This window comes from Mytilus edulis, chromosome 13, assembly GCF_963676685.1.
Source record: "Mytilus edulis chromosome 13, xbMytEdul2.2, whole genome shotgun sequence".
NCBI classification, from domain to species: Eukaryota; Metazoa; Mollusca; class Bivalvia; order Mytilida; family Mytilidae; genus Mytilus; species Mytilus edulis.
The window spans coordinates 1,922,102-2,066,280 of record NC_092356.1 but is presented as its reverse complement, the minus strand read 5'-3'; the positions used below and the strand labels follow the sequence as shown (position 1 = coordinate 2,066,280).

The 144,179-nt window shown below is 31.7% G+C and overlaps 3 protein-coding genes and 1 long non-coding RNA gene across 4 annotated transcripts; 2 read left to right on the top strand and 2 right to left on the bottom strand.

Annotated features, from left to right (window-relative positions):
• The first annotated feature begins 3,383 nt into the window (after nt 1-3,383).
• LOC139501920 (uncharacterized) lies at nt 3,384-10,760 on the top strand. Its single transcript, XM_071291222.1, has 3 exons — nt 3,384-3,441; nt 6,807-6,920; nt 8,815-10,760. Exons 1-3 carry the CDS (start codon nt 3,384-3,386, stop codon nt 10,758-10,760), a joined length of 2,118 nt encoding a protein of 705 aa, XP_071147323.1.
• Nucleotides 10,761-24,457: 13,697 nt separating this feature from the next.
• On the bottom strand, nt 24,458-28,564 carry LOC139501098 (uncharacterized). The gene is made up of 3 exons (XR_011658459.1): nt 28,284-28,564; nt 27,771-27,855; nt 24,458-26,891 (listed from the first exon to the last, which is right to left on the bottom strand). It is a non-coding gene; the product is annotated as an uncharacterized lncRNA (long non-coding RNA).
• Nucleotides 28,565-28,872: 308 nt separating this feature from the next.
• On the bottom strand, nt 28,873-33,516 carry LOC139501474 (uncharacterized). The gene is made up of 7 exons (XM_071290550.1): nt 33,139-33,516; nt 32,422-32,549; nt 31,559-31,743; nt 30,717-30,783; nt 30,079-30,294; nt 29,640-29,769; nt 28,873-29,079 (listed from the first exon to the last, which is right to left on the bottom strand). The coding sequence occupies exons 1-7, from the start codon at nt 33,237-33,239 to the stop codon at nt 28,884-28,886; spliced, it is 1,023 nt and encodes a 340-aa protein (XP_071146651.1). The 5' UTR covers nt 33,240-33,516; the 3' UTR covers nt 28,873-28,883.
• Nucleotides 33,517-67,078: 33,562 nt separating this feature from the next.
• LOC139502336 (uncharacterized) lies at nt 67,079-129,055 on the top strand. Its single transcript, XM_071291784.1, has 3 exons — nt 67,079-67,189; nt 78,150-79,413; nt 127,075-129,055. Exons 1-3 carry the CDS (start codon nt 67,183-67,185, stop codon nt 127,757-127,759), a joined length of 1,956 nt encoding a protein of 651 aa, XP_071147885.1. The 5' UTR covers nt 67,079-67,182; the 3' UTR covers nt 127,760-129,055.
• Nucleotides 129,056-144,179: the final 15,124 nt, after the last annotated feature.

The following is a 144,179-nucleotide window of genomic DNA, read 5'->3' as shown; positions in this document are numbered from 1 at the left end:
GGTACTGTTACGAATCACAGTGTATGCCTAAACTGAGTAAAGACCCGTCAAAATTGCATTCAATTGATAAATTCAACAGCACATAATACCGTGTATATTTACGCCATACACTTTTCATTTTACGCTGAACAAATATATTTTGCAAAATACCCTACAAATTTTAAAATTAATTGGTTTGATAAATGTAACAAACATCTGTTGAATTCACTTCTGAAAATCATTTTTGCTATGAGAATTGAAATTTGTAGTTATCATGATATTACATTATTTGATTTCACGATGATAATATTAAAAGTAATGATCAGTTTGTCTTTAAAAGATTTTATCTTATCAACAGTTAAATTAAAACATTTGAATTTGATTGTTTTAGAAAAGAAACAAATTTCAATCTCTTCCTGAAGGACAAAATATTGAAATTGCTAACGTTAAGCATTTTTCAATTTGCCATAAAATATTGAAAAATGAAAAAATGCTAAAACGTGGAGCATTTTTCAATTTGCCTTTAAAAATTGAAAAATGAAAAATGCTCCACAAATGTTAAAATTTTCATCTTTTATTTTTTTTTCTCGAAAACGAAATTTTTTTTTTGTTGAGCATTTTTCAATTTTGTTAACCAAAGTTTTGTTTTTATGCTTAAAATATAATACACATGTGTGTATGTGTGAACCCGTGTAAGGCGTATACACATTTATTACCTTTCCCCGAAAAGATGGAGAACAACAACGCACCAGCAAAATTTTGTGATGTGGCGCAGGATTATTATCCCTTAACTTTATATTTCCCTATTTTGTTATTTACATTCAGGTTAACTACATATTCTCTATATATTTGTTAAATCAAATGTATATTGGTTTGTTCAATTCATTGATAGAGATATTTATTTTTACTCCAAAGTTTAGTATTTGCATCGTTGCAAAACATTTGTCAACTTCTTTAAAACGTTAATGTACATTTAATATAATATCTGAGCAATACGTTGAAGCAAAGAACAAGGCATTTATAACCTTGTTCTTATCAATACGGAGTCGTTTTAATCTTTAAAGGGTTATGCATTACTGAAAGCAATTAACGTGTCGATATGCCCTTTTAAGCCCTCAACGACACAATTGTTTAACCAAAGCTGAAAGTTAATTCTCAATAAATAGTAAATGAACAATATTGTAACAGGAAATTTTCTTAACATAAAATTTCGTACTTTCATGCACTGGCTACGAATTTAGTGATACTCTCGTTGACAACCTAGAAAAGATGTAATTATAAAAACAACACCTAGGAAAGCTGTTCTTTTCCCAGTCTCTCTGTATAAGGTTGAGTAATATGCCAATTTCCTTCTAATTACAGCTCATTTTGGAAGTCATTGAATGCTCCATTTCTTAACTAGATAAAATGAATTTAATAATTTGTTCACTGTTCTTTTTTTTTTTTTTTTTGGTTTGTATTACTTAGCTATTTAGATACCAACAGTGCTTTAACATTTGGCATTCATCGTCTCTGTTTACAACTAGAACAAGCTCTGGTTTACATATCCGAATCTCAATCAGAATTACTAATGCTAAATGTTGGTCCCGCGAGGTTGATTTTTCTGTTTTTTACTGAAATACTTATTTGGGAAAACTAATCAGGAATGAAGCAGTCATTTGAGTCAGTGCTTGGTGGAATTAGATACGACTGTCTTTAGGAGACAAGTTTTGAAAATGTAGGTGTATAATTGTTCATGTGGTCTTTTATTTTTGATAGTATGGTTTATTTGGTATATTTTGTGTAAATGTATAGTCAAAATATGTTTGATGTTGTCAAGACCGATATTGCTGATTGCTTAAAGTTTGTTCATTTTGAGACAGATTTTCTATTATTTGGAATGAATGTTTTGTGGGATTTCAGCTAAAAATGAACTTCAAATGTGAAGCTAGTTTACGTTTCTCTAGATATAAGAAGAAGTTATATGAGTGCCAATGAGACAGTTTGCCTTCTAAGTCACAATTTTTAAAATAAAAACCATTATAGTCAAAGTACGGTCTTCAACACAGAGTCATGGTTCACATCACACAATAAGCTATAAAGTGTTCCCAAAATGACTAGTGTAAAACTATTCAAACGGGAAAAACAACGGTATAATCTATATACAGAACGAGAAACACTTATGAATCACATCAACAAACGACAAGGAACATTAGAAGATAAGAAAACTTTTAAACAAACTTATGAAAAAGGGATATAGTACGATTCTGTTGTCAGGTCATTAAAGTTTGCATATTTTGGCTTTACTATTGTTTCACTTATAGGGTCTTTACATCGGAATTAAACACAATTATTTAAAAACCAGCGCACATCATTAAATATTCCAATACACCAAATAAAGATGACATATTGCATATAGTGTTAGAAAAAAGACCAAATATAAAAAAAAAACTTTACTTTGACCACTGAACCATGACATTTGGTCAAGGTTTGAAAAGCACAACCCAGTATTGGATCCAGGGACGGGGGGCATAGAGGGCTTTTTTTTGGGTAAAATAATTAATCAGACTACACTTCGAGAACATTGTCATTTCCCGTGTATTCTAGTATTTAATTTTCATGAGACAATTTTTTACTAATAAAGATATTTTATTCGCTGGAATTTACTGATTATCAAAGTCATGTGATTCGCTATGGTGAAGTTGACCCGTGCGTCGAAAAAAAGTCGTTGGCCATTTTGAAATTCAAATTACAGTTACACATTGTTTAGGCTGATGATGACAATCATGACATCTTCAAAGCGACAGAGGATTGAGCCAGAACGTATTGACTTCCATTTCACTATGCCACCAAATAGAAAGTAATACTCTATAGAATAGTTCACTCTTATGATCAAAAAAGTTCCACAGCAATATTATTTAACTATGAAAACATTTTTAACCCCAAACACCCCAGCCTATTTTAAAATAGCTGAATAATTATCTGCAGTCAGTATAAGCTCTAGAAAGATTTAAAGTCGTTAGTACGAACCATTTGTTTGAGGAAATAGTCTCAGATATTTGAGAGAAAAACATTTGACTCTGATTTTTGCCTTAATCAAAAATTCTGGCCGTATCTGGATTACTATCATTTTATGATAGACAATTAATAAGGAGAATACAGCGTCGAAAAAGTCCAACCCTTACACTTTACAGCAACTACAAATTATACATGGCCCACGTCAGGAACCGTTTAAAAATTTCATACTACACTTATTTTATGTTTTTAGCCCAAAAAAGGTCCAAACAAAATTTCGCTTCGCTCCGCTCGGCAGTCTTTACAAACTTCGCCCCCTTTTCAAAATTCTGGATCCGCCCCTAGAACCATGCTTGGCACATCTATATCCTTTCCTCTATTGTTCAATAAAATATCGTCATTTGGTCTCGATGGATCAGCATCACGTTGTGACTCAGGTTGGATTGGTTGATCCGACATGTTTACTGGGTAAGAATTCGTATCAGAGGCTCCTCTGATTCTACCTCTATCCCTACCATCACGCCCACTAGTTCTGGTATATTTTGGTGGTATGCCTGTGTTGTTTTCGAGAATTCTACGTATTTTAAATGAACATTAGAAGTAATTAAAGGGGACAGTATTTACAAACAGTATGTTTATGCAATATGATGTTGATGATAATGACGAGAGCGTAGTTAGATTACGGTATGAACGTGGAAAGGTCGTAAACTGGTCGATGTAAGAGCAGTCTATAATTGCAGAAGAAGTGTGTTAAAAGATCGTGTTGCAATCGAATAAATCGTGCTTGTATTTTCGTTATGAAAACGTGATTAGCGTAATAAATCGTGATTATCGTATTGAAGACTCAGAATAAGCGTGAAGAGAACGTGACCCTTAGCGGGATCGTTGTAGAAGCGTAATGAGGATGTAGTACCATCGTGAAAACAATAAAATCCAAACTTTCATCCTGCTCGTACCGGAACCTCACCTTTTAGATCGCAATGAGTGTGATGCAATAGTTAGTGGTTAAGTGTGACTTGGGCATAAAACATGCTCTTTGTTTCTCTACCTTTCCTACTGATCAAAATGAGCAACTGGTTCTTGTCTTGAATTGTTGATACCGTACGTTTCCTTCTTTCATTGTGTCAGAATACATTATAATCGTGAAATATATATCATTTATTGATCAGTAATTTCAACTGTTTTATTGATCGTAACGCAATCAATAAACATAATCAATACCGATGAAACTTTGCTAACTTATTTTTCCTTAGTTTCCCCTGTAGCAAGTACAAAAAAGCATCACCAGATGATACATGTATATTTATAAAAATTGATATATGTATAGCATCTATGGCACATGAAAATATATAAAGCTGCGCTCTCCATGCATTCATTTACTCAATTCGTGAATGGCGTGCTCTGCAACTAAACTGACGAATACTAGTGTTTGTTCTATTCATGATTTCATAAAAAAAAAGATGTTGTATGATTGCGAGAGAAACAATTTTCTCCACCAGACATTAAATAATGATGAAGTAAGCAAGTATAATTCATAGTACAGTCTTCAACATTGATGAAAACCAATATCGCACAACAAGCTATAAGAGAATCCAAAATGAAAAATTTAAAACAATTCAATTCATTCGAGAAAAAATAATTTTACGACGCATATATTTGTGTTTAAACTCGTTTTGTGTGCACAACAAACCCTTAACCTTGAACAGTGAACAGTTGAAAAGACTTTACAAATAAATAAATAAACAAAGAGCTCCGCTGTAAGCGCATGATACTCCCCATGTCTTTATGCTTTAAATGATTGTTTTCAACGAATAAATTTTCTTGGCCGTTTCCGACATTTTGTCAGAAGAAAAAATCAAAAAAAACAAAAGGGTACTTAGTTTAATAGATATTAACTAGTCACCATAGTTTCATCATTAAATGATGAAAGCATTTTTGATTTATTATCCGAAAAACTTGAAAAAAAGCCTCATTGTATTATGAATAAGACTGCATTACTCCAAAAATGCAAATGTTTTCATAAAAGTTGGTAAAAGTGTTTTTGAGTTATTATCCAAAAATCGGGAAAATTCCCCTTTTTTCAATATAAAAATTCATAACTAAAAAACGTAAAATCTGAAATTTATAAAAATTGAAAGGTAGCTTAAGTCAACAGATATAAACAGTTCACTAAAGTTTCATAAGATTTTGTGAAAGTGTTTATGAGTTATTGTTAAACTGGAAAATTCCCCCTTTTATAAGCATAAAAATTCATGACACGGAAACGTAAAATCTGAAATTTATAAAAATCGAAAGGGAGCACCCGTCAATTGATTTAAATAATTCACCAAAGTTTTATTAAGTTAATGGAAGCATTTTTGAATTATTGTCCGAAAAATGTAAAAAGTCCCCCTTTTTTAAGGATAAAATTTCATAATATGGAAACAAAAAATCTGAAATAGATGTAAACAATTCAACAAAGTTTCATAAAAGTTGTTGGAAGCAGTTTTTAATAATTGTCCCGCTCCGAAGTGTGGACGGCGGACGGACAACGGTATACCATAATATGTCCCGCTTTAGACGGGCGTATAAGAACAAGGAAACAAGTTATATAAAAGGCTAAACACATAGTACAGATACAAGCGTGCTCGATGTTTGTGATAGAGGGGGAGGGGTGTGAAATTTTGTTTATCATAAATCGATTTTACACATTCCCATTTTTTAAAATCAATATTTCACAAATTAAGTTAAAAATAAGGAGGGGTGTCAGTGAATAAAACTATGTGAATTAAGTATTTTTTTTATCCTATATTGAACTTTTGATGTTGTCCCTTACTTCTTGGCTTTGTGAAGCGCGACCACGTGCATTATACGCTGTCATAATTGCAGAAGTTGAAACACTATTTATTTCCGTTGGTGCCCCCACCCTATTGTGAGGAAAATTTGGTTGATTATATAGGGAATCATCGAAGCATGACTGGACCCCCCTTATGGTCAATTAGTGCCACCCCTTATGAAAAGTTCTGGATCTACCACTGCTGCTGTCATAAATGATGGTAGCGAGGGTTAACTGTCGCAAATGCTTTACCAACTCTAGCCTCACACACTTTGATTCCTTTGCTTTATAAATGGCATGTAATCATTTTCCGACTGTATGTGGGTCCAACCTGAAAATAAGACACATTATGCGCACATCATGTTTTAAATGTAACTACTAGTATTTGTTCCATGTACATGATGCATACGGTTTGGGATTCGTTTTTGTCAATCTGTGTCGATCTGGGTTTTTTTTAAACTTTTTTAATTTCAAAGAAGATTGTCACAGACTGAGACCCCTTTTTTGTGTCGACATATTTGTCCTATAATACTCGTTTTGCTTTCACATGTTAAAGATGTTAAATCATATTTAAAGAAATGATAATAGAATGTACATAAAACGGAACCTCATGGGAACTGTTTTATGTTTGTTGAAATACTATTCACATAATTATATATTCTTTGCTACATTTGTTTTTGGTAAAAGCAAATATAAGGAGTCTTTCATTCTTCGAAATATACATTTACCACACATACATGCATGCAAGTTAATTTCATATTTTCTTTTATAAGATGATGCTTATTTGAAATTATGCGAAAGAAATTGTGAATATCATAAGCTTGGGAAAAACAAGTTTGTATTAAACAGATTTATTAAACACTAGTATTTGTTAGTGGTCAGAATAATATCTACACCCACACCTTCCTATATCAAATTGATTCGGTAATAACTGTCCTTTCCTAGATTAAGATATTTCGGTTTTTAACGGGAAACTCCACATTAACATTTACGACTATTGTTAATTTTCCATTTTTAGATGGTGATGTTCCTTTGGCACCATCTTACGGTGTTTATAGTTCACAGCTCGTTCGCTATGCCATTGTCTGTTGTGACGTGTTTGATTCTAACGAACGCAATCTATGTATTACTGGTAAATTATTAAACCAGGGATAACGTTACCATAAATTACTTAAAACCTTTACTAAATTTTTCCATAGATATAAAGATTTGGTTTTGAAGTTTGGTTGTATCTGTACTTGTTTCAAACGGGATAGCACATCCTCATTTATACGGAAATGTTGTTAACCGTTCCCGAAAGTTTAGAAATGATCCATGTAAACTTTTCGCTCCTTTAAATAAACTAATTCTAAAAGGTCATCTATTCAACACTATATTAAGATCATTGAATATTTTGTTTATTGGTATAAATATTGATTTTTTTATCAGTATTTTAAAAGCTAACTAAATATTACTAGTTTTATTTGGCTAATGGGAAATGAAGATAAAAACATTTTGTTTATAATTTGTCAATTATTAGAGGTTTTAAATATCAACAGAAATACAATTATTAAATTAGATTTCTCTATATAAAGATATAGAATGATATGCATTATCAAATATGCATTTAAATTAGTTATTTCTTTTATATTTAATAAATTATTAGTATACTATGAGGTGTGCTGTCCAATAAAGGGACCAGAGTAACAGACAATTGGTCATATTATAATATATTTTTTTTATTACAAATTGCCTATTTCATTTGCTTTAATATTTTATATCAATCAATTAAATCAAAATCAATCAAATTATGTACTTTGTTTAACCTATTTTGAATTTACTTTACATTAATTTTGAAAATTATATTGTAATTATTCTGCTCATTTTGGGCGCCGTGATTGGGAAATAAAATATTTGTTTGTTTGTTTAGTAAGTTATATACATATACATATTCATGGATCTACAATCTGTCGATACCTGTAACTTTGCATTGCACAAGGTCATGTTTTCTCTGGATGTTTTTGACGTCTTTACATTAATTCCATTGGATGTTGGATGTGTACGGATTGATAGTATAGTCTAAGATGCATCATTTTTTTATTAGTTGTTAGCGGCTTTGAACTAGTTGTCAGATAACTGCGAGTACTCTCAGATCTGTTCATTGTGTCTTTTGTGTCGGGATGTATAAGTACCCGGCCACGTCCACTTGTATTTTTGTCCATCTAATGAGTTAAGCTTTTTTCAAATGATTTTTATAGTTCGTTCTTACATGTCTTATGTTGCACTGTCCCAGGTTAGGGGGAGGGTTGGGATCCCGCTTACATGTTTAACCCCGCCACATTATTTATGTATGTGCCTGTCCCAAGTAGGGAGCCAGTTATTCAGTGGTCGTCGTTTGTTTATGTGTTACATATTTGTTTTTGTTCATTCTTGTATATATATAAGGCCGATAGTTTTCTCGTTTGAATTGTTTTACATTGTCTTATCAGGGCCTTTTATAACTGACTATGCGGTTTGGGCTTTGCTCATCGTTGAAGGCCGTACAGTGACCTATAGTTGTTTATGTCTGTGTCATTTTGCTCTTTTGTGGACATTTGTCTCATTGGCAATCATACCACATCTTCTTTTTTTATATTTAAGTATGAAAAATAAAAGGGTCATACATACTTTTATAGGAGTTTTGAAAAAAAGAATCATAAAATCAATATAAGAGAAAAGCATGAATCAAAAACGTTTTTTACTGTACGAAAGAATAAATAAATTTTCAAACATTCCGTTTTATTCATGTCTCTAATTAATTCATGTCAATTTATTAGCCCTCTTATGTATTTAAGAGCTTTTCCCTGATCAATTTCAATTATTGTGAACTTTACTTTACTAATAAGTGTAATATAACACATCATCTGAATATTCAAATCGTGTTTGATTTAAGTTTAATGTTCAAAACAAATATACTGTGGAGAACATAACTGTCAGAAAAATTAGTGAAGGCATCATTAATGTACAATTTTTGATGATATATACCTTGAATATTTTTTTAATTACAGATATTATAACACCAAACATATCACTAGCTCTTTATCGCTATTTATGTCATAACATCGTAGGAACAGAAGAACATGTTAAGACAATCAGATTAATGAACACGGTGAGGGATAATTTTTCAAGTAGCAAGTCATTTACATGTGTAACAAGTGGAAGCTTTGGAGAAGGACTTGACATGCGAGGAAGTGATTTAGATGTAATGCAAGTAGAAAAATCTATTAAGGTGAATGCGAATAAACAACACGACTTTAATCCAAGTATTACGTATCTGTCCATGGATACAGACGATGTAAAACCTGGTTTTACTCAATTAAGACTAGAATATAGCAGAGATCAGTATAATTTGGAATGCTGTGAAGAACACAATGGTAAAAGTTATTTTTCGAGTGCATTATGGAAGGGGAAAATGTTATTGGTTGGAGAGGACAAAGGCGAAACAATTCATGGACCGTGTATAACTGACAAAAAAGGACTTTTTGATTGTGCCTCATCTTTACATTGTAAAACGTGGATATCTTCTGCTGTAAATTGGATAAAAAGATCAAGTAGCTCATGGCCTAGTCATAACGTCACACAAAGTATTATACAACACGGGGTACTTTTTGTACCGATCGGAGTTAAGGGATCACCAAAGGAGGATATAGAATGGCGAGTATCTTTTTCAGTGGCTGAAAAACTTCTTATTAATACATTTACTCACACCCAATTAATGTGCTATGCTCTCTTAAAAATAATTTTGAAAGATGTTATAGCAAATGACTATGAATGTAAAGATTTACTCTGTTCTTATTTCCTTAAAACAATTATTTTCTGGATATCTGAAGAACTACCATCATCTGTATGGAAGCCTGATAATTTTATACCTTGTTTTATGCGATGTTTCAGCCGATTAGTATATTGTGTCGAGCATTCAGTTTGCTTGCATTACTTCATTCCAGAAAACAACATGTTCGAGAACAAAATAGAGGGACGTGCTCGTGATGTACTTTTTAAAAAATTAAACACGTTACACAGCTATGGTTGGCGATGCATTTTATTTTCAGATCAAATATCTAACTTTGATGTGTCAATGTGGAATTTTCCAATCAAACCCTTTACATTATATGTAAATGACGTTGAGAAAATACTTCAATCCAAGATTTTGTTTTGTGCAAATAGTACCTTAGAATTTTTCTCTAAGACAGATATATTTAATACAGGATTGACACACAAAATATCGTGTCAGCAATTTTCAATAAAATACTTGTATGCATACTACATGTCACGGAGGTGCAGTATTCTAGCTCAGCATTTATCACTTGATGGTGTAATTATCAACAATAAATACCAATACAAACAGTACAAATCCTGTTTAAGTACTCTGTTAACAAATGTCTATCATGATGCTGTTTCTGGATGGCTTATGGTAGCTTCATTCTTTTACAAAACAAAGCAATACAGAAAAGCCTTACACATCATTAGGTATTCTATATCGAAATGTACTTTCGATAAACTGTTCTTCGGATTGACTCTATCAGATATCCATTACCAGTCATTTAAACAGCTGCCGTTCAACAAGAAAAGTGTTGTTTATCTTCTGAAAATAATATTCGTAGATCTTATACAATTAGAAGTGATTTCAACGTTAACACCAGAAGAACTTTTAATGGATGGATGGAATAAACTATATTCCGTTCCATCCACAGCGTATGCTTATTTCCTTAGTGTTCTTTGTCATTATCACCTCAATAATATTAGACATTGTCAGGATTCTATTCAAGATTTAAAACTTGTTATAGGAGAAAAATATTTGATGTCAGATGTGAGTTGTATAGCGAATGCCTACACTTTATTGGGAGTTGCTTTACAATTAATTGGCGACACGAAATCCGCACGACAAGCTTTCTTACAGTCTTTGGAAATCTACCCGAATGAATCGAATAATTCTGCCGCAAGGAAACTTTTGTAATGATGTGAAGATGGTAATGGAAAAAACATTTTTGTTCGAGTGCATTATATACAAAAAAATATATTCTTGTTTGGAAATGATATGCGGATGACAATTCATTGACCGTGTAAAACTGAAGACAAAAGAAATTTTGATTTGCCTGCTCTCTACATTGTAAAACGTGGATATCTCCTGCAGTACATTGGAAAACACGATTAAGTAACTCATTGCTAATTCAAAATATCAAACAAAGTATTATAAATCACGGTGTAATTTTTGTACCGAAAGGAGTTCACGGATCGCCTAAAGAATGTTTAGAATGGCGAATATCTTTTTCAGTGGCGGAGATGTGTCTTATTAATACATTTACTCAAACTAAATTACTGTGTTATGGTCTCTTAAGGGGACTCGCGGGTCTAAATAGATTTGTGTTTTAAATATAGGATTTCGCTTTGTTTTTCTATAAATGAACTTTATCATATACGTCATAGAAAAATAAAATAAAAAAAAAGGTGTCACCGTTTATTTAAGCTTACAATCTGTCTCCGAAAGAAGCATGCATGTTTTTTAAGGTACTTTTTTTTCTGTTGAACTAATAGGAGAAATATAGGTAATATTGAAATAACATAAGATTTAAATTATAGAAATGCCTAAATTTTACAATTGGTTAGTTTAAGTACAGCATATAAAAAAATGATAATAATAAATATAGGCCACCGAATAACTATAAAAAAACTTTAAATTTTAATTTAAAAAAAATGGATTTCTTGGACCAAACGGAGATAATTTGGAGCTTTTGCAATGCAATAAACATTTTAAAAGTCGTATGGGGCCGAAATGAATCGATATTTTGGTTGATTTTTGTACCATATCATATAGTAACAATTAATAATACTGTTATAAATAAAATTTACAATAAAAAAAAAATGATAATATTATACCTTCTTTTATACGATGTTTCAATAGTCTTGTTAATTGTATCGAGTACTTTGTTAACATTACTTCATTTCATAAAACAACATGTTCGAGAACAACATACAGGAACGTGCTCGTGACATAATAACAAAATATATATATATACCTAGCTCAGCCATGTCTTCCGATGCATCTTATTAAACAAACAAAATATCTAACTTTGATGTATCAATGTGGAGTTTTTCTACCGTACAATTTACTTCATATGTCAAGGACGTTAAGAATATGGAGTTTCCGAAATTTTGGATTATGTTGACACTAGAATTGTGTTCTCTGTTAAAGATAATTTCTCACTCTTGAAAACTAGGTTTGGAAAAAAAAATAAAGACATGACTGTGTGCATACTATTTTTTTCATTTCGAAAAATAAGTATTAAAATAACGTTTCGCGTACTCGCTCCAATTTATGTACATCGAGTATAAATAAATATTTTAGCATGGCCTAAGTTCAATACACATGATCAACATAATTATTATAGAAGAACCTACATTTTGGCGATCAATGAGCCGCATCTTTAAAAATTATATGCACTAACAATTAAACAGAAGGAAGTATGATTGCCATTAAAACAACTTAAGACCACTAGAGACCATATGAAATGCATATAAGTAACCAAAGATGCCCGTATGCACTTGCATTGCGCTTAACTTTAGTTACAAGAGTATACAAAAGTAACAACAGAGATGATATAAGAAGAAAGTGAACTGTTTCTAAAGTTTTCGTTAATATTTGAAGTTAATATCTTGAATACAAAATTGAACAGATTTTAAAGAGATCGGTTACAGCTACTGAACCACTCAAGTTTCCCGTTTTTCCGTTTTCGCTCCGTTTTTCATTCGTTCCGTTTGCGTGTTTCGTTCATTCCGTTTACGTGTCATTCATTCCATTCATTTCGTTCATTCCATTCCGTGTTCCATTCCGTGTTCCATTCTGTTTATACACGACATATCATGATAACAAGCGTGTTATTCGGTAATTTGTGAAGCTAATCATTTCGTTTTAGAACGTTTACAGCGTGTGTGAACGATTATATCATTCTAAAACGAAAGGTAATTGGGTTCGTTTCACAGATAAATTTCGTATTTTATAATCACATCATCACATGTATTTTTCTTTATAAAAAAAAACCACGATAATCACCACATGATGGTCACTGGTTCAGGTCTGAATAGACCGTGTTTTTTAATTAATTGATGTGAAATTTTGTTAAAACTTTTTTGTTCGCAGTATAGTCATTAAAAACTTGTTGAGACATGGAAATATTATATTTTACTTTCATGCTGAGATTAAATGTATTCACAGGTTCATTAAAAAGGATGTTTAAGAATATCCCTATATTAAAGTGTACTCTTCACATGGCTTACTGGATATACCGAGTTGCAAATATCTACATGTAACTAATTTACAATAAAACGAATGTAGAAAATTGTAGTACGGTAGTTTGTAAATAGTCTTCTTTCTATTTTAAATGATTAAAAGTAAATGCTGAAAAAATGTATCTACGATTGCTTAAAACATAGTGACAATATTTCTGTAAGTCTGTGTTTCATTTAATTTGATTTAACAAGCTAGATTTATATTTTTTTTAATACAGCTACTGTAATCTTAGTATTATAGGAAAATATTTTTTTTTTATTTGCATATCATAAATACAATGAAATATCATGCATATAAAACATGTATATGAAGCCTTGTGTTTAAGTTAAGTGGACTATTGACAATAATATATTTCTGTAAAGCTAAAAAGACATTTTATTGCAACAGATGTGTATTAATTAAAGTGGTGACAACGTTTTCGAGGATTTCATACATTTTATAATCAATCCAAATAACCAGCGGGCGTACTCTGCAGGACACATCTTTTGAAAACTTGCCAGACATTTCACACTTAGATTAGTTGTTTAACAGATAATTATTCTACTGCCAATCATTAAATGGAACTTTTATTTTTGTTATTTTTAGCAAATGAGACTAATAAAGATATTCATATATTTACATTGATCTTAATTTTTTTGGTTTTTAAAATTTGTTCAGAAATATAATTCAGTATTTTTATTTCCTTTATTTGAAATGTATACGCTTTCAGCTAATCTGACAATAACAGTGTAGTTATAACGTGATACCTATTAAGAGAATGATAAACGAAAAAAACAGTCACAGGAAAAAAGTCCCGGAAAAAAGGTCACAAAGTCCCTAGAAAATAAAGTCACCGGAAAAAAGCCACAAGAAAATAATCACAGGGAGCTGACAATGCGGTATGGGCTTTTCTCACAGTCGAAGGCCGTATGGTGACCTTTATATATAAATTTGTTAAAATGTCTGTGTCATTTGATCTCTTGTGGAGAGTTATCGCATTGCAATCATACCACATCTTCTTTTTTTATATATGTGTTGTGCAAAAAAAAAAAAAAAACACAAAACCATTACAAGTTGTCGATTTATTCATTGACAGTTGCTTTTTCAGTTAGTGAAACCGTTAATAAAAACAGTCACGTACTTTGACGTTTAAAATTAATTTGAATAAGCATAGCATACTTATAGATACATGTATGTAAGTTTAACACTAGTAATTTTGAGGCCCTTTATAGCTTGTTGTTCGGTGTGAACCAAGGCTCCGTGTTGAAGGCCGTACTTTGACCTATAATGTTTTACTTTTTTTAAATTGTTATTTGGATGGAGAGTTGTCTCATTGGCACTCACACCACATCTTCCTATATATATCTAAGGGCTGTATAGCCACTCAAGGTCTTTGAAAACTTCCATCATCATCAACAATGGCTTTTCTTTTTTTACAAATTTCCATAAACTAGAAATTAATATTCAGTCCTAAACGTTGCCGATGAGAGCATTTTACAAAACCATAAATAATATAATGTAGATACTTCACCTTTGTCTTAAAATTTGCAATAAAAAAGTACCTTCAAATGTTGAATCAAAACTCTTTTGAAACAAAGAAATTTGTCCAGATATATACATGTTGTATAAAGAATATTTTTTTCCGTGTTCTATTCCGTTTATGCACGACATAGAATTTTCCTTTCCTAATCAATTGTACTCATGGCTTAAATAGTAATGTGAAATTTTACAACAAATCATCTACAAAATTGTACTTTAGTGTCAGTAAGGACAAAAAGTCATATTTAGTGTAAAATGCAAAGTCCAAAAAATGTAGTTAGAGTTATGAATTTTCGTTAATTCATATATATCACATTTTATAAGAAATATTAACATTAAACCGGAATAAAAAAAAGCTCAATTATACTAAGAAAAGAATATTCAATGAATATTTTACAATATGCTTCGTCGCAAATTCGTGTAAAACCTTAGACAAATAGTTCAGTTGCATTTTATCGACTGGTCAGTGTTCGGAACTTATGATAACAAATAGTTATAGCGTATCAAGGACGAGAAAACGAATAAAAAGCTATGTTTCGCAAGAAACAAATATCCACCAGAGACAAAATGACTTAAAGATGTTAAACTGGTCCGCCGTTCGATCTATATATGTAGCTTTGCACTTTGAGGTGAACACAACAGGGGTCCAGTTTGTATAGATGTGAATTATTAAAGGTCACCGTCTCAAAATCCTATGCACGTTTGAGTTTCAATCCCGCGATAATTACAAGGGTACATCAAAGTGACATATAATTAATATTCGTTAATTTTATATACTCAGAATGAATAGCTTGATCGTTTATACAGAGAATAACATAAATTTAAAATAAAAAAAAAAATTTGGTATGATTGCAAACTAGACAACTATTAACCAGAGTAGATGACAGATGAAAGCAACCATAAGTAACCTATAGAAAATCCATACCGAATAGTAAGCTCTAAAAAGGTTCCGAAACAAAACAATTCAAACCAGGAAATAAGTAAACATGTTGCTGTAAAGACTTTATAACAGTTGTGTTTATGAATGAAATGGTCAAAGAAAGCATCAATCTGTCGATTGCTGTCTTTTGCTTACTGCGCTACATCGATGAGTGTCAATTTCATTTTTCGAGAAAACAGAAATATTTTGTTAAAAAGAAAAAACAACCTAAACATCAGAGAGACATTTAATTTCAGTTCTGTTCCTGTATCAATTCGCAGTTTTTCTTAAATATTTTTTTCTTATATGCGAAAGGAATCCGTGCCTTCAGTTAGGTTTAGTATCATATAACCGAACTTTTAATTATAATATAATATACTAGTAGGAACTAATAAATAATTCGGTCCAAGGCCTGATTGATAAAAGGGAATTATCGACAACACAAAATGCAGGAAATAGTTGTGTACAAGAATTGAACCACGCTGCTGTACATCCATTATTCATACTTTCATTATCTATTAACTAATCAAATGGTCGCCTAACTGTAAGTAAAAAAGGGTATAAATTTGCATCTGCATGGATAGTAAGATTGTACAAGTAAAAAGTAAAACACTGAGTATTCCACATGCCTTAGGTGTTAATTGACTTCTTAATTTATGACTTGAAAGTATTATATTATGTAAACGAATTGAGAATCTGATTTATTCCTCCAGTAAAGTGGACAACCTTAGCGTGAATACAAGTACTTCTTCGTGACACTATTACAGCTAATTTCTTTATTCATGCAGGGTAAGACTTTGGTAAGTTTGATTGCTTTGTTTGTATATTGACAATTGGAATTGGGATAACTTTCAATCAAATTTTAATATAACATATACTTGTTTTAATAATCCCTGTCTATATTGTTTGCAGAAGTCGATCTTTATAATAGTGCTTGAAATAACGTTAATACAAACAAAGCAAGCAAGCCAACTGCAGTTTTACTCTACAAGCATTATGAAATTAGCTGTAATGGTACAATTAAAGCCAGGAGCATTTGAGATCGTAAATAAATTACTGCAACCTAAAACACAGCCGTAGTCCGTTTTAAAATCGTTTAATGTGTCATTGTAAATAACGTTGTCTTGTCAATATAATTTTTATTTCTTTTATTTAAAAATGATTCTCATATTGCTTGTTCAAGTGAACTTAAACACTTAATCGGGAGAGTGTGTGTCCATGTCTGCATGGTCACTGCTTATCAATCGTAATCCTCAACAATTTAGTGAGCTTTCGGGAATTATCGCGTTATTTAATAGCTCGGATTTTTAGATTAGATATGCGCCGTTAAATGTGAAACTGATCTTACTAGGATCATTTTTAGAATAAAAGTGCCTTAAACTTTGTTAAGTTATCGCATGCACGTGAGTAACTTACTTAAAAAGTACATGATTTCGTCTTCGCCGTTTTACTAAACATACAGCTTTTTAGTAATCACTATACTGCATATAAGATATAATCATGTACCCTCCCCCCTCCCCCCCACCGAAAAAAAGAACAAACAAAAAACAACAACCAACCAGTGCATCATTAGAACCCCAATTTATTCATCTCGGAAATATTGCGCTTAAAAAGAGGGACACAAGATAGCAGATATCAGAGGGACATTCAAACTCACAAATCGAAAATAAACTGACATAGCCATGGATAATAAAGAAATAGATAAACAGACAAAAAATAGTTCACAGAACACAACATAGGAAACAAGGACTGAGCAACACAAAACCCACCAAAAACTTGGGTGATCTCAAGTGTTCCAGAAGGGAAAGCATGTCCTGTTCCACATGTGGCACCCGTTGTGTTCTCATATTACCCATGATAATACCAATTTGATTTGATAGCTTTGTTTTAATTTCTGTTTCAGACGCGAATTATGCAGTTTTTGGTTAAAATGCACACCATTGATTTTTTTTTACAAAATTGTTTTTGAGGAGAATAAAATTATTAACCCGTATGCATAAATTCTTAAAACATAGGAAACATATAGACAATAACTGTTGAGTGTCTTTAAATATCAGCTGTATGTGTACGAGGCTAAGACACCGGTGTAATGCGAGCTAATACCCCTGTTTCGAGCCGAGTACAAATAAAGCTTAACATTTAATGACACTAAACAGTTATTGTCTTTATCCTGCATTTAATTCTGTATTTTGTTCGTGTTTTGAAAGACACAAAACTTCACATTTTTTTTGCATTTATTTTGGATTTGAAATCCCTTGCGTCCCGCATATTAATATTAAAATCACAAATTCAGCTGAAGACGGGTTGAAAAAAAAAAGAATCTCGAATGGTCAACAATTATACATCGCTTAAGGTAAATTATTGTTTATTTAATAACAACTAATTTCAGATCTAGATCTAGGTGAGTGCGTGCAAATATTATAATTTCACCGAGGGGAGTAAAACGAAACACACTGCAATATTTGTTTATGCCAAAAAAAAAACAAAAAAAAAAAACGATACCTCCTGCTTCCAATCTAATCCTTTAAAAGTTACAACATTGTATAGTAATGCAAGAATATAAGGATGTAGGAGTGTACCATCTTTCAATGTATTTTGTCCTTCTGTATATACTACGTCACAGTAAAGGATTTTTTTTTATCGTAGGCGAATATTATTCTCTCAAAATGTATGCCCTCAAAATATTTCTTTTGTTCAGTAGCTGTCAAAATTCTTATTCTATTTTGATGAACACATTTTAGTATAGTATTTTTTCGTTATAACTACTTTTTCGTCCGGAATATAAGTGAAATACTTGCCACTGTATGTTTGTACGTTAAGAAAACGTAACAAAATACGCTAAAAATCAATTCACAAAGCTGTCATACATCATAGAATAAAAAGAATATATGCTAATTTGTTGCTATTATAAGTATTTTTTCGAAGTTATATGTTTTAATATCAATTTTGAATAAGTACCTGTGTGTCGTAAGTATAACGGTGTCGTTCAATATTTATTCAGTAGGGGTTACGGGGTTGGGACCAACTTTTTTTTTACGATCAATGCCTTTGAATGTGGTAATATGATTGGAACTTCAATTTATCCTGAGTTGGAACCCACTTTTAAAAAAAATGCTGGATCCGCCCATGAATATTTCCTAATTTCATCATAGATACTTGTATTTAATAAGACTATCCTTGAGTTATCCTGGATTTCCAACTTAACATGACGTAAAATTGAGAATGGAAATGAGGAATGTGTCAAAGAGACAACAACCCGACTATAAAGAGTCGAAATCAGCCGAAAGCCACCAATGGGTCTTCAACAAATAGAGAAAATCCCTCACCCGGAGACGTGCTTAAGTTTGCCTCTAAACAAAAATATGTACTAGTTCAGTGACCTTGGACATTAAGCTTAATCCGAAAATTATAAATAAACATATTAAAAATTAGGCAAATAATAAGTTTGCTATAACAAATTTGCCAACGATTAAATCTATGTGAAACAAGTGTACAACAATTAGCAATTTTCTGATTTATTACTAAACTAAATCGTAAATCATCGAAGATAAACGTGATTAAACTGTTACATTATCACGATTTTATTTTGACTGTTCAAACAACGGAAAAGTTCCCAATTGTGAAATAGATAACGACTTGTTATTTTTCAACCCAGATGTGAAACTTCAAAGAGTGAAGGTGTGATAGACCGATGCTAAAAATCAACATGTAAATTATATGGACGAGTAATAAAAAGGTGTTACATGTATGAAGTTATTCTGGAAACTGTTATCAATTAGCGAGATTCCGATCAAAGCTTTGTATTTGCAATCTTGGAAGAACGCAAAAAAAGGCAAAAATAAAGAGTGATATTATAAATGTATAGTTCAAAAAGTTTATTTTAACATATTTATATTTCCAAGCCAATGGTCACTTACTCACATTTATTTATTTATTTATTAAACTGTGAAGACAATCAGGTTCTTAATGCTGTTGGTAAATTTATTAAAGTGAATATGAGTTAGTAATTGTATTGTAACTGTATGTAAAAAATTGTTTGTATCTATGTATCTATGCAAATCAATATTCTTTTTCCTTATTCATGTATGCTCTGTATGCCCCTTGTGGGCCCTTAATTGGAAATAAAATACAAAATGTATGTTCTGTTCTGTTCTGTTCATTTAACATAAAAACAAATATGTTTTAAATATTTCTTAAGAATATATTGTTTTTAATATTTGGTCTTTATTCTACTTTTCAAGACATTTCCAATATTTGCATATATAATAATATATTTTTGTTTATATTCAAGGCAGTTTTATTTCTTTTTCAATAACTTTTAGAATGACTCCCTTCTCTTATTTCTAGTTAATTTTCTGTATTTTATAAATGTCTTTTTTTATGTGCGTTAGATATATTTTCTAATTAAATCCACCGCTTAATTGTGTTGAGTCATTTAGATAAACAAAAAACACAATATAATAAATGATTCATTTTTTCACTGAATAGTCTTGCTTCATTATGTAAGTGAGCGTAATTCGTCCTGAACATTCATGATATATGTGCCCTGGACTTCAAGAAACGAACAACCAATCATTACTAGCTAGTGTTTGCACTTGAATAAAAAATAAAAACAAATACACTGTACATGCATATGATAGCGGACTATGCGCGCACTTACAGATAAATTGTCTGACTTTGAAAGTACTAGGTTATTTTAAAAAAAGGTTAAATATACGGATCATACGCTAATGTAAAAGACGGGAAATGATTACACTAAAGTCACCGAAAAAAATGTTTTCCCTCCGTGAAACGAAATAAGAATATTTTTTATCTATTTTTTGGAAAAACTTAATGGGCGTTAGTTTTAAAATAATTTACAAACACGAATAGGGTCGTTCATTTCTTTAATAAAGAAAACTATGCAAATCGTTTGACGTGGATAACGAAAACGATTGACACACACACACATGTTTTGAAAGCATAATATAATATATTCTATTTATTTTAACCAGGGATAGCGACTGCCACAAAATTATGTTTCTGAGATACTCCTTAATTTTTTCATGTCTTTTACGATGTACATCTCACTAACTTATATGAAAATAAGTAGAAAAAAATGACAACTTTAATAATAAATATGAATAATAAAATAAAGAATGTTTCCATCCTATTTTTTTAAGAAGAGAAGGTATTTTGATATTTAAATTGATCTTGTTTGCCTTTCATAATTTAAATATTTTTTTTATATTTTAATATTTATCTATTCATTTCAGAGCTATCATTTTTATTTTAAATGCAATATCGAAGTAATGTAATGAATTATATTCATAAATAAACAATAAGTAGTACAATATACCGATTAACTTTGGTATATTTATTCGTTTCATTTGGAAATTTGAAAACTAGCATAATCGCCAAACAACCAATCAGGTGAAATAGTATCGTTTCTGAACGAAACAATGTTTGTTTACACGGAATATATTGATTGTTTCGTTCGTTTCCTTCACACACGACTTTGAGCGGAAAAACACGAGTTGAATTCAATAAACGAAATGAGTGGAGATACATGATTCTGACTGATTTAACTCGTTCGTTCTCATTTCATTCCATTCGCGTGTTCGTTCCGTGTTCGTTCCGTGTAAGAGGGAACGTTGAGTGGTTTAGTAGCTGTATTGACTTTATTTCTATAAAAGACACAGATAAGAAAATGTTGTATGAGTGCTAATGAAACAACTCTTTATCCAGTTCACAATTAAAGATGAACCCAGAAAAGCGCCTCGGACGCACTAAATTATTAAACGTGTTGTTTTAAAAAAAATATTACAGCGCTGGTTCGATACCTCTGCTGGTGGACAATCAGTCCCCGAGGGTACCATCAGCACAGTAGTCAGTACTACGTACGGTACTGACATGGTTATAACAAACCTTTCTAAAACTGGCCGTTGATAAATTTTGAAATTATAATAAAGAAACTAAGGTTTCAACTCTCTCAGGCAAAGTTTACCTTAGATTGATTTAGCTTTATTTAGGTATTTGTTGTCATATATCTCTTCAACTGATTGGATATGCATACATCCTCGGCTTTCAAATATTTGGCTCTGAGCGTTCCTGATAAAAGTAAATCGAGAAATGCGCTTGGGACTCATAAAATTATAAAACGTGTTGTCTATTTTTGTTTTTGTAAGAAGTGAACCATTAAAGGCCAAGACCCAAATTCTTTTGCTGTGATGTATAACATGTATATGTGAAAATAATTAAATCAGATTGCTTGAAACTTATACAAGATTGAGTAATTGTATAATAAGGAGTATACATCAATGAGACAGTTTTCACCAAGAAATGAAACACACATAATTTTCATTTTTCTATTAAATATATAAAATAACTAATTGTGGTATTTTAAGGGTTTTTTTTAATGTTCCAATATTAAGCTACCCTTTACAGTTACAGATGGCATTACATTAACACATTATATATAATGATAGTGCATTGTTCTGGGGACAAAAGCTACGAGATACATACAAACTTTTGTTCAATCATTTATTAAACTGAAATGAATACAATTCGCTATTAGCAGTCAGAATGCTTATATTTTGTCAACATAAGCTAGAAAAACATCGATGATGAATTATTCACTTGCAAGAGAATAATAAGACCTCATTGAATTCGTATCCAATTGAACTTCAATTTAACCCTTTAGCTAGAGATGGATTATACATGACTAATGATTGTTATGATATATAAAGGAAAAGAATGTCAGCATTCATTGAAAGTGAAACAGAGGTAAATAATTTGATTTGTCTGATTCAATCAACTAAAAACCGTTCTAATACAGGTAAAATCTAAAATGTACATCCTTTTAACCTCAAAATTGAAATCACAATGACATAGAAATATCCATTTGTATTAGGTCCATATATCTAGTTATGTTTATGTTTATATCGTGTTATGTGACCATCGGTTGTTTTATTAGTCATCTCGATAGTTATTTAGATGGCACCTAGACTAAAAATACACACAAAACTAAGCTACATATTATTAATTGCATGCCTTGTGAATTGCTTAATTTTCATTTCGAAAAAAAAGTATTGAATTTATGGATCTCAATACATCGAGTATAAATAAATAGTTTTAGCATGGCCTTAGTTCATAACACATGATAAACATGATTATTATAGAAGAACTTACTTTTTGGCGATGAATGAGCCGCATCTTTAAAAATTATATGCACTAACAATTAAACAAAGGGAAGTATGATTGCCATTAAAACCACTGAAGACCACTAGAAACCAAATGGATTGCATATAAGTAACCAAAGATGCCCGTATTCACTTGCATTGCGCTTATCTTTAGTTATAATGCCAGTTTTAGTCTGTAAAAGTGCCTTTTTCTTAAAAACTTTGTTTTTATTTAATGTAATTATGACCAACTTATATGATTATTAACCTTTTTCATTATATCACTTAGAACTTCATAATTTCCATACTTGCACTCATATTCTGTACATTTAACGGAAATCGGGGCGGTCATTCAGGGTCAAAAACAGTCAATCGACCCACTTTGTCATCCCATGTCATTTTTAGTGCGTTATTCTAAGAACTCTTCATTTGTATTTCTTATATTTGTGACGAACTTTTTATGATCAATAACTTTTCCTTTATATCACTTTTAATTTGATAATTGCAACAATTACATACACAATCTGTTTATTTTATGGAAAGGAAGGTGTTACCATATATGGGCACATGCGGATTCATAACTTAGTGGAAGATAAAACATAATATTAATGGAGTCATGTATTTGATTTGTTTTGTCATTGACAAAATAGCATTTTTTGGAAGAAATAGGTTAAAGTGATCATTGTAATGCCACCTACGATAGTAAAGGGACAATGTGTTTTCTGGTCTGTGCGTCCGTCCGTCCGTTTGTTTGTCCGTCTGTCTCTTTTTTTTTATCAAGGTAGTTTTGAATGAAATTGAAGTCCAATCAACTTGAAACTTAGTACACATGTTTCCTATGATAGGATCTTTCTAATTTTAATGCTAGATTAGAGTTTTTACCCCAATTTTATGGTCCACTGAACATAGAAAATGCTAGTTTGAGTGAGGCATCCGTGTACTATGGTCACATTCTTGCTGAAAAAGTCATTTATGAGGCTCAACACTGGTATTTTGTTGTAAACTTCTTGGACTGTTGTGTTGGCACACCTAGTTTTATGTCATGTAACAATATACGTATGATACAACTCTTGACTCAATCTTCATCCAAAATCAAATGTTGTCAATGTTAATAAGTATTGGTCAGACTTCAACATGGAGCTTAGGCTAACTCCCAAAAGTTAGCCCTTTAAAAGAAGGTGACCTGGTTACTGAAACTTGCCCATGACCAAGATAGGACCATGACAAAAGAAACAGAGGTCAGTTGGCACATTTTAGACTGGTATATTCACCTTACAATGAATTTACACACCAATTATTATTGATTTACCATATCTAGTTACACCATAAGCTACAATGGCATCAAACTTGGTGGTTGTTGGTCAAAGAGTGTGTGAGATATACAAAAGTGCATACAATACAGTAAAGAAATCCTTATGTCTCACTTTATGCTTAACCTTCCAGAGCACCTGAGATCACACCCAGTTTTTAATAGGGTTCGTGTTGCTTAGTCTTTATTTTTTCTATGTTGTGTCTTGTGTACCATTGTTTATCTGTTTGTATTTTTCTTTTTTAGCCATGGCGTTCTTGGTTTATTTTCAATCCACGAGTTTACTGTCCCCTTGGTATCTCTTGCCACTCTTTTTAAGTGACTTCAGTGCAGATGAGACAAAAATGGGAAAAAAATCAATAAAGACAATAGATATGCATGCTATTGATTTAATATGCAAGCATGTTGACCAATCATTGATAAAGCATATCCTGAACTGAAAAAATCTAACAGAAATGCAAGACATATAAATATTTATTTTCAGCAATAATATTTTTTAATGTGATACAATGTAGTTATAATTTCAGGATAATTACAATAATTACATTGAGTATATTGACATCACAGAGTTCTTACTATCACAGTATCTTACTATCACTGTTCTTACTATCACTGTTCTTAATATCACAGTTCTTGATATCACAGTTCTTAATATCACAGTTCTTACTATCACTGTTCTTAATATCACAGTTCTTGATATCACAGTTCTTAATATCACAGTTTCTTAATCACAGTTCTTACTATCACATTTTCTTAATATCACAGTTCTATCACAGTTCTTACTATCACATTTTCTTAATCATAGTTTCTTAATCACAGTTCTTACTATCACAGTTCTTAATATCACAGTTTCTTAATCACATTTTCTTAATATCACATTTTCTTAATATCACATTTTCTTAATATCACAGTTTCTTTATCACAGTTCTTACTATCACATTTTGTTTAATTTATTAATGTACATGAGTAATATAAATTATGAAGAATCACTGTATTAGACATGTAGTCTTTACTAAAAGGAGATAAAACAATTCCCCATTTTCATTTTCAATTATATGTTTTTCACATTTTGTCAAAGACTTTGGCACATTACCATCATACAAATGGGCATGTTATATAAACATTATCAGTGTACAAAGTATTTTGCAAATTCTTGATGTCAAGCAACTTTTGGTTAAAACTATTAAAAACAAAATTAAAAAATAATAGGAATCAAAGTTTTCAAATATTGCAAAAATATAGGAGTCATTCTTCTAAAACAGGTAGATGCAAAAATATGATGAACTGCTTCGTGTTACTGATAGTAGTCATGCAAGGTTATATAGAGCTGCTTTGACAGACCTGTAGTGAAAATGAAATAAAATATGGCATTTTTAAGGAACTACACTCTTACCGTTGTTGTCTTCTAAAAATCATACAAATTGATGGACTACAGCATTTATTCAAATATAGGAAATATTAGTACATGTCCATAAACAGATAAATAGAAAATTATAGGAAGCCTCATTTAAGAAATAGGAGACTTGATAGCCTGCAACATATATGCATATATGATATAATGTAGTATAAAAAATAAACATTTTGTATGGATATTTTAACATCACATAGATATTGATAATTTGCACTACTTATGAGGTTTAAAAAAAATGATATCAATACTGTTTTGCTTCACTTTCTCATTGTACTTATAGCTTACTCATAAAAAATTATTCATAAATATCTAGATTACCATTAATTCAAAATTACATATAATACTGACAGAGTTATGTCACTTTTTGGTAAATTTTTAATAAAATTCAAATACGACACCATGTTCATTTCATGTACTGGTAGTCATGTTATTTTCAATATTGTTTCTATTTATTCTTCGTCCAAAAAAGTATCGATGGCATTCACAATCTTTTGTGAAATTTTATATTCTTCAAACAAAAATTTCACACCCTTTTTATCCCTGCTATATACAGTCTTGATGTGTTCAAAAGAAACACCATGTCTTGCCAGTAATACACTTGCTGGTTTTGTTATTATTTTTTTCTGTATAAGACGCCACACAAGTGTGATACATGAGCGAATAAACATCAACATTATTAAAAAAAAAATGACAGTTTTACATCAAAAAGACTTTGAAGAGACTTCACATCTTCAATAGCATTATGAGCAGAGTATGATGTATTTAGAAATTTTTCTACAAGTGTTTGTTGTTTAAAGTTTACAACCTCATCTTTGTTAATAACTCTACGAGCTAACTTTAAAGTATCAACAAAACCCTTTACTAATTTGCAATATGTTATGTATAAATTTAATTCTTTAAGTTTTCGGACTAAAATAGGTATATCAAAATTACAAATATTGTGACCAATTAAAATAGGTTTTTCTAAAATAGATAAAAATTCTAAAAAATCTAACATTGCTTTATGTAAAGAAATCGGTTCCACCTTTTCTCCGTGAACATACATGATGTTTGTGCTCTGACTGTATGTAATTCCAGTGACCCTGCTTGCTTCAATTTGGATGTCAACCATTGGAATTACATACCTCTGACATACATTATCACCATTTTTTGCGGCTATCAGTGTAATGTCAGAATTCCTCCCTAAGCCTGTTGTTTCAAGGTCAAAAAAAACTTTGCTTTCTGATCCAGAAATTATAATTTGCTGAGGAATCTGAGGAGGATTTACAGTGTTATCAATGTTCATTTCAAGTTGTGTTTCATAGGTTGGTCCCTCTTTAACACTGCTTTTTCGTTCCTTTATTTTTTTTTTCTTTAAGGAAATTCTCCTTTTCTTAAATTCTTTTTTATTTGATGTCTGCTTTCTTTTTTTTCTTTTTGCATCCATTTTTGAAGTCAAAGACGTGGTAAAGTCACCAGGTGACAGATTTGAAGCCTCATTAACCTGAAAATTACAATTGATTTATAATGCAATTAAGACGAAAAGAAAATTTAACAATAAATCTATAAATTAAAAACATGGCTATTATACAATCTTTGATATTAGAAGTGGTTAGAATGGTATAGACAAAAAAAAACAACACTTCTATTGGCTGAGTCAGAGCTGAGATCAATATCTTATATTTCCTGTCAAAAACAATGCCATGTTTATACAATAGAATATGAAATTACAACCATAAGGTTGCTACATGGATAACTTGAATCAAGTTTATAACCTTTGTGGTAAGTGAACAATGAGTTTGAGCTAAAATGATTTTTGGGGACAGATAATATATCGACATAAAATAATACAGAGTTTGTATAGACTCAATTTATTTAGCTAATCTAAGATGTATAAGTACCCGTCCACGTCCACTTGTATTTTTGACCAACTGATTTTAATAGTTCGTTCTTATGTTGTACTGTTATACCACTGTCCCAGGTTAGGGTGAGGGTTGGGACTGCTAACATGTTTAACCCCGCCACATTATTTATGTTTATGCCTGTCCCAAGTCAGGAGCCTGTAATTCAGTGGTTGTCGTTTGTTTATGTGTTACATATTTGTTTTTTGTTCATTTTTTTATAAAAATAAGGCCGTTAGTTTTCTCGTTTGAATTGTTTTACATTGTCTTATCGGGGCCTTTTAAAGCTGACTATGCGGTATGGCTTTGCTCATTGTTGAAGGTCGTACGGTGACCTGTAGTTGTGAATGTCTGTGTCATTTTGGTCTCTTGTGGACAGTTGTCTCATTGGCAATCATACCACATCTTTTTTACCATATAAGGCAGATGTGTTAAACACATAAAGAAAATTAAACATAGATACACATACAGTTTTATCTTACCTTAGACAAGTAGCTGTAGCCTTAATTTTTTTGAAGAACTGCAGCAGATAGTCTGTTTTTAAGGGAACATGATCCTCCATTATGTCTGAAATATACAATTTCTATACATTCATTGGAAGAAAAGGATATGCCAAATGTATATTAGATAAAATTTCATACAAAATTAGAGGCCCAAAGGAGCCAGTATATTGGGTAGTCTATCACCTTAATTAAAAAGAGTTGTGGCCTTTTATTTTTACATTATCAGATTTATTGATCAATATATACAATACATGTTCGTTGTTGGCAAATATAAAATTATTTTGTATGAGCTCTTTTGTTAGGTTGTTGTCTGTTTGACATATTCCCCATTTACATTTTCAATTGTATAACTGGGTTACAAATAACTAGTTTAATACTATTGGCTCTACATAGATAACTTAGTGGTAGGTAGCCATGATACCTTTTTAAGTCTACAACTGAATATAGACTATAAATGCACTAGTTGCAGTATACATATATATGTGTGTTTACCTTGACTTTGGTGCTTTAGAAGATGCCATCTGATTGAAGCTTTCATTTTCCTGTGTTGATCCTAATTCTGCTATAGCATTAGACCGAGATGTATATTTTGATACCAATACCAATAGTTCTTCTTTCAGTGATTCATTTGTTAGTGGATTACCACCTGGAAGACTCCTATACCTATAATTGTATTGCATGCAATATTAATTCATATACAATATATGGTTACAGCCAAACAATACTGAATTAATTTGACAAGCATTAGAAAACATGTAGCTCAATTGAAGCTGTTGTTGGGTTTTTTTTTCAGATACCATGTCAAATAAATAATGTATTGGCTTATTATTATCATTCTGCTAGTTTTATATTGAAAACTTTAAATTCAGAAATTATTGCCCAGAAAATGACAGGTTTAACTTGCATTAATTTTAATTCGCATTTTAACTGAAGTTTTAAGTATGATTTGAACAAGATATATTATGCTGTGAGCATAATAAAACTAAAGATTTCACATGTTTTTTTTAGACTTTTTGTAAACCAAGTTTATTGGTCATTGGTAATTTAGAATTTTACATAGGATACTTAGTACCTTGTCTGAATCATAGAATCTTAATTAAAATTTGTTGGATCCTCCTCATATTTACACCATGTGACCTCTCTGCAACTGTCATGATTGCCAAATATATGTGGTACAATTCTGTCTAGAGACACTTTTATATCATCTTCAGTTGTTCCTCCAGTAATTGCATACATGAAACATCTTAGTATATATTCTCTGGTATCATCCTGTTTAAGTCCCTTGTACCTTCAAATTGAAAAAGTTATTTACCGTGGTTTCTTCAATTAACAAGAAAAATGACAATTTTATTTATGTTATTTTATCCAATGAGAATGTATTTTTAATGTTGTCAATATTTTTTTTCAAGTTTATCACCAGAGAATTACACATTTTTCAACCAACATACATTAAACCCTCCATGCTCTGTCCCAAGTCAGGAGCCTTTAATTCAGTGGTTGTCGTTTGTTGACGCGTTACAAATTTGTTTTTTCATTCATTCTTTTGTACATAATTTAGGCAGTTTGTTTTACATTTGTCATGTCCAGACCGTTTATAGTTTACTATATGCGGTATAAGCTTTGCTCGTTGTTGAAGGCCATACAGTAAGCTACAGTTGTTAGTTTCTCAGTCATTTGGTCTCTTGTGGAGAGTTGTCTCATTGGCAATCATACCAGATTTTATATATATAGGTTCAGGAATTCTGCTTTAGGATTATAAGTCAAATCTGAACCTTAAAAAAAAACTTTGTTAAATTATAGTTAATTACTAAAGCGTAGCATTGGATGCATAGTGGATAAATAGCTTACTTTATAGACATTTGATGCAAACTTTTTGATAAGCCCTTTTTCAAATGATTCTGGTCATCTCTCTTTTCAAGATCTTCAAAATCAACTTTCAATTTTGAAGTGGTAGCTGAATCATTGTCAGCATGTATCACTAAATAAAAGAGCATGCGATCATTATAGAAATTTCATATCATTGCAGATTTTTCAAAGTTTAACAGTTATGGATGCATGAAAAATGAATGAATACTGTTATTTGTATATATTTGTTATGTAGAATGAGCAATATTTCAGCTATATGAACATATGTAGTACATTGAAATTTTTTGCTGAGCAAGGTTTTTGTAGGAAATATAAGTAGGGACATCCTATAGGCTATACATTTTTTTTGTACTTCAGACAAGTTCTTCTCTTGAAACTAAATTTCACTTGCGAAAATGTGTTTTTAATTAAAAAAACATACCTTTTATTTCACACCCATCATTTTTTAAAGTGTGTGCCATAGATACTGCCATATCTGATTCCATGGCCTTGCTTGACCCATACCAGTTTTTAGAACAAAGGTGGTCTGGAATCGTAGTTTGATTTGCAAGATGATATTCACAGGTCTTGCATGATCTACTTCTTTGATCCCAGAGCATTATTTTTCCAGTTTCTTTTCCAATCATAGTTGCATGGCCTGTCAAAAATCAAACCTACATTTTACTTATAAAATGTTCATGTTAACTTAATTTCAGTAAACATAATCAATGAACTAAAAAGACATAGGGATAAAAGTTGAACTGGGTAGACAAACAATTTATGTTTATACTTTTCAAATTAGATTGCTTTAGATAATCCTTCCTCCCCCCTTTTCTCTGATACAAAATAATAGTAATATTGCTAATAGATATAGGAAGATGTGGTATGAGTGCCAATGAGACAACTCAGCATGCAAATAACAATTTTTAAGAATGCTGATTATGCACAGATGACAGAAAAGTAATAACTAAGTTTCAAATTGCAGTTCTGAAAACTATTTTAAATTCGTAGTTTGAAAGCTATAATTTACAACGGACAACAACAGTTTTTGCTGATTGTCAAATTTTCCAGCACAATTACCAGTATTACTGTTATAATTCCACCCAGATCCTCTTTTCTGCCAACCACCATCAAAACTTGCTGCCACCTGTAAAACCAGCAAAATAACATAATAAATCCATGGTTAAATTTGAAACCAGAGGCTTCAAGGATTTGAAGCTGAAATAGCTCAACAGGTTGTCGATTGAGTTTAAGTATGCACAGGAATTTTATTACAGGGAAAGGCTTATAGTAACAGGCAATCTTTTTATCCAGTTACTTCATTTTAATAGATTTCAGTCAATTTCTGCTTAACAAAAGTGTTTGGCATTTCAATATATTGTTATTTTTGTCAAGTATTGCTATCTTGGATGATGGTTGGGGCTGCATAACATATACAACCTGTACTTTAAAGCAAACAATAATCAATAATCTTTGACACATTCCCATTTTCATTCTCAATTTTATTAATAATGTACAAAGTAACTAGTGAATCTAATCTATAGAAGAAAAAAATCATTTTGAAGAATGTATCTCAAAAATGATTGATTTCTCTGTAAGATGCAGATTATATAGACCTTGATTTACATGATTGTATAATATGTTATGCAAACAAATATAAAATAAGCTAAAAGCTAAAAGCAAAGACTTTAGCAAGCATTATGTTGTACATTTGTCCTCAGTAGGAATTGAACCTACATACAAAAGTATTCTCCATGGCATAGACTGAAGTTGTATACATAATTGATCAAGCAAATAAATACCAAGAAAAATGATAAGTTTGTAATGGTATTTGGTTTCAGTCAGTCATGTCAGTATTTATGCTGAAGAAATCTTAAATGGAATCATTTGCAGATGAGTTTTTATTTATATAAATGACATACTTTGCCATGACTCAGAAGTATTTCTTGATGTTGAGCTTCTCTGCAGGAGGTCATAGCAACATCATGTATTGTCTTGCTGAACTCTTTTTCCTTTTTGCGCAATGTTGTATCACTAATTGGTGGTAAGTTGCATTCTGTTAAGAAGTTGTTTACATGGGAAGGTCCCATTCCTGCATGTGTCATACCTGTGTATACAAAAGTTGCATGATAAATGTGTGTATATAATATGTGGTGTTTTTTTTTATCAAATGAGCAATATTTTAGCTGTATTATGATTTGAATAAGGTGTCCTGCATTGAAATAATGTCATCTTTGGGTATACTAGCACACAATGCATTATGCAGGTAGGTATGTCAACAATCAAATATGTTTTGCAGTTTCCATACTTTGTAAATTAGACAGTCATGACAGTATTTTATTCTAGTGTTGTTTTTTTTTTCCTTTTATTAAGGCACTTGGCAAAGCAATTAATAGACAAAATATATAACTAATGTTACATATAAGCATGGACTTACATTATTTCTGTTGCAAATTGAAGTGAGAATGTTTAAATGTTTATAAATGCATATGCAAAGATTGTCACTGAAAAATAGAGTCTGGGTTCTCTGGGAGTGTTTTTTAATATTGTTTACCATAGAAATAATGTTTTAGAATGGAGATAATGGTACTAAAAATACAGTCACATAAAATTTTACTTGACAAAGCTTAATTAAATCTACATATAACATTTATAATATTTGAATCATGAACAATTCAATAATTCTTATGGCTAAATTTCTGGATCATGTTAATGGCAGTTTGTAGAAAAGATAGTGGCAAAATAATAGCTGCAAAACTTGTTTTGTTAAAATATATCTTCATACCTATTGCAACTGTGGAATTTATGCAATAACTTCCATTTGGGGTTCTCTTGCCTGTATGCACATCAGTTGTTGCAAGACATGCAGAGTTGTCACATTTGATCAGTAATACACTTGCCAAACCAAACAACCTACATGTACAGAAGTAAATAAACAAAGTTTAACAACTATTACAAAGTAAGCCTCTATATCATAATTTTATTAACAATTCTTTATAATTTTAATTTTGGATGTAACATGTCTTCTGATCGGCTGACATTGTTTTATTTATCATATCATAGAAACAATATTTGTCATGTGACCATGACGTCATTAACGTTTTTTCATGATTTACGTCGGTTTAAAATGGAATAAATTTTAGAATTAAATTATAAGAAATAACTGTAATATTTTGTCAGTCTATTAGAAATAACATAAAAAATGTGGTGCACACTGTTTAATAACCTGCTACTACTGTGGTACATAGTCAAGCCAAGTTAATAGTGTGTATAAGTCATGTAAAACTCAGTTGGAAATGTATTCAATCATGTTTTGAAACAAATGGTAAAGAGGTCACTGAGGTGCCATACAATACATGGTATGTAAATTTAACTAATATTTAATAAAAACTTTATTGCTTTTAAAAGTGTATTCTTCTTCTTTTTTTTTGGCTGTAACGTAAGATTCTGTAAATTCTAGAATTTTGCTTAAGTCAGAGTTGACACGTATTTTTGTGTTTACCTCTCACCAACTGTGTTGGATAAATGTAATGGCAAGTTACAACGGCAACAGTACATTTCCCTTGCCAAAACATCGAGTTCTACCACTCTTCTGCCCTCCATCCAAGTATTGCTTTTATTAGCATCTATAATTTCCTCATCTATAGACACTTCACAACCAATGTCAGTTAAATAGTGTGTGTACTGGTTGTGGTCTTGTAAATCAGCGTTTTGGAAGGAGGTGTTTTTACGGTCATTATTCAGTTTTTTAAAAAAAGAATGCCTTTTCGATTTTTTTTATTTGTTTCTAATAAAAAAGCCAGACTTGTTCCTTTCTCTGTCCATGTCCAAGTGTCTGATATTTCTAAAATTATTCGTCAATGATCTATGAACAGCTGACCGGCGTCATTTTGTCAACATTATATCTATGTCTCTTAAACGCTTGAAATTGCAACGTATATTTACAACACTTCACTGACTCAAATTATGTTGTCCGTTAGAAAAGAGTTATCTCCCTGTAGTGTTAAGTACCACCTTAAATACAAAATTGAACAGATTTTAAAGAGATCGGTTATTGACTTTATTTCTATAAAAGTCACAGATAAGAAAATGTGGTATGAGTGCTAATGAAACTACTCTTTATTCAGTTCACAATTGAAGATGAACCTAGAAAAGCGCCTCGGACGCACTAAATTATTAAACGTGTTTTTTTTTTTTTTTAAATTACAGCACTGGGTCGATACCTCTGCTGATGGACAATCAGTCCCCGAGGGTAGCATCAGCTCAGTAGTCAGTACTACGTACGGTACTGACATGATTATAACAAACCTTTCTAAAATTGGCCGTTGATAAATTTTGAAATAATAAAGAAACTAAGGTTTCAACTCTCTCCGGCAAAGTTTACCTTAGATAAATTTTGAAATAATACAGACACTAAGGTTTCAACTCTCTCCGGCAAAGTTTACCTTAGATGGATTAGGCTTTATTTAGGTATTTTTTTGTTATATACTTCTTCAACTGTTTTGGTATTTATACAGCATCGGCTTTCAAATATTTGGATCTGAACGTTACTGATAAAAGTAAATCTAGAAATGCGCTTAGGACTCATTAAATAATTAAACATGTTGTTTCAGTTTTTGTTTTTTGTAAAAAATAAACCATTAAAGGCCAAGACCCGAATTCTGTTACTGTGATGTATGACATGTATATGTAGAACAAAAATTAAATCAGTTTGCTTGATACTTATACAAGATTGAGTAATTGTATAATAAGGAGTATACATCAACATGATCAATGAGACAGTTTTCACCAAGAAATGAAATACACATAATTTTCGTTTTTCTGATATATAATGACAATCTGTTTAGTGGTATTTTAAGATTTTTTTTTAATGTTCCAAAACTAAGCTATCCTATACAGTTACAGATGGCATTACATTAACACATATTATATACATGGTTACGTTTGTAAAATACTTGAGTGTAGTTTTGTTCTAATGTTTAAACGTTATTGGTTATTCGTGAAGTTTTCCCACTTTAATTGATGTTATGTGTGTATCAGGGTCGTTGGGGTTCGTACTGTTGTACAGTTCTTTGTTTTAATTGATGTAATGTGTGTAGCAGGGTCGTTGGGGTTCGTACTGTTGTACAGTTCTTTGTTTTAATTGATGTTATGTGTGTAGCATGGTCGTTGGGGTTCGTACTGTTGTACAGTTCTTTGTTTTTGGTGATATGTCGTTTTTATATGCCATTAGAATATCAGTATGTTTTCGACTTATTAGCTTAATTTGTTCTTGGTGTCTTTCGCCTCTCTGGTTAGTTTAAGTTCAAAATATACTTGAGCTACTATTTGTTTAAGTAACTATCTTACTGACAATAAATTCATCATAGATACCAGGATCAAATTTTGAGTTAACGCAAGACGCATATTTCGTCTACCAAAGACTCATCAGTGACGCTCGATTCCCAAAAAGTTAAAAATGTCAAATAAATTGCGAAGTTGAACGTTGTTGAAGAGCATTGAGGACAAAAATTCTTAAAAGTTGTGCCAAATACAGCCAAGGTAATCTATTCCTGAGGTAGAAAAGCCTTAGTATTTCAAAAATTCAAAAGACAAATGGGAGTTCTAATAAGCAAAAATTGGAAATCTTTTTCAAAAGGATCGTACGTTGCATTAACAATCAATGGTGTTTGTTCTTTGGTTAATGTACAATTGATTTGGAAATAACTTGACATATACAGTTACATACTTTGTGTGTTTATTTCGTTCTTATAAAGTGACTCTGTAATTCAATAGATCCTGTCAGTATGTTATTGTTTCATAGTATGTCATTATGATATATTTTTATTATAAATTAAAAAATACTTTGAATCCATACGTCAAAGTTATTCAATCGCGTAGTGGAATAAACTATTTGTGAATTCTCATCAATTCTATAATACTTTTTGACTATTTTAAATCTCTGTATATTTCTGTAATTATTCTTACATACTTTTGATTTATGAACCCTGTATGCTAACATGATTTGCCCATGTGAAATTGAAAATTGTTTGTATAAACATTGAACGACAAAAATATGTGCCGTAAATAATTTTCTGACGTCAGACACGCGAAGTAATGAAAGTGTTTGTAGTTAGATGTTTTTGTGTTCTGTTAAATTTTTCGTTTTAAAACTGTTACACGATGATGACTGCTGTGCCCATAATTTGACTATTTTATTTATTATGTCTGTTTAGTTCACCCATCATTGTAAATATGACAGAATTTGATGAGACTGTCAACAAAGTGAGAGGCTTAGCGATATAAAACCAGGTTTAATCCAACATTTTCTACATTTGAAAATGCCTGTACCAAGTCAGGAATATGACAGTTCTTGTCCATTCGTTTTTTATGTGTTTTGTCATTAGGAACTTTCCGATTTGGTTTCCTCTGAGTTCAGTATTTTTATGATTTACTTTTTAGTCAAAATCAAATTATAACTTGGCGTTAAGATATCCACATCGTTTATAATAAATTTCAATTTCCCTAATATAACACACCCAATAGAAGTTCTTTATTGTTTTCATTCATTGCCGCATATCGAGCTTTTTTGCTAAATTGGTTTACATTTTCCTGTCATGGATCTGATGTTGTAGTTGTCGTTTGTTGAACTTGTAGTTGTCGTTTGTTGATGTCGTAGTTGTCGTTTGTTGATGTTGTAGTTGCCGTTCGTTGGTGTGGTACATAAGTGTTTCTCGTTTTTTTGTTTTTTACATAGATTAGAACGTTGGTTTTCCCGATTGAATGGCTTTACACTGGTAATTTTGGATGCCCATTTTAGCTTGCGGTTTGGTTTGAGCTACGGTTCCATGTTGAAGACCTTACTTTGACTTATAATGGTTTACTTTTACTGTTTACAGATCTTTTGAATATTTGAAATGCTAAGGCTTTTCTACCTCAGGAATAGATTACTTTATCTGTATTTGGCAAAACGTTAAGGAATTTTGGTCCTCAATGCTCTTCAACTTCGTACTTTATTTGGCCTTTTTAACATTTCGTCACCGATGAGTTTTTTAGACGAAACGCGCGTCTGGTGTAAATACATAATTTAATCCTGGTATCTATGATGAGTTTATTTTTATAAATTCTGACTTGGATGGAGAGTTGTCTCATTGGCACTCATACTACATCTTCATATATCTATTTACTTAGGGAAACAGTTTTCGATTTCTTGTATCCTGGTCAAAACAAATTAATGGACAGTGACATATAGAAAATGATATTCGGGTTGTACATTCGATATTGTATATTTATCACACTGCACAAAAAAACATTTAAACTGTTAAAAGAAGACATTTCAGATTTATTTTTGTACAGAAACGAGGAAAAGAGGAGTTCTTATAACGGAAGAAATTCCGTTTATGCGTGTATTAAAATGGTGTCATTCATTTTAACCTAGACTTTGAATTGTACGTTCTGTTTTACCTGATGTAAAAGATAATGTTCAACAACTAAGATATTGATCTGAATATTAATATAAGGAAGTGGTGTTTAAATGGGAAGAAAAACAAAGAACATCGCTCTACTTCACATAGTTTCCTGACCTTGTATTGTATGCAATGTCGCTACGTCTTTTTAAAATGTAAAACTTTTAACTCTTTAAATAAACAGATGTCATACACATAATTAGCATACACACAAGCATGTCTGTTTGACTAAATGATGTGATATGTTTTTTTTTCATAATTATTATCATTTGTATATTTTTGATAAATTTCCTGTAACAAAACTTTCAATTTTGTTGAAAAACTAAAGACTTTCTTATCCCAGGAATATATTATCTTAGCCGTATTTTGGAATTTTGTATTCTCAATGCTCTTCAACTTTGTACTTGTTTGGCTTTATATCTATTTTGATCTGAGCGTCACTGATGAGTCTTATGAAGACGAAACGCGCGTCTGACGTATTAAATTAGAATACTGGTACCTTTGATAACTATTGTAACTAGTAATCTAGAATTCGTATAAATGAAAGTAAACTAAAAAAGTTGGATGCGCCTGAAAGACTTTTCTAGAGCATCATGGACGTCATATTCCAAAAAGAAGGACATGAGACAAGAGCGATGTATATGTCTTTGCATAAATAGTCAGTTTATTCAAGGATTCCACAATTATTACTTTTGTGGTAATGAACAGGTTCAAATAGTCTCGATACATTTTAACAGAAAGTCACATGTTATGTCATCTTATGTCATATTAAAATTCACGTATATTGCCCAACATATGTCATTTGAAGCATAGTTTTTAGTAAATTATATATAATTAGGTGATTTACCGACAATATTTTGCATATGCTATCATCTATCAAAATACATTTTGTAATATATTTTTGTTACGGTAAAGTTGTTGATCATACCTGCAATCACATCTAGTCGTATTTTAATATCATTGGTTTCTTTCATTACTTTCGTCAAATATAGTGGTCATCATATCTATAGTATTACTGTGCATGTTTTTAACGTTTACTTTATTGGCATATGCTTTATACTGACAATGGGCAATGAAAAAAAAAAAGATTGTTGAATGGTATCAATTGAAAAAAAGCCAAAACTACACTGTCCTTCGTCAACGTTTCATGGCTTGATCCAGACATTTCCAAAAAACTGTTATTTTCATTTAATGTGTCTGTTTTTCGAATGTGATCGTTGGTGTCCAATGACATCATTTAAAGTATACATTGCGGTTTTTGTTATATTTTCAAGATTTATAACAATTATTCTTGATTGTTATCCCATGAAATGTTCAATTCCAACAGTAGCTTCATAGTAAGCCAAGTCATTGTTCACAAACTCTTTTGAAATCACTAAAATTATCTTTTTGCATTTTGGAATTGAATTGTTTAAAGCAAACAGTCTATGTTCTCCAGCAAGGACATCTCCTCTATCTGACAAAAGAAGTTTATAAGGTAGTCTCTACTCAAGAATTATTCGCAAAGGTCCATTTACCCATTTATAGTCGCCATCGCAATAAGCTACATATGCATCATATTCAAGTGCTTCTTCCTTTGACCTTCGGAAAAGTGGATTCGCCATTCCGATAATCAAACAAAAGTATTGTAAGTGCAATTTGTAACGATATCCAACTAGAATGAATACAATAAGCACACCGAGTAATGTTGCAGAAAAAATAACCCATATTGTCGTTACACATCGTATTCTCATAATTCGCAAGTGATTGTAAATTGCATTTGTTGTTGTAATATTTCCATCTTTTTGGACACACGAATAACTACCATTGCTGTCAGTTTCACGTTGGTAGTAAATAACCATTGTATAAAATCTAATGAAGCACAAGTACAGACAAGAGGATTTCCCTCTGATAAGACTGTCATTGTTCTATTTGATTTTACAAAAAAAACCATTTCAATGGCGTCAATTTCCTCTGTAGTTTAATAAGTCATATTGTTGTTTTCTCAGGTTAGGGAGACTAGGTCGGTTAAAGTTCTTCAGGTTTAATGGAATACTTGTGAATACATTTCCTTCAGGTATCAAAGATTGCAAACTATCAAGTTGACTTTTAAATGTTGAAATTCTGAATCGGTCAAATGCATTTCTTGAAAAGTCTATATACAATGTACTGTAAACGTTTGAATCTTGGGAGGAATTTACTGCGGTGATCATCATAGAGACCGATACTTAGTGATGAGCTTTTCATTATCAACTGTTCCAAATTGACGGCAGATTGAGGGAGGTAGTGATTTAAAAGTATATCCACATTCTGGAGTCCATTTATTGTGTAATTACAGTCAAGCAATAAAGAGTATGCTAAATGAATTATTTGCCGGTCTTTGATTCGTTTCAATGTTAGGCTGATGATTGCATTCCCTACATCTGTCTTAACTTTATTTTGACTAAATTGATTGTTATTATCAGACATGTCTAACCTCCTCAAATTTGAAAACAAATTAATGTACCATATTGTTAAAAGCTGGTGAAAATCAAAGTCACTGTTATTTAAGTTTAAACTCTCCAGACAATGTTTGTATGTCATCTTCTGAACAGCGTCGGCATTGATCATTCTTATGCCATTGAAGGTCAAAGATAACTTCTTTACACAAACAAATATATTTAAATAAATCAGTTCACCGTGTACTCTAAAATTATTGTTTAAATTTAGTTCATCCATTTGTCGATTTTTAAACCCGTACAACGCTTAAACTGTCAAAAGTATTTGACAGTTTAAGGAAACGTGCATTTGTAATAATAAGACTATATAGAAATCGTAATGGTGTAAAAGTATCTCTTTCTATTGTCATTAATTTACCTTTTATCTCTAGATATTTTAATGGCGTTTTATCAAAGACATGAAACATAAAGTCACACAGAACATTAGTTTGAATAACATTATGTAAATACTTCAGATCATTCCTCACAGAAAATATCTCCGCGAATGATCCATTTGACAGTCCACCATAAGTAAACACCTGTGTTAAATGTAAAACATCCGACCATGACTCTCTTGGATACGTTGACAGCAAATCATGTGATATATGAAGTACTTGTAGTTCATCTAGTGGTGCGAAATTATTCCCGTGAAAAGTTTTCATTGGATTATCAAATAAACTCAGTTATTTTAAATGTGGTAAATTATCAAACGCTGATTGGACAATTGCTGTCACCTGACAATCACTGATATCTATATATTTAAGCTGTGTATATTTAATGAAAGCTTTCTTAGATATAATTTCTATATTATTATTATACACATATAAATCTATTGTGTTTGATGGACAATCTGTTGGTATATGTGTTAAGTTCTTTGAGCTGCAGTCACATCTTACGTCCTCTTTTGTTAATGTCATATCATAATGATTCGATAACACGTAAGCACTAACAACCATAAAACACTGAAAATTGATAGAAAATCATTTCGCAAAAACCTTTGATGGAAAATGCTGAATATCACTGTTAGATTATAAAAATTATAATGTTTTTTCAAAAGTTTAAAGTTGTATATTTGCGAACACAAAAATAACGAGTCATACAAAACATCACAAAACAAATAGATTCCTTTAACATATCCGTAGTACTCGAGTTTCTTATTGATGAAAAAAAACAATAAAACAACTGTAGTACAAAAAATCAATACACTTAAAAGAAACAAGGTAAAGATAACAATTACAATTTGAGCTATTTGTTCTATTTACATTTCACAAAATTTTAAGATTATACGAAAAACAAACACGTAATACTTCCTGTCGATACGAAATTTGTTAATATAAACGACAAATGACTTCGTTTTAACCTTTACAAAAATTGTGTACACTTAACGTTCAGAAGGAATACAACAAGTGAGAAAAAAAATAGAATAAAAAAAATAGTATTGATCGCATATGAATATTTTGATTGCCAATGAGACTTATTTCTACAATGTCTGTTAATTTAACTTCGGATGTCTCAATGGTAATACGCATTACTTTATTTATGTTTAATTCGCCAATTTGATGTTCATCTATTCAGCGACAATTTAATTTAAAATTCTACTATTTTTTATTAAATGTCCGGTTTATTAAGCCGTCGTTGGACAGGATCTGAAAACACGATGTCTTATTTGACCAGAAAGATGAAGAAGCTGGTGAATGGCCTCGCCTTATTTGTTGCCCTGCCAAAACAAACTCGAAGCAAATAAGTGCAAACAAGTAAATACAAAATTTGAAAGGCACTTGGTGTCTCTTCTGATTCAGATATAGATTAAATCTTATGTTGCTGTTTTGTTTTTCATGTTGTTGCTAAATAATATAACAAAATGCAACATATAAAACAGAAATTCAGGGTCATTGCATGGTCTCATTCTGGTTGAAGACCACAATACAAAACCCTAAAAAAGGAAATAAAAGGAAATAAATGTACTGTTTTGATCGAATAAAAAGGTAAGAATTGAGAGAGCGAATCATAGTGTCAAATATTAACAAGTAAACTAAAAGTTATATTTGGACAGAAACATACGAATTGCAATGACCAACTTGTGTAGGAATTGTTTCAAGCGCACAAATCATACGTCGGGGTTTTACAAGTATTATTGGATCTAAAACCTCTACTTTTTATTGTAAGAGATTAAATTATAAACCATTATGCATGGAAAATATAAAAGAGCGAGAAAATAAAAAAAAGATAATGCGCATGCGGTGCAGAAAAAATGGTGCCGTTAATGTTTCTAGGTCATTAAGGAGGCATCTTAATTTTAACATGCTGTCTTAAAGCGGATTATCCCCTTCGTAACAACATTACCGATGTGACCTTTGCTCTTTACCTTAAATATATTTGGATTTTACTCCTCCAAAAATTAAATGCTTACAACATGTGACGTGACGATCGGTTGAGAAACGCAAACTCAAGAAGACGAACGACAGTCTTGTTACAACGTTCCTCCGCAAATTTCATAAAAAGCATATAAAAAACAAATTAATCGCTATTGGTATGTGGAACAATCTTGGTTGACAGACATGCTTAAATCTAAATACTCAAACAATCATCAAATTTAAAAAGAATACAAGGCAGATTAACATCTGAATATATTGCATTAATTATAAACTTAATTGAAGGTTTGATAAATTCAACGTAAAATGTCGTATAGATACATGTAATAAGAATGCTATAAAAAAGAGAGAGATGTTATTCATATTCGTTTGAAATATGGTCTTTCGTCAAAATAGTGAACAACGATAAATTGAAGGTGTAAAAAATCAAATCACATAAAACTGAACCCCGAGGAAAATTCAATCGGAAAGTCCATAATCACATGGCAAAATCAAATGACAAAACACATCAAGAAATATCATATTCCTGACTTGGTACAGGCATTTCCAAATGTAGCAAATGATGGATTAAACCTCTCACTTTTACGACAGTCTCATCAAATTCCGTTATATTTACAACGATGCGTAAACGTAAACGTAATACTATTCATGAATGTTATTTCATTTTGAGATATAACATACTTGATATATTTTTTTTAATATTTACAGCTTCTGATGTATGAACTGCAGTTAGGAGTCGTCAAAAACAAATTTGCGTTGTGGATAAATATTACCTACATGACCAATACTACGGTGCGTCATGTTGAGCAGCAACTCCTGAGATTCCTGTTTTTGATATGCTCGGTTGGTCAGTGTTTTTGCATTTATTTGTTTTGCCATCGTGTCTATTTACGAATTATGAGTTTCAATACTTTGTAAAATGGTTACGAACTGATCGGGTTCTTCCTGTCTTTCCGGTTTCGCAACGGACTTGCAGCGTTTTTGATTCAAGACAGTATGACACATAATGAACCACATTGACGAAAAGAAGTCGAACGTCCTTTTATGATTACGGAAGACATCAATGATCTAAGTTTGCAAAATTCTTCATTTTGCTTCGGTACCACTAATGGCTTTTTCAAACAGCTCGACACTACATAGTATTGTTACTTACCTGTATTAGAATATGCAGAGGAAGTGATTCAATTTATTAACACGCATATTCATTTATAAACATTATTGCTAAGACATATTTGGTTATCGTCTGATAGTATTACTCATATTAAACTGTATAGGTGTAATACCACCAAATCATGGTACGTCACATCCGGTTGTATACGAAAGTAGGTCTAAAAAAAATATTCCGTTAAATTTCACAGTTGTAGAAAATTAACCCTGCATTTCAATGCACCTTAATTTTTCTGAGTCATAAACATGTATATTGGGTGTCTGAAAGCAACATTCTTTTTTTATTTGATGGTCTTATAAAATATTTTGGAAAGTTAAGGTTACATAGTTACCAAAGCAGGTAACCAGTAAATTACAGTGTAAAAATTTGGGTTGTTTACTTCCGGTGCTGGTTACTTTCTTATATGCAATGGAATGTGGTGTGAAATTTTCACTGTAGCACTGGAAAGGATTAAACTTTATTCATGCAAAGTATTTCTTTGGTTAAAATAAAGGTAAATACTGTACAATTTTTTTTTAAAAGTGCCAATTTAACAAAGACTAATAGGGGAAAATCAATGGTGGTATTACACCAATTTAGGAAAACTTCACGTGCACTTGTGACCTTATTGTACTTTCATTTTTTTAAATTATTACTAAACTAGCTCATACATTGTAAACATGGCCTATTCTGAATGGATTGAGACACAGAAAGCACGTTTGAGGGAAAATTGCCTTGAAACGGGGGTTTACGGGTGTTTGATATGTCAAAAGGGTGGACAGACGAAGCTATACTCGGTTTATAGTGTTAGGTTTCCTTGGGACAGAAAAAAAAGAACATTGTATGGTCACAGATTTTCATACATGTTGCACTCTGGGATATTTGACCTATCAGAGGAGGTTGATGTGTCTCATCTGTGTCATCAGAAGAGATGCATCAACCCTGAGCACTTATCTTACGAGCCGCCTCATATCAACAAAGACCGCCAAGTTTGTCGTGGTACACACCCAAAAAGGTGTCGAAAACACAAACCCTACCAAGACTGTCTGATTTAAAATGGTAAAACAATAATGGTTTTAAAGAAAAGTCATCTCTTCTCAGCAAAACAAAAGAAATGTTGAGAAACAATGGTCACATAAAACAACATGAAAAATGAAAAGCTATGTACACAAACAACATAAAATGTAAAAATATAGCTAAGATGAGCACTAAACACAGCCAGTACTGCATTGCACTGTTCAAACTATAACACTGAGTTCACCTGTATCATACCTGTACAGGTAAAAATTACCTGATATTGATTTACTATCAAACAGTACAGGTAGAAATTAAATCTTGAACTTCATCCGACATACTTTTAGAGTAATACTTTTTATATTTTCAAGCAGAAATAAAAGTTTAATATCAGCAAAAGAATTTATTATATCAAATATATAGGTAGTACAAAGTTAATGCATTATATTTAAAATAATGAACTGTATTTTCTACACTTTAATATATTTATTTGTTGACATTTGTATGCATTATAATTTTGAAATTGCAATAGCCCTCTCTAGCTTTAAATCCAATTTTTAGTGAGATTAGTAAATAGTACTCCTTTTAAAATAAAAATCTATTACTATTCATGATAGGAATAGTCATTTTAATCACAAATATTGCCATAATCTTCATTTTCTGAATCGGCAAGGCCCTTTTTATAATATACTGAAAGAGGATAGTGAATGCTTGCATGTAGTTTATACTTTCTCCTCCTGCTATTTGCCCTTCTTAGTTTTGAAGATATGAGACGTTTGCGTTGAGCATTTGCGAATCTCAATTTTATGTCTTTGTTACAGTTGTTTTGCAACCAATGAACCTGGTGTTATAGCAGCACCCAGCTGAACAGAGAGTTTTATGACAGAATTGGAATATTTGTTGTTCACCATTAGCACAGCAGCATGAGCCCGACCGGGGAAGTTTCTGTGAAAAGTTACATTTTTAGGATTGCACCTACTCAGCGAACGGTTGAATCCCTCACTTTTTTTAGTTGAGGTCAGAAACCGAACTCCAGGCTATTTGGACCAAGTAAGTTTTTTATACACCTTCTAAGCTCTTCTTGATCATGAAATGTCATCTTTAATGTGCTGCCATTTGCTATATAACTTCTGATCCAACATTTTGAAGCTTCACCCCCACACACATAGGAGTTTACTTTACAAGAACTTCCACAGTTACCCTTATAACACATAATTATGGCATCAATGACATTTGGCATGTGAGCCTTCATGAGTTGTAGGTTCCCCTTATGAACTGAAAAACCAGTATTTAACTCAGCTACACATCTAGCTTGTATATCAAGAGCAAAGCGACTCTTTTCATTTTGCTTACGAGATCCTGAGAACATAATTTTACTAAACGTGCATTTCATAATAGCCCTTTTTAAACTTTGATACACATGCCTTACATCTCTGAGACTTTGAACATTATTTCCATGTACACTTTTTATCCCGGTAAAGGATTTACTATCCCCATCCGAAGTGAAATGAGATATTTGAAGGTGATCACTGACTTCAGCTGCGCATCGACGACTATACTCTCTCTCATTACCTATTGGGAAATCTTCCGCAATATTAGCTGTACATAAACCAGTATGGTTTGGGCATGTTACATTTTTCCCTTTACCTCTCAGTTTTGAGGCAATTAAACACAATTTATTACCAGTGTAAAGAGAGATTATTTTTTTTATTTTTTGTCATATTTTCACACATAACTTGGGTGACTTGTGTACCGCCCTGAAAAGGTGTGCTGCCATTACTAAAAATTGGATTATTATACCTAGCATCAGATTCAACTCGAACCAACTTTTCATTGGATAGACCAAGTGTTTTGTTGTCATTTGCCAAATTTTTCCTTATATTTTCCATGTCATCTTTATTTACTTTTACCACAACTTTTGAAACTTTATTTGCACATTTCTGCAAGCCTGATGACGAAGGGGAGATACTATTGGATGCATTTAGGATTTCACTAAAATTTTTGTTTGATATTGGCGTATGTATTAGACCTACTTGTGCATCAATAGTAACCGTGGCAGCCCTTCTACCTCTTTTTAGAGATTCAACTTCTTCATATAATTTATGAAATGCACTTTTGAATCCACATATAAGACATTGAAACCTTTCTTGCCATGCTAATCCCCATTTTACTTGAGCCTCTGTGTCAAATTTTAAATCACCCTTACAGTCTTGTTTATACAACATGTGATTTTTCATTTCAGTGTTAATCATGTACTGAAGAGCATTCTGTTGAAAAATCTTCTATGTGAATTGGTCTGCAGATGATGCATTAGCTTTAAGGTATGTATCAACTAATGTCATGTTTTTTGGTTTTGACCGCAAAAGTTTACAATTTGCCATTGTGCCGTCTGCATTGTGCACTGACAAAACACCATCTAAACATTTATTTACCCTGGATTTATACACATCAGAATCTAGTCTCACATACTTGAAAATTTCACAATTCTTACCAATTTTTTTTTTTACCAGCATTCCAAGGGGCATAACCCTTTTTAAAACCATTTTGAGGTACTTTTTTATTACTCTTTCTTCCCATTTTCTAATAAAAATACAATAAAGGGGACTTTTTGTATAAATCTATAAGAAATATACTGTTATAATTAAATACAATGACTTTGATATCACTAACAGTAAATGGTTAACTGAAAGGGAACCGTTATTTGTCACACTCAGCTGCAGACCAAAAACTGAAGTTTTACATAAGTACTTATAGAAACTTCCATGGAGACTGTTAACATTTATAGAGACAGTTCTTTCAGCTAAATCACTTTCATTATTGATTTAACATTACATTTCTTACATTTATTTGGGAAAATAAACACATTTGTTTTATTTTTTAGCCAAAAGATATTAAGTTTTGATGAAAAAAGAAGGAAAAATGGACCAAAACAGACCTTCAAATGAACTCAAAAAGGTGCAATAAAATTGTTTATCATCTTAAAGTTGTCTTTTGTATCCTATTTAATTGTTTGAATGCATAGATGATGAGTATATGATCAGATATTAGTCAACATTGCATTTTATAATGATACACTGAAATTAGGATTTTTCGTAGAAATTACACTGAAATCGCCATAGGATATGGCCTTACAATATAGTGATTTTCTCTGAAACTATAGCTCTGACTGAGACAAAACTTGGCAGTTATGCTTGAAATAACTTGCAATTGGAAGGAAACAAATTACATTAAGTTTATTTGACATTTAGGTGTTCTTTAGGTGTAATACCACCAAATCATGGTACGTCACATCCGGTTGTATACGAAAGTAGGTCTAAAAAAAATATTCCCTTGAATTTGACAGTTGTAGAAAATTAACCCTGCATTTCAATGCACCTTAATTTTTCTGAGTCATAAACATGTATGTTGGGTGTCTGAAAGCATCATTCTTTTTTTATTTGATGGTCTCATAAAATATTTTGGAAAGTTAAGGTTACATAGTTACCAAAGCAGGTAACCAGTAAATAACAGTGTAAAAATTTGGGTTGTTTACTTCCGGTGCTGGTTACTTTCTTATATGCAATGGAATGTGGTGTGAAATTTTCACTGTAGCACTGGAAAGGATTAAACTTTATTCATGCAAAGTATTTCTTTGGTTGAAATAATGGTAAATACTGAACATTTTTTTTAAAAGTGCCAATTTAACAAAGACTTTTAGGGAAAAATCAATGGTGGTATTACACCTATATACACATTATGTTTTCCTTTATATTAAAAAGAACATAAGTACAGACATCTGAAGCTAATAATAATCTTTTTGAACACATTGTGTTTTGATTTTTGTAAGAGTAATCTTTAAAATCAGTGGACATAATTATAAACCAAATGCTATGGAATTCCAGTAGACCTTATACATGTACTGCTACCTATTATTGTGTAATGGTGTTTGGCATGACCTATATACCACAAACATGATAAGGAATGTTTTACATGTTCTATTTTGTTTTCATCATTCATATTTTGTAAATGTTAAGTGTGTTTATTTGAAAATGTAATTGATACTGCACTGTTTTGCAGTTGTGTGAATATTTTGGAACACTAAAATTAAGATTCGTTAGGCTTATATTTAAGGAATAACAGAACTGTAGTTGAAGAATTGCCACGATCAATTGTCGATTTGCAGATGGCGACACTTCAGTTGCAGTACTGTTATTCAGATTATAATGCATAACAAAAAGAAATAATAAATTAGAGCTTGAAAAAATGTATAAATTTGACAAACAAAATAATTCTGCAAAACATTATGAATGATTTTGGCGCCAAGACTTCATAGCTAAACGTGACGTCATGCAAATGAACACTTACAAACTGGAGGTTATTACGTTACCTCAACGGTTCAAATTCGGTTAAATCACATTAAAACGGCTATTTCGAGGTATGTGGTGTTTTATTTTCGATAATATTGTAGTAATCGAACATTTGTTGTTCCAATCAATTCAAAATGGTTGGTCCCTCCTTAGTAACGCCTGGTCAACTGTCGATACGACGGCAACTTTTAGCCAATGAAACCAATTGTTACATTAAAATTGCATTATAATTTATGTTTTACTCTATAACACATTATAATGAGACTTAATGTGTGCATTTGAACACAACAGTAGCAACGTTTAAAGCAGAATGTGCTTTCCCGTCCGGAGCATCGGATTTTACCCCTAATTGTGATGGGGTTCATTTGCCTTAGTCTTAATTTTTCTATGTTGTGTCTTGTGTACTATTAGTTGTCTGTTTGTCTTTTGTATAAGGCTTGGTGTTGTCATTTTTTTCTCGGTCTGACAATTATGACTTAAACTGTTGCTATTTGTCATTTACCCTAATTCTGTACGATTAGGTAAAATATAATTGATAATGGAAAGGGGGAATATGTCAAAGAGACAACAACCCGACCAAAGATCAGAAAACATCCGAAGTCCACCAATGGGTCTTCAACACAATGAAAAAAATTCTGCACCTTAAGGCGGGATTTAGCTGCTTTCTAAATAAAAAAAATGTTCTACTTCAGTGAAAATGGACGTCATACTAAACTCCAAACATAAATGAACTATAACTAAAGAACATACAAGACTAACAAGAGATAGCGGATCCTGACTTTGGACAGGCGCAATAACGCGGCGGGATGAAACATGTTTTGTAAGATCTAAACTCCCTATTCATCTAGTCAATTTATAATAATTATACACAAAACAATACGCACAGTATAACTTTTTTTTAAGGGAGATCGAGTCCGATGTCAGAAAAGGTAACAAAAGAAGCTAAGCAAATTGATAATAATACATTAATCAACAAAAACTACTAGCAGTTACTGAAATGTCAGCTGCAGATTTCAAGTATTCAATTTAAACAAATACGTTTTTCGTTATTGTGCAATCAATTTTAACTTTGGTCAATATCAACTATGTGTCTTCAGAAGTGATTGGACATGTAAAGTCAGGTTTGAGTACCGAGTACCTAGTCCGTTTTGCTTCATCGTTTTTACTATTTTATGCTTTGAAGACTGTTTTTGCTTGTTTTTTTGTCAATTTTCATATGAGGTTGTCAAATGACATAAACTTCAACGTGTTGAAGGTGGTCACTGCTGAAAAAAGTAGAAGGTTTTCAGTTTTTCCGTTCTTCGAAATTAACAGCCTTTATGTTGTATTATACATATATTGTGTCGATTGGTACATGGGGTTTATTTTTTCTCCTTTTTTGACATGTGTCACTATTAATGTTGTGTTCAACATGTTTATTTTTGCGTATATTAATCTATAAAAATCATTAAACTGCCCGGACCTCTACCAGTGTGCGATTTTGTTAAATGTTTTTCTTCATTGAAGTGATCTGATGAGTTGGGCACATTTTAGTAATATTTAAATATTTTAACTGAGCATCCTAGACGAGACATTTATAGTCGAAATGCACATATTGTCATCGTTTATCTTATTTTAGAGACGAAGAAATGTTTTAAAAAAGTTCCATTTATCCCTCCCAGAAACATTATGTGTGCACCTATGTTTGACATTATCACTTACATATCTTGTCATGTTATCAATGGTTTGACAAAATAATTATTGATCTGTTATAATGTATCTACTTCCTTCTCTAAACTGTAATTACTTATAAGGAACCTATCTAGAATCAATATAAGACAGATGTGTAAATCCAACTCTAAATGTATTTATTCACATTCTTAGGTAGGTTTTACCTTAGACGTATTTGACACAACAACTTTTTGGAATTTTAGATCCTCAATGATCTTCAGTTTTGTACTTGTTTGGCTTTATAACTTTTTTGATATGAGCGTCACTGATGAGTCTTATGTAGACGAAACGCACGTCTGGCGTACTAATTTATAATCCTGGTACTTTTGATAACTATTAAGGCATTTCAATCTTTAATATACTATTAATAATTATGAACTGCTGCCTATGTTACAAAATATTGCATAACTTAAATATCAACAGTAACATAAATAAATAACAGTAGTATACCGCTGCCTGAAGTTCATAAATCGATTGAGAAAAACAAATCCGGGTTACAAACTAGAACTGAGGGAAAACAAGATCTATATACAACATAATTCATCCCGTGTGTACACATGTTTTATTGATATGTTAGTTTGTCACAATGTGTAATGTACCTGAGTTTTAAATGCAAATTACAAAATAGTTTTGTCTACATACAGGTGTCATCAGTTGGTTTAAGTTAAATGGAAACAAAAGTTGGTATAACGGAAATACACATTTCATATAAAATCTTGTAACAGGCTGAAAGGATGGCAGGTAAACAATCTAAATTTAATTGATATCAACAAACTTAAACATAAAGTGAAAATGAAGTAACGGTCTGCTGTCTATGTATAACATACATATATTAAAGTTCAATATGAAGAAAAACAAACACACTAATATATAATTTGTCACGTGTGTATACAATTTCTGTTTATTATATCTTAGTTGTCCTTTTCGCCATATTGATATACCTGGGTTTTAAAATTCAAATTACAAAGTATTGTGTCGGTGCTATATCTACGTGGAATTCAAATGAAAACGAAAGTTGATATTACGGGAAAACATATTTCATATCAAATCCTATAACAAGCTGAGAGAATGGCAGGTAAACGATTTAACTTTAATAAGCACAGACAATCTTATTTATAATGTGATAAAATAGTAACTAACTGCTTTTTTTAATGTAAATCTTGTCGTGTTGTATGTACAGGTACATGTTTTTTTAAAATGGAAACGAAAGCATATATTACGAAAATTCACGGTTCAGTCCAAATGTATATAACAGACTAAGAGGATGAAAGGTAAACAATTTAAATTTATTTCATATAAAAAAATCATATTATCTTTAGATTCTTTTATCACAAAACCACGAATAAATTATACACATAAACAATCTCGAATACATCATTATCACAACCCGTCATCTTTCTTTGATTGTGATATCAGCTAAAAAGACTTATCCCCGAACTAAAACTTATCAACAAACCGATTGCATCTGGTGTAATATCTTCTATTTACCCTGAGATAAACCAAGTTCTGGAAGAGTTCGTGTCAATTTTTCTGTTTTTATCTTGAGTATTTCGAAAAATACCCCGATTGCAATGTTTCTTGCCATTTATAACCGAATTACAAAGTAAAAAGTATATTGCGTAGTGGGTATTTTTAGTACGTCAGTAAACTGCAGGTTTACGAGACTGTAGGTAAGCAACAACCTTAATTTGTATATCCTTCAATTTATTAAATGAATACGAGCAAAGATCTATTTTAAATTATTCTGATTTCAAATGGAAAATGCAATTTTAATGAAATCGCATCAACATACATGTAGCTGAAAAAATGACTTATTTATATTGAAAACAAAAAATTCACAGATTAACAGGTTATTTTGAGATCGATAATGATGAAGGAAGTTTTCAACGACCTTGACTGTCTATACAGTTCTTGCAGGGGCTGCTTGCGAATAATTTGTATTGGGTTGAAAGGTAGGATTACACAATAAGGTCTAGAGTTTTGCCTCAATCTGCAATTTTGAAAACTGTTAGTTTTTTTACAAACAATAAAATTGAGAATGGAAATGGGGAATGTATCAAAGAGACAACAACCCGAACATAAAGAAAACAACAGCAGAAGGTCACCAACAGGTCTTCAATGCAGCGATAAATTCCCGGACCCGGAGGCGTCCTCCAGCTGGCCCCTAAACAAATATATATACTAGTTCAGAGATCATGAACGCCATACAAAACTCCAAATTATACACAAGAAACTAAAATTAAAAATAATACAAGACTAACAAAGGCCAGAGGCTTCTGACTTGGGACAGTTGCAAATATGCGGCAAACATGTTTATAAGATCTCAACCCTCCCGCTATACCTCTAGCCAATGCAGAAAAGTAAACGCATAACAATACGAACATTAAAATTCAGTTCAAGAGATGTCCGAGTCTGATGTCAGAAGATGTAAGCAAAGAAAATAAACAAAATGACAATAATACATAAATAACATCAGACTACTAGCAGTTAACTGACATACCAGCTCCAGACTTCAATTAAACTGATTGAAAGATTATGTCTTCTTCATATGAATATCAGGCACAATCCTTCCCGTGAGGGGTTTAGTATTATACCATCATAACATATACGAAAAGAACATAACCCGTGTCATGCCAACAACTAGTTTTTAAATAATTGTGTTTAGTTCCAATGCAAAGACCCTATAAGTGAATCAATATTAACGCCAAAATATGCAATCTTTAATGACCTGACAACAGAATCGTAACTATATCCCTTCTTAATAAGTCTATTTAAAGGTTGTGTAAGCTTCTGAGGTGAATACTGACATTTTTGTACTTGTGTAAAGAATATTTCCATAAAATATTGAATGTGATATACCTGAACGTAAAAGAAGTCTGCATGTTGAGCTATATTTACGAATGATGTCCTTATACCGATGATAAAATTTAGTAAATGTTTTGACTAGTTTGTGATATCGAAAATCTTGGTGTGATAATTTTTCAGTAATACATAAATTTCTCTCGTTAAAATCTAAAACATTGTTACATACACGAACGAATCGTACAAGTTGAGATATATAAACACTGTAAGATGGTGACAAGGGAACTTCACCTTCTAACAATGAATAATTAAGGATAGGAAATGAGAAATCATCTCTTTTTTATCATACATTTTAGTATTAAGCTTTCCGTTAATGATATAGATATCAAGATCGAGATAAGGGCAGTGGTCATTGTTAGTATTAGCTTTATTTGAAGTTGGTTCAACAGGATAAATGTCTTTAGTATACATACTGAAGTCGTCATTATTGAGAGCCAAAATATCTAAAAGTATTATAAAATTTGTGTATCAGATGTTGTTTCGATGGGTCTTTGCTGGTTTTTGTCATCAATTGTCATTCATAGCAATACAAAAACAGGTCCGCAATTAGTGGTGCACAGCTAGTCCCCATTGGAACTCCGATAACCTGGCGATATACGGAATCTCCAAAGCGAACAAAAATGTTATCTAGTAAAAATTCAAGTACAGATATAGTATCAAAGCATGTCCAATTGACATATTTTTTTTCATTGCTGCTAAAAAATGACATAATTATAATAGAGTTTGAACATGTATATTCACATTCTGACTTTTTAAATGCCCATTTAATTAGGTGTGTGAATTTTTCTCTCAATGAGAATGTGAGGCAATGTGGTATGGTAAATAGGGTAGAAAAATCAAAACAGATTCAAAATCACCAATATAAGCATGCAATTTATCAAGTACTTTCAACAAGTTTTTGACACTCCAAAAGTAATTAATTCCACTTTTTTCGAAGACCTTATTTGAACAATTTATTTTCAGGTTTTTGATTGTACCAAGTGTACTGGTAAGAAGAATAGATAATTTAGTAGAGGAACAATAGCTTGAAGACGAAATAAATCTATATTTGTAAGGTGTTTTATGTAGCTTCGGAAGCCATTACATAGTTTGGACTTTCATTGTTTTTGGTTCTGCTTGTAAAGCGTTAGCTAAAAGTTTATAGATATAGGAAGATCTGGTGTGAGTGCCAATGAGACAACTCTCCATCCAAATAACAATTTAAAAAAAGGTAAACCATTATAGGTCAATGTACGGCCTTCAACATTGAGCATTGGCTCACACAGAACAACAAGCTATAAAGGGCCCCAAAATTACTAGTGTAAAACCATTCAAACGGGAAAACCAACGGTCTAATCTATATTAAAAAAAAACGAGAAATGTTTGTTACAGATGTAGTTTTTTGAAAATGGAGTCAATTGGAATGTTTGTGAATTGGTGGTTTCTTTTTGTAGAACCTCAATGTAAAATTTACGTCAAACAATTATAATATGATTAGCAGCTTTATCGGCCGGGACAAAAACAAATTCCTTGGCTAGTTCTTTTAGTTTATGTTTGATACGCGAAATAGGTTTATTGTGGTTATTGTTAAGAGTAAGATGTTCTTTAAAATGTTGAATACGTATACCAACTATGTTTATTACTGAATAAAAAAAAGAGTCCAAAGATTTTTTGTCAGCTTTTTCCCGTTTTATCCATTTCAAACAGCAAGTACTGAGTGAGTCGTGGATGATATTACGACACTCATTCAAATTAATAATTGACGGGGGACGGTATTTAGGTCATTTACTGAGGAATGATTTTAACTCTCGGTCTTGGACGATGTTAAGATCTATTATAACATGGGAAATGGGCCAATAAATGTATTCGGAATTACTGCAATTACACGAAGTAGGTGTATTTTCACTGATATTAAACATATTAAAATCTTTAAAAAAATGGCTATTATTGAAAGTCCGAAAATGTTAACAGAATCGGTTCTTGATATATTGCAAATTCTTATGATATTATCATTAAGACCGACAGGGTAGACTGTCTGTAATTTTAATCCAATTTAATTCAGTTATTTTTCGTGATCGTACAAACTTTGAACGAGATTCACCAGGCTGCTTATTTACTACTTCCAAAGGTTGATCTACTAAATATTTAATATGATGATTGTGCTTCTTAAGGTGTTAATAAATGATACTTTTGATTTTTTTTGGTCTTTTTAAATGATACAGATGTTCTTGGGTGCGTTTAGATAAATATCGTCCAGTTTAACCTACGTACTGAATACCGCATCCCAATTTTGTTTCATGTGAGTAAATACATAGTACTGCTTGTTTTTCAAGTTATATCAATTTCAAATTTTAAAGTGCGACCATTAAACGCGGACTTTACCGTATTGTTGGTGGAAAGACGGGGACATGTAAGTCATTTTTTGGCATGACACTAATCGAAAGAAGGGTAACCACGATTTTTTTTGTTAAAAATGTTAGCGATGGTAGTATTTTTAGGTAAGCGATTTGAAGATTGAGACGTGTAGATACCCTTTGAACGAGTTTAGTATTTAATATTTTTCCATTTCTAAGCTTCATATTTGTTTTTTGTTTGTGAATTATATTAGAAAGGAGCAAAGACTGGCGTCCAGAATATGAACCAGCATACAATGAAATAAATTATGTAAAAATGATAAATCTGTTCGGCTAAAGATGGTTCTGCTAAAAATGTCAAACGCTATCCGTATTAATTACCCGACAAAGATAGGGTATATAAGGGTAGCGACTGACGTCTGACTAAATAGTAGAATGGGGCCGAATATTGAAGTACTACGTTTAGAAAAAAAACTTCCTAATGAACTAGAGAATATCTCGCTCGGACACACACTCCATAATATAGTATATTATAAGAGCATAAACCTGAAGCATGGGGAGGCACTACAAGTAATCGATGCCTTGTTAAGACTGTTTTAAAAAAAAATACCAGATACCTGGGATTTTATTTAAAAATAAAAAACTATCCAACTAATATATTCAGGGAGAGATTACTCTTAATAAAAAATATAATCAAAGAAATTCAAACAAAATAGGAAAATTTTGCGCGACTTTTACAGTTGAGTATAAAAAATAGTACGGTCACCCGTACTTTAATAGCGTTTTGAAGAAAAAGAAAATCTATATTATGGAAGAGTTTGAAGGAAATACATTTTCCCCAAAACTACGTTTTTTTTGTGTCTCTTATTTCTTTGTTTTGATTTGTAAGTCCACTTATGTATGTAATAGCTTTTTCCTGACGCAAATTCATTTATTTTGAACTTTACTAATATTTTTATTATATCACATCATCTGCATGGGCGGATCAAGCCATTTTAAAAAGGAGGGTTCCCAACCCAGAGTAAAAGGAGGGGGGTTCCATCTATATGCTCCCATTCAAATGCATTGATCGGCCAAAAAAAGGGGGGTTCCAACCCCCGGAACCCCCCCCCCCCCCTGGATCCACCAATGCTCTGCATATTCAAATCTCGTTTGATTTAAGTTTAATGTTCAAGACAAATGTACTGTGGAGAACTTAACTGTCAACAAAATTAGTGAAGGCATCATAAATGTACAGTTTTGGATATATACCTTGAACAATGTTCTTACCATGTTTGTTTTATTTTTCTAATTACAGACACTAGTATTTCACACATATCACTAGCTCTGTATAACTATATGTGTCATAACATCGTAGGAACAGAAGAACATGTTAAAACTATCAGATTAATGAACTCGGTGAGAGATGATTTGTCAAGTAGCAAGTCATTGACATGTATAACAAGTGGAAGCTGTGGAGAAGGACTTGAAATGCGAGGAAGTGATTTAGATGTAATGCAAGTAATAAAATCTATTAATGTGAATGCGGATAAACAACCCGACTTTGATCCAAGTATAACTTATCTGTCTATGGATACAGACGATGTAAAACATGGTTTTACTCAATTAAGACTAGAATATAGCAGAGATCAGTATATTTTCGAATGTTGTGAAGAACATAATGGTAAACATTATTTTTCGAGTGCATTATATAAGGAAAATTTTTTATTGTTTGGGGATAAAGACAAACAAATTCATCGTTTCGATGTTCATGGACCGTGTATAACTGACAAAAAAGGAGTTTTTGATTTTGCCTTATCTTTGCATTGTAAAACGTGGATATCTTCTGCTGTAAATTGGATAACAAGATCAAGTAGCTCATGGCCTAGTCATAACGTCATACAAAGTATTATACAACACGAGGTACTTTTTGTACCGATCGGAGTTCACGGATCACCAAAAGAAAATCTAGAATGGCGAGTATCTTTTTCAGTGGCTGAAAAACTTCTAATTAATACATTTACTCACACCCAATTAATGTGCTATGTTCTCTTAAAAATAATTTTGAAAGATGTTATAGCAAATGACTATGAATGTTAAGATTTACTCTGTTCGTATTTCCTTAAAACAATTATTTTCTGGATATCCGAAGAACTACCACCATCTGTATGGAAGCCTGATAATCTTATTCATTGTTTCATGCGATGTTTTAACAGGCTGGTTTATTGTGTTGAGTACTCAGTTTGTTTACATTACTTCATTCCAGAAAACAACATGTTCGAGAACAAAATAGAGGGCCGTGCTCGTGATGTACTTTTAAACAAATTAAACACGTTACACAGCTATGGTTGGCGATGCATTGTATATTCAGATGAGATATCTAACTTTGCTGTATCGATGTGGAATTTTCCAATTGAACCATTTACATTTTATGTAAATGACGTTAAGAAAATAGTGGAATCCAGTATGTTGTATAATGCAAATCGTTTCTTAGCAATTTATTCTGAGTTAGTTATATTCAACACAGGATTATTACACAACATAAGGTGTCATAAATTTTCATTGAAACACTTTTATGCATACTACATATCACATAGGTGTAAAAATCTAGCTCAGCGTTTACCACTTAATGGTGCAATTATCAACAATAAATACCAATACATACAGTACAAATCCTGTTTAAGTACTCTGCTAACAAATGTTTATCATGACGCTGTTTCTGGATGGCTTATGGTAGCTTCATTGTTTTACAAAAGAAAGCAATACAGGACAGCTTTACACATCATTAGGTATTCTATATCGAAATGTACTCCCGATAAACTGTACCCAGGAATAATAATGTTAGATATCCATTACCAATCACTTAAACTACAAACAATTGACAAGAAAAGTGTTGTTCATCTGCTGAAAATTATGTTCGTAGATTCTATACGATTAACAGTAGATTCAACTTTAACACCAGATGAACTTTCAATGGAGGGAAGGAATATTATTCATGTATTTCCATCCACAGCGTATGCATACTTCCTTAGTTTTCTTTGTCATCATCATCTCAATAATGTTAGACATTGTCGGGATTCCTTAGAAGGTCTAGAACTTGTTATAGCAGAAAGTTATTTGATACCAAATTGGAATACCGGAGATGCCTACACTTTATTAGGGATTGCTTTAGAATTACATGGCAACAAGGAAGCTGCACGACAAGCATTATTACAATCTGTAGAATTATCCGAGGGTGAATCTCACAATTTTGCCGCATGGAGACTTTTGTCATTGAATTGCATAATCCATTTGTGCAATTGTTTATCTGTCAAACTGATGTTTGGGTAGTTTTGTACCTACAATATATATACTAGACAAAACCACATTAGTGATAATACGCTAAAGATATGCATGTTGCTGATATAGGTATACAAATGCCTTTAGCTCCTTTATTTTATTGAACATGAAATAGCTGCTGTAAAATGAAAATACATTAGCACATTTTTTTTTTTAAAGGTTTAATTTTAAAATTATTCCTGGCTCAGTTATTTTAATACATGTAAACTGAAAAGAAAAAAATCGATATATATCTATCTATCATTCACTCTAATTTCATATTTCAAATTTTAGTTTTATAGATATCTTTTTTTAGACAAAACAAAATTAAAGCAAATCGTATTCATCGAAGGTATTTAATAGTCCGTTCCATTGTATTGACCAACTTCAAGGTAAAAACGAAAACTTTAATTGTCAATGCAAGAAATGAATCTGTTTTGTAAATAGATCTCGATATAAACTGTATCAAAATATTAGAACATTTTACACTGTTACTGTTGCATAGGTACTATGTCTGTACTAAAAATATGTAGTACTGGAAATTGACTTTTGATTCTAAGGGCTATTTCATTACCTAAGATATGTTGTAATATTTAGGGACCTGTAATTTACAGTACTTGATTTGTACAACATATTTTTGGTACAGAAATAATACCAATAGTGATTACAATATTTCATGTTTGAACACCATAACTGAAAGAGATTTGAAATAGACAAAATTTCAAAATGCTAAAAATGAAACTATGTAACCCAACACCTGAAGTACTTAAATTTCAAGTACAAATCAAGTACTGTAAAATACAGGTACCTTAATATTAAAATAATTTTAAAGTAACAAACAAGAACTGAAAATTAAAAGTAGATTTCCAGTAGTACAGATCTTGGGTAAAGCAATAGTACATATGCAAAAGTAGCTGTGTATCATTTGTAAAGTCTGATAATTGCTATTCTATGGCGCAAATATGACTTCTTCTTCAGTAAATGGAGGGATGTTTGCGAGTCTACTCAATGATGAAGTCGTGGATTAAAACATACAATCAACGATGTGGCCCTGTTAATGGGTGTTTAAATTCGATTCTGAGAAATGCATGTATAAAGCAAAACTAGATGTACAGTATCCGATGAGCAGACACATAGCTGATTTATATGCAACATACTTGACTCAATTAGCATATTCAATTTCATGATTGTAGTATTAAACCAATTTGTCAGATGTTTCGGTCTTTGACTTCTTCAGTTTCTCAATTTTGTTCTAAACTACATGGCAGGTATTTTTTTTCTGTTTCATTCATTAAAATGTTTTATTCCATTTTTCAAGGATTTAAATGTTCTTGCACTTTAAATCTCCAATTTGTCAGTATGGCAGTTACTTTGAAAAAACACATATTTATATGTAACCCTCCAAGTGATGGTGTTTGATAATAAAGGGATTCAACGGTGATAACTCTTTCAAGATGTAGGCTATTCCAAGTTATTAAAATATCAACATCAGATTTTACTTTCTGTTTTAGAAGTAAAGTTGAAAAAGGAAAGAAAACATAATGAAAAAACGGAAATAAATAATTTAAACAAATATTTTAATGCAACCAATTGTCATTAACGATACAGATGTTCTCTCAATGTTTTGTTTGTCGAAAGCCATAGTCTTTACTAAATGTATTTCACTCGTACTATTGCAATCCGATTTAAAATTAGAGCATTTTTATTTTGTTAATAAAAAAGGATCAAAAGATATCAAAAGGACAGTCAAACTCATAAATCGAAAATAAACTGACAACGCCATGGCTAAAAATGAAAAAGACAAACAATAGTACAAATGACACAATAAAGAATAAACAACACAAACCCCACCAAAAAACAAAAGATAATATCAGGTGCTCCGGAAGGGTTATATATAACTCTTTCAACATGTAAGCTATTCCTATTTATTAATTGATCAACATCAGGTTTAACTTCCTTTTTTAGAAATAAAAATGAAAAAAGGAAAGAAAACATAATGAAATAAATTCAAATTACAAGACCGGCGAAAAACCAAAAGAATAGTTAGACGTATAAGTGGAAAACAACCATTATCACTGAACTAGTATGCATATTTGTTTAGGGACCTGTTGAAGGACGCCTTTGGGAGTTTTTCGTTACATTGAAGAGCAACTGGTTGCCTTCGGCTGTTGTCTGCATTATGATCGGGTTGTTGTCGCTTTGTCACATTCTTTATTTCCATTCTCAATTTTTATTATGCGAGGACATAGCAAAACAACCAATGGTCAAATAAAATTTACTTCCGAACGAGCCCCACCAAAACCTGGGGAAGCTCTCAGATGCTCTGGTAGAGTATTTAGATCCTGCTTCATACATGACATCAAATAAAGAAATAAAAAACCTTCACAAATAATCAATTGCGAAGTACTTTCAAACAATCTGAGGACAAAACTTCACTCAAGTATTTCACAAAATTTTACCATATATACAATACTGACATGATTTAACAAACCTTTCTAAAATTATCCGTTTTTAAGTTTTGAAATTATTGAGAAACTAAGGTTTCAACTCCCTCATTTAAAGTTGACTTTAGATGCATTTGGCTATTTATTTTAGGTATTTTTGACAAATAGCTCTTCAACTATTTCGATACTTATAAATCCTCGGATTTCAAATGTTTTGCTTTGAGAGTTCCTGATGCATGTAAATCCAGAAAAGTGCTTCGGACGCATGAAATTATTAAACTTGTTGTTGTTCAATTTTTCACATCACTGGGTCAATACCTCTGCTGGTGGACTATCAGTCCCCCGAAGGTAGCATCAGCTCAGTATTCAGTACTTCGGTATTGACATAATTTAGCAAACCTTTCTAAAATTGTCCGTTTATAAACTTTGAAATTATTAAGAAACAAAGGTTTCAACTCCCTCTGGCAAAGTTGACTTAAGATGAATTTGGCTATTTATGTTAGGTATTGTTGACATATAGCTCTTCAAAAGTTTCGGTATTTATTTATCCTCGGATTTCAAATGTTTGGCCTTGAGCGTTCCTGATGAATGTAAATCCAGAAAAGGGCTACGAACGCATGCAATTATTAAACGCGATGTTTTCAATTATTTTTTTTTGATAATGCGTGTACATTTGGGTCAATATTCGTAATTGTTTCTAAGGATAACGTTTTCTTATGTAGCTCAGTCCATATCGTAAACTAGGATACGTATGATGACTTGTTTCGAAGCTGTGAAATTCCCACATATGTGTTTCAATTTTCGGGGTACGAAGTTGATGACTTTTTCCGTAAAATAGCATACCCCGAAATCCTCTTGTGATGCATCTCCTCGATGAAAAAAATCCTTTCATCACACAATAAGTTCTTGATCATATCTGGAATATCGGACTCTTTTCTAGCGAGCTACTCCATGTATGATCTTTTCTTTCAATCAGTTTAATTAGACGAAACGCGCGTCTGGCGTACTAAATGATATTCTGGTACCTTTGATAACTATTAATTGATAGGACATTTTAGTAATCACTAGTCGTCCCATGTCAATTTAAATGATCTTTGTCATTCTCCTTAGTTTCTTCTGTTAGCTATTGATAAATCGAGCTTAGACTTCTTATAAACTTCTGTTTTCCATATCTGTTTTAACTTATTGTTAGAGCATATTTAAGGCAATGTAGTTAAGGATGTATTCTTCTGACGTTTCGTTCTGAAATAATTTCCAAAACATGGGTCAAAAGTGGACAATAGCAATGAATTTGATAAATATCATAATCAAACAGAATTCTGTAAAAAATTGGGTATTTCCAATAAGTAGTTTTTGAGAAATAAAATGTCCAAGTGTTTTCCCTTATCTAGTCAGTCTTTTTAGCCAAAATTTTGAGAAACATTATTTTACAAGAAACATGTACATCCCATATAACTTTTTCTATTTAAATTTCTTAGATATGTATTTTTTTCAATCATTTATTCCACAGAAATTAAAATATGCATTTTGTTCTTTGAACTGAGAAAAATCACAAATTTACAAAATTGGCAACATGGTTAATTTGACACGAAAAAGCATCAAATGTAATAAAACTTTTTATATTAACACCTACCTATATTTTGTTTTAGTTGAATTTATTCAGATTGGTCAACCTCATCTTTATTGAGAGTATATAAAAAAAGTTTGATTGTGGAACTGTGATTTTTTTCACGATAATAGCCCAAAACGGGTAAAATTGATGAAATTTGGAAAATCATCATAATTGTATACTTTCAAAAATCAGGTTTAGAGAAAAAGTTTAATTTTAGAAATGTTTGGCTCCTAAGAAATGGCTCCGCTGTTTATGTGCGTCTGGGCAAAAACAACAAGGGCTATCGAAATATTGATTTAAAACAATAAAATGTCGGGTGGTTATTATATCTTTTATTATATCCAACTGGACAGAAACAATTGGGATGCTAATACAGAACAGTTAAGCCCTTAAAATGGAAGAAATTCCATTTATGCGTGTATAAAAATGGTTGCATTCATTTTAACCTATATTAAGAGTTCTTTGTATTTTTTTACCTGACTTATAAAGTACTGATTTACAAATTAGATATGGATATGAGGAAGTAGTATTTAAATGGGTTAAATACAAAGAAACGCGTTAAGCTTCACATATTCTCTTGAACTTATATTGTATGCAATGTAGTTATGTCCTGTTTAAATGTGTTTATCTATATATGATGTATAAACAGACACATATGTTTTGTATTTTGTCAAACAAAAAACGAGCACACTTAAAGGCAACAGTAGTATACCGCTATTTAAAATTCATCAATCGATTGAGAAAAATTACAAACTTTTCAAACTAAAACTGAGATTCGGTTTCATCATGTATATCTATTATATAGTCATTTTATGAAAAAAGTTCGAAAGCCAAAACAAGTATAATGAAGTATAAAGTTGAAAAGCATTGAGGACCAAAAGTTCTAAACAGTTGTTCCTTTTCCGGCTAGGGTTTTCTGCCTGGGATTAGAACATCTTACTTTTGCAAACATTATTTTTGATAAAATGACTATATAATAGATATACATGATGAAACCGAATCAAGCATTTCCGTTTGACAAATTATCTGATTCATTTTTCCAAAATATAAACTGTAACATTTTGTTAATTAAAAGATTTATTAATGAAAGTCAATTTTTAAATAGGTTGCGTCCGAAGTATTTCTCTGAGCAAACAAATGGATATTGCATGAATATTAAGTTTACTCAAGGTTTTCAAAATAATGAGAATTTTATTGAACTGCTTAATATAATCTCGACATCTTTGAACAGAAAGTAATGTGTGATCAGAGTGGTGTCATCTTATTAATATCGAAATTCACGTATTTGACCGTCAATGCCATTTCATGAATATTTTCTGGTTAAATTGTTTATAAGTGCTTTACCGACAAGGAAATTTTAGACATTTTAGACATTTTTGTGAAAATATATGTTTTGCGGTCATCATATTTACAGTTCAACCGTGCAGATTTTCAAAGTTTTACTGTAACTGCATATGGTTTAGCCTGGCAATGCATTTGTGCAATGAACACAAATGAAATTGTTGAATAGCATCAATTGAAAGAAAACACAATGACACTGTCCTTCATTGACGTTTCATTGCTTGATCTAGACATTTCCAGAAAATGTTATTTTCATTTAATTTGTCTGTTTTGCGAATGTGATCTTTGGCGTTCAGAAACATCATTTGAAGAACACATTGTGGTATTTCTGTTTTGGTTATATTTTCCAGGTTTATAACAATTATTCTTTTTTGTAATCCCAGGAAATGTTCAATTCCAACAGTTTCTTCATAGTATGACCAATCATTGTTCACACACTCTTTTGAAATCACTAAGATTATATTTTTGCATTTTTAAATTGAATTGTTTAAAGCAAAAAGTCTATGTTCTCCAGCAATGACATCTCCTCTATCTCGTATAAGTAGTTTATGATTCCGTCTTTCTTCGAGAAATATGCACAAAGGTCCATATTCCCATTTATAGTCTCCATCGCAATAAGCTACATATGCATCATATTCAAGTGCTTCTTTTTTTGAATTCCGGAAAAGTGGATTGGCCATTCCGATAAATAAACAAAAGTATTGTAAGTGCAATTTGTAACGATATCCAACTATAATATATAAAAGAAGCACACCGAATAAAGTTGCAGAAAATATAACCCATACTGTCGTAATACATCTTATTCGCTTTATTCGTAACTGATTGTAAAATGCATTATTTGTTGTAATATTTCCGTCGTTTATGACACACGAATTACAACTATTGCTGTCAAGTTTCACTTTTGTGATAAATAACCATTCTACAAAATCTAACGAAGCATAAGTACAAACAAGAGGATTTCCCTCTTATAAGACTATCATTGTCCCATTTCTAAATAGCACTTCAATGACGTAAATTTCCCTTATTGTCAAAAAGGCTATCTTTTTGTTTCTGATGTTAAGGAAACTAAGTCGATTACAGTCGTCTAGACGTAGTGGAATACTTGTGAATAAATTTCCTTCAAATATTAAAGTTTGTAAACAGCTGTCTAATTAACTTTTGAATGTTGAAATTCTGAATCAGTCTTCAAATGCATGTCTTGAAAAGTCTAAATACTGTAAACGTTTCAGTCCATGGAGTGATTTACTGTGGTGATCAATTTTAAGGTCAATACTCAGTGAAGAACTTTCCATTGTCAAATGTTCCAAATTGACGGCAGATTTCAAAATGTTTTCATTTAAGGTCCATTTTTGAAATGTGAAACATTAAGTATTACCACGTTCTGAAGTCCATGTATTGTGTAATTGCAGTCAAACAGTGAAGAGTATGCTAAATCAAGTATTTGCAGGTCTTTAAATGTAAGGCTGTTAATGAGGTTCCCTACTACATTGATGTAAGATATATTCAGGAGTTCAAGTGGCAAGGGAAACCATAATACAATATCTTGATGATAAAATTAAGGACTAACGTTAAAGGATTTATTATCAGATAGATCAGTATTATCAAGTTTTATCCCATCTATCTTAACTTTATTTTGATTATATTGATTGTTGTCATCCGACAAGTCTAACCTCCTCAGATGTGAAAACAAATTGATATTGTCAAAATCTGGTGAAAATCAAAGTCATTGTAACTTAGGTTTAAACTCTCTAGACCATATTTGTATTTCATCTTTCATCTTTTACATGTTTTGTGTTAAATGTTACATGCAGTTTTCAGTTTCTCCCTTCTTTGATATGACACATTCGTTATGTTGTGTTCAACATGTCATTTTTTTTTGCCTATACTAGAAAAACGATTTACTGTCCGGACTCCACATTCGGTGTTTGTTTTTGTAAGATATTTCTTTTTTTCTGTAATGATCTGATAAGGTCAGCACTTTTTAGTCTTAAATATTTGCAAACTTAGCGATATTCAGACATTTTGAACTCGAACAGCATCATTAATGAGACATTAATTTTCGAAATGTGCATCTTCCAAATCGGTATCGTTTTTCTTATTTCAAAGAATTGATAAAGGAAGTTAAGTTCATCCCTATCTAAGACAAACTATTTGTACCTACATTTGATTTTATCAGTTAGATAACTTATATGTAATCATTGGTTTTAAAAAAAAACTGTTATCATCAAAATTAACAATTATTGATCTGTTTTAACTCACTTACTGCCTTCTCTACATTGTACTGATATGAAACCTAGCTAGTTTCAATTTACGGCAAATGTTTACAGTCAACTCTTAATGTTTTTACTCCTTTTTATGTAGTTTTTTTATTCTCCTTTTTATGTAGTTTTTTTTATTCTCCTTTTTATGTAGTTTATATGCATATCAATCATAAGTTCACTACGAAAAAGTTCTAATTATAAATGATTTGTTTTAATTTACCTACTTCACACTCTCAACAAATTACATATTAGAAAAATAGCTAGTACCAAATAAAGGAAAATGTTCACAGCATATTCATACTTTTAATGTTTTTATCCACATTCTATGTAGTTTTTTGTTCATTTAAATAATATGTTACGAATAGATATAAAAAATGCTGCCTATGTTACAAAACAAATTAGAATATGAAAAGTGACAAAAACCAAATCAATTTAAAACCAAATTCATTACGTGTATACACTTTTGTATGGTACTTTTTTACTTTGTACCTGGTTTTTTAAAGGCAAATTATAAAATAGTGTGTATGTGATATAAGAACGTGTAATTTAATTGAAAAACAAAGTTATTATTCCGGAATACAAGTTTCATATCAAAATCAAAGAGGATGACCTTTAATAGTTTTATAAAATCTTCAATATATTGTGATGTAATATTAGTAGTTAAACAAATTAATGGGAGGAAACACACCCTAGATCGATTTACTATTTACATGATCTAATTGGCCCTGTGTGCACACATTTTGTTATTCGACCTTAGTTTTAATTTTCACCATGATTAATTTACCTAGGTTTTTAAACGCAAATTACAAAGTATTGCGTAGGTGTTATAACTACGAGTAATTCAAATCAAAACGAAAGTTTATATTACCGAAATACACAGTGCATATCAAATCCTATCACAGGAAGATGGCAGGTAAATAATTTAACTTTAATTTACATAGCAAATCTGATTTATAATGTGATAGAATAGTTACCAACTGCTGTTTTTCAAATGTAAAAAATTGCAAACGTGTTATATGTTATTTTAATTAAAACGAAAGTAAATATTACAGAAAGACCCAACTCTAAAACAGACAAAGAGAATGACAGGTAAACCATATAATTAAATTTCATATGAAAAAAATATTTCATTTTATCTTTAAGTTTTCTTTTCTCGCAGAGAACAAAACCACGAAAATGATAAACACATCATGCACATGAACAATCTGGAATACATCATTATTTCAACCAGTCCTCTTTCTTTGATTGTGGTATCAGCTAATTAGACTTTACCATCTAAGCTTATACCCAAACTTGTTCTAAAGAAATATCAACATAACGATTGGCACACGTGTAATATGTTCTACTTAGGCCGTGTGCACACCAAAAATCGTGTACAGTAAACATGTTTACAATTAGTTTAATGTAATATACACAGTTTTACATTAAAGTTGTTCACATCTATACACCGTGTTTATTTACCTGTACATAAGATTTGTTCATGCTTGTAACCTATATTTCCTTTAAATGCTCAATACGTTGAACTAAATGAATATTTTTGCACAACTTTTTCAACAGTTAGGTAATGACGATTTGAACTAAAAAATAGGTGTGTGTGGATTTTTCTAATTTGTTTGTTACATGTTTCATCGAATAAAAATGAATAAAAACGTTCTCGCGAAAAAAATTCTGAACTCAGTCCCGCCCTCCCCCTTTTTTTTTGTTTTTGCTCCTTTATAAAGGCAATTTTGAGGATTTACAGTACTTTTAAGATACTAAAGATGTCTTGATTATACATTAAACAATGTAAGCAGTATAAGCGTGCTTACAGGAAGAAAAATAATTGAAATGTTAAGGATCACTTAATTTCGATCTTTTCTGTTTGTTTCAAATGATATTTTTTCTTCTCAAAGAAGTATTTGGCAAAGGAGGGGGTAATATTGTTTTATTATTATTTCTAAGTGTATTTAAACGGATCTGAGATACTAGACAAACAAAACAATTTACCTCACTTTTTTAGTCATGCATTTATGAGTGAGTTGTTGTTTGAGAAAAGACTAGTGACAAATATTTCTGTGTACATCCAGTCGATGATCATACATTTCTATCTTTTGTATTTGTTTCAAATGATGATTTTTTGGCCGAGTAGTATTTGGCAAAGAGAGGGGGTAATGCGTTTTTTTTTTAATGATATCTAAGTGTATTTTAACGGATCTTAGGTACTAGACAGACAAAATAATTTACCTTACTTTTTATAGTAATGCATTTATGAGTGAATCGTTGTTTGAGTAAAGACCAGTGGCAAATATTTCTGTCTACGTCCAGTTGATTCGGGAAGACCTTTTTATATAAATTATGTGTTTTGCAATGATGATGTTTATGTCTTGATAAGGGGTTAATAATAAAGCTACGTACATGTACAGTGTTCTTAAAACAGATAAATATATCAAGTTTAGCCAAATATTATTGTAAAGAACTTTATCAATATTTGTTATAAATATCAATTTTAATAAAAAATCGTTTCTTTTATAAATGTGCATGGTGAAATAAGTATTTTTAATGCCTTGTTTTATCGACTGCATATAGACAAAACATGATTTACACTACATGTAAACATTGAGTTATATCAATGGGAACGTAATTGTGTTTTGTTTACGTGTGAGTTACACTTACAAAACACCGAGTGTAGGTCAATGTGAACACGGCCTTATTCTGAGAAAAACTAAGTTTTGAAAGGTATCGTGTCGATTTTCCAGTTTTGTCATTGTATTGTTGTTTCTTTCAAATTCATGAGTTTTGAACATGTTGAATGTATTGAATAATACACGATGGTTTCGAATTATACATTCTAGATACTGACACTGTTATCACCTCTTATTTGTCTTTGTGAATATCATTTTAACTGTTTAGTTATGTTTAGAAATATCCATGTAAGGTGGTTTGGTACTTATACATCCCGTCATTGTGTTATTCGATGTCGTTGTGCTATGGTATATTTTTGTATTCTTGTTTTTCATTGTTGCTGGTGTGCTTTATCTATATGCCTTTTTGTGTTTCTTTGATGACATGTTTGTTTGTTCTTACTGTAATACAGATTATGACATAATGTTGACTGATGTACCCCAATTGCTGACATTTTCAGCTTATATAACTCTTTGTTTTGTTCACATATCGTTGACAATATCAATTGTCATTTTGTGCAACTTTCATAAAAGTGACAAGTTAAGGTAGTTATAAAACTAGTTTTAATCCACCATTTTCTACATAGAAAATATCTGTACAAAGTCAGGAATACGACAATTAATATCCATATGTTTGATGTGTTTGCGGTTTTGATTTTGCATTTTGATTATGGACGTTCCGTTTTTAATTTCCCTCGGAGTTCTAGATGGGTCTGTGAATGTATTATATGTACATGTAAGCACATATAAACTATTATTTTATTCACTTTAGAATGGTTTTGTATACAGAAAGCGAACGGCTGATTACGTTCAGATATTGTGTATGGTACTTTAGATTTCATATAAAAGAGAACTCGTTTTTATATCCACAACTTTACATGTTGATCAACCATGTATTTAAACACAATACTTATTTATATCTTGAAGTAGTTTGCAAAATACTCCATTTGCAATGTTTCTTGCCATTTGTAACCAAATTACAGAGTTAAAGTATATTGCGTATTCGGAATTATTAGTACGTCTGTTTAAAATAGGAACGAACATAGATTTTACAGAAGAACACATAGCTTTTGAGATTATAATTAATCAACAACTTTAATTTGTATTTTCTTTCAAACTTCCAAATGAGTATGAGCAAAATTTTATTTTATACTATTTTGTTTTCACATAGAAAATATAATTTAAAGGAAATTACATCACCATAGCTTACAAATGACTTATTTATATTGTAAACAAAAAAAAACAGGTTAGGCTATTTTGAGATATATTAACTATAATTCACGATGTTTGGTTGTATAATAGCATTACATACTAAGGTTTAGTTCGTTGCTTAAATCTGAAAATATTTTGACAGATTGGCAAACAATCATTGACACAGTTTTATAAACATGGAAACACAAGTGTTTAATGCAATATTTAAACTATACTTATCAACAAAAGAAACGATACACGACTTTGGAATAAAATTTATCAAAAAGTATAAAATATAAAACAAATTTAGATACACCATTTTAAAAAACTTTTATTTGCAATGCATGCACATACGATAATGAAGATTAAAACCTGTCAGAAAGTAACTAAATTCAGTGTCAATGATCATAGGGTGCACATTATTTTTGCGGAAAGTTCGATAAAAAATCTACACCCAATTTTCTAAGTACTAAATTAATTTTCAAATTTGTTTAAAAATATGTAATATGCTATTCAAGTTATGTTCATGTTGTAACAAATGCGTTAAAATAATGTAATTTTTTTAATATTTTTGGTAAAAAAAAAGTTTTTTTGAAATCTGCAAAAAATGCAAAAAAAACTATTTTGTTTCGTCTCAAATCAATGCTTTAGAAATGAAAACAACACACTGTGAATTTGGAACCATTCGGATTATTTTTACGATTGTTACCGGTTTTTTTTTAAATTTCACTTTACACATACTGTCTATGGTAAAACAATTGATAATGTATGCATTTTAACGATTTCTCGTTGGGCCGAACTTTGCCTTACAAAAAAACGAAGAAACTGTATGATTTAAAAAAAAGAATAGATGGCAAACATTGTCTTTACCTTTAAATGAGAGAATGGCATCATTAGTTGGAAGTTCTGTTTTTGAAAATTGTCGTTTTATGCAAATTTAAAAAAAAAAATTAAATTTCGCCCAGTGACGTCATGAAAGCAAAAAAACATTGTTTTAAACATATTTGTATTGCCATGGTCATTAAATATTTCTACCTTCAATATTGGTCCTTTAAAAGGAAAACTTCATCTTTGATTTAAAAATAAGATCGTGTATCGTTTTTTTTTTTTACTAGTATATTTAAAAAAAAAACCCAGATATTTGGTTTTGTAAAAAAAAAATCTTTCCAACTTAGCCATTCACGGAGAGATTACTTTAGAACAAAATATTATAAAAAAATCAATCAAAGTAGTTCAATTTTGCACGACTTAAAAGAAAACCTTATTCCAAATATTAAAATCCTTATTCCAAATATTCAAAACCTTATTCCAAATATTAATTCAACCGCCGTCAATCGAAATTCCCCATCTAAATTTGGCAGTTTTTATAATGGTGTTAATGGTGGCAATGCTGCTGCAGCCAGATTATTCAATACAAATGCAAGTGGATATACACAAATATTTCCGTGCAATGCCAGAAAATGACAAACCTGTTCTAGATTATCTTCTGATAATACTATAAGGTCAACAGTGAAGGGGAGAGCTTTTTCGCTTTCCTTTTCCTGTGACATAACAGGAAAAACCAAAAGCCTCATTTGAGCGTCACTGCTGAGTCTTATGTAGACGAAACGCGCGTCTGTCGTACAAAACTATAATCCTGGTACTGTTAATAACTATTATCTGATTACATGAACAAAGCCAAAGTGTGGTATACAATAGGTAGGATAAACAGGACGGGAGTATTTTAAACGAACACAGGAACATCTAAACCGCTTCCGAAAACCTAAGAAACTCAAAAGTATAATTTATCATCATTTAGTTAAACACAACCACAACATTAAATTTATTACATTTCAACCGCTCGAAACGGTCTAAAAACAGCAAGGGCAGTCGCATAAACAATTTGAAAATTCCCGTCAAATTATCGAACTGTCTTGGATTAAACGACTTCATTTTAATATTTTGGTCTTTTGTGGATAGTTGTCTCATTGGCAATCATACCACATCTTCTTTTTTATATATTCAAACAGCTTAACACCTGGGTCTAAATGACAGTATACTTGGACAAGGGAACATATCTACTACTTCTATTGATATCATGAATATTATTGATAAAAAAAAAACGAAATAATAGGTCTCATGGGAAACGTATCAATCGAAATCAACGAGTTAAACATCGTATAAAAGAGGGACGAAAGATACCAAAGGGACAGTCAAACTCATAAATCTAAAACAAACTGACAACGCCATGGCTAAAAATAAAAAAGACAAACAGAAAAACAATAGTACACACGACACAACATAGAAAACTAAAGAATAAACAACACGAACCCCACCAAAAACTAGGGGTGATCTCAGGTGCTCCGGAAGGGTAAGCAGATCCTGCTCCACATGTGGCACCCGTCGTGTTGCTTAAGTGATTACAAATCCGGTAAATAGTCTAATTCGGTAGGTCATATTCATGAAAGGGAAGGGGATTGTAGTTACGACGTAAGGAACATATCCGATATCATTTGTGAAACGGTTATTCCATAACGGTCAACCAACTCGTGATGGCGTCCGTAAAATTTACGAAGGGATGATTTCAACTTCACCATTTGGAACTCTTGGTTTAATAGCTTCCTTGTGAGCAGCAAACCTCTATCAAGAAAATCATGATAGGAAATGCAAGCACGGGAATATCGTATCAATTGGGAGATATATACCCCGTATGCAGGTGCTGCTGGAATGTTGCTACTTAGAAATGGAAAGTTCACAATTGGAAAGCTGAAATCATCTCTTTTGTCGTAAAGTTTTGTTTTCAACCGACCCTCATTGTCAATTTCTAGATGTAAGTCAATATATGAAGCCGACTTAACTGTATCTGTAGTATACATTATACACTTGGTAATCTCCTATATATATTTATAAACAATGGTAGGCATCCATTATTATGTTAACTGGGGCAAATACCCATTAGTTAAAGAGGGACGAAAGATACCAAAGGGACAGTCAGACTCATAAATCTAAAACAAACTGACAACGCCATGGCTAAAAATGAAAAAGACAAACAGAAAAACTATATTACACATGACAAAACATAGAAAACTAAAGAATAAACAACACGAACCTCACCAAAAACTAGGGGTGATCTTAGGTGCTCCGGAAGGGTAAGCAGATCCTGCTCCACATGTGGCACCCGTCGTGTTGCTTATGTGATTACAAATCCGGTAAATAGTCTAATTCGGTAGGTCACATTCATGAAAGGGAAAGGGATTGTAGTTACGACGTAAGAAACATATCCGATATCATTTGTGAAACGGTTATTCCATAACGGTCAACCAACTCGTGATGGCGTCCGTAAAATTTACGAAGGGATGATTTCAACTTCACCATTTGGAACTCTTGGTTTAATAGCTTCCTTGTGAGCAGTAAACCTCTATCAAGAAAAGCATGATAGGAAATGCAAGCACGGGAATATCGTATCAATTGGGAGATATATACCCCGTATGCAGGTGCTGTTGGAATGTTGCTACTTAGAAATGGAAAGTTCACAATTGGAAAGCTGAAATCATCTCTTTTGTCGTAAAGTTTTGTTTTCAACCGACCCTCATTGTCAATTTCTAGATGTAAGTCAAGATATGAAGCCGACTTAACTGTATCTGTAGTATCCTTTATCTCCAATTCGATGGGATAGATGTGTTCCATATAGTCACCAAATTTTGAATTGTTTAGTGAAAGAACGTCATCTATATAGCGGAAAGTAGAGTTAAAGGATATTGCTAACTTCTTATCTTTCTTCCTAAGAAGTTCCTGCATGAAGTCAGTCTCATAATAATAAAGAAACAAGTCGGCAAGTAGAGGGGCACAGTTTGATCCCATTGGGATGCCGACAGTCTGTTGAAAAACCATCCTCCGAACGTTACAAATATGTTGTGAATCAAGAAATCAAGCATCTTGATAATATCGGTTTCAGGGAATGTCTTTACAAAGTATGATTTATCCCTCCCTAAGACAAATGGCCTATATCTGTACTCGACTGTACTGATTTTTACTCGACCAGTCTGAATTCGTCTGAGATTTACTTTATAGTACTCGACTGTAGTCTGAACCATACTTAACATTCTGAATGTGTACTTAACCATTTTATACGAGTCTGAACCGTACTCGACCTAGTCTGAACCGTACTCGACCTAGTCTGAACCGTACTCGACCTAGTATGAACCATACTCGACCTAGTCTGAACCATACTCGACCAAGTCTTAACCAACCTAGACCTATTCTTTGTATCTATCAACTAAATGTTATCAATTTAGGAATTCTTTTAATAAAAATGAAATTTGAACAGCAACTTGAAATTAAAAATGTATTCAATACAGTATTGAAATTAACATTTCACAATAATCAATCATAATATAACTTCAACTCAATATTAATCAACACTTACATAATGATGTATAATGTATATTTTCAATATTATTCAAAATTTTATAAATATTTCGGAAGTATTTTATGGTAACTGGACTATTTTCACCATTAACCTAAGCCTAGTATAGATATATGGTGTAAGTTGAGTTCAGGTAATAATGCAGTGAATGTTTTTATTAAGATATATATAAAATAGTATATATAAAACATCTTCATAAATTTGAAAAAAATGAGAGCTTAATTGTATTGTTTTATTAAAGAAAGAATTTAATATAATCATGATAATAGAATTTTCATAGCAATCCTTGATAACCTTTTTAAAAAAGGAAATGTATTCCAAAGTAACAGTAAAAAAATATTTCAATTAATTTAAGTATTTTTTTTGTCAAATTAACATGGCATACATAAAGCACTTTAATATGTTCTTATTACCTCAGTACATGTGTGTTTTACAGGTATAAAGAAAACCCTATTTTCTTAAATTCGTGTATTACTTATCTAGTACATACATGTATATTCGAAAAGCCTTGTTATTTAATTTAAACAGGATTGATTGATTGTTAGTTGCTTTACACCGCATTAGCACAAAAAGGCTATATCGCGGCGAAATTTAAACAGGATGTTGCAATTTTGAATCAATGTTGTTTAGAATTTAATACCTCTGGCCAAGTGTGATCTTATTTATGAGTTTGCTCCCAAGCAGAGGTTATACTTTATATTTCACCACTAATCAGAAAAACACTTTTATTTATTTATTTAATTTTATCGCTTTTTTATATAAGCTATATATAATATCTTTTGTTTTTATCCTAAATATAATCAGAGATATATTTCTTTTATAAGGTTAATTTTTTTTATAAATTTTGTTGTTATATATATATAGATGGGCTGATTTACACCAGTCAAAACTAAATTTGAAGGTCAAGACTAGTCGAGACAGGTCGAGACTGGTTGAGACTGAGTCGAGACTAGTCGAGACAGGTCGAGACTAGTCAAGACAGGTCGAGCCTTGGTCAAGACCATTTCAGACTACACAAAGATCATCAAGTACCGAATCAGACTAATTAAGTAAAGTCGAGACCTAGTCGAGACCTAGTCCAGTACACTTAAGGTTCATCATAACAAACGGACAAATATGGCTGTATTTACATGCCAAAAATTACTCTGAGTACAGACTTACCTGTGAAGTTGGAAAGGTTTTAATGCCTAGCATCCACTAGGTATAATAAAGCTGCATGCATTTTGTGTTTCAGAAAGATAAAATCTCTTTTGGATTTTGATTGGCATTTTTTTTCCTTCATGCAAAAGGTGTGAAAATTAACTAAGTTGTGGTACAACTATGAGATGCTCCCTCAGGTAAAAAACCGGTTTGTATTGTTTTGATTGTCCTTAATTGACATGGACAAGAGTTATCTTCACAACTATAGGTGAGTTAAAGAGTTTATCTGAGTCAGTGAGTGGACAGTATCAAAGTAATTCAGGTGTTTGTTTATTTTTACACCTTCTGCAGAAAGGAAAAAAAATGCCAATCAAAAACTAAGAAAGAGTTTATCTTTCTTAAACACAAAATGCATATAACTTTTATATATCTAGTGGATGCTAGGCATTAAAACTTTCCAAACAGCACAGGTAAGTCTGTACACAGAGTAGTTTTTGGGGTGAAAATACGGCCATATTTGTCCATTTGTTATGATGAACCTTAAGTACAGTTAAGTACAGTCGAGACAATGTCGAGACTAGTCGAGTAAAATGTGTGCTCGATTTACTGGTCGAGCACAAAAACTGGTCAATTCAGACTCTGAGGAGTTTGTAGTGCATGCATTTATAAATGCGTAAAGTAAAAATTATGAAGGGACAGGTAAAAAACGGGGAACGAAGTAACGTTGACAAAGATGTTGATATCCAATGATATACGAATGTTGTTCCGATGCGTTGGATAACCCTAATTTCTATCCGCCTTCTAATTAAAAAAATATGATAGCTCTATGTAATTGACTATTGTTTATAAGAATATATAAAAAGAAAAAAAAGAAAGAATTGTGTTGTTATTAATAATGTCTAGTAGAGTATAGCGAGTAAAGAAATTTGCTATCAGAGGCCTTCTTGGGAAGAACAATGCGAATGTTGTTTACCCCTACATATTTTAATAAAGCTCAAGTCTGAAATGAAAAGTCGCAAAATCGATAACATTTCATAAGCAGACATGTCCCCAGGTCTGGTCAATAGCAGACTTGTCCACAGGTCTGGTTAGAAGCAGGCCTGTCCACAGGTCTTGTCAGGAGCAGACCTATCCACAGTTCTGGTCTGGGGCAGACCTGTCCTCAGGACTGGTCAAAAGCAGACTTGTCCACAGGTCTATTCTGGAACAGACCCGTCGATAGGTCTGCAGCAGTCATAAAAAAGCGGACCGTAGGTCTGGTCAACCGTAGACGAAGTCAACTTGCTGGTCTGCTTAACAATTCTCAAGTTAACTTAAAAAGCAGTCAACAAGTTAAGTCCTAGTTAACTTTTGTCAAGGTTAGGACCGCACCCATCTGTAAGTCATTTTTTGGCATGACACTTGTCGATAAAAGGGGAACCACTATTTTTATTGTTAAAAATGTTAGCGATGGTGCTTTTAGATAAGCGATTTTGAAGATTGAGACGTGTAGATACCTTTTGAACAATGTTGAACGAGTTTAGTATTTAATAGTTTTCCAGTTTTCCATTTCTAAGCTTCATATTTGTTTTTTGTTTGTGAATTATATTAGAAAGGAGCAAAAACTGGCGTCCAGAATATGAACCAGCATACAATGAATTAAATTATGTAAAAATGATAAATCTGTTCGGCTAAAGATGGTTCGACTAAAAATGTCAAACGCTATTCGTATAAATTACCCGAAAAAGATAGGGTATATCAGGGTACCGACTGACGTCTGACTAAATAGTAGAATGGGGCTGAATATTGAAGTACTACTTTTAGAAAAATATCCCTAAAGTAACGAACTAGAGAAGTTCCCGCTGGGACACACTCCATAATCTAGTATATTATAAGAGCATAAACCTGAAGCACGGGGAGGCACTACAAGTAATCGATGCCTTGTTAAGACTGTTTTAAAAAAAAACTAGATCCCTGGGATTTTATTTAACAATAAAAAAACTATCCAACCAATATATCCAGGGAGAGATTACTCTAATAGAAAATATATTTAGATTAATTCAAACAAAATAGGAAAATTTTGCGCGACTTTTACAGTTTGAGTATGAAAAATAGTACGGTCACTCATACTTTAATAGGCGTTTTGTAGAAAAAAATCTATATTATGGAAGAGTTTGAAGGAAATACGTTTTCCCCAACATTACGTTTAATTTGTGTCTCTTATTTCTTTGTTTTGATTTCTTAGTCCACTTATGTATTTAAGACCTTTTCCTGACGCAAATTCATTTATTTTGAACTTTACTCTACTAATATTTTTATTATATCACATCATCTGCATATTCAAATCTCGTTTGATTTAAGTTTAATGTGCAAAACAAATGTACTGCGGAGAACTTAACTGTCAGCAAAATAAGTGAAGGCATCATAAATATACACTTTTTGATGATATATACCTTGAACAATGTTTTACCATGTTTGTTTTAATTTTCTAATTACAGATATTATAACACCAAACATATCACTAGCTCTGTATAACTATCTATGTCACAACATCGTAGGAACAGAAGAACATGTTAACACAATCAGATTAATGAACGCGATAAGAGATAATTTTTCAAGTAGCAAATCATTTACATGGATAACAAGTGGAAGCTATGGAGAAGGACTTGAAATGCGAGGAAGTGATTTAGATATAATGGATGTAGACAAATCTATTCAGGTGAATGCGGATAAGCAACCCGACTTTGATACAAGTATAACTTATCTGTCCATGGATACAGACGATGTAAAACCTGGTTTTACTCTATTAAAGCTAGAATATAGCAGAGATCATTTTTTTTTGGAATGTTGTGAAGAACATAACGGTAAACATTATTTTTCGAGTGCATTATATAAGGGAAATATTTTATTGTTTGGGGATAAAGGCAATCAAATTCATGGACCGTGTATAACTGATAAAAAAAGAGATTTGGATTTTGCCTTATCTTTACATTGTAAAACGTGGATATCTTCTGCTGTAAATTGGATAACAAGATCAGGTAGCTCATGGCCTAGTCATAACGTCACACAAAGTATTATAAATCACGGAGTACTTTTTGTACCGATCGGAGTTCACGGATCACCAAAAGAAGATCTAGAATGGCGAGTATCTTTTTCAGTGGCTGAAAAACTTCTAATTAATACATTTACTCACACCCAATTAATGTGCTATGCTCTCTTGAAAATAATTTTGAAAGATGTTGTAGCAAATGATTCTGAATGTAAAGATTTGCTCTGTTCATGTTTCCTTAAAACAATTATTTTCTGGATATCTGAAGAAGTACCATCATCTGTATGGAAGCCTGATAATATTATACCTTGTTTTATGCGATGTTTCAGAAGGCTAGTCTATTGTGTCGAGCATTCAGTTTGTTCACATTACTTCATTCCAGAAAACAACATGTTTGAGAACAAAATAGAGGGCCGTGGTCGTGATGTACTTTTAAAAAAATTAAACACGTTACACAGCTATGGTTGGCAATGCATTTTATTTTCAGATCAAATATCAAACTTTGATGTATCGATGTGGAATTTTCCAATTGAACCATTTATATTATATGTAAATGACGTTAAGAAAATAGTGCAATCCAGAATGTTGTATTATGCAAATTGTTTCGTAGAAACTTATTCTGAGTTAGATATATTCAACAAAGGATTATTACACAACACATGGTGTCACCATTTTTCACTAAAGCAATTATATGCATACTACATATCACAGAGGTCCAGAAGTCTAGCTCACTGTTTACCGCTTGATGGAGCAACTATCATCAATAAATACCAATACAAACAGTACAAATCCTGTTTAAGTACTCTGTTAACAAATGTCTATCATGACGCTGTATCTGGATGGCTCATGATAGCTTCATTTTTTTACAAAAGAAAGCAATACAGGAAAGCTTTACACATCATTAGGTATTCTATATTGAAATGTACTTTAGACAAACTGTTCTTTGAAATGACTCTTTCAGAAATCCATTACCAGTCACTTAAACTGCTGTCATTCAACAAGAAGAGTGTTGCTTATCTTCTGAAAATACTATTTGTAGATCGTATACAATTTAAAGTGAATTCGACATTAACACCAGAAGAACTTTTAATGGAGGGATGGAAAAAAACATATGTAATTCCATCCACAGCTTATATCTATTTCCTTAGTGTTCTTTGTCATTATCACCTCAATAATGTTAGACAATGTCAGGATTCTATTCAAGATTTAAAAATTGTTATAGGAGAAAGATATTTGATGGCAAATGTGAGGATTACAGCGGAGGCCTACACTTTATTGGGAATTGCTTTACAATTATTTGGCGACAAGGAATCCGCACGACAAGCTTTCTTACAGTCTTTGGAAATCTACCCGGATGAATCGAACAATTCTGCCGCAATGAGACTTTTGTAATATTGTGAAGATGAACACATAATTTTCGAGTGCATTATATAAAAAAAGTTATATTCTTGTTTGTAAATGATATGCGCATGACAATTCATAGACCGTGTATAACTGACGACAAAAGAAATTTTGATTTGTCTGCTCTCTGCATTGTAAAACGTAGATATTTCCTTCAGTATATAGATAACACGATCAAATAACTCATGGCCAAGTCATAACGTCAAACAAAGTATAATAAAACACGGGGAACTTTTTGTAACGAATGCTAGCGCTCGTCACTTTCGTTATTTACGAAAGGGTTTTCGGATTGACGAAAGTATTTTAAATAAATTTCATCACTAAAATTTTACAAGTGTAAAAATAATTTCGCATGAAAAAACAATAAATTTACCTGTCTTCATGTTTTTGACAAGTTTATGACCCCAGGTAATTAACATTTTCAACAGGTGTTACAAGTTGTGATTACAACCAATCCGATTATCGTCATCAGATGGATCACTAATCCGTTAATTATTAATAAACCTCATAATTGACCATCATAATTATTATTCCAGGAAAATCAGTCAGTTGGAATTTCAACAACCAGGAGTATACTATAGTTTTCGTCATTTGATCGAAATTGTTACCCGGGACAGTTCGCATTTGAATTTCAATATTTCTCAAACGATCACAATTTGAAGTTCGTTTGTCGTAGATTCTTCATTCGAATGCATTTGCGTCATAATTGATATAAATTGCCATCAAAAACTTTCGACAATTTCCATTTAAAGTATAGAAATTTATTCAAACGTTTTTAGAAAAGTCTTCACAAGTTAAACAGGTACTTCCTGTACTGAGTGCTACGCATGCGTGGAAGTATTTATTACTATTTATAGACTCTCATTAAAATTGTAAAATACGAAATCGTTTAGAATCAATTAAACGAGAGATACAAATATATATCTCTAACTTAAAGAAATTAAACCGAACAATGTTAATTTCCTGATAAATCCGGACTAGTTTTGAATTTATCAATCACTTGTCACTCTCCGTTTTCGTTTCTTTTAAAACCGAAAATAGTAAATGTGAACTTTTCTTGATTTGATTACAACCTCCTATCAGTTGTTATACTCTATCCAAAAAGGATTGTATACAGTTCCAACTTATTAGAAATGATTTCCAAATATCGATTTAAACGTTTTATAAGAACACGGATTACGCAGTGATGTACTCATTGCAAGTTAATTTCTGCTGTTATTCCTTGAATCCAACTTTTGTTGATCAGGAACGTCCTCTGTAACAAACTGAAGAGAAATTGTGAACTACGTTTCCACATTGCATGTCAGAATATTTCATAAAAAGGGTCACAGAGGCGGAGTAGGGGGGGATCTAGACATAATTTCATAGAAATTGATCCAATATCCACCCATTAATAGGTTTCAAAAGAAACAGAAACACTGGTGAATTAGTTAAACGAGCTATACAATAATTTATCTAAACCTCACAGTTCCTACTAAACATTTAACTGTGCGGAACTAAATAATGACCATCATGTAAACAACACATGTGAACTGATATTCTTCTGGGGACAAAGTCGTACTCTGAAACGAGTAATTAATTAATTCAACATTGGTTAAAAAATTTAAGAAAAATAAAAAAAATATAATGAAATTATTAAAAAAAAAAACAGTTCAGAAACTGTTTGAAATATTTAAAATAAAATAAAAAAAAAAAAACTAAACTCAAGTAAATAGTAATAAAAAAGAAATAATTAAAAATTAAAACTAAACAAATCAAAACAAAACAAAAACAAAAGGGGTGGTCTCTGATGAAGGTTTCCCTGGAATAAAAACATTTCCAAAATAACCCGAAACATTACGTACATAGCACAGTATCAATGGAAGGCCAGGGATATGATTCGCACCTAAATGGGTGGATATTGGATCAATCTCTATGAAATTTAATCCAAAAATATGATTCGCACCTAAATGGGTGAATAGTAAATAAATTTCTGGATCCGCCACTTGGCCAATACAGTCAAATCATACAATACTGACTGCCAATCATGCCTTAGTCCTTTTAAATCTGACAAAGTCAAAGATAAGGCTAGTAAACTATACCCTTGATCCCTTGCTGTTACAGAAAAAACAAAAGTTGATTTTCATATCGCGCAAAAGTGACTAAAGCCCTCAAAATCCTAGCTTAAACCCTGGAATGGAGTTAACGTACCGCCTAAACAAGGTAAGAATGGCGAATATCTGTTTCAGTAGCTGAGAAATTTCTAATAAACACATTTACTCACACTCAATTACTCTGTTTTTCTCTCTTAAAAATTATTTTAAAGGATGTTATAGAATTTTTTTTTAAATGTTTCATCTTTTGTCCTGAAAACATTTATTTTCTGGATATCTGAAGAACTACCACTAGCTGTATGGATGCCTAATAATCTTATACCTTGTTTTATGCGATGTTTCAGCAGGTTATAAATCCGAATTAGACTACCTTCCGGATTTGTTATCACATAAACAACACGACGGGTGCCATATGTGGAGCAGGATCTGCTTACCCGTCCGAAGCACCTGAGATCATCCCTAGTTTTTTGGTGGAGTTCGTGTTGTTTATTCTCTAGTTTTCTTTGGCCTTTGGCCGTGTTCACACCAAACGCCGTGTACATTAAACATGTTTACATTTGGTTTAATGTAATCTGCACTAGTTTCACATAAGATTTGTCCACATATATACACCTTGTTTAGTTACCTGTACATAAGATTTTTTAACACTTGTAAACTTAAATGTTCGTTACGTAGAACCGAACTCAAATTTTCGAACAACTTGTCTAGCAGTAAGGGAACGACCATTTGAGTTTAAAAAAAATGGGGGGATGGATTTTTTCCACAATTTGATTAAAAAATCGGATTATACAGATGATTAGAATGAAAAAAATAGTCTGAATCCAAAGTTTCCCCCATATATTATGCTATTAAATATTGAATTGGTGCCATCGAAAAAAAATGAATATTAACTTTCGCGAGAGAAAAAAACTTCGGACTCAGACCCCCTCCCTTTTTTAAAAAATAAAGTAGTTGCTTCTTTAAGAAAATCATTTTGGATGATTTGCAGTAGTTTAAAGATGTCTCGACTACGCATTAAAAATACAGACTGCATCACCGTGCTTATAGACAAAGAAAAAGAATTGCGATTTTAAGGATCAGTACATTTTTATCTTTTCTGTTTGTTTCAAATGGTATTGTTTCTACAAGTTTGTTTGGGGTTTTTTTTAGCAAAAGGAGAGGGTGATATTTTATTTACTTTTTATTGTATTTTAACGGATCTGAGATTCTACACAAACAAACAATCAATCTCACCCTTTTTTAGTAATGCATTTATGAGTGAATCGTTGTTTGAGTTAAGACCAGTGCCAAATATTTCTGACAATTTCATGGTATATTTATGTATACTCACTAATCATTAGAGTTATAAATATTGATAAAGCTAAACGCATGCATGAAGGGTGATATTCTTAAAATAATTTCTTATAATTGTCAAGGTCTGTATACAAAGGAGAAACGGAGAGATGTTTTGAACTATTTAAAGTCGAAGAATTTTAATGTATATTGTCTTCAGGACACACATTTTACAGAACAAGATGAATTAAATATTAAAAATCAGTGGAAGGGAGAATGCCTTTTCAATTCATTTACATCCAATCAGAGAGGGGTGGCCATCTTTTTTAATGAAAACTTTGATCTTCAAATTCACAAAGTTAAAAAAGATGAGGGTTGAAATCTTCTTGGATTGGACATTACAATTGAAAAACAAAGAATTACTTTAGTAAATATTTATGGGCCAAATGTAGACACTCCTTGCTTTTATCAAAAGATGGCTGACATTATTGAGGAATTTGATAACCAATCTTGTATTCTTTGTGGAGATTTTAACCTCATTCAAAGTTTTAATCTTGATACCCATAATTATGTTAATATCAACAACCCAAAGTCTAGAGAAAAAGTATTACAGCTAATGGAAGACTTTAATCTAGTTGATCCATTTAGAGAATTATACCCCAATCTGAAAAGATTTACTTGGAGGAAAAAAAAACCTTTAAACAATCTCGTTTAGATTTTTTTCTGATTTCTGATAATATTTTTCACTTTGTTAATGATGTTAAAATTGATAATAGTTACAGGTCTGATCATTCACCTGTGGTCTTTTCTTTCAAGATTAATGAATTTATAAAAGGCAGAGGCCTTTGGAAGTTTAATAATTCTCTTCTTCATGATACTGACTATGTTAAAGAGATAAAAAACCTCATAAATATAGTAAAAGAACAATATGCCGTCAAGATATATAGAGATGAAAATTTACAAAATATTGACAACTCTGAAATTGAATTTACTGTTGATGACCAGTTATTTTTAGAAACTCTACTCACAGAAATACGTGGCAAAACTATTTCATATGCCTCTTATAAAAAAAAAGGCCGGTATAAAAATTGAAAATGAAATTATTTCAAAATTAAAACAATTAGAAGAAAATGCTCTAACAGTAGAAAATCTGGAAGAGATTGATCAGAAAAAAGCAGAACTTAAAATGTATAGACAAAAGAAGGTTCAGGGACAATATGTTAGGTCAAGAAGTCAGTGGATTGAAGAAGGAGAAAAACCTACTAATTTTTTTTTAAATCTAGAGACTAGAAATTATATTAATAAGACTATTCAAAAACTTACTTTAGAAAATGGTGTTATAGTGGAGGAACAAAAGGAAATCTTAAATCAGACAAAGGTGTTTTATGAAAAACTTTATAGAAAACAAGATTGTTTAAAAAAGGTTGATTTAACACGGGAATGTTGTTATGACGAGATACCAAAGCTTAGCGAGGATGAAAAGCAATTATTGGAGGGAAATATTAATTTTTCTGAATTAACTGCAGCATTAAAGAGGATGAAAAATAACAAAAGTCCTGGATCTGATGGTTACACTGCAGAATTTTTTAAATTTTTTTGGATTGATATCGGTAAATTTGTCCTTAGATCTATAAATTTTGGGTATGGGAAGGGCCAAATGTCTGTCACCCAGAGGCAGGGAGTGATTACATGTATTCCAAAAGATGGTAAACCAAAACAATTTCTTAAAAATTGGAGACCTATTACTTTACTTAATTCTACATATAAATTGGCATCAAGCTGTATAGCAGAGAGAATAAAATCTGTTTTGTCAAAATTAATAAGCTCAGATCAAACTGGTTTTGTTCCAGGTAGATATATAGGCGAAAATTGTCGATTGATATATGATATTCTACATTTTACTGAAGAAAATAATATTCCAGGAATTCTCCTGCTGATTGATTTTGAGAAGGCATTTGATTCCATATCTTGGTCATTTCTTTATGATACATTAAGATATTTGAATTTTGGTGAATCTGCTATATCCTGGGTTAAAACCTTCTATAACAATATAACAGCTGCGGTGACACAAAACTGCTGTCTGTCAGAATTCTTCACTATAGAGAGAGGCTGTAGACAGGGAGATCCTTTATCCCCTTATATTTTCTTGCTATGTGCAGAAATATTAGGCATTTTGGTAAGAAATAGTAAGGAGATAAAGGGTATTACTATAGATGATACAGAGTTTGTACTTTCTCAATATGCAGATGATACATCCTTGATATTAGATGGCTCGCCAGAATCATCGCTCGATGCATCTCTTCGTGTTCTCCAATTGTATGCTGAAATCTCGGGACTTAAGATAAATATAGAAAAAACAAGTGTTATTTGGATAGGTAGCAAAAAACATAGTCAGGATCAAATTTGTGTAAAGTGGGGATTGAAATGGGGCTCCAGTACATTTAAACTACTTGGAATTACTTTTTCAGTCGACCTAGATAGAATGATTAATTTAAATTATAGGCCAGTTTTAGATAATATAGACAACACTTTGAAAAAATGGTCAAAACAGTATCTCACCCACTTTGGAAAGATTACCATTTTAAAAACTTTGGTCATGGCTAAATTAAATCATCTGTTTCTATCTATCCCTAGTCCAGATGAGAATATGTTACTTAATTTAACAAATAAAATGTATGTTTTTATCTGGGATAATAAACCAGATAAGGTCAAGCGAGATCTTTTATGTCAAGATTATTATAAGGGTGGTTTAAAAATGCTAAATTTAAAAGCATTTATACAGGGACTAAAACTTACATGGGTGAGACGTTTGTATAATTCGAATTCAAAGTGGGTGAGATTAGTCTCTATTATGGAGCAAATAAATTTTATTGAAATAAGTTATATTGGGCCTATTAAAAGGTCATCAAATAAATTTTGGCAAGAAGTTTTTGATTTTTTTTTTGGAAAACCCTTAATCAAATTAGAAAACCAAGATGTATTGATGAAATTCTATCTTATTCTTTATGGGAGGTAGAAAACTTTAAAATTGGTGGTTCAAGAGTCTACTATAAAAACTGGGCAAATGCGGGAATTTGGACAGTGCAAGATTTGTTAGATGACCAGGGCAAAGTTATGTCATTTCATAATTTCCAACAATTATATCAATTTAGGCCAAATATTTTACATTATTATGGAATAGCACACTCGCTTAATGAGTGGTTAAACACGATAAATATTGAAGTAAACGAGAGAAAAATTCATGCAATAATACCTTTTAACATAAGTATCTTTTTTTAATCAAAAAAAGGTTCAAAAGACATGTACAACATATTGAATGAAAAATATATTACATTTGCTGCAAAGGAAAAATGGGAGAACCATCTTAATATGACTGGTATTAACTGGAAAAAAAATACACTATTCGTGTACAAAATATAGTAAAAGCACTAAGCTTAGCTGGTTCCAATATAGAATTATCCATAGAACTTTGGGAACTAATTCACTACTTTACAAGATGAAAATAAATAGTAACAACATGTGTACATTTTGTAAAGAAGGACCAGAGACCATAGAACATTTATTTTGGAGCTGTCCGATGGTCGCCAGTCTCTGGCATGCACTAAACATTTGGATTTTTGAAATGACAAATATTGAACTGCCTTTGAATATTATGATTATTTTATTTGGTATCTTAGAAAATGTTAAATTGAATTTTGTTAAAAATAAGATTATTCTTTTTTCAAAATACTACATCTACCGAACAAAACTACAAGAAGTTTTGCCAAATTTAAATGCTTTAAAAAACTATTTAAAGGAACACTTGAATTTAGAAAAATACATTTCATTTAAAAACCTCTCTGTAGAGGAATATAACAAATACTGGAGTCCCTGGGCCCCTATCATAGAATAAATAATAAATGTTAAAATTTGATTGAAACACCACTTATGCATATCGCAAGAACAAGTAAGACTTCAATGTTATAAGATATTTATTTATTTTCAAGCTACTATTGCACCACCATATATATTCAATTGTTGTTTTATTATATAATACTTCTTTTGTGTTAAAATGCCATTCTGTACACCTTTGTTCATACATGTTGTGCTAGTCTATTTGTTACAATAAAGAAAATTCATTATAAAAAAAAAAAAAAAAATTCTGACATTTTGTACGTCCAGTCGATTCGGGAAGACATTTTCTAATGGATTATGTGTTCGGCAATGATGATGGATGGGTCTTGATAAGGGGTTTATAAGGATACGTAAAGTGTTTTTATAACAAATAAATATATCAAGTTCAGACAAACATTTATGTAAAGAACTTTATTAATAAGTGTTATAAGTATCAATTTTATATAAAAATCGTTTCTTTTTTACATATAAATGGAAAAATAACAATTTGGAATGTCTAGTTTTGTGTACACTGAACCTACACAAGGCCTACATCGACTATCGACTGCATGTAGACAAAACATGATTTAAACTACATGTAAACATTGAGTTTTATCAATGGGAACGTAATTATGTTTAATTTATGTGTGAGTTACATTAACACAACACCGAGTTTAGGTCAATGTGAACACGGCCTTAGATTTGTCATGTAAACTATTGTTTGTTTGTTTGTCTTTTTCATTTTTAGCCTTGACGTTGTCAGTTTATTTAAGATTTATGAGTTTGACTGTCCCTTTGGTATCTTTTGTCCCTCTTTAAGTACATTGTGTCGAGCATTCAGTTTGTTTCCATTTCTACATCCCAGAGAAGAACATGTTTGAGAACAAAATAGAGGGATGCGCTCGTGACGTACTTTTAGATGAATTATATACGTTACATAGCTATGGTTGTATTGGCGATGCATCTTATTTTCAGATCAAATATCTTACTCTGATGTGTTGATGTGGAATTTCCCAATCGAACCGTTTACCTCATATGTAAATGATGTTCAGAAATTAGAACAAACTAAAATGTTGTTTTATGCAGATAATTGAGAACTTTATGTTGAATCTGATATATGTGTCAACAATCTTTAAATGCATATTGCATTTCACAGTGGTGCAAAAATCAAGCTGAACGTGTACCACTTGATGGTATAATTGTCGACATACCAATACAAATAGTACAAACCATGTCTAAGGAATCTGCTAACAAATTTCTATCATGACGCTGTATCTTGATGCCTATTGATATTCCTTTGTTTTACAAGAGAAAACAATACAGTTAAGCTTTACACAATATACGGTACTCTTTATTGATATGTACTTCCGGAAAACTGTACAGCGAGATGACCTTTTCAGATCTCCATCACCAATCAATTAAGCTTCTATAATTCCACAAGAAGAGTTAACCTGTTGAAAATAATGCGTGTGATTGTATACGATTTACCGGAGATTCAACATAAACACCAGATAAAATTTTAATAGAGGGTACGAATTTTACATGTCCATTTCCTCCCACAGCATATGCTTATTTTCACCTCAACAATTTAAGGCAGTGTCAGGATATCATTGATGGTCTACAACTTGGTACAGAAGAAAAGTATTAAATACCATATTGGAATGCATTGGAGGCCCTCACTTTATTGGAAATTGCTATAAAATTATTTAGCGACAAGAAAATCCATGCGGAAAGAATTGCATCGGTCTGTTGAAATTTTCAAAATGCATTGCGCAAACTTGCTGCAAAGAGACTGTTATTATTGAATTGAATATTTGTGCATTCTGTTGAACTAATATTTGTGCATTCTGTTGAACTAATAGTTGTGCATTTTTGTACCTGTAAGTTAAAATTAAAGTTATTAGAACTATGTTGGTGATAAAAGAGATGAGAGATGGAGCATACGAAATTCATATTGAGATGCGTAGATCGCTTATGGTTAACACTATAAATCGCAACCTAAAATGTACTAGATGCTATAGGATGAAAAGAAATAAGCTAATTCTTAGACATAGGTTAATTTTATAGTTATTACTGGGTGCTTTTTTCACATGTCTTGGTCGGTGTCGTATCAATACTAAAATATATGTTCTCAGCAAATGTGTATTACGATATTTTCAGCTCTTAACAGTTAAATTTTAATTATGTAAAGGATATAAGCCGAAAGCAGTCCATTCTGTAAAATATTAGACAGGTACTGGAAAACCTGCCTCTTTTGTACTCATATATATTAACATCCGTGACTGCTGTATCTCCGCAATGTTTAAGGAAAGCGTTAATAAATGTCGGTATATGGACGTCCTTGCAAATTCTTGATAAAAAATCTTCATAGATTTCTTATTAGATTCAGGATAACATACATAACACTACCACCAAATATCATTTGGAATATCTAAAGCAATATTTGAAAATAGCCATTACTGTTTTTATACGATATAGATATATATATAATGATAGTTTGCATTGTTCTGGGGACACAAGCTATGAGATACATACAAACTTTTGTTCAATCATTTATTAAACTGAAATACAATTCGCTATTAGCATTCTAAAATGTACTAGCTGCTGTAGGATGAAAAGACATAAGCTAATTCTTAGACATGGGTTATTTTTTTAGTTATTATTTGGTGCTTTTTTCACACGTCTTGGTCGGTGTCGTATCAACACTAAAATATATGTTCTCAGCAAATGTGTATTACGATATTTTCAGCTCTAAACAGTTAAATTTTAATTATGTAAAGGATATAAGCCGAAAGCAGTCCATTCTGTAAAATATTAGACAGGTACTGGAATACCTGCCTCTTTTGTACTCATATATATTAACATCCGTGACTGCTGTATCTCTGCAATGTTTAAGGAAAGCGTTAATAAATGTCGGTAAATGGACGTCCTTGCAAATTCTTGATAAAAAATCTTCTTAGATTCCATGATTAAATTTAGTATTTACAATGACATAGAAATATCCAGGTTCATATATCTAGTTATATGTATGTTTATATCGTGTTATGTGACCATCGGTTGTTTTATTAGTCATCTCGATAGTTATTTAGATGGCGCCTAGACTAAAATACACACGAAACGAAGCTACATATCATCAACATGCCTTGTGAATTACTTAATTTTGACTTTATGAATTGGATAAATATTTTATATGATTTTTATATTAAAAATCCAATATGAGAATTTGAGTCAAACCGATGAACATGAATTTGAGAGCTTTTTACCTTATAAAATGATGCTAAGCTATCATAAAGTCAACTGTTAAAAAAAGATACCTTAAAGACTGACAATACTTCTGTTCGAATGGCTACACGTAAAACTTCGAATTCCCTCAATAACAACAATTTAAAAGCTAACAAAATCTATTTACATTAATACTTTATCAATAAGAAATAAATCAACAATTTTATATTTAAGATGTCATATCAACACTCAAACTCATTGACACTAGAATTGTGTTCGCTGTTAAAGATAATTTCTCACTCTTTAGAATAAATATTAAAGACTTGTGTGCATTCTATTTTTTTCATTCCAAAAAAAAAGTATTGAAAAAACGTTTCGCGTACTCGCTCCAATTTATGTACATTGAGTATAAATAAAAAGTGTTAGCATGGCCTTAGTTCAATACACATGATAAACCTGATTGTTATAAAAGAACTTACTTTTTGGCGATGAATGAGTCGCATCTTTAAAAATTGTATGCACTAACAGTTAACCAAAATGAAGTATGATTGCCATTAAAACCACTTAAGACCACTAAAGACCATATGAAATGCATAAAAGTAACCAAAGATGCCCGTATGCACTTGCATGGCGCTTATTTTCAGTTACAAGAGTATACAAAAGTAACAACAGAGATGCTATTAAAAGAAAGTGAACCGTTACCAAAGGGCTCGCTAATATTTGAAATAAATATCTTAAATACAAAATTTAACAGATTTCAAAAAAGAGATCGTTAATTGACTTTTTTCCTTTAAAAGACACAAATAAGAAAATGTGGTATAAGTGCTAATGAAACAGCTCTCCATCCGGTTCACAATTGACGGTAAATCCATAAAAGCACTTCGAACACACTAAACTATAAAACGTGTTGTTTTAAAATAAAATTACAGCACTGGGTCGATACCTCTGCTGGTGGACAATCAGTTCCCGAGGGTAGCATCAGCTCAGTAGTCAGTATTATGTACGGTACTGACATGACTTATAACAAACCTTTCTAAAATTGTCCGTTGATAAATTTTGAAATAATAAAGAAACCAAGGTTTCAACTCTCTCAGGCAAAGTTTACCTTAGATAGATTTTGCTTTATTTAGGTATTTTTTGTTATCTACCTCTTCAACTGTTTCGGTATTTATACATCCTCGGCTTTCAAATATTTGGGTCTGAGCGTTCCTGATAAAAGTAAATCAAGAAATGCGCTTAGGACTCATTAAATTATTCATTGTGTTGTTTAATTTTTTTGTTTTTGTGATGTATCACATATACATCAATAAGACAGTTTTCACCAAGAAAAGAAATACACATAATTTTTCGTTTTTCTTATATATACATGATATAATAATCTGTTTAGTGGTATTTGAAGGTTGGTTTTAATATTCCAAAATTAAGCTACCCTATACATTAACAGATGTCATTACGTTAACACATATTTTATGCATGGATACGTTTGTGAAATACTTGATTGTAGTTTTATTGTCCTACTGTTTAAACATTATTGGTTATTCGTGAAATGTCCCCACTTTAATTAATGTTATGTGTGTAGCAGGGTCGTTGGGATTCGTGCTGTTGTACAGTTTTGTCGTTTTATCAGTATGTTTTTGACTTATTAGCCTAAACATGTAATTGGTGTCTTTCGCCTCTCTGGTTAGCTTAAGATTAAATTATGCTTGAGCTACTATTTTTCTATTATTCTTTCTGACAATAAACTCATCATAGATACAAGGATTAAATTTTATATTAACGCAAGACGCACATTTCGTCTACCAAAGACTCACCAGTGACGCTCGATTCCCAAAAAGTTAAAAAGGTCAAATAAAATACGAAGTTGAACATTGTTGAAGACCATTGCAACCAAAAGTTCTAAAAGTTGTGCCAAATACAGCTAAGGTTATCTATTCCCGAGGTAAAAAGACTCAAAAATTCAAAACACAAATGAGAGTTTTAATAAGCAAATCTGAAAATTGGATATGTTTATCAAAAGGATCGTTCGTTGAATGTGTGTTCCCTGTTAATTTAATTAATTTGAATATAGTTTGAAATACTCAAAATCAAATTATAACTTGGCGTTAAGATATCCACAACCTGTTATATTATATTTCAATTTCGCTAAGTTAGCACACCTGATAGAAAATCTCTATTTTTTTCATTCATTGTCGCATTTCGAGCTTTTTTGCTAAGTTGATTTACATTTTTCTGTCATGAGTCTGATGTTGTAGTTGTCGTTTGTTGATGTGTATCATAAGTGTTTCTCGTTTCTTTCTTTTTTTAATAGATAAGACCGTTGGGTTTTCCGTTTGAATAGTTTTTACACATATCTAGTATCTTTTGGGATCATTTTTTAGCGTGTAGTTCGGTGTGAACCATGGCTTCGTGTTACTGAGATTTCTGTCAGTGACATTTTATTCTTAGATATTTTGAATTTTTCTTCTTTGGATGATTTCCCATATTACAGTCAATGGGAAAAGGGGTCCGTGCAGTCAATAAGTGACCTTATTAATCGTGAAAATATCATTTTTTATAAATATAATTAATTTCAAGAAAAAGTACAAACCAACAATTTTATTAAATATTATGATTTTATCAAAAATCTCTAACACTATGAAACATGCCTTAAAGAAAACTGTCTAGCACTGGTGATACTTTCTTTAAAAAAAAAGCAGATGACATGTGTAATGTGAAAGTCAAATTAGATATGAAAACTGAGTAGATGCAGTTATTCAACCACCAACAATACATATTGAGAGGGGGGGAGAGAGAAAACTCAAATACAATTTATATGTAACCTAAAATATTCTTATTGTTAAAATTAATTAGTCAGAGATGCATTTTGTATATTGCTTTTTTTCATCTTCTGTATTTACCCTTTTGCTCGGGAGTGTACGGGCATCTTTACTTACTAACATGAACTTGGTCTATGACAATAGGAAGAAATTTTAATGGTAATCATACTCTTTTTTGTTAAAATAAAAATGAACGTCTTTTTTTATCGTGTTCCTCATGTATTTAGTACTGAGACCAACCCATGCTGATAACTTGTCTTGTTCTTAGGACTATTTCGTACATTTATTGACGAGAACATACCCAACTATATCAGTCCTATTCAGGACCGATAACTCAGTCGATAGATATAATCGGGTATACTGTTACACCCAGACCAATCGTATTATACGTCTCTGTTGGAATGTATACAAAAACTCTTCTTTTTTTTACACAATTTAAGCTTTATATCGATTCATTGTCTGGATTTAGCTTTAAATATTGAATTAAAAAATAAATAACAATAAAATCATATTTAATGATCGAAATTCATTTAAATTAAAATTTGAATCAGAATATTTCTTTGAAATATTTATAGAAACATAAATATTTGAACACCTTTTAAACAAAAAATTTCATAATATTCATATTTTCCTAAAGTTTATTATGAAACATACTTCTTCTGATTTGACACGGGAAGAAGAAGATATTTATTTGTAGATTTATGAAAACTTTTGCATATTACAATATTAAAACTCTGGTAATACATGTATACACACTGACAGGATGTTGAATGTCACCTGGTTGCTTTTGGTTTGCACGTCTACCTGACAATATATTATGATGTAACATTATAACCCAAGTTAGATTTCACCTGTTCGGCGAAGGAATGAAATTTTAAAGGTATAGAATATAAATCTATTATAATTGGACATTGATTTTTTTCTCTTAGGATGAAAACATTTTTTTTTTGTTCTAAAAGGAATGTATAAATATATTTCTAAAGAAAGATAAAATATACAGAAAACTTGAAAAACACCTTTAAAAAAAGAAGAGGATTTTTTTTATTATAGATATTGTAAACTTTTTTCTGGTAACAGTATCTCCTGGATGAATATCTGTCAAAATAAATGTTCCCATGTCACACTTAAAATAATTTTGTTTATTGAGAAATTTTGAAATCAATGATATTGAAATATCACTAAAGGAAAATAACAGAAACATCAGAGATTCTTTATGAAAAATTAAATATAATCTAGGAAAGTCTTACTATAGAAATTATTGATTTTATGCAACATTTCCATATGATACATCAGCCGCCATTTTGAAAAATCTCGTAAAATTCCCTTTTTTAAATCGATGTTTGACCGAATTTGCCCTGAAATTAAACTGTTTTAAGTAGTTTTCTTCGCCAGCTAAATGTTTGAATATACTTAATCGATTTGCAAAGTTTGTGTCTTATTTACAGAATTTCTTAATTTGTTGTAAAAGAGTAGACATGGGTATTGGTAATTTAGCATTGAGTCAACGGAGAAATGACGATAAAAAGTGCATGTTTTACGATTCCGATTTGACCGAATTCAATCAAAAATTAAACTGTTAGGACCAACATTATTTGATAGAAATATGTTTGAATATCAAGGATTGATTTGCAAAAGTAAGAAAACGGATCAGGTTTATGAGAAAATTAAACTTTATTGAAGCATATTTGCATTTTATATGGGGAAAATATAATACAAAATGGCGGCTATTATACGTCACAAAAGTCACGTGATGTCTAACTTAGTTAAATATGACAAGCAAAATCGAAATTCATATTACAAAGCAAAAACTGAAAGTTGAGATGAAATTTATTTATGATTTTTCCTCTTCGAATCTTGATTTTTTTTAAGTCTGTGAGATTGAGTGCAACCGAGCACACATGTCAGCACTCTTTGTGCTGACATGAATTATCATTCATATTGGTATATTTATAAATTACCTGTTTACAAAATTTTGAATTTGTTGAAATGCTAAAGCTTTTCTACCTCAGGCATAGATTACTTTAGCTGTATTTGGCAACACTTTTAGGAATTTTGGATCTCAATGCTCTTCAACTTCGTACTTTATTTGGCTATTTATAACTTTTTTGGATTCGAGCGTCACTGATGAGTCTTTTGTAGACGAAACGCGCGTCTAGCGTATATATAAAATTTAGTCCTGGTGTCTATGATGAGTTTATTTAAAATCTAAAGTGGTTGACTCAGTTTAAATGCAGCAATAATTGAGTAAATTTTAAATGACGAAACTTTTTGTTAAGGTTTCCAACAACTGTTAACATGCGAGTTAGAAGAATTTCGAGGGCCTATACATGCTATATGAACATAAAGACTTTTTGTAGTGTTCTACAAAAGATTATCAGGTATTTATTCTTCTATGGCATATGATATAATTTTAGTCACTATCTATAAGTATGAAATAACAACCTTTGGCTATGGAAGAACATTGGTTGAAATAAACAAAATGATATTCGAGTCGTACTTTCGAGATTTTGTATCTATCACACTGTACAAAAACAATAGATCACTTTCGAGTTCATCCGTCACCGGAAAAAACTCGTCAATTTTACGCGCCTTTATCACCGTCATTTGTGCGTTTAGGGGCGTCGTCACTTCCTTCCAATGTTGAGCGAGTGGTTGGAAAACTATAATTATATATTGTACGAATTATTCGGCAAATTGAATTCTCAAAATTGACAATCAACACTGCTGTCATTAGGGAATTGTCAGAAAGTACCTACAGAGCAACCATTATTTCTAGTTTATCCTGCACAAAGACGATCACTAAGACGCTTGATGAAAGTAAATAGTGCAGGGATACAGGCGAGCCCCTCTATCTGGTAAATGACGTCATAAAGGCGTGCATAATTGACGAGTTTTTGCCGGTGACGGATGAACTCGAAAGTGGTCTATTATATTGTTAAAATAAGACATTTCAGATACGTTTTTTGTAATACAGAAAAGATGAAAATAGGAGGTCTAATAACGGAAGGATTTCCTATTATGCGTGTATTAAAATGGTGGCACTCATATTAACCTATACTTCAAATAGTTCGTTCTTGTTTACCTGATATATAACGAGTAAGATATTGATCTGAATATTGAGATAAGAAAATGGTATTTAAATGGGAAGAAAACAAAGATATCGTTTTACTTCACATAATTGCCTGACCTTGAATTGTATACAATATAGCTACGTCCTGTTAAAATATAAAAATATTTAAACTTTAAATAATTAACAGATATGGTTTGTATCATACACATAATTAGCATACAATCAAGCATGTCTGTTTGACAAAATGATGTGACATTTTTTTTAATTACAACCGATGGTAAATTGTAATCTAGAATTTGTATAAATGAAAGTAAAACTTCAAAAATGGTTTTCGACCGAAACACTTTTCTGGAGTTCCTTGCACCATAAACACACAATTCAAAAAAGAAAGACATAAGATTAGATCAATGACATGGTCTTTTCTATTGAACAAATAGTAAGTATTTTCAAGGATGTGGTCATTTTTATAAATTTCCTGTTTACAAAACTTTGAATTTTTCGAAAAACTAAGGATTTTCTTACCCCAGGCATAGATTACCTTAGCCGTATTTGGCGCAACTTTTTGGAATTTAGGATCCCCAGTGCTCTTCACCTTTGTACTTGTTTGGCATTATAAATATTTTGATATGTGCGTCACTGACGAGTCTTATGTAGACGAAACGCGCGTCTGGCGTACTAAATAATAATCCTGGTACCTTTGATAACTATTTCAAAATTATGACTTTTGTGTTAATTTGAATAAACAGGTTAAATAATCTCGATAATTTGCTCATAAACTTTTGTGGGATGTCACGTTATAAATTGTCAAACTCATGTATTTGACCTTAAACGCCATTTCAATTTTATAGAGTTTTTTTACAAAAATACATGTATATATAAGCGTTTACCGATAATGATATTTTACACAGTCATATGATCGTCTGTAATAAGAATTGTAAATACACTTTTGTTAAGGTAAAATTGTTGCTCATACCTGCAAGCCCATCTAGTCGTATTTTAATGTCATTGGTTTCTTTTATTCCTTTCGTTAATATAGTGGTCATCTTATCTATAGTACCACCGTGCAGGTTTTTAATGTTTACTTTATTTGCATACGCTTTAGACTGACAATGGATTTGTACAATGAAAAAACAATTGTTGAATAGCATCAATTGAAAAAGCCATAACGACACTGTCCTTCATTAACGTTTCATTGCTTGATCTAAACATTTCCAGAAAATGTTATTTTCATTTAATATGTCTGTTTTGCGAATATGATCGTTGGCGTCCAATGAAATCATTTGAAGAACACATTGCGGTATTTCTGTCTTGGTTATATGTTCCAGGTTTATAACAATTATTCTCGCTTGTAATCCTAGGAAATGTTCAATTCCTACAGTAGCTTCATAGTATGCCCAATCATTGTTTACAAACTCTTTTGAAATCACTAAGATTATCTTTTTGCATTTTGGAATTGAATTGTTTAAAGCAAAAAGTCTATGTTCTCCAGCAAGGACATCTCCTCTATCTAACAAAAGAAGTTTGTAATTCCGTCTTTCTTCGAGAAATATGCGCAGAGGTCCATATACCCATTTATAGTCTCCATCGCAATAAGCTACATATGCATCATATTCAAGTGTCTCTCCTTTTGACTTCCGGAAAAGTGGATTGGCCATTCCGATGAATAAACAAAAGTATTGTATGTGCAATTTGTAACGATATCCAACTAGAATGAATAAAAGAAGCATACCGAATAAAGTTGCAGAAAAAATTAACCATACTGTAGTAATGCATCGTATTCTCATAATTCGCAAGTGATTGTAGAAGACATTTGTTGTTGTAATATTTCCATCGTTTTCGACACACGAATAACTACAATTGCCGTCAAGTTTCACTTTTGTAGTAAATAACCATTCTACAAAATCTAACGAAGCACAAGTACAAACAAGAGGGTTGCCATCTAATGACACTGTCATTGTTTTATTTGATCTTCTAAATAGCACTTCAATGGCGTCAGTTTCTTTTGTTGTCAAGTAGGCTATCTTATTATGTTTGATGTTAAGGAAACGCAGACGGTTGAATTCTTCTAAATTTAAGGGAACACTTGTGAATAAATTTCCTTCCAGAATCAAAGATTGCAAACTGTCTAATTGACTTTTAAATTTTGAAATTCTGAATTGGTCTTCAAATGCATTTCTTGAAAAGTCTATATACTGCAAACGTTCGAGCCCAGAGAGGAATTGACTATAGTGATCATATTTAAGGCCAATACTTAGTGAAGAACTTTGCATTATCAACTGTTCCAAATTGACTGCAGATTGCAGAAAGTATGGATTTAAAAGACCACATTTGAAATGTGATACATTAAGTATCAGCACGTTCTGAAGTCCCCTCACTGTGTAATTGCAGTCGTCTGCAAGTGATGAGTATGAAAGGTCAAAGATTTCCAATCGTTTTATACCATTGAAAGTTATACTGTTTATCGGATCATTTCGTCCGATTATAAATGATGCGTTTAGAAATTCGAGTGAAGAAGGTAGTCTTATAGACCAATCTGATCGAGTATCAAATATAGCTCTGTGATCCAGTATTCTAGTGCCATCACTGTTTTGTTCGCGAATGCATTCAATAGATCGACTTGTTATCGAAGAAATGTCTATTCTTTTAATGTTAATAAAGAAATTAAGATAAAAGATAATAAGATCCTGGTGATAGTCAAAGTCATTGTTATTTAAGTTTAAAGTCTCAAGACAATGTTTGTATTTCATCTTCTGAACGGCGATAGCATCTATCCTCCTAATGCCATTCCAACTCAAAGGTAATTTTTTCACGCAAATGTTACCGATGTATGCAAATAGATCAGCCGAAATTACATATTCACCATAATTTCTAAAATTATTTCTCAAATCCAATTCTTCCATTTTTCGATTTTCAAACACGTGCAAAGCTGGTAATGTTTTTGATAGTTTAAGAAAATTTTGATTTGGAATAATAAGACTAGAAAGAAATTCTAACGGTGCAAAACCATCGATTTCAATTTCTCGTAAATGACTATTAATATTCAAATGCTTTAATGGCGTCCTTTTAAATGAATTAAATGTAAAGTTATAAATAACATCACTCTGATAATCAACTTCAAAGAAATTTAGACTTTTCATGTTAGAAAATACCTCAGAAAATGTTCCATTCGATGGGCCATCATCACAAATCAGTGTTGTAATTCTGAAAAAGTCAGACCACGATTCTCTTTGATACGTTGACAGTAGAGTATGCGATATGGAAAGAACTCGTAGCTCAGTTAATGGTGCAAATACATTACTTTGAAATGTGTTCAGTGGATTATTGAAAAATTTCAGTTCTTTTAATTGGGTCAAATAATCAAAAGCTGATTGGTCGATTGACGCTATATTACAGTTACTTATATCCAGATAACTGAGTTGTTTATATCTAGAAAATGCTTCCTTACCTAAAATGTCAAGGTCATTGTTAACCATATATAACTCTGATGTATTTTGTGGACATTCTGTTGGTATGAATGTGAAATTCCGCGAACTACAGTCACATCTTATTTCCGTAATACTTATTGAAATCTCACAATATCCGGAATAAACCAATGAAAAAGTACAATTTACACAAAGAAAGAATACACATTGAGTTGTAAACTTTGTGCGAAAACTATTATGCAAATCTTAACAATTTTAATCTGATTTCTGAATGTATCATCACGAACTGATATCTTTTGATCGGTTCACCATACCCAATAAAGTCAGTCAGGCATTACGTTAACATTTAACTATATAACTGTAAAACACATACCTTAAGTTCATTGTGATAAATATATTTTGTTACCAATGTAAAACTATTTAACAAAAGGTTTACAATCAAAACAGGAAGTTTCATGCTGCTGTGTCCAATGTTAATCCCCATTACATATAAAAATGCATCCCTATACTATCATCAATTGATTTATTAATATCTAATACATCATGAAATAGATAATAAAAAATCACTCACACAACTCAACAATATGAGCACCTAAGATCCATCCCGTTGTTTGTGAGAGCTTAGTTGTGAGGTTTTTTTATTTTTTACTTGAAATGTGTCTTTTTGTCATGTTATTTTGGAATACTGAAAGTTTAGTAATTTTACCTCTCTGTTAAAGATATATGTTACAATAGTTCTGAAGAAAATGAATCATCATTACCGACTACAGTAGTAGATCTTAAATCAATCTTTAGAGACTCCGGAGTTACATGTATAACCAGCATCTATATCAGTCTGATCTATAATAATAGTTGTCATATAGAACACAGTCAAAAGCCTCGCTCATCTTTTCATTATCAAATCTTTTTGAAATATGTCTTTATGTTTCTTTGATATCGTTCAAAATTTGGCAATACACATGAGTACATTGCATGTATGTTTCATTATAATACGTTACTTAGTATTTTGATTGGCTAAGAGTCATTCGAAAATTAACCTTCATTTCAAAATTAAATCTTATATTCATGAGGACACGAGCAGGTAAATAAAGATGATGTACTACAAGAAGCGCTTCCTTCTTAAATATAGGGATGATTGTTAAGAAATTTGAAAGAAAAACTCGCAAATGCTACTAAAATGTGAGCAATACCTGGCTCCCGTTGTGCTGTTTTGCGTCAGGACAAATTACGTTAATAATTTTATTTCATGATGCCTAGGTCGACACTTTGGTAGGAACGAACATTGTTGATGTTGGGCCAGTCATAAATATAAAAAAATGTGGATCATTCATTGTCTGGTCAGAAGACATCACATTACTCAAAATTTGTAAATTAGCGTGATTTACTTTATATAGTAAAAAAGATTGAAAGATTTACTCTAGTTGATCGTTTTGAAATATCTCTGTCATAGAGGACTTCTGATATATTAATTTTAAATTGATCACCGACGTATATGGAATAACACGTCTGGAAGCACCGGTGGAGCACCTGTTATCTTGTGTAGTAAATGTGATACTGTTTCTGTCATCACCATGCTATGACACCTATATAATCACTCTTCTATATCTCACGTAGTCACCCCGGCTTTTTATCATATTCCTGTCGGCCAATCTTTAATTTTCAGTCTTAAGTTGTGTTATTGTTGTCTGTCTTTTGTTGGTCATGGTTTTGTCTCTTGATGTGGTGAGCTTTTACTTATCTCTGTTTTTACTTTTTGTGATAGCACCAAAGAAAATTATAATTTACTGATTAAAAAAATAGAAAAATATTTTACGCATAAGATATTACAGTAACTGAAGTTTTGTTTGAGTGGCTCACATTATTTTCCCTTTGTTCCCGGCGAAAGCAAAAACCATATATTTTATGTTTTGAATGGTTTTTTTCTTTATCATATAGGTGTACAAATTTACATATTGTTTTATCAAACCTATGTTAGTTCTACCACACTTCTGTACACACAAACACCGCGTTGTTTAGATAGTAAAATAGACATGGCAACTCTATATATTGCTCACTATATGTCATTTTTTGATATTTGTTTTTGATTTTGGTTCCTTTCTAACTTACGTATAATCCATTCCTCATTTTATTCATATCAATCTGTATAGTGCAGGGACGAAAGTGTCTGAACATGAAATGAGCGTGCATTCATGGCACCGATCAAGACATTCAACAACAGAATTATTACTTTTGTTCACTTATGAAAACAACTGTAAAAATACGCTTTAATGGTGTTTACTTATGGTCGACCGTTAAATGGATCATTCGCGATTTGGATATTTTCTGTTATGCAAAATCTAAAGTACTTCTACATTGATTATGAACATAATATTTTACATAACTCTACTTTTAGCGCATTCAAAAGTACACCGTTGGAATATTTAAGTATAGTGGGCAGATTACGGGCGATAGAAATACATTCTTTTTCACTTTTAAAGCTCTTTCTAGTCTTATTATTCCAAATCAAGATTATCTAATATTATCAAAAACATTACCAGCTTGCGAGTGTTTGAGAATCGAAAAATGGATGAATTGGATTTGAGCAATAATTTTAGACATTACGGGGAATATGTTATTACAACAGAACTACTTACATATATATACAGGTAATATTTGTGTAAAGAAAATATCTTTAACTGGAAATTGTATAAGGCTGATAGATGCAATCGCCTTTCAGAAGATGAAGTACAAAAATTGTCTTGAGAATTTCAATCTAAATAATAATAACTTCGATTATCATCAAGAGCTTGGCTGATCGTAAATCTCAATTTGTTTACAAATCTCAGAAGATTCACTAAGAATATACCAATACAAAAGAGATATAATGAACAATGTTACCCCGGCCATCAGGACAACAGTTAAGTTCTCATACACATTTGCAACACATACGATGTCGTTATACGATTTCCGTCTTCGCTTGAATTCATCAACGCATCTTTTATTCACAGCCATACCAGTTCAATAAATAGCATCACATTTAAGAATATCAAAACCTTAAAAATGTTTGATTTAACATACTCTTCATTTTACGACTGCACCTATATTTTTACGGATTGCAGAACGTAGGAGTTCTAAATATGAGACACTTCAAATCCTGAATTTTAAATCCTGAATTTCTTTGTTCGGGTTTAAATTTGGAGTAGCTGATAATGCAAAGTTCTTTATTAAGTATTGGTCTAAAAGATGATCACCATGGACAATTCCACCATGGACTCAAACTTTTGCGGTATATAGACTTTTCAAGGAATGCATTCGAAGACCAATTCAGAAGTTCAACATTCAAAAGTCAAACTGAGGAATTTAGTCACAACTATTCCATTAAACTCAATGACCTTAACCGGCTTAGGCTCCTTATCTTTGACTACACAGGAAATTGACGCAATTGAAGTGCTATTTAGAACATCAAATAAGACATTGACAGTCTTATTAGAGGGAAATCCTCTTGTCTGTACGTGTGCTTCATTAAATTTTGTAGAATGGTTATCTGCTATTAAAGTGAAACTTGACAGCAATGGTAGTTATTCGTGTGTCGGAAACGATGAAAATATCACAAAAACAAATATCGTCTACAATTACTTGCGAATTATGAGAAGAAGATGTATAACGTCAATATGGTTATTTTTTTCTGCAACTTTATTCGGTGTGCTTCTATTATTTATCCTACTTGGATATCGTTCCAAATTGCATCTACAATACTTTTGTTTATTTATCTGAATGGCCAATCCACTTTTCCGCAAGTCAAAAGAAGAAGCACTTGGAGATGATGCATATGTAGCTTATTGAGATGGGGACTATAAATGGGTGTATGAACCTTTGCGTTCATTTCTTGAAGAGAAACGAAATTGTAAACTTCTTTTGTCAGACAGAGGAGATGTGGATGTACGGCCTGGTCAAAAAAGACTTGCCATTAGTAATTCCATTTCAAAATGTAAAAAGATGATCTTAATTATTTCAAATGAGTTTGTGAACAATGAATGCTACTATTGGGATTGAGCATATTATTGGATTGCAAGCAAAACTAATTGTTATAAGCTTTGAGAGTATTACCAAATCAGAAATACCGCAATGTGTAATGCAAATGGTGTCACTGGACGCCAATGATCACATTCGTAAAACAGACACATTAAATGAAAATTACATTTTCTGGATATGTTTGGATCTAGCCACGAAGCGTTAATGCAGACAACTTGTCATTTTGTCATATTATAAATGATAGATGATAAGATTATGATATCACACAACTTTTGAATTCATACTTTTTTACTCTATTTATGCTGGGATATTTAAATTAGTGGACTTAAGCTCTGTATTTAAAAAAAAGAGAAAGACATCAATATATTACATTTATCATACTTTGTTAAATGGGGAATACTAACCCCTAAGAAAAATAAATTTTGAATATTTTTTTTAAATCGTGCAGAATTTAAATTTTACATTTATTTGGAAGTGCAATTGTAATTTATCAAAGTCTTAACACGAACAAGGAATAAGGGAGTACCAAAATTCAACGCATCAATCACCAACATCCAAGTACGCAACGAAAAGGAAAAGAGAAAGTACACAAATTTAACGCATCAATCACCAACATCCAAGTACCCAACGAAAAGGAAAAAAGGAAGTACTAAAATTCAACGCATCAATCACCAACATCCAAGTACCCAAAGAAAAAGGAAATTAGAAAGTACCAAAATTCAGCGCAACAATCATCAATATTGAAGTACAGAACGAAAACAAACATAACGTGACTTTCATTGACAAATGTGAAACTATTTTGTAAAATATGAGTTTGATATAAGTTCCTTGCACCGTGACGCATGCAAGCCATGTGTATTTTGTTCAATATAAATTTAATAGTCTAACAGGATGGGACAACGTTGCATGCAATAGTAAAGTTTATGTGCATTTAAACGATAACGGTTTTCTTTCATTTAAATTTCCCCTTCCTTATAACCAAATCTATTTCGTATAAAATTACATATTTTAACAGGTAAAAGCATTCGAACAAATCGAAATAAATGTTAAAATCAGTGACACAAATTAAATGCATCAATAAATAAAACTTCTTCTATTTAAAAATTTAACTGCTGTTGGTTCTTATTAGATTCAAGAAAACATACCGCACATTACCACACAAATATCATTTGGATTATTAAAAAAAACAAAATTTTTGAATAGCCTTTATTGTTTTTACACTTATACATGTTATATTTATAAAGATATTGTATTGTTCTGTTAAAGGGATGGCGATGTAAATAGTTTGCTCTAAGCGTTCTTGATAAAAGTAAATGAAGAAAAGCGCTTCGGAAGCATTAAATTATTAAACGTGTTGTTTTAATTTTTTGGTTTTTTATAAAAACTATTAAAAAGTAAACCGTAAAAGGCCAACCCGCTTTTCTATATTTTTACTGTTACAGTAATGAATAACAAATTTTAGGTAGATTTTTTTTTATATCAGTTTGCTTTATATTTAGACAAGATTGAGTAATTGTAGTTGAAGGAGTATACATCAATGCGACAATTATCAATAAGAAATGAAATACACATATTTTGTAGTTTATTTCTGATTGAATGACTATAGTCAAACTAATGTTTAGTGGCATTTTAAGACTTTTTAATGTTCCAAAATGAAGCTACTCTAAACATCCACAGATGGCATTACATTCACAAATATTATATATGACTCTAAGGTCCGAAAGCACTATAAAGTGCGATGACAACGCTAAAGTGCAATGGTCTACGCTAAAATACGATGTTGTCTCACGCTTAAGTACGATGGTAAATCACGCTAAAGTTCGATGGACCAATAGGGTAAGGTTTGATGGTTTTAAAATAAGTTAACGAACATTCAATGTAAATATATTCCATTTTTACAATCTGGTATTATAAGGTATACCATATGTGATAGGCATATAATCTTACAGTAGTCTTTTAGTGATTGATACATAAAGAGTTAAAGACCAACAAAGTTATTATTGCTAAAAAGAGAGTTTAGGTGTTACAAAAGAGGGACGAAAGATACCAAAGGGACAGTCAAACTCATAAATTAAAAAAAACTGACAACGCCATGGCTAAAAATGAAAAAGACAAACAGAAAAACAATAGTACATATAACACAACATAGAAAACTAAAGAATAAAAAACACGAACCCCATTAAAAACTAGGGGGATCTCAGGTGCTCCGGAAGGGTAAGCAGATCCTGCTCCACATGTGGCACCCGTCGTGTTGACTATGTGATTACAAATCCGGTAAATAGTCTGAATTCGGTAAGTCACATTCATGAAAGGGAAGGGGATTGTAGTTACGATATTTCTTGTTGAATAGTGTGATAACTGGGTAGCTTGCCGTTCACACGTTGTAGTCTAGTACTTATTTGAACACCTTCCTTTACTACCGTCCTTTTAAATCACAAATACAAAATTCGATTATTGTCGGAATATATAACATTCATTTGATGCATATTTTAATTCAAATAATAGAGAAAGGCGATTGGTCTCTTTTTATTGAAACAACTTCATAGCCATGTTATATATACATGCTATGTCTACACTATAACGATTTAGCCGACAATTTATGATTAACGTATGAACACATGTATCCTTATTTGTTTTGCCGACGATACTTTTCAATAAAATTGAAAAGGTTCTAACAGGGACCACAAAGACAACTGCTATATAAATAATGATTCAAATGTATCTGTTTGTTTCCAATAAAATCTGGACACAGGATGTAAATGTGAATACTACTTGTATCAATAGAGCCTTAAGCAAAACGGCCGACTGCAGGATTCAAGCTCATTTTTCAACTACCAAAATAAATCCCCTTTGTTTTAGCCATCAAAGCACAGTTAGGGTTAATGTAATTTAGTCATTGACATCTGGTTTTAAAGTTCTTAATGAAATATTTGTGATTTTTCATCCGGTGTGTTAATTTTTAGTTTGTATAAACGACTGTTAACGTCATAATCCAACTACGTTTCTTTCGCCTATACTTTCGCAGACCAGCGGACTTAAGCGTAAGGAGGAATCGCATTTAAGCGTATACCATCGCACTTTAGCGTGACCATCGGACTTTAGCGTCCCCATCGCACTTTAGAGTCCTACATATACATCTATGGATATATTTGTTAAATACTTGAGTGTAGTTTTGTTGTCCTACTGTTTAAACATTATTTGTTATTCGCAAAGTCAATTTTTCGATTTAAATTGATTTCACGTGTAACAGTATCGTTGGGGTTCGTTGTGTCGTATAGTTCTTTGTATTTTGTTGATTTGTTGTTTTTCTATGCCACCATTGGATTATCAGTTTGTTTTCGACTTATTACCCTTATTATGTTCTTGGTGTCTTTCGTCTCTCTGGTTAGTTTAAGTTCAAAATATTCTTGAGATGCTATTCTTTTTAAGCAACTATCTTACTGACAAATGGGAGTTTCAATGTGGAAACACTTCTACATAAGAAAATTGGATATGTTTATCAGTGGAATCGTTGAATACACAAGCAGTGTGTGTTGTTTGGTTAATGTACAACTGATTTTGATATAATTTGACACATATAGTTACTAAAAATAAAATTATAAATTGGCGTAACGGTAACACAATTTTTATGTTTTAATGTTTTAATTAAACTCATCAGGACTAAATTTAGTATATACGCCAGACGCCTGTTTTGACTACTGGGCATGTGATACCCTCAGGGAAATAAATCTCCACCAGCAGTGGCACCGCCCTAGTGGTTGTAAATAAACTCACCATAGATGTGCAAACACTTCAAAATAACAGACTTGGATGTTTATCGAAACAATCGTTGAAACTAAAGCAATTGTGTTTGCTCTTTGGTTAAGGTACAATTAATTTGAATATAATTTGAAATATAGTTACTCAAAATCAAATTATAACTTGGCGTTAAGATATCCACAGCATGTTATAATGTATTTCAATTTCCCTAATTCATCACATCTGATAGAACTTTTTTATTGTTTTCATTCATTGTCGCATATCGAGCTTTCTTGCTAAATTGGTTTACATTTTTCTGTCATGAATATGATGTTGTAGTTGTCATTCGTTGATGTAGTTCATAAGTGTTTCTTGTTTCTTGGTTTTTTTTTTTAAATAGATTAGACCGTTGGTTTTCCCGTTTGAATGGTTTTACACTTATGGAGTAACTTTTGGGACCTTTTTTTAGCGTGTGGTTCAGTGTGAGGCTAGGCTTCGTGTTGAAGACCGTGCGTTGACCTACATTGGTTTACTGTTACTGTTTACAATACTTTATTGTAAAACTAAGGTTTTTCTCCCTCAGGAATAGATAACCTTAGCTGTATTTCCCGAAACTGGTAGGACTTTTAGTTATCAATGCTCTCCAACTTCGTCCTCTAATTGGCCTCTTTAACTTTTAGATTTGAGTATCACAACTGAGTCTTTTGCAGACGAAACGTGCGTCTAGCGTAAACACAACGTTTATACTGGTATTTATGATTAGTTTATTTTTATAAATTGTGAATTGGATGGAGAGTTGTCTTATTAGCACTCATACTACCAAATCTTCTTATATCTATTTGCGTGGGGAAAATAGTTTTCGATTCCATGTATCGTGGTTGGTACAAATGAATGGACAACGACATATACAAAATGATATTCGGGTTGTACATTCAATATTTTATATCTATCACATTGTACAAATCATTTAAACTGTTAAAAGAAGACATTTCAAATCATTTTTGTAAAACATAAAAGAGACAAGGAGGGGCTGTTATAACGGCAGGATTTCAATGAATGCGTGTATTAAAATGGTGTCATTCATTTTAACTTATTCTTCAAATTGTACGTACTTGTTTACCTGATATATAAGGTAATGTTCAAAAACTAAGATATTGATCTGAATATTGATAAAAAGAAGTGGTATTTAAATGGGAAGAAAAACAAAGACCATTGCTCTACTTCACATTATTTCCTGACATTGCATTGTATTCAATATAGCTACGTCCTGATAAGATATAAAAATATGAAAACTTTAAATAAACAGATATGGTTTGTATCATACACATAATTAGCATACACTCAAGCATGTCTGTTTAACAAAATGATGTGACATTTTTCTCATGATTACAACCGATGTTAACTAGTAATCTAGAATTGTATAAATGAAAGTAAAACTTCAAAATTGGGTTGCGGCCGAAGCACTTTTCTGAAGTTACCTGCACAATAAACACCAATTTAAAAAAAGAAAGACTATAAATCAGAGCAATGAAATAGTCTTTTGTATTGCACAAATAGTAAGTATATTCAAGAATTTCAAAATTATGACTTTTGTGCTAATTTGAATGAACAGGTTAAAATAATCTCGATAATTTGTACATAAACTATTGTGGGAAGTCTTCTCATAAAATGTCAAACTCATGTATTTGACCTAAAACGCCATTTTTTTTTAAATTTTTTTTTATCAAAATATATATAAGCGTTTACCGATAATGATATTTTACACATATGACCGTCTGTAAAAAGATTTTTGAATACATTTTTGTTAAGGGAAAATTGTTGCTCATAACTGTAAGCACATTTAGTCGTAGTTTAATGAATTGGTTTCTTTTATTCCTTTCGTTAATATAGTGTTCATCATATCTATAGTACCACCGTGCAGGTTCTTAATGTTTACTTTTTTTGCATACGCTTTAGACTGACAATGTATTTTTACAATGAAACAACAATTGTTGAACAGCATTAATTGAAAAAGTCACTGTCCTTCATTAACGTTGCATTGCTTGATCTAAACATTTCCAGAAAATGTTATTTTCATTTAATGTGTCTGTTTTGCGAATATGATCGTTGGCGTCCAATGACATCATTTGAAGAACACATTGCGGTATTTCTGTTTTGGTTATATTTTCCAGGTTTATAACAATTATTCTCGCTTGTAAGCCCAGGAAATGTTCAATTCCTACAGTAGCTTCATAGTATGACCAATCATTTTTAACAAACTCTTTTGAAATCACTAAGATTATATTTTTGCATTTTGAAATTGAATTGTTTAAAGCAAAAAGTCTATGTTCTCCAGCAAGGACATCTCCTCTATTTAACAAAAGAAGTTTATAATTTCGTCTCTCTTCGAGAAATATGCGCAAAGGTCCATATACCCATTGATAGTCCCCATCGCAATAAGCTACATATGCATCATATTCAAGTGTTTCTTCTTTTGACTTCAGAAAAAGTGGATTGGCCATTCCGATAAATAAAAAAAAGTATTGTAGGTGCAATTTGTAACGATATCCAACTAGAATGAATAAAAGAAGCACACCGAACAATGTAGCTGAAAAAATAACCCATATTGTCGTTATACATCTTATTCTAAAAATTCGCAAGTGATTGTAGACGATATTTGTTGTTGTAATGTTTCCATCGTTTTCGACACACGTATAACTATCATTGCTGTTAAGTTTCACTTTAGTAGTGAATAACCATTCTACGAAATCTAATGAAGCACAAGTACAAACAAGAGGGTTGCCATCTAATAAGACTGTCATTGTTCTATTTGATTTTCTGAATAGCACTTCAATGGCGTTAATTTCTTTAGTTGTCAAGTAGGCTATCTTGTTATTTCTGATGTTAAGGAAACTTAGACGGTTGAATTCTTCTAAATTTAAGGGAACACTTGTGAATAAATTTCCTTCAAGTATCAAAGATTGCACACTGTCTAATTGACTTTTAAATGTTGAAATTCTGAATCGGTCTTCAAATGAATTTCTTGAAAAGTCTATATACTGCAAACGTTTGAATCTATAGATGAATTTACTGTGGTGATCATCTTTTAGGCCAATGCTTAGTGAAGAACTTTGCATTATCAACTGTTCCAAATTGACGGCAGATTGTAGAAGGTATGGATTTAAAACATCACATTTTAAATGTGAAACATTAAGTATTAGCACGTTCTGAAGTCCATTTATTGTGTAATTGCAGTCGTCAAATGATGTGTATGTAAAATCAATAATTTTCAATCCTGTTATACACTTGAATGTTATACTGTTTATCAGATTATTTCGTCCGATTATAAATGATGCATTTACAAATTCAAGTGAAGAAGGTAGTCTGATAATCCAATCTGGTCGAGTATTTAATATAACTCTGTGGTCAAGCCTTCTTGTGCCATTAGTGTTTTGTTCTCGAATGTTTTCAATAGATCGACTAGTTATCTCAGAAATGTCTATTCTTTTGATATTAATTAAGAAATTAAAATATAATACAATAAAATCCTGATGATAATCAAAGTCATTGTGATTTAAGTTCAAAGATTCAAGACAATGTTTGTATTTCATTTTCTGAAAGGCTTCAGCATCTATCCTCCTAATGCCATTCCAACCCAAAGATAATCTTTTTACGCAAATGTTACCGATATATGCAAATAGATCAGCCGAAATAACATATTCACCATAATTTTTAAAATTATTGCGCAAATCCAATTCATTCATTTGTCGATTTTCAAATACGTGCAAAGCTGGTAATGTTTTTGATAGTTTTAGAAAATTTTGATTTGGAATGATAAGACTAGAAAGTAATTCTAACGGTGCAAAAGCATCGATTTCTATCACTCGTAAATGACCATTGATATTTAATTGCTTTAAAGGCGTCCTTTTGAATGATTGGAATGTAAAGTTATGTATAACAACACTCTGATAATCAACTTCGAAGTAGTTTATATTTTTCATGGCAGAAAATATCTCAGAAAATGTTCCATTTGATGGGCCATCATCACAAACCAATGCTGTAATTCTGCAAACATCAGACCAGGACTCTCTTGGATACGTTGACAGCAAAATATGTGAACTGGAAAGAACTCTTAGCTCAGTTAATGGTGCAAGAACGTTACTTTGAAATTTTTTCAATGGATTATTTAAAAATTTCAGGTTTTTTAATTGTGTCAAATTATTGAAAGCTGATTGGTCGATTGACGTTATATTACAGTCACTTATATCTAGAAAGATGAGTTGTGTATATCTAGTAAATGTTTCCTTACCTAAAAGGTCAAGGTCATTGTTAGCCAGATATAACTCTGATGTATTTCGTGGACATTCTGTTGGTATAAATGTTAGATCCCTCGAACTACAATCACATCTCATTCCGTTCATACTTAATGAAATATTACAATGTCCAGAATAAAACGAAAAAGTACAATTTACACAAAGAAAGAATAAACATAGAATTGTTAACATTTTGGTAAAATTATTGTGCAGATCTTTAAAATTTAATCTGATTCCTGAATATATCACCACGAGATGAATAAAACACAGTATCATTAAATATCTTCTGATCGGTTTTTTATCATTTCAAATGAAGCCAGTCATGCAATACGTAAACATTTAAATATAGATCTGTAAAGCTTATACCTTAAGTTCATTGTGCTAAAGAGCTATTGTTACCAATATTTTAATTGTTTAATTGTTAAACAAAAGATTTACAATCAAAACAGGAAGTTTCGCACTACTGCGTCCAAATTGAATGTAAATCCCCACTACATATAACAATACATCCATATGATGTCGTCAGTTGCTTAATTAATATCTAATTATATGATAAAATAGATAAAATAGATTCAAATTAATTTTTTTAATCATCACTGGGTTTTTACTTACATGTGCAACACGACGGGAGCACCTAAGATCAACCCCGTTTTTATAAAGATGTTGTTGTGTTTTTTTGTTTGGTTTTTTTTTGTTATTTTTTTAGGGGGATGGGGGGGGGGGTCTTTTTACTTCCTTTTTTCATGCTGTTATTTACACTTTTGCCTTCGAAAGTTTAATTTTTTATCTCTTTTACAGACAGAGATATATGTTATAATAATTCTGATGAAATGAATGAATTATTTTTGACATGCGACAAACGGACTGAAAAAACATCACCATCACCGACTACAGTAGTAGAGCTTAAATCAATCTTTTGAGACCCGTGAATTACAAGTTTAACTAGCGTCTATATGAGTCTGATCTGTAACAATAGGTGTCCAATAGAACGAAAGCCTTACAAAAGAATATAGTTTCGAATATTCCTTTGATGAATACATGATAAGATTACGACCGTGTAGGTGTTTAATAATTTACTATAAGTGCATATGCTTCTGACTGACAAAGCAATTGCGTGATGTAAAATTTTAGTTTTAAAATGTTTGAATTGTTCCAATTGAAAGAAAACACATGAAGACACTGTCCTTCATTAACGCTTCATTGCTTGATCTTGACATGTCCAGAAAATGTTATTTTCATTTAATATGTCTGTTTTACGAATGTGATCGTTGGCGTCCAATTACATCATTTGAAGAACACATTGTGGTATTTCTGTTTTGGTTATCTTTTCCAGATTGATAACTATTATTCTTGCTTGTAATTTCAGGAAATGTTCAATTGCAACAGTGGCTTCATAGTATGCCCAGTCATTGTTAACAAATTCTTTTGAAATCACTAAGATTATCTTTTTGCATTTTGGAATTGAATTGTTTAAAACAAAAAGTATATGTTCTCCAGTAAGGGCATCACCTCTATCTATCAATAGAAGTTTATAACTTCGTCTCTCTTCGAGAAATAAGCGCAACGGTCCATATACCCATTTATAGTCGCCATCGCAATAAGCTACATCTGCATCATATTCAAGTCCTTCTTCTTTTCACTTCCGGAAAAGAGGATTGGCCATTCCGATAAATAAACAAAAGTATTGTAGGTGCATTTTGTAACGATACCCAACTAGAATGAAGAAAAAAAGAACACCGAGTTGCAGAAAAAATTAACCATACTGTAGTAACACATTTTATTCTCTTAATTCGCAAGTGATTGTAGACGATATTTGTTGTTGTAATATTTCCATCGTTTTCGACACACGAATAACTACCATTGCTGGCAAGTTTCACTTTAGTAGAAAATAACCATTCTACAAAATCTAACGAAGCACAAGTACACACAAAAGGGTTGCCCTCTAATAAGACTGTCATTATTCTCTGAGATTTTTTAAAGATCACTTCAATGGCGTCAGTTTCTTCAGTTGTCAAGTAGGCTATCTTGTTTTTTCTGATGTTAAGGAAACTTAGTCTTGTAAAGTCCTCCAGACATAATGGAATGCTTGTGAATAAATTTCCTTCAAGTATCAAAGATTGCAAACTATCAAATTGACTTTTAAATGTTGAAATTCTGAATCGATCTTCAAATTCATTCTTTGAAAAGTCTATATACTGCAAACGTTTGAGTCCATGGAGTAACTTACTGTGGTAATAAAATTTAAGGTCAATACTTAGTGAAGAGCTGTCCATTATCAACTGTTCCAAATTGACGACAGATTGAAGAAGGTTGTGATTTAAATGCACGCATTTAAAATGTGAAATATTAAGTATTGTCACGTTCTGAAGTCCATTAATTGTGTTACAAACCTGCTCGTGCATTTTTCATTGTTATTCCACGCAAATTTATTTTCTAAGATACCTGGGACGATCTTATTTCACAAAGGATTTCTATTGTCTACTTATTGTACCTCGAACTTATTTACCCGATATAGGTCTTTAAGTTGAGGTTCAATTTACTTAAAGTTAATCGGGCATGACTAATTAGATACGCCCTCTTAAAATCAGGGGGTCCGAAATAGGATTGAGAAAAAAAAACACGCAGCAATACACCTTAATTTACAATTTCAAGAATTTGTTTGATTCAAAGTGCTTAAATATCTTGATCAATAACCATGCGGTATTTTGTGGAAATGAATAACCTGTCCCGAACCGGGAGATGTTGGCTGCAATAGGAATTAATTTTAAAAAAAAGTCCATATCTCATTTACTTATAGTGACCGTTATTGATTGTAAATTCATGACGTTTTGTTTATGGCAGGCGTCTATCGTGGAGAAAAAAGAGGGGAGGAGGGCTTAACTTACGAGTTCGATTCTTATGGTTCAAATATATTCTATAACGGCATGTACGTTTTACCTCTAGCGAATGCTCTGCCTTATTGTAAAAAGTGCCACTCTAAATTTGTAAACATTTGCTTCAAATTGATCCACTTTGAATCTAGTCGTGAAAATGCATGACATATTTGCCACTGGACACAAAGGAGCAATAAATTAATCAGCTTCATTTAGTGACTTATAATCATTTGTCCTCAGTTGATTATAGTCTCAAAAAGTTTTCCAATCATTATATATTTCAGTTTTATTTACGTTTGAATTTTTATGCGTAAATCTTAGTATTTCTTTCATTATTTTTCTCTTTGAATTTAATCTTTTTTTTAATATTAAAAAAAAACGTTGTCATAGTACACATTAGGGGTTACATTCTATAATTTCCAGCAAAACTAATAGGGGAGGGACTAGAACAGAAAAACAATCTTCATTGAGTGGCAATAACTTATATATTGAAGCGTACAATGACGGCTGTCTCGTCTAGCTAGGTGACAACATTTGCTGTTTCAAGTTTATTTATATCTCAGACTGGTATAATAGTTGTCATAAAATCCAAAAAAAATAATGATAAAAAAGGTTGACAACATTTTATAAAAAAGATTCAACTTATGTTGAGCGTTTCATTTTTTTATATTGTCTTGCTGATCGGTTTTGTTATATTTTTTTCATCTACTACTGTTCTAGCAAAAGTCACAAAAAATGTTGTTAAAATCAGCCATGCGACTTACTTAAAAAGATTAAGCTGACCTTTCTTGTTGTTTGAATATTTCAATCATTCAACTCGTGCGTAGATCGTCTTTCCCTCTAATCTTTTTTTTAAGGTAAAGATAGCGTGAAATTTTCACTGCACCAGACATCTGATATACATTCCTGTTATATTGTGATCGGACAAATCTGCGTTTTTATATAACCAATAGGCCAAACGAACGAACCCATTTAGCAAGGGTATACTGTGGGACAGGAGAGGTCTAGAGATGTCAATATTTCTATACCCAAGCGAATCTTTGTTTTGAATAAAAGGAGATATAGGTATACATTAATGCGACAGCAACCCAAAGACACAGATAAATAAAAATATTTAGAGTCAACATTCGGTCTTCTTTTTATATAAAATTCCGTATACTGAATAATAAGCTCAAAACCGACCTATGGCTAAATAATAGTTATACGGAGTTAATTCAATATCATTTTCCGTCAAATATTATAAATCCGAAAAGGCAGATTTGATTGAATATTATTTACCGTCAAAGATATTAATCCCAACAATCACAAGTGTTTGAAAAATTTCACCTGCCATTTTTTAATTTTGATTGGTGAAAATTTAAGAAGTTTTAATATATACCAGTAAAAGAAAAACACTTCACTGTATAATAAAACGGTAAAATAAAGTAATGATAATGGATGACGACCAGCGGCGAATAAAATTAATATTCAGGACGATTACGTGTAAATATAATAAGAGTATTAACCCCGTTTTTTACTAGACTGACAAGCTGAGTCGGTTTTTTTTTTATCGTGTAAGTTCACAAGATATTAGTTCGCAGGAAGAAAAGTCAACCGACCCGGACACATTTCCGACTCTGAGACGGCCAGTGTGTGCTCTTACTCTATTATGCCAAGTGTTAAGCGTTGAAATAGAATACCAATTTAATTAACGTCTTTGTTTGATCGTTCGGGATTCGAACAAATTTAATGACCTCCCGCTCTCGAGGCGAACGCCCCCACACGGGACCAACAAGGAGAGTGGTAGTGATCGGTAGTACAGAATATCATACCAAAAACTAAAGTACAATATACAATACAGCTTCACAGAATTCTCACAGTTACTAAAGCGAGCTAAAAGTATCTAACCTAAATTGGATGCGTGAAATGATATTGTAAACTACACGTAACTATGGATGATCGACTTCAGGGTAGATTTTATGGATCAAATTAAAAACTCTTGCACCTATTATTTGAGTGGTCCAAGTATTGCCTGCTGTTTCAAGTCTTAATGTCTGTCCTTATTCAATATACCCTCATTTTCTAGTGGTATTTTAAAGTTTCACGTCCAACCTCACTGTCGACCTCCTATTGTACGACCTTCCTATTGTATTTAAAATGTATGTGTTATAGTCATTAACAGGCATGAAATATTTGCTACTGGACGTAAAGCAAACAACAATCAATCAATCTAATTAATTTCTCTGTTACATTACTAGTACTTAGCACACAAAGACAAGATCTTGTAAAATGCTACAATTTACAATTTCCTTTTAAATTTGTATGTTGTTGGGGATTTTTTTTAGGAGGGGGGGGGGGTTCTCTTCAGTTTATCACATAATTGACAGCTTATTCAAAAGTTTTAAATATTTTTTTACTTTTGTTCTTATCTAATGTTGAAATACGATTTATAACATGTGATTTTTTTTTTGTCAGGCAAGGATAAAACTAAGAAAGATAAAAGGTTTTTTTCAGGTGTTTTTGCTTCATTTAGACATGAAAAGGGAACAAGGGACGACTAAATTAAAGTGTTTGTTTTCATATAATGTAAATCTCACCCAACACGTTTTGATCGGGACAGTGAAACCTAGTTTAATACGGTTTTATTCATTGAAGTTTGCATGCATAGTTCTTATTTAAAAAAACACACAAATAAAGCAAGATCTATTAATTAATTGGACTGAAAAGACAAAACTAATTATTTTGCATTCGCATGTATCTTAATGTAGGAAAATTACCAAATCAGAAACAAAAGGAACATTTACCGGATGAATAGTGTGAAGGACCTTATGCATCTAGGACTGTCCGATTAGAAGTTCTTAAACAAGATGTTTAAAAAGCTAATTGTTGGAAGAGTTTACTTACTGTTTTCTAAGATCTGACCTTTACGATTATAATTCATGATTACTGACAGATCAAAAACATCAAGTATATATAGTATGAAATTGTTGGGCATAATATTCATTGGTCAGTTATAAATGAGGTCTGTTTGGGGGTTTTGATTGCCTGATTTATTAAAAAAGAAATCGTTTTTTTGAAAAGTTGGCTAAACAAATATAAATTTAACCTCTAATTTTGTAAAACTATCTTTTGGTGTTATTTAGATGCTATTTTTTTTTTATCATGAATAAATAAGTATATGATGTAATGCCATTAAATCGGTCCGTTTTCATTTTAATTTGGTAACTGTTCATTGTTTATATCAGTCTGAGTACTGTTTAACTATCATTTAAGTTGAACATATTTAGACTCGTCCAGTTCAGGAGAATTAGGTTTCTGCAAGTGCTCTTTATGTACTTTTCTTATATTTTTGACGGTTTGTGAGTCAGTAAAAGTTCAATGATTAAGTTAATATTGACATTAAAAGACCTCCTCACAAAAAGGGCTGTTCAAATCCCCTCGCCCATCTTCTGAACTGCATCGATATTTATCATTCTTATGCCATTGAAGGTCAAGGATAATTTCTTTACACAAATGTTACCGATATAAGTGAATAAATCAGTTGTTATAATGAATTCACCGTGTACTCTGAAATTATTGTTTAAATTTTGTTCATCCATTTGTCGATTTTTAAACACGTGAAAAGATGGCAAAGTATTTGATCGTTTTAGGAAACGTGCATCTGGAATTACAAGACTGGAAAGAAATGCTAATGGTGAAAAGGTATCTTTTTCTATCGTCATTAATTGGCCGTTTATCTCTAGATAATTTAATGGCGTTTCTGCAAAGGCATGAAACGTACAGTTACGTAGAACATGAATTTGAATATGACTATGTAAATACTTCAGATTTTTCATCACAGAAAATATCTCTGCAAAGGACCCATTTGACGGTCCACCATAACTAAACACTTTTGTTATATTATGAAAATCCGACCACGACTCTTTTGGATACGTTGACAGCAAGTCATGTGATATATGAAGTACTTGTAGGTCATCTAGTGGTGAAAATATATTCCCAAGGAACGTTTCCATTGGATTATCGAATAAACTTAGTTCTTTTAAATGTGATAAATTATCAAACGCTGATTGGTCGATTGATGTCACATGACCATCACTTATATCCAGATATCTAAGCTCTGCATAGTTAGTGAAAGCTTTACTTGATATAATGTCCAGATTATTATTAGACAAATATAAATCTGTTGTATTTGAAGGACAATCTGTTGGTATATGTGTTAAATTCATAGAGCTGCAGTTACATCTTATGTCCTTTTGAGTTAATAATCACATATAATATCACAATGATTCGGTAACACATAAGAACTGACACATATAATCCAAAGAAACGACAAAAGTTGAGAGAGAATCATTTCTAAAAAACTTCGATAAAACTACTGAATATCTCTGTTAGATAATAAAACTGATAATTTTTTTCTCAAAAGCTTAAAATTGATTTTAACACAAATATAACAAGTCATGCAAAACATTACAAAGAAATAGTAACTTTTGACATTATCCATGTAACTCAAGTTTCTTATTGATGAAGTAAACAATAAAACAATTGTTGTACAACAAATTAATACACTTAAGGTAGATCACAAGTATATATTTTTTGAGACAGAATTTTTTTATAATTTGCCAAAATGAAGATTTTACTATGCTTTTTTCAAATATTTAATAAAAAGTATGGGTCACCGTGCTATTTTTTAAGCTATGAGGCGTTGAAAATTGCCAAAATTTAATTATTTTGTTCATGAGAAAACACATTAGTGTGCATAAAAAAAAATCTATGAGATAGAATTTTTAAAGAAATTGTGAGAAGAAAGGTTTCATAACATGTTTTAAGAAAATAAAAAGAAAACATGGTGTCACCGAACTTGTTTTCTTGCTACAAGTAAAAATAAAAAATTTCCCTATTAGTCCAGTATAAATTTTGTACTTAAGAGTTATCTCCCCTTAAATGGCTCATTTGAAAAAAATCATTTTAAAACCCACAAAAAATATATTTGTTAAAATATTTTCTATAATATGAATAATTAACAAGTTTTCTTTAAAAAGTAAAAACAGTCTAACCATTGAATTGCAAATCTGTCTCCAAATTTGCAGATTTAGGCTAATAACTAGACCGATTTTGTACTGTGATTGTACAATCCAAGATGGCGGTATACCATGAATCTACCTTAAAAGAAACAAGGTAAAGATAACAATTACAATTTCCCGAGTTACTTGTTCTATTTACATTTCATAAAATTTAAGATTACGAAAAACAAACACGTGATACTTCCTGTCGATACGAGACGTGTTAACGTAACGACAAATAACATCTTTTTAACCTTGTTACCAATTGTGTATACTTGCAGTTCAGAACGACTACAACGGGTAAGAAAACAATACAACTGAAAAATTATATTGATCGCATACGTTTATTTTGATTGCTAATGACACATGTTTCTATAATGTCTGTTAATTTTAACTTCGAATGTCTCAATGGTAATACACAGTACTTTATTCTGTTTAATTCGCCAATTTGATGTTCATCTATTCAGCGACTATGCAATATAAATTTTATTCTATTTTTCTTCCAATTAATTCGTCGCTGGACAGGTTACCGGACACAGGAAGTTGTATCTGACCAGCGAGAGGAGGGAGCTTGTGAATTGCCTCGCCTTATTGTTGTACCTCTAAAACTAACTCGATTCAAATGTGTGCACACAAATAAACTTCATCAGCCAAAGTACAATACATTCATATCAAATAAATATCAAGATTTTGAAAAGCACTTCTGATTCATATGTATATTTAAATCTTATGTTGTTGATTTTTCATTTTGTTGATTACAATATAACACAGACATTCAGGGTCATGGCATGGTTTCATTCTGCTTAAAGACTGGTTATCCCTAACCCCAAAAAATGAATAAAAGAAATTGATCGAATAAAAAGGGAAAAAATTCGCGGATATTACAAAATGCTCAAGTGACGCCGAAAAAAATGGTGCCGTTAATGTTTCGAGTTCATTAAGAATACATCTCGATTTCAACATATTATTTTTAAATGGATTATCCTCTCGTAACTGTATTATCGATGTGGCCTTTGTCATGTTTGTCCTCTACCTTTAAACCATTTTTATTTTACCCCTCCAAAATTTGAATGTAGACAACAAGTGACGTGACGATCGGGTGAGAAACACAAACTCTAGCGGACGGACTACAGTCCTTTAACAATGACCTTTCGCAAACTTCATAGATAGCATAACAAAAACGAACTATTCAGTTTTGGCATGATTAAAAATATGTTTTGAAAGACTCGCTTAAATCTAAATACTCACAAAATCACAAAATTTTGGAAACAAGTTTAATATGATGTTATATGATTGCAGTAACTATCTACTTAAATGAAGATTTAATAAATTAAACGTAAAATGTCGAATATTAGTATGTAACAAGAATGTTGAAAGAAAGAGAGAGAGAGAGATAATTCATATATGTTTGAAATATGAAATTTCGTTAAAATAGTGTACAACGATAAATTGAAGGTTTAAACGTTATAGTATTTATGAATGATTTTTAATTTTGAGATAGCGGACAACATACTTGATTTTTTTTTATTATTGATAACAGCTTTTTATATAGGAATGCTTGGTCAACAATGTCAACACTATCGTGAAAGAACAAGCACTGCAATTAAGAGTCGACCAAAAAAGTTTGCAGTGTGGATTAATTTTACTGACATGATCAATACGAATAGTGTTAATTGCTAAGCAGTATCCGCTTTTCCTTTCGATTCTGATTTATCCGAGATCCATTATTTTGATATGCTCGGTTGATCAGTCTTCTTGCATTTTTTTGTTTTGCTATTGCGTTTATTTTCAAATTATCAGTTTCAACACGGTTGAAAGACCTTTCCGGTTTCTTCGACGTTTCCGCACTAAACGGATACTAGTATCTTTGAAAACTAACTACTGTAAATTCAGAAATTATTGCGATGTTTTTATTATTACGAAAAATTCGACATGGTTATAATCGCAATAATTATAACTCGCACTGTGTAGTCTATGTAATGTGTATTTTTTTTTAATCTATATGTTGTAAAGTTTTATTTTACGAAGGATCCTCATCCTTATTAAAGAACCTTTCAAAAACCTTTTTAGACGTGCGTACTCAATATCCTTTCTGATCATATGCAATTATAAAATCGTTGAAAATTGAGATAAGTTTTTCAACAATAAATCAGTCTATCGATCGGAAAAGGCATGATCAAGTAAACATGTGTATGATGATTGATGAGAGTAGATTCACATATTTCACAGATGATATCGGATATATTCGTAATGTCGTAACTATAATCATGTTTCCTTTTCACCTATGTGACCTACCGAATTAGACTATTTACCGGGTATGAAATATTATGAACAACATGAAAGGTTCTACGTGCGGTGTAGGATCTGCTTTCCCTTCTGGAGCACCTGAGATCACGCCCAGGTTTTGGTGGGATTCGTGTTGCTAAGTCTTAAGTCTTCCTTGTTGTGTCTTGAGTACTATTATTTGTCTGTGTGTCTTTTTCTCTTTTAGCCATGGCGTTGTCAGTTTATTTTCTATGAGTTTGAATGTATTGCGATATCTTTTGTCCCTCATTCACGTAGGATGAATACTGCCTTAAAATCGATACTTACTTTCCTAAGGCTATCAAAAACATGTAAACGTATATTTCGAATAATGAAAAATAATGAAAAATAACTGACAATTCCAACCAAACCTGTGCTACGTTTTAACTGCTTATGATCTTAATGATGGCAGGGACCACCATTATTTTTTGTTAGGATGTGCATCTGATCTAAATAATTTTTCTTTAATAATAAACTTATTTTGATTTAAGGGTGGTGCCAATCTTTTTTTAGAAGGAAACGTACCGTTATAAATTTATAAGCACGAATGAAAATTCGTAAATTGAATTTGTAAAATTTGCTTGATGCGTAAATGTACAAGTTTCCTCCAATGCTAATTACAAAGTATTTCAGAGGTGTTTAAAGTACGTGTAATTAAATGAAAATGACAGTTAATATTACGGAAGTTGTGATTTCATATCAAATCCCATAACAGACTAATAATAAACCTTATTGATAATGTGATAACAATTTTTACGTACTGCTATGTAAGCACATGATGAAAAACAAACATACCCTAGATCAATTTACTATCTAGTTTGCCACGTGTGTACACAGTTAAGTATCACATCTTATTTATCATTTCAACCATGTTGAATTAACCAAGGTTTTCAGATATAAAATATTGCGTACGGTTTTATGTACACGTTATTTCAATTGTATATAAAGCAAATTTTACGAAAATTGACGTTCCAGACAAACACCTTTTACAGACTAAGATGATGACAGGTAAACATTTTCATTTTATTTCATATGAAAATTATTGTAATATAATTTTCTGGTTCTACTTTCACGCAGTGAATAAAACCACGAAGAAGAAAACACATAAATAATCTTGAATACATCACTATCACAACCCGTCCAGTTCCTTTGATTGAGATATCGCTTAATTAGACTTAAGTGTAGAGCTACAGTAAAACCGTACATTAACGGGTGGTACATGGACTTTTTTAGATAAAACACGGACTCTTTTTAGTTGTTACGCAGCCCCTTTTGGGAATAGATCCACTCTTGCATGATCAGTGAGTTCATTGGCACTTTGACTTTCAATTAGAATCTTTTTGGTTCACCGACTATTTCTTTTTATTAAACAAAATATTTCCGTTACCTTCAATAATTTTTTTAAAACATTTCCAGTAAAATACTTTTCATATCAGTACATTAAGGGATTGGACATTTAACTTCAAAAAGAAGGGGGTATGGTTTTCTCCTAAAAAAAGATATTTTGATCCCAATTTTTATGAGAAAAAGTCTATTCTGGTCTAGCAGATGACAAATCGATGATCTGCATGATTCCTGATTTTCCGAGTACTGTATATTTAAAAGTGCTAATTTGAAGAAAAAAAATTTGGGTGATGGCGTTGAAAAGTAAATAGCTAATATACTCAGAAAAGAACATACCGCCCCTTTTATGACGCAAAATAAGCGATCAATAAATGTTTTCTTCAATATATGGACATGAATAGTATTTTGGACAATGTTGAAAGTTTATTTCAATAAAACAGACAGAAAATAAGGAAATAAAATCAAATCTCATTTAAAGATAAAATCCTCATCAACTCACCAATGTAGGATTGATCCTATAAATAAAAGTGTACGTGTAATTCACGTCCATATAAGTAGCAAATATAGAAGAAAATCAAATACATATACAGAGGGATATTCCAAATATATGTCCCCATTTAGATGCATTGATCGTCCAAAAAGAGGGTGTTCCAACCCTTGGGACCCCCACCACTGAATATTGAAATCATGTATTTGGCAACAAATGTTCGATTATAACGATTTTTGAAAGAGGGAATTTGGGGATGGAATTGCACATCCTGCATTTTTTCACCAAAATAAAGATCACAGCTTGTTTATTATAGATCATTGTTGCATCCATAAACATCAAACGTTAGCTTACCTGCCACTAAAATATTTCTTTAATATATTACTTTTTTACGAAGTTGCATTAAAAAAAATATTAAACGTGTACTGCATTCATGTTTTACTTGAAATGGTACTTTTTTTTTATCAAATCATTAGATTCCTGATGTTTCAAGAAAAACACTCTCGGTTAAAGGGAAATAAAAAAATCAAAAGACTTTCGAGATTGTAGGAAAGCAACAACTTTAATTCATATTTCTTATTAATTTTTAAATGAGTATAAAAAAATCAAAGGTACCAGGAATATAATTTAGTACGCCAGACGCGCGTTTCGTCTACATCAGACTCATCAGTGACGCTCATATTAAAATATTTGTAAAGCCAAACAGGTAAAAAGTTGGAGAGCATTGAGGATTCAAAATTCCAAAAAGTTGGCTAAGAAAATCCTCCGTTTCCGAAGAATTCATAGTTTTGTAAACGGATAATTTATATAAATGTCCATATTATTGATATTCATGTCAACACCGAAGTGTTGAATACTGGGCTGGTAATACCCTCGGGGACGAGACGTCCACCAGCAGTGGCAATGACCCAGTGGTGTAAAAGTTATCAAAGGAACCAGGATTATAATTTAGTACGCCAGACGCGCGTTTCGTCTACATAAGACTCATCAGTGACGCTCATATTAAAATAAGAAAATCCTTAGTTTTCGAAGAATTCAAAGTTTTGTAAACAGATAATTTATATAAATGACCACATTATTGATAAGCATGTCATGTTTCAATTTATATTTTTAACATTTTTCAAATGGATAATTAAATTTTTAAAAATGAAATCACACAGACATAGCCGACTCGTTCATATTGAAGACAAAGGTTAACTATTTCTAAGGTCTAGTTCTTTGCTTAAATCTTCCAAAAAATTGACAAACAGACACTTAATGTTTGACACTGTTATTTCGACTCAAAAACACAAGTGTTCGATGCATTATTTAGACGGTTTAAAAATAAACAATAACAGATACTAGGTTTTTTTTTAGTAAAAAAGAACTTTCCAACTTAGCTATTCAGGACAGATTACTAGAAAAGAAAATATGATAAAAAATTAAAGAAAATATGACAATTTGCACGACTTTTAGTATGACACACTTTTATGGGAGTTTTGAAGAAAAAAATAAGGTAAAGTCAATATTAGGAAAAAGTATGAACGTTTATTTTTACTATTTATTAGAATATTTAAATTTTCAAACATTACGTTTGAATCATGTCTCTTATCAATTCTTCATAATTTGTAAGTCCAATCATTTATTCAAGAGCTTTTTCTTGACTTGAATTCAATAACTTTAAACTTAGTTATACCAATAAGTTTAATATGACACATCGTTTGCATATTCAAATTTGGTTTGATTTCAGTGAAATGTATCCAGAATATATATTATGAAGAACCTTAAATGTATTTTAAATGTACAATGTTTGTATACATGTATAAGTTATGTACAATTTTCTGACAATGTCGGTTTTACTTTTCTAATTACAGATACTATAACACCAAATATATCACTAGCTCTTTATCGCTATCTGTGTCAAAATATCGTAGGAACAGAAGAACATGTTAAAACAATCAGATTAATGAACACGGTGAGAGATAATTTTTCAAGTAACAAGTTAATGACAGTCATAACAAGTGGAAGCTATGGGGAAGGACTTGAAATGCGAGGAAGTGATTTAGATATAATGTGTGTCAGCAAATCTATCCAGGTCTATGAGGATGTAGAACCCGGGATTAATCCAAGAATGACATATTTGTCCGTGGAGACAGAAGATGTAAAACCTGGTTTTACTCAATTAAGACTAGAATATAGCAGCGATCAGTATATTTTGGAATGTTGTGATGAACATCATGGTAAACGTTATTTTTCTAGTGCTTTATGTAAGGGAATCATGTTATTGTTTGGGGATAAAGGCGAAACAATGCATGGACCGTGTATAACTGACAAAAAAGGATTTTTTGATTTTGCCTTTCCTTTACATTGTAAAACGTGGATATCTTCTGCTGTAAATTGGATAACAAGATCAAGTAGGTCATGGCCGAGTCATAACGTCACACAAAGTATTATAAATCACGGGGTACTTTTTGTACCAATCGGAGTTCACGGATCACCAAAAGAAGGTTTAGAATGGCGAGTATCTTTTTCAGTGGCTGAAAAACTTTTAATTAATACATTTACTCACACTCAATTAATGTGTTATGCTCTCTTGAAAATAGTTTTGAAAGATGTTATAGCAAATGATTCTGAATGTAAAGATTTACTCTGTTCATATTTCCTTAAAACAATTATTTTCTGGATATCTGAAGAACTACCATCCTCTGTATGGAAGCCTGATAATCTTATACATTGTTTTATGCGATGTTTCAACAGGTTAGTCTATTGTGTTGAGCATTCAGTTTGTTCACATTACTTCATTCCAGAAAACAATATGTTCGAGAACAAAATAGAGGGCCGTGCTCGTGATGTACTTTTAAACAAATTCAACACGTTACACAGCTATGGTTGGCGATGCATTCTATTTTCAGATCAAATATCTAACTTTGATGTAGCGATGTGGAAATTTCCAATTGAACCATTTGTATTATATGTAGATGACGTTAAGAAAATAGTGCAATCCAGATTGTTGTATATTGCAAATGGTAACTTAGAAACTTATTTTGAGTTAGATATATTCAGCAACGGACTATTACACAACATATGGTGTCACCATTGTTCACTAAAGCAATTATATGCATACTACATATCACATAGGTGCAGTAAACTAGCTCAGCGTTTACCACTTGATGGGGCGACTATCAAAAACAAACACAAATACAAACAGTACAAATCCTGTTTAAGTACTCTGCTAACAAATATCTATCATGACGCTGTATCTGGATGGCTGATGATAGCTTCATTGTTTTACAAAACAAAGCAATACAGAAAAGCTTTACAGATCATTAGGTATTCTATATCGAAATGTACTCCCGACAAACTGTTCTTTGGAATGAGTCTACCAGATATCCATTACCAATCACTAAAACTGCAATCATTTGCCAAGAAAAGTGTTGCTCATCTGCTGAAAATTATGTTCATAGAATATATAGGATTTACGGTACATTCAACTTTAACACCAGATGAACTTTCAATGGAGGGAAGGAATATAACTCATTTCTTTCCATCCACTGCGTATGCAAAATTCCTTAGTTTTCTTTGTCATCATCACCTCAATAATGTTAGACATTGTCGGGATTCCTTAGAAGGTCTAGAACTTGTTATAGCAGAACGTTATTTGATACCAAATTGGAATACAGAAGATGCCTACACTTTTTTAGGGATTGCTTTAGAATTACATGGCGACAAGGAATCCGCACGACAAGCATTTTTACAATCTGTCGAATTATCCGAGGATGAATCTCATAGTTTAGCCGCATGGAGACTTTTGTCTTTGAATTGAATAATTCATTTGTGCATTTGTTGATCTGTCAAACTGATGTTTGTGTACTTTTTTACCTACAATTTACTAGACAAAACCACATGAGTTAGAATATGGTAAAGATATCCATGTTGCTGATACATTTATTCAAATGCCTAGCTCTTTTATCTTATGGAACATGAAATAGCTGCTGTAAAATGAAAATAAAAGCACAATTATTTTTACATAGGTTTAATTGTAAAATTATTTCTGTCTCAGTTATTTTAATACATGTAATATGTGTAATATGAAAAGAAAAACAAATCGATATCTCTATCTATCATTCTCTCGTATTTCATATTTTAGTTTTATAGATATCTTTTTCTAGACAAAACAAAATTAAAGCAAATCGTAGTCATCGCAGGATTTCAACAGTCCGTTCAATTGTATTGACCAATTTGAAGGTAAAAACGAAAACTGTAATTGTCAATGCAAGAAATGAATCTGTTTTGTAAATAGATCTCGATATAAAATGTATCAAAATATTAGAACATTTCTACACTGTTACTTTTGCTTAGGTACTATGTCTGTACTAAAAATATGTAGTACTGGAAATTGACTTTTGACTTTTAGTGCTATTTCATTACTATATATATATTGTAATATTTAGGGGCCTGTAATTTACAGTACTTGATTTATACAACATATTTTTTGTACAGAAATAATACCAATAGTGATTACAATATTTCATGTTTGAACATCATAACTGAAAGAGATTTGAAATAGACAAACTTTAAAAATGCTGAAAATGAACCTGTGTAACCAAAAATTTGAAGTACTTAAATTGCAAGTACAAATCAAGTACTGTAAAATACAGGTAACTAAATATTACAATAATTTTATATTTGGTGCAAATGGGACTTCTTCTTCAGTAAATTAAGGGATGTTTAAGAGTCTACTCAATGATGAAGTCGGGGAATTAAAACATACAATCAACAATGTGGCCCTGTTATTGAGTGTTGGAATTCGATTCTGAGAAAATGCAGGTATAATGCAAAATTATATGTACATTATCCGATGAGCAGACACATAGCTGATTTATATGCAACATACTTGAATCAATTAACATATTCCATTTCATGATTGTAGTATTTAACCAGTTTGTAAGATGTTTCGGCTTTGACTTCTTCAGTTTCTATATTATTTTTCTTAATTACATGGCAGATATTTTTTTTTCTGTTACATTCATTAAAATGTTTTATTCCACTTCGCTAGGATTTAAATGTTATGGCACTTAAAATCTCCCGTTTGTCAGTATAACAGTTACTTTGAAAAAAACATATTTATATGTAACCCTCCACGTGATGGTGTTTGATAATAAAAGGATTCAACGATGATAAACGTTCTCTCAATGTTTTGTTTGTCGAAAGCCATAGTCTTTACCACATGTATTTCACTCGTACTATATCATTGCGATTTAAAATTAAAGCAATTTAATTTTGTTAATAAAAGAGGGACGAAAGATACCAAAGTGACAGTTAAACTCATTAATCGAAAATAAACTGACAACGCCATGGCTAAAAATGTAAAAGACAAACAGACAAACAATAGTACAAACGACACAGCATAAAAAAAAATAAAGAATAAACTACACGAACCCCACCAAGTGGGGTAATCTCAGGTGCTCCGGAAGGGTTATACATAACTCTTTCAGGATGTAAGCTATTCCTATTTATTAAAAGATCGACATCAGATTTAACTTCCTTTGTTAGAAGTAGATATAATAAAAGGAAAGAAAACATAATGAAATATCTTTAACTTACAAGACAGGTGAAACACCAAGAGGATAGTTAGACGTATAAGTGGAAAACAACCATTATCACTGAACTAGTATACATATTTGTTTAGGGGCCAGCTTAAGGACGCCTCAGCCTTTGCGTTACATTGAAGACCCACTGGTGGCCTTCGGCTGTTGTCTGCATTATGATCGGATTGTTGTCGCTTTGACACATTGTCCATTTCCATTCTCAATTTTAATAATGCCAAGACATAGCAAAACAACCAATGGCCAAATGCAATATACAACAGAACGAGCCCCATCAAAACCCAGGGATGATCTGAGATGTTCTGGGAGAGTATGTAGATCCTGCTTCATACGTGACATCAAAGAAAGAAATAAAAAAAAACCTTCACAAATAATCAATTGCGAGGTACGTTCAAAATAAACTCATCATAGATACCAAGACTACATTTAGTATACGCCATACGCGCGTTTTGTCTACAAAAGACTCATCAGTGACGCTCGAATCCAAAAAAGTGAAAAAAGGCCAAAAAAAGTACAAAGTTAAAGAGTATTGAGGACCAACATTCCTAAAAGTTTTACCAAATACAGCTAAGGTAATATATACCTGAGGTAGAAAAGCCTTACAGTCTGAGAACAAAACTACACTCAAGTATTTCACAAAATTTTACCATATATACAATACTGACATGATTTAACAAACCTTTCTAAAATTGTCCGTTTATCATGTTTATTAATTTTGAAATTATTAAAAAAACTAAGGTTTCAACTCCCTCAGGCAAAATTGACTTAAGATGAATTTGGCTATTTATTTTAGGTATTTTTGACAAATAGCTCTTCAACAGTTTCGATACTTATATATGCTCGGATTTCAAATGTTTGGCTTTGAGCGTTCCTGATGCATGTAAATCCAGAAAAGCGCCTCGGACGCATGAAATTATTAAACGTAATGTTTTCAATTTTTCACATCACTGGGTCGATACCTTTTCTGGAGGACTATCAATCCCCTTACTTCGGTACTGACATGATTTAACAAACCTTTTTAAAATTGTCCGTTTATAAATTTTGAAATTATTAAGGAATTAAGGTTTCAACTCCCTCAGGCAAAGTTGACTTTAGATGAATATGGATATTTATCTTAGGTGTTTTTACATATAGCTCTTCAACGGTTTCGGTACTCATACATCCTCGCATTTCAAATGTTTAGCTTTGAGCATTCCTGATGAATGTAAATCCAGATAAACGCTTCGGACTCATGAAATTTTTGAACGCAATGTTTTCAATTATTTTTTTTTATAATGCGTGTACATTTGGGTCAATATTCATAATTATTTCTAAGGGTAATGTTTTCATATGTAGCTCAGTGCATATCGTAAACTTGGATATGTATGATGACTCGTTTAGAAGCTGTGAAATTCCCACACATGTGTTTACATCTTCGGGGTACGAAGTGAGATTACTTTTTCCGTAAATAAGCATACCCCGAAATCCTCTTGTGCTGCAGCTCCTCGTTGAAAAAATTCCTTTCATCACACAATAAGTACTTTGAAAATTAAATGCTCTGAATACTTTTAATATCTCCATAGTTTTTATACATTTATTATGCAGTCCTTTTCTTTCCAAATTAACACAAATTGTTAAGTTCAGGCACTTGTTAAGAATTAAAACATGTCCAATACCACTACACAGAGTGTTTTTTTTTTATGCACAACTTTGAGTTCCTCAATTAAAGGTGCATTTCTAATTTTCGCTTGCTGTTTATTCATATTTAAGGCAATATACTTGATGGTTTGAAATAGTTAAACATTTGAGCATGTCTGTAATATCGGACTCTTTTCTAGCGAGCTACTCCATGTTTGACCTTTTTCATTCAATCAGTTTAATTGATAGGACATTTTAGTAATTGCTAGTCGTCCCATGTCAATTTATATGATCTTTGTCATTCTGCTTAATTTCTTCTGTTAGCTATTGATAAATCGAGCTTAGACTTCTTATAAAACTCTGCTTACCATATTTGTGTTAACTTATTGTGAGAGCATGTTAAGGCAATAGGCAAACTGAGAAAAATCAGACAGAAGTATGAGCATTAAGGCCTAGTTTTGGCCCAAGAAAACAAAATGATTGATAACCATTTCAAATTGGCACATAATGTTAAGAAATGCATAGGGTCAAGAAATGTAAATGAAAAACTTAAAGATCTTCTTCTGATGACGTCACAATTACGTCATAATATGTACTGTTTTCACAAAAAACGATGAAAAATAGAGAATTTATGCAGTTTTCTGTCTTTATTTTCGTTCAGGAAACATCCTGCGCAGCCGAGAAACAACAAAATAATTTAACAGAAACTTGAAACCACGAGCATCACTGAAGAGACATGTATTGTCGAAATGCGCATCTGGTGCAAGAAAATTGATACCGTTAATTTTATTACTATCACTGGGTCGATGCCTCTGCTGGTGGACTATTAGTCCCCGAGGGTATCACCAGCCCAGTAGCCAGTACTTCGGTACTGGCATGAAAATACGGATTGTTTGTGTTATTAAAATTTGCTGTTACAAAATGATAGAAATTATTATAAATTAAGGAATGTATCTCCCTCATGCAAAGCTCTGATTCCTTTCACGGATTTGGCTATACTTTTTGGACCTTTTGGATTATAGCTCTTCATCTTTTATATAAGTTTTGGATTTCAAATATTTTGGCCACGAGCATCACTGAAGAGACATGTATTGTCGAAATGCGCATCTGGTGCAAGAAAATTGATACCGTTAATTTTATTACTATCACTGGGTCGATGCCTCTGCTGGTGGACTATTAGTCCCCGAGGGTATCACCAGCCCAGTAGCCAGTACTTCGGTACTGGCATGAAAATACGGATTTTTTGTGTTATTAAAATTTGCTGTTACAAAATGATAGAAATTATTATAAATTAAGGAATGTATCTCCCTCATGCAAAGCTCTGATTCCTTTCACGGATTTGGCTATACTTTTTGGACCTTTTGGATTATAGCTCTTCATCTTTTATATAAGTTTTGGATTTCAAATATTTTGGCCACGAGCATCACTGAAGAGACATGTATTGTCGAAATGCGCATCTGGTGCAAGAAAATTGATACCGTTAATTTTATTGAATATAACTATTGGCATAATCTCACCACTATTTAATGTTGTTTCATGGGTGCGCACATTCTTTTTGTATGTAAAATATACTTAAAACACGATGAAAAAACAAGGAAAATCATGAAATGTAACAAAATATGCAAATCAGGTCATGATTTCTTGCCATGGTAACTTGTTCGATTTCAAATTTGTGTTGTTTTTCTTAGTACTTTATACCTTAGTCAATTTTTCATTAATTTAGGCATATGTATGATAACTTTTAAATTTGCAGTAATTTTTGAGCCAAATAAGGGCCTTATTGTCTCTACTCATCATGAAAATTGATTTTTCTTCACCAATTATTTTTTACAGTCTCATAAACCCAAAAATCAGGTTTAGAAAAAAAGCTTAATTTTAGAAATGTTTGGCTCCTCAGAAATGGTTCCACTGTTTATGTGCGTCTGGGCAAAAACAACAACGAGGGCTATGGAAATATTGATTTAAAACAATAAAATGCTATTCGGGTGGTAAATTATATCTTTTTATTTTATATCCTACTGGACAGAAACAATTGGGATATATTGAAAGATAATGTAGATACATTTTGCTAATACAGAAAAGTTAAGCCCTTAAAATGGAAGAAATTCCATTTATGCGTGTATAAATATGGTGGCATTCATTTTAACCTATATTTAGAGTTATTTGTACAATGTTGTACTTTTTGTTAAAAGTAATGATTTATAAGTTAGATATGGATATAAGGAAGTAGTATCTAAATGGGTTTAATACAAAGAAACGCGTTTAGCTTCACATATTCTCTCGAACTTATATTGTATGTAATGTAGTTACGTCCTGTTTGAATGTGTTAATCTATATATGATATATAAACAGACGCATATGTTTTGTATTTTGTCAAACAAAAACCGAGCACACATAAAGGCAACAGTAGTATACCGCTATTCAAAATTCATAAATCGATTGAGAAAAAGTACATACTTTTGAAACTAAAACTGAGGGAAACGCATATAATTTAAGAGGACATCTACGACACAACAAAGATACAACATTAAATTGTAAGACACATAGAAAAGAACTATAATATAACGATGGTCATTTTCCTGACTTGGGACAAGACGTTTTAAAATTTTGGGTTGAACCTGGTTTTGTGGCTTTCCAATCCTCCCGCTTTTATGGCAATGTTAGATATAACATTACATGAAAGGACCACAATACAAATAAATTGGAGAACATATAGGACAGAAAAACATGCTAATAATAGCTAACAATATACCTTAGGTTAAAAATTTGATTCGCCAGACGCGCGTTTCGTCCACACAAGACTAACCAGTGACGCTCAGATGAAAAAAGTTCGAAAGCCAAAACAAGTATAAAGTTGAAGAGCATTGAGGACCAAAAGTTCAAAAAAGTTGTTCCTTTTACGGCAAGGGTTTTCTGCCTGGGATTAGAACATTCTAACTATTTATAATAATTCTTACTTTTGCAAACATTATTTTTTATAAAATGACTATATAAAAGATATACATGACGAAACCGAATCAAGCATTTCTGTGTGACAGAATTATGAGATACATTTTTCTAAAATATAAACAGTAACATTTTGTTTATTAAAAGATTTATTAATGAAAGTAAATTTTTAAATAGGTTGCGTCCGAAGTATTTCTTTGAGCAAACAAATGTATGTTGCATCAATATTAAGTTTACTCAAGGTTTTCAAAATAATGATAATTTTATTGAACTTGTTAATATAATCTCGACATCTTTGAACAGAAAGTAATGTGTGATCAAGGTGATGTCATCTTATTAATATCGAAATTCATGAATATTTTCTGGTTAAATTGTATATAAGCGCTTTACCGACAAGGAAATTTTACACATTTTAGACATCTTTGTGAAAATACATGTTTTGCTATGGTAAAATTGTTACACATACCTGCGAGCATATCTAGTCTGCTTCGAATATTATCAGTTTCGTGTATTCCTCTGATAAACGTAGTGGTCATCATATTTACAGATCGACCGTGCAGGTTTTTAAAGTTTTACTATAACTGCATATGGTTTAGTCTGGCAATGCATTTGTGCAATGAACATAAATGAAATTGTTGAATAGCATCAACTGAAAAAACCATAACGACACTGTCCTTCATTAACGTTTAATTGCTTGATCTAGACATTTCCAGAAAATATTTTTCTCATTTGATGTGTCTGTTTTGCAAATGTGATCGTTGGCGTCCAGAGACATCATTTGAAGAACACATTGCGGTATTTCTGTTTTGGTTATATTTTAAAGGTTTATAACAATTTTTTGCTTGTAATCCCAGGAAATGTTCAATTCCAACAGTTTCTTCTTAGTATTCCCAATCATTCTTCACACACTCTTTCGAAATCACTAAGATTATCTTTTTGCAATTTGGAATTGAAATGTTTATAGCAAAAAGTCTATGTTCTCCAGCAATGACATCTCCTCTATCTGGTAAAAGTAGTTTATAATTCTGTCTTTCTTCGAGAAATATGCGCAAAGGTCAATATACCCATCTAGTCTCCATCGCAATAACCTACATATGCATCATATTCAAGTGCTTCTTCTTTTGACTTCAGAAAAAAATGGATTGGCCATTCCGATAAATAAACAAAAGTATTGTAGGTGCAATTTGTAACGATATCCAACTAGAATAAATAGAAGAAGCACACCGAATAAAGTTGCAGAAAAGATAACCCATACTGTCGTAATACATCTTATTCTCATAATTCGCAATTGATTATAGACAACATTTGTTGTAAAATTTCCATCGTTTCCGACACACGAATAACTACCATTGCTGTCAAGTTTAACTTTTGCAGTAAATAACCATTCTTCAAAATCTAATGAAGCACAAGTACAAACCAGAGGGTTTCCTATAATAAGATTGTCATTATCCTATTTGATTTTCTAAATAGCACTTCAATGGCGTCAATTTCTTTAGTTGTCAAGTAAGCTATCTTGATGTTTCTGATATTAAGGACACTTAGATATTCAAAGTTTATCCAGACGTAATGGGATACTTGTGAATAAATATCCTTCATTTATCAAAGTTTGTAAACTGTCTAATTGACTTTTAAATGTAGAAATTCTGAATCGGTCTGTAAATGCATTTCTTGAAAAGTCTATGTGACTGCAAACGTTTGAGTCCAGAGATGAATTCACTGTCGTATCATTTAGTTTTGTTGACATTTTGACAATATTTGACAATGAAAGTCTTCTTATAAGATCTAATCTGCTGATGTTTTAACATATTTAAAAATAGGAAATAATGAGTTGAATGAGAGTATGCAGAGGAAGTGATTAAATTTAATAACAATCATATTGAAATATAAACCTTATTAGTGAAACATAGTTGGTAATCGTCAGATAGTATAACTCATATAAAACAGTATATGCACAATATCATTTACCATATATCATGTATATTGAAAAGGACATTAGTACAAAGATCTGAGATCGATAGTCATTTTATTGAATATATCGTGTTTTGATTTTTGTAAGAGTAATATCCAATCTATTTTACACATAATCCCAGTAGACATTATATTGCTACCTTGTTTTTTGAATGACTTATGATAAGGAATGCGTTATATGGTCTAGTTAGTGATTGTCATGAATTTTGTACCTTTTTAGTGTGTTCACGTAACATTTTACTAGAAACTGCATTGTTTTGCATTTGTAGGAATATTTCGGAACACTGATATTAAGATCCGTAAGGATTATATTTTATTGTTTTACTCTATAACACATAATAATCAAAACAGGATTTAGCAATGATGATCGGAATAAATTTGATTTATTTTCGTTATGTTGGATGCTGATGTTTGTTGTCTATGTAGTGTGTATTTATAATTGAAATATATATGTTGTACGGTTAAATAGTTACATGCAGTGTGAATCAAATCACTAAGAACCGTATGCAAAGTCCATTATCCTTATCATTTATATTATTTCGACACATTTTATAAACACGCAGTCAAACCGGTCAAAACTTACATGAATTTACATGTGTATTTCGAACTTTTGATGCTCTATTGACCTTAAAAAATGACAATGTCAAGATAGGTAATTTTTGTATAGGGGCGTGTACAGCATTTAAATTTGGTTATATGTTTTTGCCCTGTCTGTTTTTAAACTAATTATTTATTCTTTGTAATTAATGTTATGTCAAAGAATATTTTGGCTTGTCAAGTTGAAATTGAGTGAAATATTTACAAAGTACGATGTTGTTAGTAGAAAACTATGGCGAATGTTCAAAACCACTATTTATTTAAATCTCCGGTAATTTTAATTAATTTCGATCTAGAGTTAACTAAAATCAGTTATGCAGTGCTTCTCAATTTGAATATTTTGTATAGTCATGATAGTATTGAATTTAAATAAGAAAACAAAATAACCTAATTCGCACCGTGTTTACAAAATTTTCTATTGTATTTACATTTTTATTTTCATCCTGTGTAAATTACTTTGGTTTTTAAATATGCATTACAAAATATTGCGTAGGTGTTATAGGTAAGTATAATGTGAATGGAAACGAAAGTCAATATCAAGGAAAACCCCGTTTCAGACTCAACCCTAAACCAAGCTACGAAAATGGCAGGTAAACAATATAACTTCAATTTATATTAAATAGCTTATATATGTAAAGGGATAAAAAAACATAACGTCATGTTATTACAACTTTTTTTTTATTCAAATGGACAATTGAACAAAGTTTATAAATACTTTTATAACCACGGAATATATGGTTGATTGTCGTTAATAATATCATGTCTTCTTTTTTCATATGTTTTATCCCCGAACATAGTTTTGCACAAAGCAACTTAACCGGTGTCAAGGTTGGTGCAAAATCTACTTCCGGAAAACCTGATATCAAACCGGTTATGAATGGGTTTGTGCTGTTCAGTAATTACTTTAATTAGAAGGTGCTGGACATTGTATTCGACTTTATTACCAATGTTATTTTAACTGATCAGGCGCAGCTTACGTTTTAATTTGCATTTCGACAGTCTGTTTAAGGATAAGGATGATTGCCGTTATAATTACTTATTTCTCATCACCTATCAGTGTCATCAAAGGAATTTACAAAAGAATTACTGGACATTTCATTGATGTGTTTATCCTAAAACACCTATCATTAGATGGACTGGTTTATTATGAGCGAAACTGTTAAACTCCGCCCAGTCAAGTGAAATAAATCGAGTAATACGTCCATGTGAATGTTTTCGTTCATTTTTTTTTTTTACATAAATAAGGCCGTTAGTTTTCTCGTTTGAATTGTTTTACATTCTCTTTTCGGGGCCTTTTATAGCTGACTATGCGATATGGGCTTTGCTCATTGTTTAAGGCCGTACGGTGACCTATAGTTGTTAATGTCTGTGTCATTTTGGTCTTTCGTAGGATATTTGTCTCATTGGCAATCATATCACATCTTCTTTTTTATATTTTACGTACAGTTTTAGTAACTATACACAGTTAAATAGTATCTTAGTTTACATTTTCAAACTTTTTGCTTTATATACCTTCAACGTGGTTTTAGGTACAAATTACAAGATATTGCGTAGGTTTTGTACGTACGTGTAATTATAATGGAAATCAAAAGACATTTCGGGAAAACCCGTTTCAGACCCAACACTATAATAGACTTAAAGGTTGTTAGGTAAACAACTTCACTTTCATTTTATTTAGAATGTGGCGTGCTATAAAATATTATTTATTTGCATATGGATTGATTGTTGATTGATTGTTGGTAGATGAACGTCCAGTGGTAAATATGTCTTGCATGTTCAGAGCGAAAACAAGTTAACAACAAATACAATAGGTAGGTCTTGTCATAGAGGCCTTCCGGGGTGAAGGTCGGGAAAATTTAGACCGCCAGTAGAAAATGAGGGTATATTGGATAGGGACAGACATTTTGCCTTGCAACAAGCCACCTACGGACACCTCAAGAGTTGTTGCAATGGTCCTTCACGTGCAAAGAGCGTGGCACTTTCCTTACACGAGGCATCGGATTTGCACTCCCCATTCTGACCGGACATTGCTGCAAACTTGATACTTTCCGCACAACCAAACAGACGCCACACTTTGGCAAGCGTTTTACTGTGGGTCGGAATAAGACCAGCTGACCATATTTCACATCCCTCAGTCACATTTGGGGGGTTTTGCACATGGACAATAAAACAAAGTTGATAAATACAAGAATAATTACGGATATGTTTTGATTGTCGTTAATAAAATCTTTTCTCGAATGTGTTATCACCGAAGAAGACACATTACCGAACTTTTATTTACAGAGAACAACATTAGACTATCATAGGTGGAGTATAATCTACTTCCGGATAGCTGATATATCTTTTCCACAATCTGGTCCTCTTTTCATGATTTTTATATCACCAACAGATAGTTATCACGAAACTTGCACTCACAGTGATCAACGTGACGGCAAGTTCTACTGATAACTTCGATGCACCTCAGATCAACCCTGTTTTTGGTAGGGTTCGTGTTTTTCATTTTTTATTTTTAGTTTTCCTTTTAGGTTTTGTGTTACATTGTAATTCATGACATTGTCAGTTTTTATGGCATACGTTATCAAATAGATCGCTTCAACGTATGTAAGCTTTTTGATTTTGTTGCAGTTCGGTGTTTCTTTTGTTCCATTATTTTACTAGTTGATGTGTTTCCCTCGATATAAATATGTCACCCCGATTTGTTTTTGCTTAATCGATTTATGACTGTTTAACATCGGTTTTCTCCTGTTGTCTTTATCTATTCGACTTATAAGTTTGAATGTCTCCTTGGATACATCTTTAAATCATTCACAACTTACAGAAATAGCAAATACAGAAAGCTTACACATATGCTTCATAACACGATATTTTGACTGTTAAAGATTCCCGAAGACATGTAATTTTTTATTAGAATTTATTGGCTTAGCATAATCTGTCAGTACTCTCAGATGTGTACTTAGTATCTCTTAGTTGTGGGGATGTATAAATACTAGTTCCCTACTAGGCTGTGATTTTGTTACTCGTTTTCTGTTTATTATGGATTGCATGGTTAATACCTTTTCATCTGTTTTTTTTATAGATTGTTCACATGTTGTTCTGTTGCACAACTGTCCGGGGTTAAGGCGAGGGTCTTGCGTCTTCAAAGAAGTTCACCTCTACCACATAATGTATTAGTTTGTATTTCAGTGCTAGTCAATTGTTGTGTAACATTTTTGTTTTTCGTTCATTGTTTTGAACATAAATCAGGCCGTTAATTTTCTCATTTGAATTGTTTCACATTTATAATTTCAGGACCTTTTACAGTTGACCATGCAGTATTGGTTTTGCTCATTATTTAAGGCCTTACGTTGGCCTTTAGTTGTTACTTTCTATTTCAATTGATCTCTGGTGGAGAGTTATCACATTTGAAGTCATATTATATCTTTTGATTTTAATATTAAAAACTGATACTTTCGGTTCTAGGACCATATCAAAATAGCTTCTACAGCAGATAGACCGCTTGCGATCGATAACAAATAATCAAATAGATATATGAAGATGTGGTCTCTCCATCCAAGTAACTTTTGTAGAATTAAACCAGTATAAATTGAAGTACGGTCTTAATCTCGGAGCCTGAGCCTGTTCAAACACGTGCAAAACTGGTAATGTTTATGATAGTTTCAGAAAATTTTGATTTGGAATGATAAGACTAGAAAGTAATTCTAACGGTGAAAAAGCATCGATTTCTATTTCTCGTAAATGACCATCAATATTTAAATGCTTTAATGGCGTCCTTTTAAATGAATGAAATGTAAAGTTATGAATAACATCACTCTGATAATCAATTTCAAAGTAATCTAGATTTTGCATTGTTTTTCATGGTAGAAAATATCTCAGAAAATGTTCCATTCGATGGGCCATCATCACAAATCAGTGTTGTAATTCGGAGAAAATCAGACCACGATTCTATTTGATACGTTGACAGTAATGTATGCGATATGGAAAGAACTTGTAGCTCATTTAATGGTGCAAATACATTACTTTGAAATGTGTTCAGTGGATTATTTAAAAATTTCAGTTCTTTAAATTGGGTCAAATTATCGAAAGCTAATTGGTCAATTGACGCTATATTACAGTTACTTATATCTAGATAGCTGAGTTGTTTATATCTAGTAAATGTTTCCTTACCTAAAGTGCCAAGGTCATTGTTAGCCATATATAATTCGGATGTATTTCGTGGACATTCTGTTGGTATGAATGTTAGTTTCTTCGAACTACAGTCACATCTCATTCCCTTCATACTTAATAAAATATCACAATGTCCAGAATACATTAAAGAAAAAGTACAATTTACACAAAAAAAGAATAAACATTGAATTCTTAACATTTTCCTAAAACTGTTTTGCAAATCTTTAAAATTCTAATCTGATTTCTGAATATATCACTACAAAATGAATAAAACACAGTACCTTTCGATATCTTTCAATCGGTTCAACATTCCCAATGAAGTCAGTCAAGCAATACGTATTCATTTAAATATAGAACTGTAAAACTTATACCTTAAGGTCATTGTGCTAAATAGCTTTTGTTACCAATATCATAATTGTTCAATTGTTTAACAAAAGGTTAACAATTAAAACAGGTAGCTACACACGATTGAGTTCAATATAAAATCCCCACTACATAAAACAAAACATCCTTATTCTATCCTCAGTTGCTCTAATTACTACATCCCAGCTCCTTTGTCCTACCAGATCACCCCAGTTTGAGTTGTTTCTTTGTTTTGCATGCTTTCATTTGTTCTGTAACATTTTGGCGGGAATGTAAATTCATTATAAAACTTTTAATTAATTATACGGCAAAGACTATCTATCAAAATTCATGTAGAAAAAATCCAGTGTATATGCTGGGATATGAACCCAATATAAAAAAGAAGATGTGGTATGATTGCCAATGAGACAACTTTAGAATATCAAGCTACGACACATACCACTACACCAGGACGACTGGACACGAAACAGCTATTTAACATACTTAAAGGAAGCAAGATCTTTTTATAAATGGGACGAGTTCAACTGTTGGCAGACCTTTATTCAGTGGGGTTTAAACCTTTTTCGTTAATAAGTGAGTTGTCAGACTGATTGTTCAATTTGATTTGACACTTTTTCAAAAGTGGGGCCATTTTTTTCATAAAGTGGCGATACAGTGTGGGCGGATTGGCAAGTGGGACGAGTTGAAATTGTTTGATATCTGCTCATCGTGTTCGGGGGGTCATAAAGGGTATACATCATATAGTAATATATTAAATATATTATAATGGTTGTGTGGCATTCTACACTTGATTTTATAAATTGTAAATGGTTTTTCGTCTAAACTAAAACAGCTGGGATGTAAAATAGTTATCCCACTCTGACTCGGCCATAGGGGTGATCTCACACTGACACACCGCGTCCTTGTGGGATAACTATTAATTATATCATAAACCAGATGATAGAGAATTATCTAGTAATACATTATAGAGTCAAAACAAAATTAACATTATTTCATTTTTAGACTAATAACCGGGGTTTTACATGAGCAACATGGTGGGTGCCACACGAGGACCAGGATCTGCGTACTTTTCCGAAGAATCTTGGACCAACTCCGGTATTTATGTGGCTCTTGTTGCTCAGTCTTTTGTCTTCTACGTTGCGTTTCTTTTTTACTTGTGTCTTTTCTTTGCCAAGATTTGTCAGTTTATTATAAACTTATGAGTTTGAATCTAACTTTAGTTACCGGATATGTTCCTTACGTCGTAACTTCAATTCCCTTCCCTTTCATGAATGTGAATTACTGAATTAGACTATTTTCCGGATTTGTTATAACATGAGCAACACGACGGGTACCACATTAATTTTTAGCCATGACGTTTTCAGTTTTTTTTCGATTTATGAGTTTGACTGTCTCTCTGGTATCTTTCGTCCATTTTTTTGTGATTTTGTTTCTCTTTCACAAATAGAGATATCTATACCGATAAGTCTGATGAAACGAATGAATTATTGTTACATGCGGACTCAGTAGTTGAGATAAAGTCAATCTGTAGAAACTCAGGAAATAACAAGTATAACCCGCATATAAATGTATACATAAATAAGGCTGTTATTTTCTTGTTTGAGTAGTTTTGCATTGTCATTTGGAGGCCTTTTATGACTATGCAGTATGGGCTTTACTCATGGTTGAGTGCCGCACAGTGATCTATAGTTGTTTTTATGTGTGTCATGTTTGTCTCTGGTAGAGAGTTATCTCATTGCAATCATACTACATCTTCCTTTTTTATATGATCAATAACTTTATGACCGATATTTGTGTCACAGATGAAAAGGGTGTATTTTTTGGTTCTTTTCACCGAACTTGCAAGATAAACACGTCTGCCAACACCAGTTGTGATACCTTACATGTCACCACCCTTTTGTGACACCTATATCACTATATCATCACCCTTCAACAGCACATGTATTCACCCCGGCAGTTTATCATATTGGTGTCGCCCAATCTTTATTCTTAATCTGTCTAAAAGGTAGAATCACAAAAATACTAAACTCCAAAGAAAATTCAAAACGGAAAGTCCCTAATCAAATGGCAAAATCAAATGATAAAACACACATCAAACGAATGGACAACAATTGTCATGTTCTGTTATTGTTGTTTGACTTATGTTGGTCATGTCCCTTGTATCATCGATGACACATCAAAGAAAATCAGTATTTACTGATAAAAAAACGGAAAACAAAATTGTGTACATAGAATATAACTGAAGTTCCGTTTGTTGGTGAAAGAAAAAACCACATGTAAACCGATTTTTATTTGTTAGATATTTCAAGATTGATTTATCTTAAATATGTAAGTTCTGCAGCACTACCAAACACACACAACACGTCATTTAAATATTGAAAATAGACATATTGCCTTATAGATGTAATTTGGTTAATAGCACATTTTATTGTTTCTGTGTAATGTTTTTTTACGCCTTTTCTTGATCATGGCATTGTCTGTTTTTTCTTTTACTCAATTCAAAACGAGTACGTTTGTTCTTAACAATAATCATTAATAATATTTTTATCTGGACTTACCCCAGTCGTAACCAAGGAAACATCATTCTTTTCTGAAGCAGATTTTCCTAAAAATACTCATGTAAAAATGTTCTGGTATCTATGGTGTTGACACGTCTGTCTCCTGACAACGGTCGGTAAGCGTAGTATTTTATGGCATTGAACACAGACGACAAGTTACCGTGTTGTCCTTCCCGTGCTGCGCTTGCGTAAGGGAAGTGTATGACATTGTCTCTTTAGGAGTGATCCTAGACCTAAACTAACGGACGTGTCGTCGAAGTCAGGTGGGATTTTCCACTCGTGTTAATACCCTTCTCTGTAGGCAAAAATTAAAAATAAAAATATTGCTTAGTGGCTAACGTTCAAGATAACTATCAGTACTAGCAAATCACAACAACACCATAAATACCACAAAGTTTTAACAGCAACAATTAAAAACATATAT

Coding starts and splice junctions, on each gene's coding strand:
- LOC139501920 (XM_071291222.1), top strand. CDS start 3,384: ATGGATCAGCATCACGTTGTGACTCAGGTTGGATTGGTTGATCCGACA. Junction 3,442..6,806: donor TGATCCGACATGTTTACTGG/GTAAGAATTCGT, acceptor TTCCATTTTTAG/ATGGTGATGTTCCTTTGGCA. Junction 6,921..8,814: donor ACGCAATCTATGTATTACTG/GTAAATTATTAA, acceptor TTTTAATTACAG/ATATTATAACACCAAACATA.
- LOC139501474 (XM_071290550.1), bottom strand. CDS start 33,239: ATGGAGGGCAGAAGAGTGGTAGAACTCGATGTTTTGGCAAGGGAAATG. Junction 30,784..31,558: donor TACTTCTGAGTCATGGCAAA/GTATGTCATTTA, acceptor CTGGTTTTACAG/GTGGCAGCAAGTTTTGATGG. Junction 29,080..29,639: donor TTGCATCAAATGTCTATAAA/GTAAGCTATTTA, acceptor TTCAATTTGAAG/GTACAAGGGACTTAAACAGG.
- LOC139502336 (XM_071291784.1), top strand. Junction 79,414..127,074: donor GCATACTACATATCACAGAG/GTCCAGAAGTCT, acceptor CATATCACATAG/GTGCAGTAAACTAGCTCAGC.